Source organism: Diceros bicornis, chromosome 8, assembly GCF_020826845.1.
Source record: "Diceros bicornis minor isolate mBicDic1 chromosome 8, mDicBic1.mat.cur, whole genome shotgun sequence".
Taxonomy (NCBI): Eukaryota; Metazoa; Chordata; class Mammalia; order Perissodactyla; family Rhinocerotidae; genus Diceros; species Diceros bicornis.
Window position 1 is genome coordinate 81,666,250 of NC_080747.1, and position 144,179 is coordinate 81,810,428.

At 38.1% G+C, this 144,179-nt stretch overlaps 1 protein-coding gene across 2 annotated transcripts; it reads right to left on the reverse strand.

Annotated features, from left to right (window-relative positions):
• Positions 1–75,612: 75,612 nt before the first annotated feature.
• On the reverse strand, positions 75,613–116,019 carry EIF4E (eukaryotic translation initiation factor 4E). Of its 2 annotated transcripts, none has more exons than XM_058547552.1 (7): positions 115,964–116,019; positions 91,354–91,460; positions 84,142–84,237; positions 81,027–81,090; positions 80,210–80,323; positions 78,849–78,988; positions 75,613–76,704 (listed from the first exon to the last, which is right to left on the reverse strand). In XM_058547552.1, the coding sequence occupies exons 1-7, from the start codon at positions 115,979–115,981 to the stop codon at positions 76,590–76,592; spliced, it is 654 nt and encodes a 217-aa protein (XP_058403535.1). In that variant the 5' UTR covers positions 115,982–116,019; the 3' UTR covers positions 75,613–76,589. The 2 variants fall into 2 exon arrangements, with proteins under 2 accessions (XP_058403535.1, XP_058403534.1); XM_058547551.1 differs by lacking the exon at positions 115,964–116,019 and adding an exon at positions 114,974–115,201.
• Between the last annotated feature and the right edge of the window lie 28,160 nt (positions 116,020–144,179).

Below are 144,179 nucleotides of genomic sequence, written 5' to 3' on the forward strand. Positions count from 1 at the left end.
ATGAAACTCATGTGGTAGACCCAACCATGGTCTACCATGATAGCTGAGGCCATCATAGATTAGATGGCAGTCAGATGATCCCCACACATGTGACTGAGCCCAGATGAGCTCAGCCCTGATCAGAAGAGCTGCTAGACAAGCTATAGACTTCTGAGAAACAGTTGTTGTTTTAAGCTACAATTAGTGTGTGGGGTGATTTGTTACATAACAATAGCTAACTGATACAGATAACAATAGTAATTTATTGCATATTCAGTATATGCCAGGCACTCTTTTATGCTTCTTTTATAAATCATTTGATTTTTGTAACAAATCTCATAGTACTATCATAAACTCAATTTTTAAATTCAGCATATTGAATCTGAAATATAAATCTTCAAAATGATTTTTCACATACCTTTAAGCATCACAAATGTCGTGTGCCATAGACAGGGAAGATATTATTTTCTCCACTTTGCAAATGAAAACTAAGAGAATAGCTGAAATCACAGTAACAGCAAATGGCAAAACAGTAACTTGAACCAGGATCTTCTGATCTAAAGTTCAGTGCTCCTCCCACCATACATTCTACTTTTCAGAGTAGAATAAGTTTGTAGGAGGTTATTTAGGACACAAGAAAAACAAGAATACCATGGTGCATGATTGTTTTTCTTTATGAAGGGTTTTTTTTACAGTAGAGTTCACCTTGGTAGGGATGGCTGGAAAGTGTCTCCTGCCTTCTTCCTCCACTTTGTTAAAAATTTGGCAGAAAGAGGCTTGACCCACCTAAAGGAATCATCTGTTCCTGCTGCATAATTTCTTGTTCCTTCCAGAGAACCATATATATTGTTTTTAATAATGAACTGCATGCCTACATCATTCATTCATTCAATAAATGATATAATAGTGTTCATACAGCTTTTATTCTAGACTTAGATGACTTCTGTTTTTGGCCATGATAGAATAACTGATATTGAACTTATCTTTCCAGTGTAAACAACCATAAAACTGGACAAAATATACGAGGCAATTTTTCAGGCGGGGCTTGGGGGAGAGGCAGCAAAAGACTGAGATCTGTGAGATAAGGGAACACATAAAAAGTGAGCACTATGTTCACCCCTGCTTTCTGCCTAGGGGTACTTTCCAAACCAAAGTGTAAGACGATGGAGACCAAGAGAAGAGAAGTGGCCTTGCTGAGCTGAGGAGGCAAAGGTAAGAGTGCAGGGCTGCCAGTGTGGCTGGACTTGACCAGGCAAGGTAACAGAGAGGAGGGAGCTGCACAGAATGGGGGCCGTGGAAGTCTGGATGGCTATTCACCTTATGTTCTTAATTGTGTATGGGCAGCATGAGACCTCTTGAGGCCTAGCAGAGAGTGCTTCTGGGGACTAAGAGGTGAACAGGGTACCAGGGGTTGTACAGTCCTGGAAGACATTGGAGTTCTGTTTCAGCCAGAGTGGAGAGACCCATGCTAACACCTTGGGTATTCCAATGAGACCCCAAAAAGGCCACACCTTAGGAATAATGACCATCTACTAGAGAAAGGGCCACACCTTAGGAATAAGGAAAATATCAAAATAGACATACTCTGACAAAGCCTAAAATCGAGCTTGAAAGGATTTAAGGGATCTTCCAGTAATTCATCTACCTATCAGAACAAAACTGAAATCCTTTCAAAACCAAACCATAATTTAAACACCCTACAAAGTAACACCCATAATGTTCAGCACACAATATAAAAATTTTAAACATGCAAAAAAGCAAGAAAATATGACCCATCATCAAGAGAAAAGGGATCTCAAGAGGACTCAGATATTGGACTTTTCAGAGGAGGACTTCAAAACAACTATTATGAATATATTTAAGAAGTAAATGAAGAGATATACATAATAAGTAAACAGGTGGGAGTCTCAGCAGAGAAATGAAACTACAAAAAAGGCAATGAATGGGAATTCTAGAACTTAAAACATCTGAAATGAAAAATTCACAGGATGTGTTTAACAGCAGCTAAGATGCTACAGAAGAAAGGGTCAGTGACCTTGAAGATAAATCAATAGAAATTATCTCAACTGAATAAGAGTCAAGAAAATTTTAAAGAGCAACTCCATGACTTATAAGACAATATCAAGTGGTCTAACATACATGTGGTTGGGGTCTCAAATGAAGAGGAGAAAGAGAATACAGTAGAAAATATTAAAAGAAATAATGGCCAACATTTTCCACATTTTGTAAAAAAACATAAGCCTACAAATCAAAGAAGCTCAGCAAACCTCAAGTTGGATAAGTACAAAGAAAACCACATGTAAGTACACTATAGTCAAACTGCTGGAAATTAAAGATAAAATCTTTAAGTCAGCTGGAAAAAATTTCAAAATGATGTCACAGAGGGACAACTCTAAGAATGATATCTGACTTCTCATCTGAAATAATGGAGGCCAGAAGACAATGAAAAGACATCTTTAAAGTGCTAAAGGTGAAAAAAACGAGTCAATCTTGAATTATATATACAGCTAAAATACACTCCAAAAATGAAGGTGAAATAGACATTGTCAAGTGTATGAAAACTGAGAGAAGTCATCGCTAGTGAACCACTGCAAGAAATGCTAGAGGGAATTCTTCAGGCTGAACAGAAATGATATCAGATGGAAACTCAGATATATAGGAAGTAATGAAGAGCAGCAGAAATGTAAATATGTTGGTATATATAAAAGGCCATCATTTTTCTCTTTTATTAATTACATTAAAAGATAAGTGACTCTTTAAAGTAAAAAAATGATATTTATGGTTTACAATTTGTGTAGATGTAAAATATATGACAACAATAACACAAAGTAGAGGGGTATAAACATTTTAGAGACTTCAATTTCTGGTGTCTAACATTTGTTCTAATTAAATGCCTATTTATCATGCCTAAAGTTTGCTGTTTACTCTCTTAGTAGCCAATCAGAGGAACAAAAGAAATAAAAAGCATGGTCCTTGACCTCAGGGAATACAAGGAGATGAGAAAGCAAAATACACAAGAGTGAAATACATTAGCAATAATTACAAAGTAATGAGTGGAGGGCCAGCCCCGTGGCTTAGCGGTTAAGTGCGCGCGCTCTGCTGCTGGGGGCTTGGGTTCGGATTCCAGGCGGGCACTGACTCACCGCTTCTCCGGCCATGCTGAGGCCACGTCCCACATACAGCAACTAGAGGGATGTGCAGCTGTGACATACAACTATCTACTGGGGCTTTGAGGGAAAAAATAAATAAAATATTAAAAAAAAAAAAAGTAATGAGTGGAAAATCACAAGAATATACAAAATGCCTAAGTTTTCCTAGGGTTCATAATACAAAGGAGTGATAGAACTCACTCCTAGCCCATCTGGAGACACTTTGTGAAATAGGAGGAAAACTAGGTGTCCCCTCATAGTTGACACGGGCATAAGTGTGTGGGAGCTGGAAGTTTAGCCCCACCAGCCCTCAGTGGGCACCTTTATGCCATGAAACTGCACAGTCATCCACAGTGGCTCTGATCTGAGTGGATAAAGAGGTCATTAGGAAAGACTTCCCGAATCCTGAGCTATGCATTAAATGACTTTATAAACATGTACTGTCCTCACAACCAAAGGAAAGAAAATAACTCCCGCATTAATTTTCAGAAAGCGCCTCGAAGGATCTCAAGCCTGGTACATTTTTGGGAAGTTTCGCATCCAGCTTGATTAAACTTTGCTTTGTCTTAGTTTCAAACAATCTTATGGGAATGCTTTATATTTCATCTTTAAATTTCATCTTTTTAGGAGAAACTGTAGAGGCAGGTGTTGAAATAAAAAGAAGAAATATAAATGTTTGTGCTTGTGAATTGGTATTAAATAGCCCAAAGAATATTTTACTAAGCAAAAACTCTCAGGAATGATCTTTGAAGGAGTCTTTCTTCCACCTTTCCCATTGAACACACTCGTGCATGCATGCACACATATTCCATCTGTGCTAATACAAATATTAAATTAAAATTTGGCAGCATGATTATCTTTTAATGAGATAATTCATCAATTGCCAAATTGAGAGTTAACAGCTCCTGCCATTTAAAATTATCATTAAGTTTTTTTGAAGGGTGTGGAAATTTTAATTGTTAAACTAAGGGGAAATGATGTTGGTTGTATCTTAAAGAAAACAAACAAAAATTTGAAATAATTTTTCTAATTGTGCTCTCAAAATTCATATGTTTGTTAATTATAAAAGTATTCATGTACACTATAGTGTTGTGTTTTGAAGATACACACAAAAAAATTAAGAAAACTCTAGAACTCACAATTCTCTCACCTAGAAATAAGCAATGCTAACATTCTTATTTTCCTTCTGGTCTATCTTTTCTGCATGAATAGGCACACCCAGACAATAACAGAAAAGTTAGCTTTAATAACTTTTAGGTTATACTGAATTAAAAGTTTTGAAGCTTTTCTTTCATTTAAATTATTATTAAAGATCTTTCAAACATATTATTTTAGATATCTGTCATTGTGGTAGCCAGCCTCCAAAATGGCTCCCAATGATTATTGCCTCCTGGTATTCATGACCCTGTGCAGTACCATCCCACAACGAATAGAGGCAACTGGTGTAACCAATAAGATAATTCAGAAATAATAGAGTGGGACTTCCGAGGCTATGTCATAAAAGCTGTTACAGCTTCTACCTCACTCTTTTTTGGGATTACTCACCGTAGGAGAAGCCAGCTGATGTGTCATGAGGACTCCGATAGCAGCCCGAAGTAGAGATCCACAGGTGAGGAATCAAGGCCTCTTACCAACAACCAGCACAAATTTGCAGGTATTTGAGTTTGTCACCATGGAAGTAGGTCCTCCCACTGAGCCAAGTTTTCAGCTGATTGCAACCCTGGCCGACACCTTGAGATAACCCCATGAGAGGTTCTGAGACAGAACCACCAAGATAATCTGCCCCTGGGTTCCTGACCCACAGCAATTGTATGAATTCATTAATATTTATTGTTTTAAACATCTAAATTTTGGAGTAACTTGTTACACGTAGATCAATAAGAATGATTTTGGTGCCAGATGGGGCACTACCATAACAAAAAACCCAAAATGTGGGAGCAGCGTCACAACAGCACAAGGGAAAGACTTTGAGAAGTGAAAGCATAAAGCACATTGAAGAAATTCTTAGCAGCAGCCTGGTGACCTTCAAGGACACTCTTGGAGAGGGCTTGGAGGAAAATCTGGAAAATATGATTGAAAACTAGAAGATAGATTCTTGTTAGATATGACAGAAAATTTAGCAACACTGTCACATGCAAAAAATGTGGAAAAGAAGAAAATATATCTAATTAACTAAGTGACCTACCTAAGGAGATTTCTAGGCAGGGTGTTGAAAGTGAGCTTGATTTCTTCTTGCCTATAGCAACATGTGAGAGGAGAGATAAGCTGAGGGAAGAACTACTAAATGAAAAGAAGTCAAGACTTTCTGCTTCTGAAGTTTTCCAGATGATAGAAAATGCTAAAATTATAAAATGGCTTCCAGGCAAAGATCAAATCCAGGGCTCTTCCAAGAAAACATGGTTTAAAGAGGGAGCTGAGGCTGTGACTGTAAAATCCTATTTTAATGATTAAGAAAAATCTAAGAGAGGATGTGGAAAACTCTAGGGCTTCTAAGAAGCTTAAGGGCGTTGTCCCTCAATAGTTTCAACAGGAGCCCAAGGTAGAACATGGCTTATCTTGAAGAGATTTAATGGTGTGGCTTTTGTCTGATAGAATCAACCCCACCTACAGCCCTGTTGCAGGTGACCTACAAAGTTTTTAAAAAAAGATATTGGTAAAAACACTATCAGGTTGGACTGAGTAGACAGAAACCATACAAAATGAAAAGAGGCCCTTAGACTCCCAGACTGTGATAGGCAGGAAGCAGGCTGAGACTATCTCTCAGCTGCAAAACATGGGTTACCTTTAATGGAACAGGAACGAAGAATCAGAGGGCGGAACCAAGAGCTCAGAGGGTAGAGCCAAGAGCCACGGAGAATCATTCCTTGGAAAGAGTAGGACGGTGTCATAACTGAGGAACTTTTGACATTTGCCTGGCTGGGTTTAGAATTGCTGTGAAACAGTGACCTCTGTGTGCCTCACGTTCTCCCTTGTTCTGGAAAGGAATATCTACAGCAGTCATCCTATGCCTGCCACACCAGTATATGTCAGGTGTGGGAGGGGGCAGATAACTTGTCTCTTTAATTCACAGGTTTTGAGATCAAGAGGAACTACACTTGAACTATGCTTGGAACTGTAGAGTGAAGGAACTATACCTGAAGAGCTTCATCTGCCCCAGGACCTGATTTAGATGGTGAGATTCTGGACTTGAAACTGATGCTGTAACAGCATGAAATTTTGGGGGCCTTGTGAAAGTGTAAGTGTATTTTGCATGTCTATGGGACATGAATCATTGGGGGAGGCAGAACACAGACTGTAGTAACCAGCCTCCCTGATGACCCCCAGTAAAGCTTGCCTCCTGGGCTTCATGTCCCTATTTAGCCCCCTACCACAATGAATAGATCTGATCCATGCAATACATAGAGTATTGTGAAAATAATGGAGTGTGACTTCATAAAAGACATTGCAGTTTCTACTTTGCTTTCTCTTGGATCACTTACTATGGAAGAAGCCAGCTGCATGTCATGAAAAGACACTCCAGTCCTATGGAGAGATAAATGTGGTAAGGAATTGAGATCTCCTGCCAACAACCAACACTAACTTAGCAAGCATGTGTGTGAGCCACCTTGGAAGCAGAACCTCCAGCCCCAGTCAAGCCTTCAGATGACCACAGCCCTGGCCAACATCTTGACCGAAACCTCATGATACACCCTGGGGCAGGACCATCCAGCTAAGCTGGTCCTGGGTTCCTGACCCACAGAAATTGTCTGAGATAATAAATGTTTATTATTTTAAGCCTCTAAGTTTTGGGGTAATTTGTTATGTAATAATAGATAAATAATACAGCTTTATTTCATTATGTGGATATACTATAATTTATTTAACCATTCTTTAGTGTTGAACATTTAGATTGCTCCTAATTTTTCATCATTACAAATAATACTACTATGAAAAACTTGATACATAGTAAATTGTCTGAATCTCTAATCATGTCTTTGGACTAAATTCTTAGAAGTGAAATTACTAGATAAGAACAATGTATGTTTCCAGCTGCCTTGTACACAAGTATGCATTTTACTGCAGCTTCAGCCATTCTTTTAAAAATCACAAGACAAGGTTATCCACTATCATTATTCTTATTTAACATGGTACTGGAGTAAACACACTTAGAAAAGACAATGAAATTAAAAGTATAAAAGTTAGGAAAACTCCACTATTTTCATTTGACATGATGAATATTTGGAAAACACAAAACTAGTGAAAAGCTATTATAAATGCTAAGAGAATTCAGTAAAGTGACAAGAGCCTGAAGAACTATGTCTCTACCCTCGATGCATCCTGGAAGCTTTGAAGGGAGGGCTGACCAAGTGTGTTTATAGGCGGTGGTAGGAGGGAACTAGGGCTGCTTCTTGATTGTACCCATTGAATTCATCTCAGTCAACAAACAAGTTCACAAATACACACAATAATTTTAGCTGTATAACACGAGTGTTTCATATGTAACTCACAAATGTGTGTGCAAGCATTTACACTCCCTAATTATTCAAGGGAGAGTTATTGCTGATTTTGAAACTACAATTAACAGGAGAGAAATAAGGGAGCATATGGTGATGGAAGCAACTTGTCGACTACCTCATTCCTTACCCCAATCCCTGTAGCTTCTCATACTCCTTCAGACAATCTCCTCTGAGACTAATAAACCAGGTCTTCACTGTTTAGCATCTTGCTTCCTGAGCCACTGCTGAGTCACTCCCCTACTCCCGGCAAGCTCTTACTTGTGAGAGTTTCTGCTAAGTTAGCTGGTTCCTATCCTGAAGGGTATGTTCAAGCCCAGAAACCTAACTAGGTTTCTTCTTGAAGCTTAAGTTCATGCAGCTTAAGACTGCATGTTGTTAACTCTCAACCACCCATGCTTACAGGTCTCAGGAACAGGTGGATCTTGATGTTGAACCACAAATGAGATTCTGCCTATGGGATTTACCCTCCTTTACCAGATCAACTAGCAAGTGATAGATTTAATCAAGATACATTGACTTTGCTCACCCTTTGCACAGTCCCTGAGGACATCAGTGATAAGGAAAAGGGAGAGAAATGGGGAAGAGAATAAGGAGGGGGAAAGGAATAACGAGTGAACAGCAAATCTCCGAAGCAACGAGGATGGTCTGTAATCCCACGTGGTACTTTAGAGTCCACCTCCAGGCTCAGACCGTTGTCGTAATGTTCTATACACATTTGACCCTCCTGCCATGTCTGACAACTATTTCTAAGGTAAATAGTTAAAACATAGGAAGATATTGGGGTGTTCACTCCTGCAGCCTTCCCAGACATCAGAGAGCTGAGTGTGCTGGCCACAGGATGGGGGTGGGGGTGGGGGCACTGAATAAAGGGGAGGGGTCTTTAAATGGCTTTTCAAGCACACACAGAGAGAAGGTGTTCTCCATAGGCAAGGCAACCAGTTGCCAGAAGCCAAGATAGAGGCTGTTGCAGTAGTTTGTGTGCTTCTCTGAGGTGAACTACTGGAGCTCATAGTCTCCAGTTCCAGCAGGTAAAGGTGGGGCTGTGAGAATTTCTCATTCTTAGCTTGGAGAACTCCATGCTGAAGCACACACCATGTTTACTCACATTAAACTGCAACCTAGGCCTATAGGGAACAAAGCAACTAACTTTTTAAACACTTAGAAAGAGACAAAATAAGAGAAAGGCATCCTCAGCTTTCACCCATCTATGAAGCTATTAAAATATCACATCCTGGAATCTCCAGAGTGCGAATTTTCCATCATGGTTTCATGACACCTTACAATCTCTCCATTTATCCCATGAGATATTAAGGAATTCACAAAACAGATTTACAATTAATTTTATTTCAAATGAATATGTATTATATCACATTTGGTGAGTCAGAGAGAGGAAATTTGAAATAAAATAAAAATAGGATGTGAACTAAAAATAAGTTGAAAATCGTGGCTCTATAGATAACTCTGGCACATTAAACAGATATAGAGCAAAAGAGTGCATCAATGTCCTTTCTGAAAGTCACAGATGTTTCTAATTCTTTCTTTGGGGTTTTAACCTTCATTCATATGGAATTTCAAAAGCATATGTCTCAGTCTGTGACTCAGTGTGATTCAGCCTCTCCTATGTGCTTGGTGCTGAGGGAGGCACTGGTGACACAGGGGAATAACACACACTTGCCCCAAGAAGAGTCTAGACAATGACATTTTTGCTATTTTGCTCTCATAAAGACACAGCACACCAAGTCAGCTCAGCAAACATATGGAGGGCTGACTGTAAGGTCCTGTGTGAGGCCCTGGTAACCCGCCAAATAATGCAAGCAGCAAATGGCTTATTAAAGCCATATTACATAGTGACTTTGTAACGCATAATGTGATCAGGGCACAGCAGATTTACTTCCCTAATTATGTTTTGCTTTTGCTAATATTAAAATTCGCCTGTATTCCCTGATCACCTTCAGAGGAAGAAGTGGCTTTAGAAGCATGCTGAGCAGCAAACTAACAAAGGGTGAAGATACTCAAGCCAAAAAACTTGGCTCCTCTGTCTCACCCTCTATGCCTTCCTCTCCATGCCTTTTCTTTCTTTCTTTTTTTTCCCTGAGAAATTTGATGTGACTCCTTTGGAATATGGAAAATGTTTGTTGTAAACTTTATAAAATCATAGGATGAGAGAGAAAACGTTTTTGATTTACTGAGCCCCTACTAAGAGCTAGATATTGCACTGTGTTACATGAGTTATCTCTTTTAATCCTTCCTAGAGCCCTGTGAAGAAGGCTTTGTATTCATCAGTTGAGAGATGAGGAAACTAAAGCACAAAAGAATTTACATAACCAATAAAATATTGAACTGGAATTTGAATATTGGTCCACCAACTTTAAGACCTATTTCTTTCCATTATCTAATACACTCTAACCTTTAATATCTCAATTTACCAACAGCCCAATAGAGAAATAGGCAAAGGGGAGGTCTGAGAGTTTGCAGAAAAGGTTCTTAAAAATATTTTTTTAAGATGGTCAATTATACTCATAATAAGAGAAATGTAAATTAAGTTTTCACCTGTCACAATAGCAGCACTGAAGACCAGTTGGTGTCACACTGTGATGTGAGGGCATGGGGAAGCAGGCTTGCTCACACACCGCCGGCGACAGTCAAGATGGTCACAACTGCTCTGGAGGCACTTGGGCAATTCCCCTCAAAATTACCCGTCTGTGGTTTTATCCTTCAGGTATACTTGCATTTGTGAAAAATGACATATGCACAAGATCATTCACTGCAACATTGTCTATAATAGCAAAGGACTGAAACAATCTGATGTTCATTAATGAAAAACATAAATTATGGTCATCCATACAAAGAATTCCACACAATCATTAAAAAATGAGAATTATTGTTGATATAATTTGCTAAGTAAGAAAAGGAAGAGGCAGAAGTGCTAGGTGCTTTCATTTGTGTAAGGGGGAAAATACACACAAGGCTTTGTGTTTAACTAGACTATTAAGAAAGTAGTAGCACCGGTTGCCTCCAAGCAGGGAACTGGGGTGGGGGAAGGATGGTGCATTTATCACTCTACACCCTTTGTGCCCTTTGAATTTTGAACCATGGAAATGCATAACCTATTTTTTAAAAGTAAAACAAAAATTAATTGCCCTTAAGAACACCATATTGAACTACTGAATAATAGAAGGAGGGCAATGATACTTTACTGAGTTGAACCTGAAAATTGTGCAAATGATAGGAAATCACCACTAGCTAGCTTTCCCTTTGGCATTCGTGTCTTTGGAACTACTCCGCCCTTAAATTGTTGTTAAGGCTATGAGTTGAACTCTTTAGTTTTCTTCCTTCTCTTTATAACAATAATATTATAACGATGATGAGAACAATTTATGGAAGGGCTGCTGTTTGTAAAACTCTGAGCTTAGAGCTGTGGTTTATTGTCTCATTTAATCTTCATAACAACCCTCTATGGTGGGAATATCAGCCTCCTTTTAAAGGTGAGAATATAGAGACTTAGACAAGTTAGTATTCTCTATTTTAATTGATCTCCAGATAGTAGAAGCAACTGTTTTCTAACGTGTATGGCTTTGAGAGGATAGAGAGGTTTAAGGAAAAAAAAGGCCTTGAACAGTCCACCATGCCACACAGAAAATAAAGATGCTGACACAAAATATTCCACAGAGATTATTGTAAAGGACTCTTCTCATATTGAAGTGCTACTCAATAAAAATAGACCATAGATTGTATAAGAGATTCTAATATTTTAAAGAAGGAAAAATCCCATAAAACTAGAGCAGCCAGAGACTCTTCTCCGTTCCTGTCAGTTTCTCAGCTGCAGCGTGCAGGACGCAGGTGCCCTTCTGTAACACAAAGAGGACAAGTTCTTTCCTCGCCACACTGTGGTAGAAATCACACAGCATATCCCCTTCACCGTTCCTTGCACTGGCCTCTAGCATTTTCTCACAAGTTACGAAGTCCAGGATAAAAGCCTGATGTACTTAAAGGTGTATCACTTTCCACTAAGATATACTTGATATTTTATTATTGAAGTAAAGACGACAGAATCAACCATTCAGCCTTGGGCTTTCCCCACCCTGTTAGGAGGCTTGAACTGAAGTTATGGTGCTTGCAAGAAATGCTTACAAAGCTGACCTTTGATTCTCTGCTGCCCCAGCTGACATCTTAACCAGCCTGCATTCTCCACCCTCCTCTCTCAGCCATGAGGAGCGTCCCTCCTCACTAAGGAGCTCCCAGGGGAAGGGCTGCTGTGTTCTCATTCAAAAATGAAGGAGACTGAAAACAGTCTTCCCATAAAGTTGCCGTTTGCGCTCTCTGGGTTTTCGGTGTGCTATGAGGCCTGCGTTCAAATTCAGACTTCTTGATAAAGACTCCATGTTGACATTGGTGAACTGGAATGACTGGACTGCTACTCCAAGGACAGAAGATGGTGTATGGAGCACAGGATAAGGACATTGGAAAATTATTTTGTTTCTCCTTTGGGTTTTATGGATACGGATTTTGTTTATTGCTTCCACACGATTCAATCCAGTGGGACATACGATAATCATCACCTGTATATGGCAAGGCATTGTCCTAGGCACTGAGGATGCAGGCAAACGCAGAACCAAGCCTCTGCCCTGAAGGAGTTGATATTCTACTGGATGATACAGAAAATATACAAGTAATAACATATAACATGGCAGGTAAGTGATACATGACATGGAAAAAAAATCAAACCAAAGGAGGGAATAGAAACTAAGGAGGGGAACATTTTTGTTAGGGTGGCCAGGGAAGGTGTCTCTGAATGAAGGCTGAGGTCATCCTGGGAACAGTCCAGTGCAGAAGGAACAGCAAGTGCAAGGCCGGAGACAGGAGTAGGCTTGACAGAAATAGTGGAGGCCTGTATAGGAAGGGTGAAGGAAGCAGGGGAGAGTGGAAGAAAAGGGGTCAGAAAAATAGCAGAGCCCTGAAGGGCCTTGTGGGTCATGAGAAGGTCTTCGGACACTGGGAAGCCGTTGAAAGGTTTTGAGCAGGTGAGCAACATGATCTGATTTATGTTTTAAAATGACGTCTTTGAACTCTATAATTATCTTACAATAGAAATTTTTTTAAAATGCTACTCTAGCTGTTGGGTGGAGAGTGGACCATAAAGGATGTGGTAGGCAGGCTCTCAGATGATCCCCAGTGACTCTCACCTTCTGGTGTTCCCACTCTTCTACAATGCCTGCTCTTGTAGTACAGGCTGGTAGTACAGGCTGCACTTATCGACTCACTTATTATGAATAGAATATGACAGAAGTAATGAGATGTCATTTCTGAGATTAAGCTACCAAAAAGACTGTGGCTTCCATCTTGAGCATTCTCTCTCCCTCTCCCTCTCATTCTCCCTCTCTCAGGTCACTCACTCTGGGGGAAGCCATCTGCCATACTGTGAGACACCTTGTGGAGAGGTCCACACAATGTGACAAGGAACTGAGCCCCGCAGTCCAAGGCCCATGAGGCTGAAGCAATCTTGAAAGTAGATCCTCCTGCCTAGTCAGATCTTGAGGTAACTGCAGCCCTGACCAACAGATGGACTGCAACTTCATGAAAGCCTGAGCCAGAGACACCCAGCTAAGCTGCTCTCAGTTTCCTGACCCACAAAAACTGTATAATGATATATGTTTGTTGTTTTTAAGTCATTATGTTCGGGGATAATTTGTTACACAGCAATGGATGACTCATACATGGGAATAAGATAGAAGCAGAAAGACCAGTTAAAGGCCATCACTGTAGTCGAGAGAATGACTTAGACCAGGGTAATAATGACAGAAGTGGTGAGAAGTGGGCCAGGGCCGGACAAAGGAGTGTGGAAGGACATGCCCTTTGTGACCTGGAGAAGGAAAGCAAAAAACAATGATTCCCACTCAGTGGAGAATGGCCACCGAGTCCCACAGTGGAACAGGGTGTTTGCAGTGAGGGGTGGAGAGAATCGCTCTAGAGGGACTTGGACATCAGCTCCTGTGGAGAGGTGTGGGGATCAGAAGTCTGAGGAGATGGCCTGACCTGAGCGTCGTCTAGGACTATGTGGCAGGGATTGAGAAGCTGATTGGAGGAGCTGGGAAGGAGAAAGTGACAGGACCTGGCATCAGCCTGAATTTACAGAGCAAAAGACGGTGGTGAAAGGCCAAGGACGCCTTTATTTAGCTGAAGTGATAGAGAAACTCACCTGAGCAAATATGTCGGTCCAGGTGGCTAGGATTAAAAATCATTAAAAAGCCATACTCTGAAGTGCTCCTGCAACCAGGACAGGTCCCCAGGGAACTGTAACTACAGGAACTCACCAGAGCTGCGCACACCAGGAACGAGGAGCTAGGCTGCTGGACAGGCAAGCATGGCCCTGGGGGCAGTTTAGCCTGGTGGTTGGGGTGTCCAGAAGGTTGGGGTAGAAATTCTAGTTCCTCTGTTGCTAACTGAGTGACCTCAGCAAACTTATTTAAATTCTTCAAGCTTCAGTTTTCTTGCCTGCAAAAGTAAGGATAATAAACGTACTTACTCTTAGTACCTTAGTCCCACACTGGGTGGTTGGAGGGATTTGATGAGATAGCACTTGTGTTTTCCTGAGCACAGCGCCTGGCACACAGTAGGTTCTCAGCGAATGAGCCTTGAGCTGACACAAAGTGTGTCGCCTGCCACTGCTGTGCTGACTCCCTGGAGAAACAAACAGGGCGACTGAAGGAGGAGGCAGCGCCCTTTATCTCAAAGTGGAGCCGCACTGCTGTGTCAGAGATCGAAACAGGAAGGTACACACATCCCTGAACAGCTCTGCTTCTAGGAAAAGCTGTGATCACAAGCCTGCTTTACCCCATCAGTGAACACAGCTGCTGGTTCCCTCTGCCCTCTCCGCACCCTTGATAAGGGAGCTTTAAAAATGCCTTGAGGGCCGCCCCTTGGCTTAGCGGTTAGGTGCGCGCGCTCCGCTGCTGGTGGCCCGGGTTCGGATCCCGCGCGCGCACCGACGCAGGGCTTCTCCGGCGGATGCTGAGGCTGCGTCCCACATACAGCAACTAGAAGGATGTGCAACTATGACATACAACTATCTACTGGGGCTTTGGGGGGAAAAAAATTAATTAATTAATTAAATAAAATCTTAAAAAAAAAAAAAATGCCTTGAAGATAAGTACTGCTGCGGAGAGGAAGGAGGCCCGAATGGGGTCAGGGCAGATTCATTGGGGAAACAATACTCCACCGAGTGTCACTCCTTCCAAGCCACCCCATGCACGCTGCATCACCACATCTGCTTCCCTGGCATTCACTGTCTGCTTTGTGACTCACGGATGTACAAAGAGACAACCGCGGAAGAAGCAGGTCAAGATGTTGGGCACTGGAGAACAAAGTTGCCACCAAGGCCCCCGAAAGGCGCAGGCTAAGCTCGGGGTCTGTCTGTCACGTCATAGCTGTGAGAGACTCGCCTGTGCAGATGGCACACCCACATCCCTGAGCGTTTGGGGCCTTGTCATTAAGAGCTAATGCATGACATTGAAGGCAAGACAGACTTAGCAGCTATAGGTTCAGACACAAAAATCATCACCACGTAAAGCTACCAACACAACTCTGCTGGAAAGAGTGGTCACCTTCATGGATGGTTAATACACAAGCCAAGACCACCATGAATACAAAGAACAATGTGACCAACAAGCCAAACAAATAAATGCAAGTATATATAAAGACACATCATAGGTTACAGTCAAAAACTGAATACCAATGTTTATAACTGGAAAGAACAAGATTCTGTTTTACGCATACATCTAATTTCAAAGTCCTCCATTTAGTTAAAGATATCCACCTGAATCCAAGATGTCATCAGCTTGGCTTCCTGTTCAAGAAAGAAAGACTTCAGAAATCCAAATGTACTTATAAATCTAAATGTTTTCCATTTAGGCCTATAATTAAGCCATAATCTCCTGCTAACACCCACAAACAATTTATATTTGGAAATAGAAGTATCAAAAGTTACATAATTTGCAAATTTTCTTAATCTTCTTCTTCACGGTGGATCTCTGCCAGCATTCTGTCATTTCTAATCTATAGTGTCAATTTGACAGTTAAACCAAACAAGAGCTCATGTTTGTAGCAGAGGAAAATAACCGGCACATCCATTCGTTAGCATCCTGCTCACACATTCATTGTCAATTATAAATATCTGCTTGAGCTAATCTCTGCCACCATCACTGGAGCCATTACCGCCTATAACTACGTGATATATTTGAAGAGTCCAGCTTCAGGCATTTTGCAGCTGGGACTCAAGAATAATCAAACTGTTCAAAAACTAACACTTGGGTGCCAGCAGAGTGTACTGCTTGGGATAACTTGATTATCCTAGACAACGGAACTACAAGTCAAACTCTGATTCAAGAGTTTCACAATTATGCTTCTGGGCTATATCCATTAGCTTTTGTTGAAAACCTTTTTGCTTGCTATTTGGGGACTTTTTAAGGGACATTCAAGTACATGGTTGAACTTATACATTGTCATATACTGCAGGATTCCTGGGGGAACCCTGGATCCTAACATATGTAATGGAAGCTGTGGTGTCGCACCCAGATTCCCCTTAGGGACAGGTGCACCTGTCCCTCAGCTGCTGTGAGTGGTGGATGCTAATGATTCACAGCTGCCTTCTTCTCCAGAGAACTGAAGACATCTTGACCTGGATGGTATGTCCTCCCCATTCCTCCCCAGACCTCAGCCAATGACTTACTGACATGGAGTATGAAGGGCAAGTCGCTTCTCTCAACAGAAGGATGACAGCTCTGTGATGTGGTTCATGCTCCAGAGCTTCCCCATGGGGCCAGGTTGAAGCTAGTCTCCCACGGAGACCCACATTCATGCTTAGTTTTCCTCCTTTGACCTGTCCTGGTTCTCTTGCTCATCTTCTTCTGAGATGACCCTGAAAAACTTCACTTGAAATATAACCACCACCTCAGGGTCTGCTTCTAGTGAGCTGGACCTAAGACACTAAGAACTTGTCTTTGCCCAGGATGGGGCCCTGATCCTGCTGAGGCCCGCCATGAACCCTAAGCCCCACCACTTGAACTGGTTGCTCTTTCCCAAATATTTGAAGCAGGGGAGTCTTTTTGCTTGTGGTAGTCTAGTGTCTTCCCCACAGACTGGGAGATACCCGGTCCAAGGACTGTGTCCATTCATCCCTGGCACCTGGCGCAGTTTTGGCAGAATTCCTCATCTCAGCCGTGACTAACAAAATCCTTCTCAACCTTTCCCAGACACCAATTAGAAAAAGACCCAAAACCCAACAGAAAAATAGGCATAGGGTACAAATAAAAACAGCCCCCCAAAATGGAAATAGAGACATGAAAACATAAGAGATACTCATTCTCACTCATAATAAGTGAAATATAAATTAAAACTACACTGAGATACCATTTTTCAACCATTAGATTGGGAAAGATCTGAAATATAATTTTTTATCTGTTCAGTGATAGTAGGTTCTTTTCTCCCCTGTTACAAATGAATTGTTAGTCCAAGAAATGCCCCTCTGGGATTCCACTGTTGGGAAATGAATCTGATAAGGCTCTACAAAACCCTTTAGGGCTGTGGGCAAAAGGAGAGTGCAAACCTTATTAACCTGAACATCTACCTCCCCAGGAATGTTAATATATTATGTTCCTTCTCCAATTCTTCAAGAATGTGCTGCCTTCCTTATTCCTCTGTCCTACCCAGGCAAGAGTCCTTATTGTCTTGTTTATCTATTTCTCACTTCACCTGGAATCTTTCTGTCTTCAAGACCACAAAATGTCTTGGCAGCATAAGGACCACACCCTTCAGTCTGTCATATTTTTCCTACCAATTTTATTGCAAAGTGGGATTAAATGGAGTACACATTTTCCTCTATCATACCTTGCCTGCTAGTTAAGTGTATACATAAGTCTATACATGTCTGTTTCCTCCATAGAGCATGTGGTTTATTGTATTATTTTGCCTAAATATTCGCTTCCTCTCTCTGTGGAAAGATTTCACTTCTTTGCCCCAATCATGTCAAGTTTGGTCTTCTAACTTGCATTGGTCAGTGAAATGTAAGCAGAAATGACATAGGCCACTTCCACTCAGAAGCTTTAAGACCCATCATGTGGTTCCACCATCTTGTTCTTTCCTCTACTAGAAGACCATCCCTAGATTAGCACAACCCAGAAATGGTTTGTTCCTTCAGCCTGGGTCCTGGAATAAAAAAGACATAGGGCAGAGACATGAAGGACATAAAACATGAGTGAGAAATAAACCTTTGTGTTCTTAAGCCCCTGAGATTTGGGAGTCGTCTGTGATTGCAGTACAACCTAGCCCAGCTGTTTGCTAGGTCTATAAGCTCCAATGCCTCTTGTTTTCTTTTGTATCCCAAACAGCACCTGGCATAACCCAGTCAATAAAAATTCGCTGAATAGGATTTTTCTCTTGCTCTTTTGTTTCCCTTCCCTTTCCTTTCTGAATAATTCAGTCCAAAAGCCATTACGAGGGGCCAAGGAAGGTAGGTGTTTAGTGAAGGCATGAAGAGGAGCTACGGTGGCCCAGAGCAGGGTGTCAGAGCCTAAGCAGGGTGAGGAGACTTGATCAAATAAGTAAATACATTATGGATAATGGGATCCAAGCTTCTCACCATCAGAGAACAGAGTTACAAATATGGGAAGGGACAAAATTATAACGAGCTCTATTTTGTTGGATTGGAATTGGAGATATTAATGTTCATGCATGGTTTTCAATATATGTAGATAGATAAATAAAAATAATTGTACACGTACATGTATGTAAGTTCCCTAGCTCTGTCTCCTGAAAGGGCCTGGGAGTAGCAACCAATGGAAATGACCACACCTAGCACCCAGGTCCTGGTTTCTAAATGCCATTCTCTACCAAAGAACCAGGGATCCTTGGGAAAATAACTGATTCCAGAGCTCAGACAGGAAAAGTAAAAGATGAGCCTGGAACATCTTATTCTGCCATAACTAAGAAAGTGCTCAAAAAAATGAGGGCCACATGTCAAAAGGAAACAGAAGCCAGTTTGAAGAGGCTCCCACTGGCTAAATAGGAGATAACTAGAGCATCAAAATAAATAATGAGAGTAGTGAATTAAAACCCGTGAAACCAGTAGGAATTTGCTATATAAATATAGGCGTATTTAGATAAATGGAGAAATTGCAAGTTTGCTGAGGAACAGGATATTTACATAATCTCAAAGTACCACCCCCCAAAATACTTATTGATTATTAAGGAAAACACAGTAAATTTACATTGGATAAGCTTGGCAAACCCCATCTTAATCAAGTGATCAAAGCTAACATCACGGGTAGTGAGACAAAGTAAAATGAGTGCCCTGAGAGACTACAATGAAACACACAGTACCACTCCCGTGATATCCCCGCCAAAGAAACATAACCAGAGTCTACTCGTGAGGGGGCCTCAGACAAACCCAAATTGAGGGATATTCTATATAATGACTTGCCTGTGATCTGCAAAATTCTCAAGGTCATGATAGTCAAGAGAAGACTTAAAAACTGTTCCAAATTAAAGGCAACTAAAGAGAAATGACAACTAATGTGGCCGGGGAGGCAGAGATTGGAGTGATGCAGTGACAAGTCAAGGAATGCCAGCAGCCTCCAGAAGCTGGAAGAGGCGAGAAATAGATTGTCCCCTAGAGCCTCTGGAGGGAGCAGGCCCTGCTGACACCTGGATTTAGGCTCAGTGAAACTTGTTTTGGACCTCTGGCCTCAAGAACTATGAGAGAAAAGATTTCTGTTGTTTTAAACAGTATACAGTAATTTGTTAAAACAACCGATGGAAAGTAAGACAGAATCACACCCTAACACTTGTCACCAAACTGGTGATGGTGGCTTACCAGGAAAGAGATGCTGCAGATCTGGCCTCCTCTCCATTACCAATGAGTTGAAGAAAGACTGGGGATATTCAACATATCCCACGCCATCATGCTTGAAGATCCAAGGAAAAGCACAGATCTAATACACTGTTAAAGTGGCTTCATCTTCAGAAAGAAGGATAACAATAAAATACTCAATATTCCTGAAGAGGTAGATGTCCTTGTTAATAATTAAGGACTATGCTCTCTCATCCACAGCTCAAAAGGGTTTTACACAGCTTTTAAAATTTATTTCCCAGCGGTAGGATGCCACAGAGGCATCGCTTGATCTAACAATTCAGCTGTGGTGGAGTGTATTAGTCAGGGTTCTTCGGAGGAACAGAAGCAACAAGATGTGTATGAGAGAGAGAGATTTATTTTAAGGAATTGGCTCACATAATTTAGAGGCTTGGGAAGTCTAAAATCTGCAGGGAGGACACTCAGGGAGGAATTGCAGTTTGAGTCCAAAGGCAGCCTGCTGGCAGAATTCTTTCTTGCTTGGGGAAGTCAGTCTTTTTCTATTAAGGCCTTCATCTGACTGGATGAGGTCCATCCACACTATGGAGTTAATCTGCTTATTTAAACTCTGCCGATTTAAATGTTAATCTCACTAAAAAATACCTTCACAGAAACATCCAGAATAATGTCTGACCAAATATCTGGGTACCCGGGCCTAGCCAAGTTGACACATACAGTTAACCATCACACAGGGAAAAAAGAACCCACTGTCATTGGGCTGGACATATGTGTAGAATAAGAGCGTATCTTTTTGGATTCAAGGTCATTTACTTTGGTCTCGTGTCATTCAGTGATGTGTACACTTTTATCTCATATTTTTTTACCTGGTTTTCATTTTCAGGAGGAAAAGCAGCCTTGAGCATCATCAAAGTTTGGGGCTTGTTTTGCCACAGTGGCTAATGTGTTTTGTAACTACCTCATTAGCATAACGGCATGTGGGAAAGTTCTTTACTAGGCATTCATGGAGCAAGATATCTGGGCCCATCTGCTCTTGCAGACCTGCCTCAAGAAAGGTTACTCTCAGGACCAGATCTTAAGGGAGCTAGAGAAGAGACCTAAGACATGAGGACGTTTTCACGTAAAAGTTTTCAACTGATTTTATTTAGGACAGTCTAATCCATTCATTATAGAAAAGAAAGATCAGAGTTCAGCTGTGGCAGAAATATTACCCACAAACTACTCATTCTGTTTCAGAAGATGATGTTATTTCTTCTGCCAGAGACAGAAATGACACTCACATCTTGGATCCAACTTCTGATCATGCGGCCATGAACAGGAAAATGAAAGTCAGTTCTTGACCAGGCTGTGAAGTGTCTTTGCCTTCAGGGCTTCCTAGTTCTCTGGTTTCTCAGGAACATCAGCTGGGGAAGGATATGTATCTCAAGCAAGAGAATCAGGGGGATAGTGAACTGAGCCAGTCAATAACCATAATAATGATGAATTCAATATCAGTTTGTACCAGATGCTGTTCTGGGAACCAGGGAGACAAAATGACAAAACACGGCCCCTGCTCCTCAGTCTAGCGGGAGCGACAAATAAACGAGTCGCTGTGACACATTGTTACTGCCCAAGAGGGGGTTCGTCTGCCCACGACAAGACATGCCAATCATCAAGAGGCAAGGTGGTAGGAGAAAAAGGACTTTTTATTATAGCGTGCTAGCAAGAGGGAAGATGGCCAACTAATGTCTGAAAAAACAGACCATCATAAGGGGCACAAAATCTTACAGCAGTAATACAGGCCGGTGGGTTATAGGGGAGGGCGTTAGGAGTTGACCTTCTGGTGTTACAGACCAGGAGTGCCACACCAGATCTTTCAGTTGTCACTGATGATGGCTATCAGCATAGACTCTCTGCTCTGGGGTCATCACATTCCTAAGGAACTCAAAAGAACAAAGTTATCATCTTATCGCAGCTGGGAGGTACATCACAAGCATGGGTTGTAAAATCTACAGAGCAGTTAGATCTCCTGGAGGGTGCAGATCCAGCTGGGTTAGTTTGTCAGAGGTCATTCAAAGTTACAGTAGGGTTTCTTTTCTACAATATGGCTTCCCTTATGTCAACCTTATCTTGAGCCGGTATCAACATGAATGAGAGAGCTGCATGGAAAGAGTAGACAAACACAAAGGAGGGAGTGACCCCCTCTGTGGGAGGGTTCAGGAGGGTTTCACAGAGGAGGTGACCTTTGACCTGCATCTTGGAAGACTCTTCCGAGTCCAGCAGGAGGAGTAACAGGAGATAAAGAATTCCAGAAACATGGAGTTTATTTTTTTGTTTATTTACTTATTGGCTTTATTATTAATTATTAAAGTGCTGAATAATCACTTAGAAAATATGGAATGTACCAAAAAATTATAAAGTCAAAAATAATGACTCAAAAAAAATGACCTATAACTCTAATATCTAGAGGCAATACTGTGGCAATAATTATTTTGCCATAATTCCTTGATTTCTTTTTCTATACATTTTAATATAAAGTTGTGTTTATAATGTATTTATTACTTTGTATATTGTTTATTCTCAAAACATATTCTATCATTAAAAAACCTGGTAAACCAATATTTGATAACTTCTTAAAATATCACCAGATTTATCATAACATATGTAAGCATTAATCTATTGTCGATTTTTGTGCTCCAAGTTTTCATTCATATAAAAGATGTCTTTGTGTATAAATTTTTTTTTGTATTTTAGAAGTGGAAATCCTGGGTTAAAGTATATGAACATTATTAACACTCTTGATAACTAGCCATATTGCTTTCTAGAAAGGTTGCAACACTTTAAATTATCACCAGCAAAGTATGAAAATGTCTTTCTTACTAAACTTCTATCGACATTGCACAGAATTTTTAAAAATGGATTTTAGCAGGCCCGGCCCCGTGGCCAAGTGGTTAGAGTTCTGTGCACTCTGCTTCGGTGGCCTGGATTTGTGGGTTTGGATCCCCAGCGCAGACCTACTCCACTCAGCAGCCATGCTGTGGCAGCATCCCACATACAAAATAGGGGAAGACTGGCACAGATGTTAGCTCAGGGCAAATCTTCCTCAGCAAAAAAAAAAAAAGAAAGAAAGAAAAGAACTGGATTTTAACATACATTCAGTAAAGTGCACTAATCTCAAATGTATAGCTCGCTGGAATAGTATCATTTTTTTAATATTTAATAATTTAATAGGGAAAATTGTGTTTTTTCTATATCCAGTAAATTTAAATGTTTTCTTATGATTGTTGCGCTCTTGAACTTGCCATTTGGTGAGCTGAGGGCTCATGCCATTTATCTACTGAGGTCTAAAGTGGTTGTTAAAAATCTGTGTTTTATTTGTATTTGTCGTATTTGCAGTAAATATTTTTCCCAGCCTGTTGCTTCTTTCCATTTTCTTTGTGACCATTTTTGATAATCAAAGTTTTATTGTTTGTGTGGTCAGATTTTTTAACCTTTTCCCATGTGATTTCTTTCAAGTAGAATTCAAAATATTTTTATATTTCTTCGAGACTTCTTCTTTGACTCATGGATTATTTAGAAGTATGTTGTTTAATTTCCAAATATTTAGGGGATTATCTGGCTATCTTTCTGTTATTGATTTCTAGTTTAATTCCATTGTGGTCTTGGAACATTCTTTGTGTGATTTCCATACTTTTGAATTTATTAAGGTGTGTTTTATGACCAAGAATGTGGTTGATCTTGGTGCATGTCCCGTGTGAGCCTGAGAAGAATGTGCATTCTGCTGTTGTTGGATGGAGTCTTCTACACGTGCCAGTTAGATCCAGCTGATTGGTGGCATTACTTAGGTTATCTATATCCTTACCGATTTACTGCCTGCTTTATATATCAGTTACTAACAGAGGGGTGTTGAAGTCTCCAACTGTAATAGTAGATTTGTCTACTGCTCCTTTCAGTTCTGTCAGTTTTTGACTCCTGTATTTTGATGCTCATTGTTAGGTGCATATGTGTTTAGGGAGAAGTAAACCATTTATCATTATATAATGCCTCATTTTATTCCTGATATTCTTCCTTGTTCAGAAGTCAGCTTTGTCTGAAATTGATATAGATACTCTAGCTTTTTTCGATTAATGTTAGCATGGTATATCTTTCTCCATTCCTTTACTTATAATCTGAGTCTTTAAATATAAAATAGTTTTCTTATAGTTAGGTCTTATTCCTTCCTTCCTTCCTTCCTTCCTTCCTTCCTTCCTTCCTTCCTTCCTTCCTTCCTTCCTTCCTTCCTTCTTTCCTTCCTTTCTTTCTTCCTCCCTCCCTCCCTGCCTTCCTTCCTTCCTTCCTTTCTTTCTTTTGCTGGGGAAGATTTGCCCTGAGCTAACATCTGTTGCCAAACATCCTCTTTTTATGTGAGCCACTGCCACAGTGTGGCTACTGACAGACAAGTGGTGTGGTTCCACGCCCGGAAACCAAACCCGGGCCGCCAAAGCAGAGCACACCGAACTTTAACCACTAGGCCATCAGGGCTGGCCGAGGTCTTATTTTTTTAAGCCACACTGACAATCTCTGTCTTTAATTGGTGTATTTAGACCATTCACATTCAGACTTTCACCATGAAAACCTGGGAGGGTTCCTAGTGGTAAAGACTACAAAAATGTGGGGACTCCCCCATAAAATTGTAGCCCCCAGGAGTTTCTCACTCATACTAGTCCACACTCAGCCTCTAGAAATTCATCAAAATTACCATTTAAATGTACAATGACATTGTACCAATGTACATGACATTGGTACTGACCAATGTCAATGGAAATTTAGGCCAAGGAGATAATGATTCAACACATCTAAAAGGCCATTCGTTTTCAGATACACAACATGGCATAAGCATTCTGTCTAAAAAGTGTCTGTGAAGCATCCCTTTAAAATGGTTTTGTTTCTATGGATGCCAAGAGCATGCTGCCACTTTAGACCTACATAAGACCTCATAGAGCCAAGTCCTGCGAGCAGAGAGCCAAGCAGGAGTGACTTGGAAGGCCAAGTGGCTAAAAAAAAGGTGGCCTTTTCTGCAGCTATGCTTTTGGGGACAGCATCTCTAAAAGCTTCTCAGAAACAGCAAACTAAGCATTAATTTTATATCTTATACTCAAAGCACCCTCCCTTTATCCTGGTGGCCTTGTCTGTATCTATTTAGAGCTGCTCAGTTTACAGCTCTGGCCAATGTCACACCATGTCATTATGCCCTAAAGGAATTTCACAGTCTGTGAAGCCCTGTGTACCTTCCTGCTGTGGCAAGTGCATAAAGGTTCCAGTCCAGTTTGGAGCACAATAAAAATCTGGACAGCTCTGAGTGAGGTCACCTGGACAGGCTCTTGTAGCTCACCAATAGGACTACTAAATGCGTTGTGTTAATTATGTTACTGCCAGATTCAAGCCACAACAAAACTAAAGTAATCAAGACAGCGAGGTACTGGCTTAAAGACAGACATACAGATCAATGGAATAGAACTGAGAATCCAGAAATAAATCCTTATATTTTTGACAAGGATGTCATGACAACTCAGTGGGGAAAGAATAATCTTTTCAACAAATGGTGCCAGGACAACTGGCTACCCATCTGCAAAGTAATAAAGTTGGACCATTAACTCACAAAATACAAAATATGAAAATTAACATGAAATGCATCAAAGACCTAAATGTAAAAGCTAAGGCTATAAAACTCTTGAAGAAAAGATAGGCATAAATCTTCATCACCTTCAATTAGGCAATTGTTTCTTAGATATGACACCAAAAAGCACAACTGACAAAAGAAAAAACAGATTAGACTTCATCAAAAATTACAACTTTTGGGGTCAGTCCAGTGGCACAAGCAGTTAAGTGTGCGCGCTCCGCTGTGGCAGCCTGGGGTTCACCAGTTTGGATCCTGGTCACGCACCAACACACCGCTTGTTAAGCCATGCTGTGGTGGCGTCCCACATAAAGTAGAGGAAGATGGGCATGGATGTTAGCCCAGGGCCAGTCTTCCTCAGCAAAAAAAAGAGGAGGATTGGCAGATGTTAGCTCAGGGCAGATCGTCCTCACAAAAAATAATAAATAAATAAATAAATAAATAAATAAATAAATAAATAAATAAATAAAAAATAAACAAGGAATGTCTGAGAAACTGTCACAGACAAGAGTTGCCTAAGGAGATATCACAACTAAACGTAATGTGGTATCATTAGTTGCGGCAAATATACCATACTAATGGAAGACATTAATAATAGGGGAAACTAAGTACGGGGTATATGGGAACTCTTTGAACAGTCTTCAGAATTTTTCTGGAGATCTAAAACTATTCTAAAAAATAAAATTTATTTTTAAAAAGACCTAATAAACAAAGTTTAAAAAAAACCCAATTTAAAAATGGGCAAATAAATCAACTTACAAAAATCAATTGCATTTCTATACTCTAATAACGAACTAACAGAAAGAGAACTCAAGAATACAATCCCATTTACAATCGCAACAAAAAGAATAAAGTATCTAGGAATAAATTTAACCAAGGAGGTGAAAGACCTGTACAATGAAAACTATAAGACATTATTGAAAGAAATAGATGATGACATAAAGAAATGGAAAGATATCCCATGCACATGGATTGGAAAAATAATCATAGTTAAAATGTCCATACTACCTAAAGCAATCTACAGATTCAATGCAATCCCAATCAGAATCCCTATTCAATGCAATCCCAGTCAGAATCCCTATTCCATTCTTCATGGAAATAGAACAAAGAATCCTAAAATTAATATGGGGCAAAGAAAGACCCCAAATAGCTAAAGCAATCCTGAGAAAAAAGAACAAAGCTGGAGGCATCACAATCCCTGACTTCAAAATATACTACAAAGCTATAATAATCAAAACAGCATGGTACAGGTACAAAAACAGACACACAAATCAATGGAACAGAATTAAAAGTCCAGAAATAAAACCTCACATCTATGGACAGCTAATCTTTGACAAGGGAGCTAAGAACATAGAATGGAGAAAGGAAAGTCTCTTCAATAAATGGTGCTGGGAAAACTGGACAGCCACATGCAAAAGAATGAAAGTAGACCATTTTCTTTCACCATACACAAGAATTAACTCAAAACGGATCAAAGAATTGAAGGTAAGACCTGAAACTATAAAACTCCTAGAAGAGAATATAGGCAGTACACTCTTTGACATCAGTCATAGAGGGATCTTTTCCAATTCCATGTCTACATGGACAAGGGAAACAAAAGAAAAAATAAACAAGTGGGACTTCATCACACTAAAGAGCTTCTGCAAGGCAAATGAAACCAGTATCAAAACGAAAAGACAACCTGCCAGCTGGAAGAAAATATCTGCAAATCATATCCAACAAAGGGTTAATCTCTATACTATGTAAAGAACTCACACAACTGAACAACAAAAAAACAAACAACCGGATCAAAAAATGGGCAGAGGATATGAACAGACATTTTTCCAAGGAAGATATACAGATGGCCAATAGGCATATGAAAAGATGTTCAACATCTCTAATCATCAGGGAAATGCAAATCAAAACTACACTAAGATATCACCTTATACCCATTAGAATGGCTATAATCACCAAAACAAAAAATAACAAATGTTGGAGAGGTTGTGGAGAAAAGGGAACCCTCATTCGCTGCTGGTGGGAATGCAAACTGGTGCAGCCTCTATGGAAAACAGTATGGAGATTCCTCAAAAAATTAAAAATAGAAATACCTTATGATCCAGCTATCCTACTACTGGGTATTTATCCAAAGAACCTGAAATCAATAACCCAAAGAGGCTTATGTACTCCTATGTTCATTGCAGCATTATTCACTATAGCCAAGAAGTGGAAGCAACCCAAGTGTCCCTTGACCAATGATTGGATAAAGAAGATGTGGTGTATATATATATATATATATATATATATATATATATATATATATATACATATAGAATGGAATACTACTCAGCCATAAAAAAGACAAAATCGTCCCATTTGCAACAACATGGATGGACATGGAGGGTATTATATTAAGTGAAGTCAGCCAGACAGAGAAAGACAAACACCGTATAATTTCACTCGTATGTGGAAAATAAACTAACACAGGGACAGAGAGAACAGTTTGGTGGTTATCAGGGGGAAGGAGGTTGGGGGGTGGGCACAAGGAGTGAAGGGGCACATTTATATGGTAACTGACAAACAATAATGTACAACTAAAATTTCACAATGTTATAAACTATTATGGCATCAATAAAAAAAAGGGCAAATATTTGAATAGACATTTAGCCAAAGGAGATATGCAAATGACCAATAAGCATATGAAAAGATGTTCAACACCTTTAATCTATAGGGAAATGCAAATCAAAATCACAATGAGATATGACTTCACACCCACTAAGATGATCATAACCAAAAGACAAGTGTTGGCAAGGATTCGAAGAAATTGGAACCCTCATACATTGCTGGTGGAAATGAAAATCATGAAGCATATTTGGAAAATAACTTATCATTTCCTCAAAAAGTTAAACATAGAGCTACCATATGACCTGGCAATTCCACTCCTATGTATATGCCCAAGAGAATTAAAAATGTATGTTCACACAAAAACTTGTACATGAATGTTCATAGCAGCATTATTCATAATAGCTGAACAGTAGAAACAACCCAAATATCTATCAACTGATGAATGGTTAAATAAAATGTAGTATATCTGTACAGTGGAATATTATTCAGCTATAAAAAGGAATAAAATATCGATACATGCTAATACATGGATGATCCTTGAAAACATTATGCCAATGAAAGAAGCCAGACACAAAGGCTGCATATTGTATGATTCCATTTCTATGAAATGTCCAGAACAGACAAATCCATAGAGACAAAAAGTAAATTAGTGGTTTCCAGAGGCTAAGGAGAATAGGAAACGGGAATGACTGTTAGTGGGTACAGAGTTTCTTTTCGGGGTGATGAAAATTTTCTGGAATTCAATAGTGGTACAACTTTGTGAATATACTAAAATCTACTGAGTTGTACACTTAAAATTAATAAAATAAGAAAAATAAGATTCAAGCTATACTATGAACTGTCGTCACCATTTTCTTCCAAAGAAATATATTCTTTGTGTGTGTGTGTGTGTGTACGTGTGTGTGTGATATGCTATTTATAGAGAAACTAAGGACCAAGTGAACAGACAAGCTGCCATCAACTTGATCAGCAGTTATTGGACATTTGCTTTAGGTAGGGCTGGTACAAACTATGTCCCTACAGAAGATAAGGCAGGAAAAAGCAAAGGACATTCTTTCCCTTCATCGACTGGGAGTTCCAGGATAAACACAGTTCATATCTAATAAAATAAAACAACTGATAGAAGCTGGGTTGACTTTGACCACCGATTTAGAAAACTACAGGTTTGTTATGATTACTTGTATCAGAACAGGCTGTTAATTTGAACAGCTGAAAACATTAGATCTACTCTGTGCTCACCATTTCTGTAGCTACACAGAGTGGTCCACATTTCCACAGGGAGATGGAACACAATACCCGATGCCAAGTTTAAGCGACAAAGACCTACAACAACAAGTGAGGCTTTTTATGTTTTTTGCCAAGTACAAAGAACCAATGCTTCCCAGTGAGGTTTTTTTTAATTGGGGAGAGAAAGGAGGCTACCTGATTTCCCAATCTTAAGGAAAACAATATGATTAGAAAAGAGGAGCAGCACATAAAAGCTATGTAAGAAAGTAATAACGAAATGCACGTGGTGTCAGCATGAAGATCCTCTCATAGCGCAGCAGGAGACTGTAGTGTGTCTGACCTGCATTCACAGGTGCTGGAGGGGAGAGATCCCACCTCAGACAACCGTGGTCTTTGGGAAGAGGGAACGGTCCAGGCCAGGGAAGGCTAGCGGAGCAGGTAGTGGTGGTGAAGTCTGACCAGTGTTCAACTAAGGCGGAAACTCCCTGATGTAGCTGTCGCCAGGGCTCTGACCGTGTATCACAATATGAGAAGAGAACCCAGCTGGTCCTGATCTGGGAAATGACTGCTGGTTAAATGGCCCAGGCTGGTGGTTGCCATGGAAACCATAAAACTCTTGCTTTCTCAGAACAATGGGAAGAGACAGACCCAGCAGTCTATGGGGGAAAGCAGAACTCACGATGGGCCTGCTTCTAAAGCCCAGTTCAGGTTCCTCTTCTCTCCCACCCTTGGTGTAATGATCCCTGGATTCCATCCCACTTGGCCTCCATGAAGAGGCAGCGTGGGAAACAGCAACTCAGGAAAAGGGCTTTTTGTACCTGGTTTCATTGACAAAATGCCAGACATTAATTAGAACCTTGCTATGCCCAGAACTCCAAATGAGACTCTTCCCATATTCCAAACAGTGAAGAGAAGTTGCCACTGAGTAGAAATATAAATGGCTACACTTATAACAAGGTGCATGTGGTGAACACCTGAAGTTTAGGCCTGTTCGGTACCTAGTCCTCCTTCGACTGGTAAGAGCATCCCGATTTTCCTTTGAGATATCACCACTTCCTCATTCTTGGTCCACATGGTTCAGGTGGAGCCATGCCCCAGCCCACATAATACAAGAATGGGCATATGGCTCAGATATGGCCAGTGAAAGCATAGTACTTCGTCCACAGTGCCCAAGCTACACCAGCAAGGTCACAGGACTTGGGCTTAGCTGAAGCAGTCAATTTGGAGCTGCCAGGAGATATCTCCCTTAACTGAATGGAGAGGGCCCATCTGCAACGGAAAGAAACAAGGCCAACTACAAAGAACAGTAGAGATGAGGGAGAAAGCAAGCCCCGACAATATCATTTGACCCTTGACCTAGCCATACCTGAAGATGAAGTTACCTTACATGTCCCAAATACATGAGCCTATCGATTATCAATTAGGTAATCTGGCTGTTATCTAATAACTGGATTAGGTTATTCTTCTACTTCAATGAAGTAAAAGAGCTTATCAATACAGTCAATAAATTGGATCACAATTTTTGCTAAAATTTCTGACACGTGATTTGGTATAGGCATCTCCAGCACACAAAATGGACCTTGTCGAAGCCTGGTGAATGCACACCAATTGACCAACTAGAGAAGGCATATGAAATCTAAACAAAGGACAAATAAATTAAAATCTAGAATTAAAAAAAAAGAAGCTCTTAAATTACTTCTGTTTTCTGAATTGATGAAATAACGGGGATTATAATTATAACGATGGCAAATAAAATGTTAATCAATTGTTAAATTAATAACATTAATAACTATTATTATAAAAATTAGCATTTTAGAACCAATTTTTATGCGCTGGTACTGTGCAAATTTCTTCTGTATTCATAATCTTACTTAAATCTCACCCCAGTAGGGAACTATTATTATTTCCATTTTACAGATGAAAGAATTGAGGCTGAGATCATTTACAAATGTGCCTAAGGCCCCCCAGTGGACAGAATACTTTGCTGGGTGCTATCTTATAAAACAAATAAGATCTAACCTTGCCTTCAAGGATCCATAATTCAGTTAGCACTAGCAAAAAAGGGCAATGTCATATGTGGTTAAGTGCCAGATTAATGGTACAAACCATGAATGTTATAAGATTTCAGTGGAGAAAAAGATTGCCATAAGCTGGAATGATCAGAGAACATCTAAGAGGTGAGTGTTGGGCAAGACCCCATGGAAGGAAGGTAGAGAGGACGCAGATTCCAGAAAGGAGAGGACGGCACCAAGGTGGCAGGAGGAAGAACAGCCTGGCCATGCGAAGCAGCTGACTTTTGCTGGGGTAACACTCGCAACGAGCAGAGATCACTCAGGTAAGCCCTTAGACTCCAGGTTAAGGAATTTGAACTCTTATCTTGTGTTGATGGAGCAAAAAACTTTGAGCTCAAGGGACAAAATCAAGATAGTACTGTCCTAATGAGGCATTGTGAAGATAATTTCCACTGTAGGGAGCTGTTCAGAATTGCACCTTTAAAGAATTAAGTATTAGAGCCACTGGAGAAATATGCATAACGGTTAACCACACAGGCAGCATTTCAGGACCACAGATAATCTGCATTGGAGCTACGAGACTCTCCAGACAAGGGACAGCCCAGTGTAAGCTGTGTCCATGACTCAAAATCAAACTAAGTGCTTGTCTAATTTGCTTTCCCTCTGTTTTCTTTTTCCTTCTTTCCTGCTCTCTTCCCATCTCTGCATTTCCTCCCCCTTTGCCTTGACTCTCTCTCCCACTGTGCTGTCTTTCTCTAGACCCTCTCTGTTTCACTCTCAGAAATATTGAGACCTCTCTGGCTCCTTGCCTGCTCCACCCCATTTCCATCCGCTTCTCCTCTAGGCTCTTCTTTCTCTGCTCATCTCTCAAAATGTTGATGGTTGATGTCCTCCATGTTCTCCATGTTTGTGAAGACACAAAGGCAGAAGCAGGTGCTAGTCTATGTGACTCTCTGGTCAGCTGTAGGCAACTGAAGCTACAAATGTCCCTTAAATGTTAGTCCCCTCCTCTCCCTAAAATAGAGCAGAGGTGCTTTGGGTGAGGAAAGCAGCGCAAGGAGTTCTTACTAAGTATTCACTACCAGAAAAAGAAAGTCTCCTTTGTTTACACTTTTAGTTCAAGGCAGGGTCGTTTCCTGTGAATGGGGGTGAGTCTATATTTCCTATAACTAAATTGATTGTTTTAAAAGGGAGGATGATTTCTTTTTTTAAAGATTGATAGCTTGCATCTCTGATTAAAACATAAAAAACAGACAAGGATCAACAAATGCATGTACTATACACGCTCCCTCACTTGCAAGAAGTAAGTACCCATGCTTTTCAACAGGTGACGACGTGACGTCGGGCGCACACGCCGACGCGCTGCCGGGGCGCTCTCCGGCCCGCGTCCTCGCTCGAGGCCCCAGCGCGCCGTGCGGGCGCGATCCCATGCGAGAGCGTGAGAGGTGAGCCGCCCGCGCGCTGCGCGCCGCCGCACGTCTCAGAGGCACTCCTGCCCTTTCAAACGTGCTCGGCGTTACAATGTGTCTTTCATCACTGAAACGTAGACTGTTCAGAAAAAAGAGACTAGATTCAGGAGGGAAAATTAGATACGACCAAAGCTGCAAAAGCAGGACAGGAACGCTTTTGAGCCAAGCAGAAAGGTGGCCCAGGAGCTCCTTGTGAGGTCTCTGTGAGGGAGGGGCTCAGCTTCTAAAACATAACTGTTCAGCTTCAACATGCCATGAAAGTTAAAAATACCCTGTATCTCCATGCATTCATGTAAGAGTGTTAACTTTCTTCTTATAACCTCAATAACCTCAGGAGCAAAATGCATATAAAGTCTATTTAATAGATTATAAACAGATTTAATCTAAAGCTAAATTCTCTGATGAACGTGGTAAGAATTTCTGGAGAGCCTGCTCTGTGCCAGCACTGGGCTAGCCGCTCCCCCACCTCCTCTTCTCTGATTTTCACAATGGCCCCAGGAGGCAGGAAGCATCATTGCCACTTTATAAACGAGAAAGTTGAGATTCAAAAGGATAAATAATTTGCCTGAGATTACACTGGTATGTAGCTGAGGTTCAAACCTGGGCCAGACTCCATCATACCCACTCTTCCTGCACTATTTCACAGCTAGGGGTTCAAAAAGCAGGCTCCATCTGAACAACATGTTTCTAACCAACAGAGGAAAGAGTCCTGGACTGCGTTCCCAGTGCTGGCACTGGTTCTGTCCCACCGCAGCCACAGGAGGACACTTCCCTGCCATCCACTCTGCATCGTCAAGGTTGAAATAATCAAAATGACTTTGCCAAATTCCACAAAATGAATGCATGAGATGGCACCTCCAATCTCTTTCAGTCCATGAGCTTTTTCCCAGATTGAATTTGAGGGATTAAGTTCTCTCCACCACTCAGGCCTTGGCGGGGGAGTGCTTCTCCCTCAATGCTCATCACATGGCTGGGAGCTTCACATCCTCCTCATGTCTATGCAGTGCCGCCTCCTCAGAGGCTTCTCCTCATCTCTCTTTCTCATGTCGTGCCTTCTGACACTCCATTGCAGCTCTCTTCTGACTGACTTCGTATATCTAACCTAACCAGCATTATTTTATATATTGACTTGTGCGCTGCTTGTGTTTCCCTCTAGAATATCAGGACTACATCTGTCCTGTCCACAGTGTATCCTCCTTGGGCCAGGCACAGCACACAGCAGGTGCTGAATCAATATCTGCTCAACACAGACTACTGCTTACCCAGTGTCCACTGAAGGGCTGTGCTCCTGGGGAGGCATTTTCCTGATACAAAACAAACCGACAAAAAACCCAACAGGCACAAAAATATGCCGATTAGCATGGAGAGATGCTCAAAACTTAAATAAGCAATTTACAATATAATCCCATTTTTGTAAAAAAAATATATACATATATACTAAAAATATATGAAACAAGAGGTAGAAAGTGGATGCTTCTAGTGGTGTGGGATTATCAAAGTTGTACATAATTTTGCTTGTCTAGTTTTCCTGTAATGAACATGTATATAACTTTTGTAATGGGAAAACACAATAAAATAAATTTGGGAGATGGGGATAAGATTGACTAAGAACAACTCTTAATAAACACAACTTATAACAAAGTAAATTCTAATGGCTACACCAAGAGGGGTGTTTGGGATTTTTAGTCCCACCCCTTTTGTTTGATATTCACAACTGATATTTTCTCAAAATCTTATAAGGTGCAAAAAAAAAAAATGTAACTTCAATCCCCCATGTCTATGCAGTTTGCTCACCTAAGCTTCTTTTGGTAGAAAATTTGGAAGCACTCATCACAAACGCCTTTATAATATCATGTTGCTGCAATTTTAAAAATAAAGGTGGGGACAATAGACCCTCTAGAGGGCAGATGCTCACAGCAAATCCCAGTATCTCTGAGCTACAGTCTCCCCAACTGTGATAGAGAAGAACTGAGCTCGTGCACGTTTAAGGTACCATCAGTTCTGTGATTTTATCATCCTATTAACCATATAATAGGTAGAAGAGTTTTTAAGCTATAAAGAATGATAGATAGATAGATAGATAGATAGATAGATAGATAGATAGATAGATAGAGATAGATGATAGACAGATAGATAGATTAGATAGACAGACAGATAGATACTCCTGTATATTGAATCTCTTTTATACAGATGTACAAGTAGGCTACACTATATCTGACAATGCTAATTGTGCTAAAACCCATAGCATTTCCATAAGAAGCAACCCAAATGCTGAAATAACCAATCTATCCTTACCCCAAAAAAACTAAGAAAAAATTGCCATTTGACAGTTTTAAATATTTTCTTTACTAGAAATATTTTTAAAAGAATATTTAGGAAAGATTCATCCCACTCAGGTTTAGAGAATTGGCCATAATACGCAGAGCTCAAGCCCATGCATTGCTGGTTCAAGCACAGTTACCAACAGGTTCGAGCTCGGTCCCCCTGGAATTTTGAGGAGGAAGGAGTAGGTAGGCACTAGTGATTTCTTTTAAATTATAGGAGAAAGTGCCTGGCGTATTTTAGATGCCCAAAACTTTTTTTGTTGAATTAATAAAGAAAAGAACACAATATAGCGAATACAAAGGACCTCAACCCACAGAAGACTCCTGCACGGTCACACATAAGAAGAAACAGGTCGGAGTTGAGAGAACTGCCCCCTCGCTCCTCTCCCAATTCTCCTCAACCTTTACCAGTGTATTCCTGCTCAAGACAATCGCTCTGTCTCATACATTTGTTCTCCTTCCCCACTTGAAAGAACTTATTTCTAATACACTAAGAAATAGGTAGGGAAAGTAGAACAAACATTAAATTGGCACGGTTGACATACAGTGTACTGTAAAGTGAGGAGTTTGGTCCCAGAGCTCACAAGCTAGTTTAAATCTGGGCTCTAGCAGTCACCTATAAGCAAATCATTGAATCTCTTTGAACCTCAGTTTTCTCAAATGTCTTACTCAGTTACTAATTATTTGAAGATTTATTTCTCATTTTTTAAAATGATAGCCTTATTGAGATATAATTCACATACCATACATTACAAGTGTACAATTCAACGGTTTCTAAGTCAGAGTTTAGAATTTTAAACATTTCCATCACCCTAAAAAGAAACCCCATACCCATTAGCAGTCACTCCACATTTTCCCTCATCCTCCCTCCGCCAGCCCTAGGAAATCACCAATCTATTTTCTATGTCTACAGATTTGCCTATCCAGGATATTTCATATAAATATGAGGTCTTTTGTGACTGCCCTATTTCACTTAGTGTAATGTTTTCAAGGCATATCTACATTGTAGCATGTATCAGTACTTCATTCCTTTCTATTTCTGAATGATATTCCATTTTATAGATGTAGCACATTCTATTTATCCACTTATCCATTAATGGATATTTAAAGATTTTTAAAAATAGTTTCAGCTCCTTGGAGTGATATTTATTTAGGTGGATTGCTTTTTTTCTCCTTCAGCTACCTTCTCCACAGCAGGGTGCCATGTTGGTTTGGATCTCCCAAACAACTAAGCCATAATGAAATTCCTCATTAACTTTACCTGTTAGTGCCACCAATACAGTGTTCTTTACTTGTCATCATTGTCCTTTGCTCTATAAGTCAAGTGACTGCAGGATCCTGCCATTTTTTCCATCCCAACCTCACACATGGTCATACCTAGACACTGTGATTACCAGCAACCCTATCACCTTCAAATCTTTGATTTCATTTCACTCCCTCAACAGTGGAACAGTCCAACAATTCTTTGCCCTTCTCAGACTATCCACTCCATCGTCCTCACTACCTTTTTTGTGTGTGTGGGAAGAAGATCGGCCCTGAGCTAACATCTGCAAATCCTCTTCTTTTTGCTGAGGAAGACTGGCTCTGGGCTAACATCCATGCCCATCTTCCTCCACTTCATACGGGTCGCCGCCACAGCATGGCTTGCCAAGCGGTGCGTCGGTGCGCGCCCGGGATCCCACCCGGCGAACCCCAGACCGCCGCAGTGGAGCGCGCGCACTTAACTGCTTGCGCCACCGGGCCGGCCCCCATCCCCACTACCTTTTGACTGTCCAGCAATCCCTTCACATTCTCATTTCCTTCCTTATCCAGCTTAGATGTCATGACCCACCATCATCATCATTATCATTCTCTTGCATAAAACCTCTACTCCCAGCCCTTCTGCCTTCTGTTGTCCTTGCCTGGCTAAGTTACAACCCTGATCTAGTGCTCTGCGTACTCTGTTCCCAAATCTGAGCAGTTTCCAGCAGTTTTGGCTGGAAAGAAACCACCCAACATGCTGAGGGGCATTACTTTAAATTGGCAATCACAAATCTCAAGAGGGCTCCCAGGGTGCCTGGGAAATCCTATTTCATTTTCCTTGTTTATTTACTCTCCCAGTTTTCTCTACAGCTGTTTCACACTTTCTTCTCTCTTCTTAAATTTCCAGCCCCTTGACCTTTCTCACTCTCACTGATGAACCTGCTTTTCATTCCACTGAGAAAACAGCTGCAATCAGAAAATAGCTTTCTCAACATCCCGCCAGCAAATCTACCAGATTACCTTCACCTACATGCATACACTCTGCCTTCCCTCTGATTTTAATAGATGAACCAATTTCATTAATGTGAGAGAATATTATAACACTTAATGAAAGTTCCGAAAAGAGGTTTAGACAATGGTGGAGAGTTGAGAGTTGAATTAGTGGAAAGTACATTAGAAAACTAATTCTAGGGCTAAGTTCTCCACTTCTATGCTAGATCCCAACTCCTCTTGCATTCTGCAAAAACTTGTACGGCAAAGGAAAAGTAATCGTAGTTTACCACCTGGCTTATCTATGGATAGGGTTTACATAGTCATAATAAAGTAAATGCTGAATACTAATCTAATATTTACTTCATAATATTGATCTAACCAAAATTATGGAGTTGTACATCCATCATCTATTAACTTCCCATCACAGAAGATGAGAATTTAACTTTCATTTCTCCCCCACATCCTCTCTGATAAAAATAAAAACTTAAAAAAGCGATCGTCTCTATTTTGTCATCCCTTTCTTACTGCCGTGTCTCTATCACTGAAACTGCAAGAGACAAGTTGACTGATGACCTTTGTGTCACCATATCAATGTCCCAGTCTAAGTCCTCATCTTACTCAACCTGGCAGCAGCATTTGCACAGTTGGTCTTTTCCATACTTGTTGAAACATTTTCTTCACTTGAGTTTTAGGTTGTCCCACTCCCTTGGTTTCCCTTGTACCTGGTGGGGGATGGCAGACCCAGCAGTCAGTGAAACTCAAGGCACTTGCAACAATTTGGGAGAGCCATACCAGAGCATTTTTGAGTTCTTTCTTTCATGAGGAAGGCTCCAGGGCTGATTCTGAAAGAAAAGACCATTAATGCCCCTCCCTCCCCCATACCACTGGGATCTAATGTCCCTCCCCAGGTGCTGGGTTTTTTGCTCTCTCTCCATTGCTACAAAATCTGTGTGTCCCAGTCCAGTAGCTCTAACTTTATCTTTTTTCCAGTTGTACCCTACTTGCACCCAGACATTTTGTCTGGAAAGGTCAGATGCAAAACGGACAAGGGCATTTTAAAATAAAATTTACAGAGACCCATTATGTCCTCCGCTTTGGCCTGCACAGGGACTCATAAACAGTGTGCTTAACGAAGTGGTCGTTATCCTATAATCTAGGACCTTGTCAATCCAAAGTGAGAATCCTGGTGCCTGAACCAGACTTAAGTTTATATCCTCTGTCACCACTTTTGCTGGGCTGCCACTGGGAGAGTGCACCAACCAGGCTGACCCAGCGTTGCTGTTAGGGGGAAGAAAGGTGCATCATGCCTGGAAATGGTCAGGGGAGAATCCCAATAAGTCTGTGTAACCCCCTACCCGTGACCATCACCCAGGAAGACGTTGAGAGGGGATGATCTCTTTCTGGGGACAGCTGCATCCAGCGACCAAACTGCCTTGCCAAGGAGTATGAACCAGAAGGAGGCGAAGGAGGTACAATCAGAAATATTTTTGAGTAGAAGTTGTTTAGAAGGTCATTCCAACACTCAACAATACCAGATGCCTGAGGATGGTAAGGACCATGAAAGGTTCATTGAATTTCTTGAAAATTAGCCCATTGCTGAGTGGCTTTTGTGATACAAGGTGCACTATTATCAGACTGCAAATGGTCTTGAAGGCCAAATACATGACACAGTTTACTTTCAAGGCCACAATCGTGGACAGTAAATGAACTTCTCCTCGGCTCTGGAGGAAGGCGCCATCTCTCTCTTCCGTGGCTATTCACTACAACAACTAGAAGAGAGTGTCCAGACAGAGGCAGACAGCACCTCTGCTCCAAGATGTGCAGAAACTCGAGACACCCATCTCTCCCAACAGGTAGTTGAGTAAAAAATTAACACTAGAAGCAAGGATAGTTATACATACACACACACACACATACATATATACACACACATATATTAACTAATTAGAAGATATAATCAAAGGAACAAATGGATTAACTATTAAAATTACTATCACCAACATAAGAAACAAATGAACATAAATGGGCCTGTGAATATGATATCCTGAGAACACAGTAGTGTTTATGTTGTTTTCCAGCTGAAAGTTCATATCCTGAGTCTAACCATAAGAAAACATCAGATAAACCCCAACTATAAAACAACTCATCTGTACTCTTCAAAAATGTCATTCTCCTGAAAGACTGAGGAACTGTTCACTAAAGGAAAGCTAAGAGTTATGCCAACCACTGCAGTGTGTGATCCTGGACTGGATCCTGTCCCAGGAAAGGAAAAAATTGCTACAAAGGACATGACTGGGACAACCAACAAGTTGGCATATGGACTTCAGATTAAATAGTAGTATTGTATCGATGTCAAATTTCCCGAGTTTGATTACTGAATTGTTTTTATATAAGAGAATATCTTTGTCTGTAGGAAACACACTGAAGGATTAAGGGCTCAAGGAGCATGATAAATGCAATGTACTCCCAAATGGTTCAGAAAAAAATGTATGTATATCAAGAAAGAGAATAACAAAGCAAATTAGGCAAAGTGTTAAAAATTGATGAATCTGGGTAAGGGGAATATAAGAGCTCTTTGTACACTTTTTGCAACTTTTCTGTAAGTTTGATTTTTTTCAAAATAAAAAGCAAAACATTTTAAAAATTTAGAATAACATATTTAGGAATTAAGAAGAAATGTTCAAAATCTCTGTGAATAAAACTTTAAAACTCTACTAAGGAACAAAAAGGAGTCTTGAATAACTGAAAAAACATTTCATAGGAAGAAATAACTTTATTAAGATGTCAATTCTCCTTAAGTAAATGCAAAAGTTTAATGTGATCTTAATTAAGATAGAAATAGCAAAAATAGTAGGAAATCTTTTTTAAAATAGCACACTGGATATTGAAGTGAATTGTAAAGCCACAGTTGAGTAATGCTATAGGACCAGGTAGACTGCTCAATGGACTAATTTCGAATACCAGAAATGCATCCAAACATGCGTGCAAATTTTGACCCAGCGATCCTAATTGTGGGATTTTGTCAACTAGATAATATTTGTATGTATGCAAAATGACCTATGTACAAGGTCATTCATTATACCATATTAGTAATAGGAAAAGATTGGAAATAGCCTAAACGTCCATTAATAGAGGACTGATTAAATTATGATCCTGCCACACAATGGAATTCTATGCATCCATAAAGAAAAATGAGGATATTCTCTATGTACTGATAACAAATGATCTGCTAAATACAAAGCAGTATGTTTAGCATACCACAACTTATTTTTTAAGGAAGAGGAGGGGAGAATTTACATGTGTCTACATCTCGCGAAGGATATGTTGTAGTTGGTAGGAAACAAAGAGTGGCAGCAGGAATTCAAGATGCTATCTTTATAATTGATAAAGCGCACATCAGAGAACGCAACTTAGATGCGTGTTAGCTGCAGGTTTCCCCATACTGAACCGCAGAAGCAAGCAGTCTCGCCCACCTAAGCTGGGCCCCCACACGCCTCCCCATGTGGGAGCCAGCCTTTACATTTTCCAACACGGAGTTGCAGAGCAAAAAAAATCTTTGCTGGAGTCATCTTGGCTCCCAAAAGGGAGGAGTGGAAGGAAAGGACTGAGCTCCACACACCAATTTTTCTCCCGAACTCATCAATCATGTAACTCACTCCATTCTGAGGGGAGGAGAAAGAGATAGGGTCAAAGGCCAGGACAGTTAGAAAAAAACCCTTCTTATGTAAAGCTTGTGCATGCGCAAGAAGTGTTCTTCCCCACCGCCTGCCCCAACAGGGTGTCAAGACACTGTAACTCTGAAGCAATGAGTACTAGATGACTCGGGGACATGGATTAAAGGAGATCAAGCACTGGGTTCCCTTCTGTATTTTTAAATTTTAAACCATGGGATTATATTCCCTATTCAAGTATAAATAAAAGTAAAATAAGTAAAAACTTCTCCACGTGATTCTGCACAGATAATTGAGAACTGAGAAGAAGGGATAGAAGAAACAAGACTGAATTCATGTGTCATTTGCTTCACAACTGGAGAAAGTAATGGAATTTTACCTAATTTGATAGAAAATTAAATAGAAAATTTTTCCTAAAAACAGATAACTTAGCCAGAAAGTATGACCTCTCCCGGGATGGTTTTGGTCCTTTTGCATGAAATGCATCAAGAGACCACAGACAGGGTTCAAGAAGGCACTGCAAACTTGATCTGTGAAGAATCATGGATCTAGAGAGGGATGCAATACGACCAGTCAACATCATCTCAGCACCTGGGGCTCATCCAAGGTGGGTGAATACCCTCATGGATGCTCTGGGTGAAGATCTCACGTTGACCAACATTTACCATGTTAAAGAATGTCTTTTCCATGCTCCGAGGGGCACTTCTCCTCACCTTAGCAGCTGGGATTGGTCATATGTAATGTGTCAGCCCATGCAAACACAAATGGACTTGGGCTGGTCCCTATTTCGTGCCTTTTCAGATTAACCTCCCCTTTGCCTCTTGGATGCTGACCACTGAGAAGTGGAGATACAGCTCAGCAGCTCTCAGCTTGACTCTGTTATTTGGGACCAGAGAGGTCTACATTTTAAGACTAGTCCTATACGAAAAAATATATTTTGGGTTTGTTTATCTTTCGTGTTAGTTTTCATACCCTTTTGTATTAATGTTCCCATATTTCTGATAAACTGAAGCGTCAAACCAGGCATATTTTTAAAACAGGTACTATAAATAGATCATGAGAGGCAGCCAAGGAAAATGTCACCAACTCACAGTGACACTGAAAGTAATGTTTCAAAGAATAATTGACTCAAAGTGCTTCCCTGCTGGGCGTGCAAAGGCTGAGGCGAGGGTGAAAGAAGTGTAAGCTACCAAATTCAAAAAGCACATTTAGGACAACCATCCTACCCTGCCTCCCTTGGGTCCTCCGACTCCTCCCATGGAGAAATCGGCATCTGAATTGCTTTGCTGTATTTGAAGGAGTGTCATGTAATTTTGGTTCTGAGTTTTCCAGTTAGGATAAAGGAAGCAAGGGAATAAACTATGTGTCAATGAAGACGGGCAAAGGAGAAGGAACAGGATGGTAAGAGAAAGTGTAAAAGAAATAACGAGGGATGCTAAAAAGCAAATCAAAACAAAAACAAAACCCACTTCTTCTCTCAAACATTGCAGCATAGAAAAGGCTTCTGAACCCCTGGGCGGCAAAGCCCTGCCTTGGGTGGGTCGTGTAATACCAGGACCTCAGCCTCCCAGCCAAGGAAGCCCCTCACGCTCCATGGAAAACAGGCTGGTCCCTGGACGGAGGGAGTTTTGTTATAAAGTTTTCCCTTGTCCATGTGAAACTGAGGAAAAAGCGAGGAATGAGCAATCCAGTTCATTTTTTATGAAGCTAAAACTGAAATAACTTTTATTCTGATGTTATGTCCCTTCCAAATTAGTGATGTTAAAATGTTCTCTTTTTACCTTATGCAGATAGTAGATGCTAGTTGCTGTGTTTGTTTTGGGGGGTTTTTTTTTGCTAGTTGGCTTTTAAATTTCCAAGGAGGAAATACATTATTCTGGATCTTCTAAACTTGCCTGACTATACAACTCTTTTATACAAGAGCACTTAATAGAAACTATTTTTCTATTAAACTACTTTTACTAGTTGCTTTTATTTTGCCCCACTAGGCAAAATAAAAAGATTGGGAAACTCCCCTCCCCAATTTTAGAAATACATATCTTACTGACCCAGGAAATGCAGTAACCTGGGAAACACTGTTCTAAAATGTCTGCCAAAGAGGCACCACCAGAAGTGAAATCCAATGTCAATCAAGTGTGCTCAAAACAGATATCATGTGGTTAAAACGTACTTCAAAGGAATATGAAAAATAACTTAACAGTGGAACAGCTTAGCAGGAGTAAAACAAATTCTTTCAAATTGCAAATGATTTGCAAAGATGCCACACCTGAAAAAATTAGACAAGAAACAAAAGTCTTTTTGTTATTAAAGACTACTGGCTTCATAAATCTTTTTCTTGCTTTAATAGTTTTAACAATAACTCTTTAAAAAACCAAAATAGCAATCTACTTTTATTTCAACAACTTCAATAAAAAGTCAGAGCAAAGTATTAACGAAAAGTCTAAAACTTTTCATTCTTGTGGTCAAAAAAATTGTATTTTACCCACAAGTGGTAAAAATGTCAACAATGGCATAAGTCTCTATATTTCTCTTCTGATATATTTTAGGATTCAAGTCTGCATTACTGAAAATTTTGTAAACCCATTTACCTACAACTCTTGCTTCCTGGACACATTTCTAAGACAGTAGAAGTAAAGTCTGATACCGAGATGTGAGTGTTGTCCCTGAGGAACAATGGCCTGGATTTCATTAAAGCATCATGGCAGTGGACAGTAATTCGGAAATTTCTTGGTTCAGCGTTTCTCAACAGTGTTTCTATTAAGTGCTTTTCAATAAAAAAGTTGCACAGTAAGCCAAGTTTAGAAGATACTAACTAATACATTTCTCCTTTGGAAATTTACAATACACATTGGCATATTAAAAGTTCTGAGAAGTCCTGCACTAAAAAAACCTCTTTAACTTGGTTTAATCTGATTTTCCCAGACTTTGTTTAGCATTTAACATTGACGAATGAAACGCACTTTGGGAGACTTAATGCAACGTAATTTATTGGTTGAAAAACTAGGACCATAGAAATGTTGAGAGACTTGCTCAAGATTACCCAACTAGGTAGTAGCAGTCAGAGCCAGAAGCCAGGGCCTCTGGATTCCAATACACAGCACTTTCTATTATGACACACAGCCTTTCTTTCACCTCATAAAAACTTTGGAAATTATTATGGAAAGCCTGTTAAGAAAATGAAATAGGGAAAATCCAAGTGGATACAAAGTGTGTTCTTAACAATTTCCATGCCTTTCCAGTTGATGTTATCTGAACTTTTTTAAAAACTTGGAGGTACGTGCATAAATAAGGAAGAAGGGAGGCTTGTAATTGGTGGATGGTGTGAAGTTACTTTTTCCTTAGGCTACTGTTATTCAGATTACATGTTTGTGCGTAGGAAAAGTTGAGACAAAGATGTTACCGTCTAAGTGACACACGGAGACCCTCTGTGTCTAAGGATCAAGTTAGGGTGGGCTGGACTAGCGCGAACTTGGATACTCTCTGTCAGAGAGTGTTCTGGACATGTGTCCGACAACTGATCCCTAGAATGCAAAAGAATACACTGTACAGCATAAGCTCTCCACAAAACATGTTCATGCTTCTTTAGTAATCCCTAATACTTTGCAATAGATTTTTTCATTTAGAAATTTCTAAACCTTAATTTAACAAACCTCAATTAAAAAAAATCATTTAAAAATTAAAAAAAATAATTGTCATAAAGCCTTAGTGTCCCACATCAGAACAGAATCAGTCACACACTTCCTATTAGTTTGGAATGTTGTGAGTTGGTTAATTATGGTGTACCTGAATGATTTCCTCTGGTCCCTTGAAAAAAGCTTTAACCCATTTTGTACTAATGGGTTAAGAAAAAGAAAAACGAACATACTTTCAATTTGATAGTTATTTTTATTGTGTAGAAACCACTTCTGAGAGATAGTTATGGGGAAAGTTTTATAAAAGTTTTTAGGAAATACATCTCTACATTATCCCACATAAAAATCTTGTCTCTAAATTATCCCACATAAAAATCTTGTGATGGTGAGAGAAGAGAATTTCAGAGTAGTCTTCATCTAAATCATATACTTAATGATAGAAGTGGTTAGTGACACTTTGTTCAAAAAAAATGTGCAATTTAATATTTGTAACTTACAGCCCTCCCTTTTTTTTGTCTTTTAACTCTTTTCCTTTGTGAGAACAAGTTTTTTCCACTTAGATGATTTTTAAATTACAGAGGAAGAATCACATGTTGTTGAAATTCTCAACAGCCTGGTGGTATTTCTCTGTTTACTTGTACACTCCATCTTCAGAATCCTGTCTTTGTTCCTCTAAACTGCCGCTGCACACAGAATTCTAATGGCCTCCATGGTCTCTGCCCCCTAAGGTATCTCCCATGATTATATCAGTTACATGGCAAAAAGATTTTTCAGATGTAACTAAGGGTACTAATCAGTGACCTTAAGATAGAGTATGTAGGTGGGCCTAACCTAATCACATGAGCCATATAAAAGCATAGAGTTTTCTCCAGCTGATGGTAGAAGTGGGAGTCAGAGAGATTTCAAGGGTAAGAAGGATTTGACATGCCATTCCTGCCTTTGGAGATGGAGCAGGCCACGTGGTGAGGAACACTAACAGCCTCCAGGAGCTGAGAGCTGCCCCCAGCTGACAGCCAGCAAGGAAATGGGAACCACGGTCCTACAGCTACAAGGAACTGAATGCTGCCAACAATCTGAAGGAGATTGGAAGAGGATTCTTCCCCAGAACCTCTAGATAAGAGCCCAGTCCAGCCTACACATGAGTTCTAAAAAATATATTAAGGAAATTTCTGTCATTTCTTATAAGGTATTTTTTCTTTAAGTCAAGAATAGATGTTAAATCTTGTAAAATGCCTGTATGCATCTACAGAGATACTCCTATCATTTCTCTTCTTTTATCTATTAATCTGCTTAGTTATTATTGTTTTCTTAGTGACCGTACTTGTATTCCTGGTATGAATCCAATGAAGGCATAGACTATTACTGCGCTAATGTGCTACTGGATTCTAATTGTCAATATTTTTTTTTTTGCTGAGGAAGATTTGCTCTGAGCTAACTACGTGTACCAGTCTTCCTCTATGTTTTAGTATGTGGACCACCAGCACAGCATGGCCGCTAACAGAGTAGTGTAGGTCCACGCCCAGGAACAGAACCTGGGCCGCTGAAGCAGAGCACCCTGAACTTAACATTAGGCCACCGGGGCTGGCCCCTAATTGTCAATACTTTATTTAAGATTTGTGAATTAATGTGTGAGATTACCCTGTAGTCTTCCTTTGTGATGCTAGTTTTGTGAGGTATATTAACTGACATTAATATACCCATTCCATCTGCTTATGCTTATTGTCTGCATGGTATATCTCCTTCTATCCATTTGTTTTCAACCTATCTGTGTCTTTATACTTAAAGTTCATCTCTTATAGATAGTATATAGTTGAGTAAATCTTGCTTTTTTAATCCATTCTGATAATATCTGCCTTTTAATTGGAATGTTTAGTCCCTTAGTATTTAATGCAATTATTAATATGATGGGATTTAGTTCTACCAAAGTATTATTTTTTTATACATAGATTCCTCCATTTTTTTGTTGGGCTTTTAAATTTTTCAGGACTCTCTGTCGATCCGGTGAGTGTGCGAGCTATCTCAGTGTTGTTTTACTTGGCATTTTCCTAATTACCAATGAGATTCACCACTTTTTCATAGGTTTGTTAACTATGTAGATATCCTCTTTGTGAAGTTGATCAGGACTTTTGCCCATTTTTCTATTGGGTTATCCTTTTTTTTTCCTTATTGATTTTGTAGAGGTTTTTTACATATTTTGATTACAAGTTCTTGGTTGGTTATACATGTTGTTGCTTTCTTCTTCCACTTTACACTTGCCCTTTTACTATCTTAATAATCTTTTTTGATAAACACAGACTCTTAATTGTAATGTAGTCAAATTAATCCTTTTCTTAACATCAATGCTTTTGTGTCTTAAGAAATCTTTCCCCCTTGCCAGAGGCCATGAAGATATTATCTTCCAAAAGCTTCATTATTTGGCCTTTCATTTAGGTCATTATCCCATCTGGAGTTATTTTTTGTGTGTATGATATGAGTTTGGGCCTAAATTTCTTTTTTTCCACAGCAATATCCAATTTTCCTTGCACACATATTGCAAGACTATCTTTCCCCTAATGATATGCAGTGTCACCTTTGTCATGAATCAAGTGTTCATAATGCATGAGTCTATTCTGGTTTTCCTATTCTGTTCCACTGGTTTATTTTCTGATCCATGTAACAAAAGACCGTATTTTTTAAGTTCCTAATAGTTAAAAATATCTTGATACTTGATAGAGCAAATTCTCTCAACAAATTCTTCTCTATGAATATCTCATCTATTCTTAGTATTTTATTTCTGTATCAATTTAAATCACTTTGTCAATTTACTCACATAATTTCTGTTACCACCTTGACTAAAATTACATTGAATCTATAGATCTATAGACCAATTTGGGTTAATCAACAGCTTTACAGTATTGGATCTTCCATTCCATTAACATGACATATCTCTCCATTTATTTAGGTCTGTTAAAATTTCTCTCAATGGTGTTTTTAGATTTCTGCACATTTTTTTCATTAGATTTGTTTTATTAGATATTTTTTATGCTAATGCTAATATTTCATATTTTAAATTTCATTTTATGCTTGTTAACAATACATGAAAATATATGACATTTATAAACTGCTCATGAATCTAAGAACTTGGCCAAACTCTAGTTTGGCAATACTAATATCTGCAAATAATGACAATTTTATTTTTCTTATTTCCTACTCCTATGCATTTCTATTTGCAGACTTACTGCTCTTTCTAGGATCTCCAGTACAATGTTGAATAGAAGTGTGCAATTTTTCTTGCTCCCTTAAAATCTTTTCACTTTTCCTGGTTAAACATAAAATCTGCTATATATTTTGATAGATGCCCTCTATCATATTGAGGAAGTTCCCTGTTGTTCCTAATTTACTAAGAGTACTTTTTAAATCATGTATATTGAATTTAATCAAATTCTTTTTCTGCATCTATTGAGATAATCTTATGATTTTTCTCCTTTAGTCTACTAATTGGTGAGTGATGTTGATAAATTTTATGATGTTAAACCAACCTTGAAATTCTCACATAAATCCAATTTGGCCATGATATATTGTCCTTTTTACATATTTCTGAATTTGTTTTGAAATCATCTTGTTTAGGATATTTGCATCCATGTTCATAAATGAAACTGACCTTAATTTTCTTTTCTCATCTTGTCCTTGGAATTTTGTATCAAGATTTTGCTAAAATTACAAAATGAGTCGGAAAGTTTTTCCTCATTTTCTATTCTCTAGAAGAGTTTATAAGATTTGGATTGTTTCTACCCAAATGTTTGGCAAAACTCATATTTGATACCATCTGGACCTGGATATTTTTGTATGTGTGTGATAGATTTTTAATGATGGATCTAGTTACTTTAATAGTAATATGATTCTTCAGGTTTCTTTTTTCTTCCACAGGTTTAATAAGTTGCACTTTCATTGAAATTTGTCCATTTCAATCAAATTTTCAAATTTATTGGCATAAAGTTGTCAAAGGTATCCACTTGTTATCTTTTTAGTGTTTGTAGAATCTAAAGTGATATCCTCCTTTAAATTCTTGATCTTCATTATTTGTGCTTTCTTTCTTGATCACACGGAGCAGATTAATCAATTTTACCAATCTTTAAAGAACAAATTTCTAGCTTTGACAATCCTATCTTTTGTAAAATTGTTTTCTGTTTCATTAATTTTTGCTCTTATCTTTAACACTTCTTTTTACTTCTTTTCTAACTTCTTAAGATGGATACTTAGGGCCAGCCCTGGTGGTTAAGATCAGTGCACTCTGCTTCGGCGGCCCGGGTTCAGTCCCCAGAGGTGGACCTATACCACTTGTCTATCAGTGGCCATGCTGTGGTGGCAGCTCACATACAAAATAGGGGAAGGTTGGCAACAGATGTTAGCTCAGGGTGACTCTTCTTCAGCAAAAAAAAAAAAAGACGGATTATTAATTTTCAGCCTTTTTCTTTTCTAAAATGAAGTTTCCTCTAAGTAATGTTTTAGCTGCATCCCACAAGTTTAAAAAATATATTATTTCCATAATCAATTTAAAATACATTCTAACTTGCATTATAATTTCTTCTTTAGCCCAAGGATTATTTTTTAAAATATGTATCTTAATTTTCAAATATATGGGAATATTTTCAGTGTTTTCTTTTATTTTATTTCTAGCATACTTGTGATTAAAGAAGATATTCTGTAGGATTTCAATTCTTCAAAATTTGGTTGATACTTTTTATTATGTACCTTTTAGAATTCCTTTAGAGCAGGTCTACTAATGGTAAACTTTCTCAATTCTTGCCTGCAAATGTCTTTTCAGAGCTGTAATAGAGGAACCAGACTTGTTCCTTCTATCTTTTCATTCTGCATGCTTAGTATGTAGCTTCCAAACTCAAGATCACTCATGGTCCTAGCGGACTGCTGGAGTTCCAGCCATCCTGTCTGAATTCCCAAAAGCATGAAGAAGGAAAGACGGAGAGAGCAAAGGATCACAACCAAGTTATCTGTCCCTCTTTTAAAAGACTTTTCTGAAAATTTCCACCTAACAGCCTCTGCTTATATGTCACCAGCTAGAACTTAGTCACATGGCCACACTGATGAAGGTGGGTTACAAATTGTAGTCTTTAAGCTCGGCATTTGCTGTTTGGAATGAGTAAGTTTTATTACTAAGGGAGACGGGAAGAATGATCTTGAGTAGGCAAACAGTGTTGGAAAAATTCATGGTTTTGGCTTTATGTAGCAATAGAACTACATACTGTACCTATACAACGAGGTCATATGTTGGGGAGAGTGTCAGGTAGGAAGCACAGTAAAGAAGTTTCTCTCTACGCTCTGCCATAGTGAGTAAGTAGGAATGGATACTTGTGGGAGGAAACACAGCAGACAGCTCATGGCCAGGCTTCTGGAACCATTTACACAAAAGCCCACCTCTAATATACCTGTTTCCAGTTTATAGACTTCTTTTCTTGGAAATGTCAGAGTAGAATACTCTCAGTGTGTAGTTCACTCTATCTTCCTTTATTTGAAGTGTCAAGAAAACAGTAGCCAGAATGTGAGTTTTGTTCAGTTTTAAAGAATCAGCTATGTTCCTATTTGAATAATCTCTTAATTTTTATGGACCCCATATAGGACAACTTGGGTAAACCTGGGGAGAAGAGAAGGCTAATTTCACTTCAGTCTCCTATAGGAAAGCTCTTGGGGCCCAGGCAGGTTGCTAAGGTTGTTCTACCATCCTTTTGTGTTTTTCTACTGCAGAATAAGTTATAATACTGTGTTGATTACAGAGGTGGGAAAGTAACCTAATCAACCAGCAGGGGCAGGCCATAATGGTGATATCCCAAGTATGGCAGCCAGCCTCCAAGATGGCCCCCAATGCCCCTGCTTCCTGCTATTCATGACCTCGGGTAGCCTCCTCCTGTACTGGGTAGCCAGAGGATATTGCAAAATAACAGTGCGTGACTTCTGAGCCTAAGTCATAAAAGACATTGCAGCTTCTATCTTGCTCTCTCTTGCGTCACTTACTCTAGGAGAAGCCAGCTGCCATGTTGTATGGTCACACAAGCAGCCCTATGGCATGGTGAGGAACTAAGGCCTCCTGCCAACAACCATGTGAATGAACCATCTTGGCAGTGGATCCTCCAATCCCAGTGAAATTTTCAGACAACCACAGCCCCAGTCAATATTTTGTCTGCAACCTCATGAGATATCCCAAGGTAAGCATCCAGCTAAGCCACTCCTTTATTTCTGACCCACAGAGATTATACAATAAATAAATGTTTGTTTTTTAAGTCACTAAGTTTGGGTTTTTACTCAATGGATAACTAATCTAGATCGATAACTAATACACCAAGTACCATATACTTTTCTCCCAACAGAATTGCTGACAGGTAACACTCCATAATGGATCTTGCCTCATTACTTTAACCGTAAGATTGTTGCCTTTCACCCAGACTCTGAAAGTGAGAGTTCATTTTCCTGAATGAGGGTGTGCCCTCACTATTTGCCTGATAACTGTTTTTCCAAACGAGGCCCACTCAGTGGGAAAAGTCTGGCCAGAAAAAAATCATCCAGAACCCTAAATCTTAGATCTATGATCATCTCTTTTTTCTCTGTCAGGATATATGTATAATGTGAATACATTATTGGAGAAAGAAGCAAATGAACCATTTTCCTTGGTTCTGAGACATAATTATCCTGTAAAGCAGTTATCCCCATTTCGTTGTTTTGGAATAACCTAGAGTCTTATGAAATATAGACCCTGGGCCTGGCCCTCACTCTATTGGCTCTGATTCAATAAGTCTGAAGTCAGGTCCAGGAACCAGTGTTTTTTAAAAAAAGTGCTAAATCATTTTGATGATCATCCACTGTTAATTTGCTTTTTCTTCTAAAACTACATGATGACTAAAACCTTATATTGATCTGTCTCCTCCCTCTGGAAAATAAGCTTCATGAAGGTAGATATTTTTGTCTCTCTGGTTCACTGATATATCTCTAGCAACGAGTACTGTGCCTGGCACGCTGTAGGTGATCAATAAATGTTGACTAAGTGAACAACAATTTTAGAAGTTGATGAGCACTATGGAAAGAAATAGAGCTGGATGAGGAAGATTGGGAATGCAACAGGGGCATTTACAACTGAAAGAGTCATGGTAGGGTAGACTCCACTGAGCCATGACTTGAGGAGATTAAGGAATGTGCCCTGTGGATATCTGGAGGAAGAGTGTTCCAACCAGAGGAAAAAGCAGTGCAAAGGCCTTGAGACTGGAATATTCCAGAAACATCAAGGGGACCAGGGTGGCTGGAGTGGAATGAGCAAGGAGAGCACTAAGAGATAGGAAATCAGAGAGGTGAAGGGGTGAATCAGATCATGTATGGACTTATAGATATGAAAGAACTTTGGCTTTTGGTTTAAGAAATGAAGAGCTACTGCAGTGTTTTGAACAGAGGCATTGCATTTTTAAAGGATCATTCTGGATGTTGTGTTGAGAACAGAATACAGAGGAGCAAGGATGGAAGTATGGAGACAAGTTAGACCGCAGGCTAAGCCTTATTGAAGTGACTTTAAGCAAAACTTGGAAGAAAGAAATTGGACACAATGAGCAAACACAACCTTTCTGAGCTTTGCTGAAAAGGGGAACAGAGAAATTATTCAAGCAAAGGTTTTATTTTTTAAGATGGTAGACGTAATAGTTTATTTGTATGCTAATGGAAATGACCCAATAGAGAGAAAAGAATGGGTAGTTCCCACAACCTGAGATTCTGAACTCTAGAAGAGACAAGGAACCAGTGAAAGAAAGGGAGGGGAAGACCAGGAAAGATATAAGGATGTATTGAAGAACAAGTAGTGGAGAAGACTTTTATGCAGACACTAGCTTCCGGTTGTAGCCACTAGAAAACCATTTCCCTGTGGTAAGTGTCAGAGTAGGGCGGTATATCGCCATCCTCTTCTACATAATAAATGCTACAATTACATGTCGGGAGAGAATGGTTTCCCACAGGAGAGAGAGACAGTTTGTCAAGCTTTTCTCTAATCTCCATGGGGGAGGTGCTGTCAACCCCCTAGTTCACATTACCACCACCTCTTCCTTCAGTTCTTCATTTTATTCTCTTGTAAACTGGATGTGGTTTATCTTAACGTTAAATCCTACTTCTCTACATCCCTCACCCTCGTGCCATATTCACTCAGCAAGGTGTGTGCTGGCTGCTCTCTCTAACTTGATTTTGTAAATACCATAGCAGAATTAAATGGGTGGATTATTTGCCTGATGGTCTTTCTTTCTTTCTTTTTTTTTTTTTAAAGATTTTATTTATTTTATTTTTTCCCCCCAAAGCCCCAGTGGATAGTTGTATGTCGTAGCTGCACATCCTTCTAGTTGCTGTATGTGGGACTCGGCCTCAGGATGAACGGAGAAGTGGTGCCTCGATGCGCACCCGGGATCCAGACCCGGGCCACCAGCATCGCAGCACGCGCACTTAACCACCAAGCCACAGGGCCGGCCCTGATGGTCTTTCTGTTAGAGAAAGATGTCACCGTCTAGATCAGGAGTTCTTAACCTCTGCAGTATGACATTTTGGGCTGGATAATTCTTTGTTTTCATGAGTGCTGTCTGGAGCATGGCAGGGTGTTGAGCAATATTCTTGGCCTTTACCCGCCTGAAGTCAGTAGCACCTTTCTCTTCCCCCCACCTCCTGCCCCAATTGTGACCAAAAAAATGTCGACTGACATTGCCAGATGTTCCCCAGCAGGTAAAAATCACCCCCAGCTGAGAACCACTGACACAGATGTAAAATTTCTCAATACATTAATAGATCCTGGTGGTGTCAATGATAACACATGGGATAAAGCTGGAAACTTACTACCTATAACTTTATTCTGTGCTTTTGTCATAGATATCATTGTTAACTCTCCACTTCTTACCACTGTTCTCAAAATGAACACTATGGGTCTAGTATAAAGCAATAATTTCACCCTCATTTTAAAAACTGATACCTTTCTACATGTGATTGGACTGGGGAAAATGAAGGAATAAGAATAGTTGGACTATGGAAATTTAAAACATTATTGGTGAGATTTTGCCATCTGAGGCTTTTCAAAATATTTGCTTCAAGCATCATATAGAGATTTTTTTTTTTTTTTTACCAACTGATTGCTGATAACCTAAAATTCATCTTATCTGTATTGGGTCCATAAATATGTATTACTTTGACTTTGAGGTTATTAAGAAAACAGGACCAGAAGAGCCCAATCAAGCTCAAAGAAGAACATATTTGAATCTAAGACTGAGTGCAAAGTTACAGTAGTTAAGACAGTCTGAGATTGGCAAAAGGGTATACAAATAGATCAATGGAACAGAATAGTCAGAAGTCCCAGGTTATGAGAGATATCAATGCAAGTTTATAAGGGAATAAATGGTTTTCCAATAATTGGTATTGGAACATTTGGATATTTTATGGAATAAAATGAAACTTAACCCCTACCAAACATGACATACAAAATTTAATTTGAGATATATCAGTTTTAAATGTGTAAAACAATAAAGCTTTTAGAATAAAACAAGAAAATTTCTTCAAGATAGTCATAAATAGAACACAAGACACTAAAAACTGACTTCGTTAAAATTAAGAACTATATTCATCAAAAGACTCATTTTGATCTCTTTTTTTTCTTTTGAGGAAAAGTGGATCTGCACTAACATCTGTTGCCAGTCTTCCTTTCTTTTCCTTTTTCTCCCCGAAGCCCCAGTACATAGTTGTATATCATAGTTGTAGAGTTGTAGCTCTTCTATATGGGATGCCGCTTCAGTATGGCTTGAGGAGCAGTGAGTAGGGCCATGCCCAGGATCCAAACCAGTGAACCCCTGGCCGCCGAAGCCCAACGCACAAACTTAACCACTACACCACCTGGCCCGCCCTTGATCTCTTTTTAGTTAAGCAAGAAAATAGGTAAATCACAGACTGAGAGAAGATTTTCATGATACATATTTCCAACAAAAGACTCATACCTAAATCAGTAAGAAAATGACAAATAATCCAATTTTTTTTTAAATGGGCAAAAGACCTGAAGAGTTCTGTCACAAAAGAAGTTATTCAAATGACCAACAAGCACATGAAAAGCTGTTTAATATAATTATTTGTCACAGAAATAATAATTAAAATATGAGATAACACACCTACCAGAATGGCTAAAATTAAAAAGATTGGCAATATCAAATATTAGCGAAGATGTGAAGCAACAGTTGGAACTCTCATTTATTACTGATGAGAGGGTAAATTAGTTCAACCACTTTGGAAAACTGTTTGGCAATAGGAAAACTGATGGCACTATGTACTAAAATGAAACATACACCTACCCTATGATCCAGCAATCCTAGGTACATACCCACAAGAAATGAGTGCACATATCCAGCAAAATATATGTTTTCAGAATGTTCACAGCAGCATTGTTCATAACAGTCAAAGACTAGAGCCATCCAAATGTCCATAGATAGAAGAATGACTCAATCAAGGTATAGTCTCACAATGGAATACTACACAGTAATTTAAAAAAAAAACCCAAAAACCTGTTAATACTTGCAACAAAATAGATGGATACTACAGACATTATATTAAGTGAAAGCGGTCGCAACAGTGTGTACTGACGTTACATTTATATGAAGTTTAAGATCAGGCGAAACTAATGAACAATGATAGAAGTCAGAACAGTGATTACCTTTTGAGGGTGGTATTGACTAGGAAGGGGCATGAGGAAACCTTCTGGAGAGATAGAATGTTCTATAAATTTATATGGATGATGGTTTCATGGGTCCTATAGAGAACACAGATAACTCTTTTGAGGAGTTTTGCTGCAAAACTGAGAATTGGGGCACTAGCTGGTAGAGAAAGGGGGGTTAGGAGAAGTTTCCTAGAGGACAGGGCAATAACATGTTTATATGCTGATAGGAATAATTAAGTAGCGAGGGACAACTGATGGTGATGGAAAGAGAGAATGATGGAGTGATGTCCCCGAGCAGCGTGGGAGGGGGTGAGATTTTCTGCCTACGTGGAGGAAAGAGAAGTTCTAGAGTAGCAGATAAGAAGCCAGAATACATGAGTAATTGTATGGGTGGGTAGATGCAAGCCTAGGAAGTTCTTTTCTGATTGTTCACATCTGATGCAAAAGCATCAGAGTGAGGATAGAGGCAGTGACTTGGAAGTGTGAGAAGAGAGAAGTGTGAAATAATCAAGAAAGCAGCACAGTGAACAGACAGGGGATCTATACCACAACCAGAAGGTAGCACTGAGGCCCACTTAAGGTTGGGGTGATGCGTTTAGTTAATGTGGTTGTAGTTTTTCTCCAGTTATGTCCAGCTGCACAAGCGCAGGCATCTGAGAGGTGGAGCACTGGATGTAATCAGCTTTGCAGCTTTGCCATAGAGTAAGTGTAAATTTTGTGAGTGAGATCCTACATACCTGGGAATCTTATTTTTGCCAGTTGGGGCATCATTAGCTCTAGGCTCTTTCCATGGGCAAAACTAGAAAATATTCTTAAATATTTTTAAATGAGTTCATATTAGTATTTATAATTCATATTTAATATTACAGGAATCTTTCTGAACTTTTTGTTATATATTTGTATCTCTCTTCTCTGGCAGTGAAAATCTTGGGTTCTGATAATTCTAATACCAATATTACTACCAGCAATAAAATCACCTAGTGAAGTTTTAATATTTCTTTGCAGTTCTTTTTGTTCCTAGAATATATTCCATTAAGGATGTACAGATGGAGTACATTCAACATTCACTTGGAATAATTATTTTCTCTGTATGGATCCTTACCAGTATGAAATAAAAATAGGCTTTTTAACTGTTGGAGTTAAATTTGGATGCTTACATTTTACACTCCTTCTAAATTTTTCTTTTTAAATATATAAAACACATTAGTAAAAGAAAATCAAAACCATATAAAAGGTTATACTCAGAGAAGTCTTGCTTCCATCCTTCTCCTCTCCCCACACCCTCTTCATCCCTTACAGGTAACTGTTTCCTTACTCTATAAAGGAAAGAATTAAACGTTGATCTTGCCTTTGGGGAAGAACTATAATTCATCTCCTGTTGATAAGGGAAAATTCCTCTTTAAGAAAAATGTGTGCTAATAAATGTAGAAGAAATTATTTAATTGGAAAAATCTTTATGCAAATCTTAGTGAAATAATTAATTCAGACAAGGATGGTAAAACCATTAGGTAAAAGGCTGATGAAGAGGATGATCTTGGCACAGAAGCAAAGTATCACCCCACAAGATTACCTGCTTATCACAAAGGAAAAACCTATCTTACAGTTGAGAGATCTGGCATTATCATCTTAGCCGAGCCATCAAACTTGACATTATGTGCTCACTGATGGGACGCAATACCAAACACACAGCATTAACCATGAAGCACTCTTGCCAAAAGAGTTTAACACTATTCTAGCCAAAACTTTGGGTTAAACCTCCAGTCAATGGGAATATCGGAGATAGAAGAACAAGTTCAAGCAATCAGACAAATCCAGAGCATGGCCATCCCACAAGACAACTGATCAGGTTTCCTCGAATAGGCAATGACCCAGGGGAAAAGAGGCAGTGTTCTAGGTTAAAAGAGACTAAATGAGACTAGATTTTAAAAAGACTAATGACTCACAAACAGTAAGGTATTCACACCAGGTACACAAAGTGCAACACTTTGTGATATTAAGCAACTCATTATTACTCTTACATTTGTGTATAAATAGGGGTAGAAGTAACATGTGTGGAGCGTGTTACTGATTCTTTACATTGGCAACAAGATGGACATCGAACATTAGAATTGCAGAGTTTTATTTATATAAACCACTTAGTAACATTTCATTAAAGTTTCAAAAAATTAGAAGTTTTAAATTTTTATTTAAAATTTAGACATTATATTCATATTTGCCTTTTAGTTTTAACAAATAATTTTGAATATTTTAAGACTATTGAAAACATAAAAATAATTTTTAATATTTATTTTAATTTTCAATTTTGATGAAATATATTTAAATATACACTTGGAATACATTTTTTATACTTTATATTACTGTCAACAGAAATTATGAGAAAATTCTTATTATAAGAATGTAATTAATGATTTTGCTAGAATGAAGGCAAGACATGAGAAAGTTTCTTCAGAATCAAGATTTGAAAAGACAAGATAAAAACAATGGAAGAATAGCCAAATATATAGAGACTAGAATCAAAACAAGCAGTGTCCCTGAAGTAGAGACCCGAACAGAAGAAACAGAAGCAGTAATCAAAGATGTGTGTCTTTTATCACTTACCGGACTATTGCTGTTAACACTCAGATAAGTGCAATAATTAAATTCAGTCATCTGATATTTTTACACTTTGTCATATAAAAATCATCGTCACACATCTTTTTCAATTTTATTGTAATAAAAATTTATTTGCTAGGGTAAGAGGATGGAATATATTTTAAGTTTGTCAGCTTGATTCAAACATTTTAAATATTTAGACCTATTGTATGTGGATTTCCATTTGAACTCTTGCCTTGGGCCCTGTAAACATTAGGGGTGGGCCTGACTGCAATTTTAAAGACCAGGAAAAGGGCCAGCCCCATGGCTTAGCAGTTGAGTGTGCTCCGCTGCTGGCGGCCCAGGTTCGGATCCTGGGCGCTCACCAACACACCGCTTCTCTGGCCATGCTGAGGCCATGTCCCACATGCAGCAATTAGAAGGATGTGCAGCTATGACATACAACTATCTACTGGGGCTTTGGGGGAAAAAATAAATAAATAAAAATTATAAAGACCAGGAATAATTAAGCAATATCTATAAAGTTTTCAAAGAGAAAACCCTGCAACCCTAGAACGTAAGTTTCAAGTTTCCTTTAACATGTAAAAAGAAACAAAAAGATCATTTCAGATATGCAAAGGCTGAAAAAATAAGGCATGAATCCTTCTTGGAAAAGTTACATAAATGTGTCTACCAAATGACTCAAAATTAAGAGCTCAAGACTGGGAGATCTCTGGGAAGATGGCAGTGTGAATGCATTCCTACTGCTCAACTCTCTCTGCTCCAGCCCAAATACCAAAGGCTTCCCCTAAGCAGGCAGGTGGAGTGTGTGAGCTAAACCTCAGTCAGCTCAGATCTCTTCAGAGAGAGTGAACCAGGACTTCCCCCTCCAGGCCAGAGGAAACCTTGGGATCCTGTAGAAAGAGCAAGAGCCTGGGATGAGGACTGAAAAGTCCCTGATACATGACCATATCAAATCTCATGACTATTCCTTTTCACCTCTCTGGCCCTTGGGGATAAGTGGGGAACTGACAGACTGACTGAACCCTTCCTGCCCCAGAATCTGAGGAGTCCAGCGAGCAGAGAGTTCTCAGTAGGGGATAAACCACCTCTGGCTTGAGTACAAACGGGCTGCAGGACAGAAAACGCAGTGCCTCTCAGAACTCGTGGAGGGACACTGGAGGGACCAGCAGCAGGACCTGAGCCCTGAGCATGGGTGGAGCCCTGCGGAGCAAAGGAAAACAACAAGGCCCCTAAGCTCGCAGCGGAGAGAAAGAACACCCAGAACCAAGATGACCTCCTGAAACAGAACTACTGAAGGGCAAAGAAACCTCCTCACAAATACGAAATGAAAGTGCTTAAGGAAATGTGATTATATACCATAAACTATGGATTTAAAATTCTAAAATTAAGTAGATAAATTGAAGCAGAGAAAGGTCACTATTTAGACCCCAATTAATTAAAGGTCAAGTCAGAGGTCTAGCTCAAGTTATTCTGCAAGCACGCAAAAGAATGGGGCTCAGAAAAGACGACAATGGACCCAGACAGAGCCGAGTCCAGCACTCATAAAAATCACAGAAGTGCCAGGAGAAGTTAACAAAATAGAGATGAGGGAAAGGCAATAATTAAACTAATTAAAAAAAGAAAACTTAAGTCTATAGATTGAAGGAGTTAGAAGGCCTAGTCAGGATTGTTTGAGAAAATATACACACCTAGATTAGCTTCATAAAACTATTTTAAGGATAAAATCACACAAGCTTCTAGACTGAAAGAAAAAAAGAATGAGAGAGAAAGAGAGAAAAAGAATCATCTCCCCACCCCACCCACCAAAAGATCAATATTGGATTCTTTTTTAAATCTCTAACAATACAAGGTAAAATCAGTTTAGCTTCTTTATCAAGTTTGAGTGCTTTCTTGAGTATTTTGCTAAGATGGTGTAGGTGGCTGGTATAGTCTCTGAATAGTTCCCTATCTGGGAATATTTTTTTTCACTCAGCAAATGAAGGATATCTTGGCTGGGTAATGCACACTTGTATAATATGTAGTGTGCCAGGCACTGTTCTAAGCACTTTAAAAGTATTAACTCTTATCCTCATAACAACCCCAGGAGGTAGATGCTGTTAAAATCCCTATTTTACAGATGAGGAATGCAAGTACAGGGAGGTTAAAAAACTTGCCTAAAGTCACAAGCTGGTTAAGTGGTAAAACATTTTCTCTCTGCTAATATCAGCCAATGTACAATATAATATAAAAAGTCATAGACAGAATAAAGGGAGATATTATATAAAAAGTAGAAATTCATGCAGAGACAATGGTCCTAAATTTGTCAGCACTAACAACATACATAGATAGATGTGACTTCAAAAAAATTCAATTTGTGGATGAGAAAAAAACACCATAACTCGTCATTAAATGATATACTTGTAAAAGTATTTATAATGTGAAACAAATAGTTAAATAGCTCTTAGAAAACAATAGTAAAAATCAACTTGCAGAAAAATGGACTAAGGATGCAAATATGCAGAAGAGTAAATATTAATAGGCAGAAGAGTAAATTCAAATACACATATGAAAATATTTTCAAAACACTACTGTATAGAGAAATATAAAGTAACAATGACATATCACTTGACATCCATCAGATCATCAAGAATTAAGAGCATCAGTTAACACCTTACCAAAGTTCTTACTGTGGTCGACAGGGCTGTTGTCCTCTAGCCCTACACAGCCCCCATGAGCTCATGTGCTCCCGCTCTTCCCCTATCACTCCACCACAGCCACACTGGCCAGCCAGTGATCTTAAAACACAGAAAACACTGTCCCCTCTGCCTGAAACAGTCTCTCCCTGGATATTATCATGGCTTGCTCCTTCATTTAAGTCCAGTCTTTGCCCAAAAGTCAATGCTCAGAAATCTGCCCTCACCTAATCTAACATAGAATCCCCTCACGTAATGCTCCATCTGCATTATGTGCCTTTACGACACTTCTCAGTTGCCTAGTGTAACTGATTGTTTTATTGTATTTGTACAATATTTATTTTATTAGACTGTATTAGTTTTACTGTATTGGTTTATCGCCTCTCTCAGTAAACTACACTCCACGAGGGCAGGAAATTTTTCACTCTAGCGCCAGGAACAGTACCAGCTACATGGCAGATATACTCAGTAAAGATTTGTTGACTGAATGAATAAACTTACAATGAGCAAACACCTACCACTAGTAAAGGTACAAAGTGGGACTCTTCTATGCTGTGGGGGATATGTGGATTTATAATAGCATTTTTGAATTTATGTAAAATTATGCCTGTGTGCGACAACATTCCCTTTAACCCAGCAATATAGGTCATCAATCCCATAATCTAAATAAAGCTCCAAAACCTAAGGACATATGCATAGGAAGGATGTCTATAATGGCAATACTTGTAGAGGAAAAGAGCTAGAAACAAGAATGAATGCTCATCCATAAGGATATGGTTAAATAAAATGCGGTACATACACAGCATAGGTTACACAGGCTTTAAAATAACTGACGTTAGATCTATACCTGTTGACTTAGGAAAATTTGTACTATGTAGTAAACAATTAAGCAAGATTCAGATAAATGTATATAATTTGAGTCCATCTTATAAAACAATGACTAAACCTCCACTCTATATATGTGTGCATAGATAAGCACAGGGAAAGGTAAAGTAGCAGATTTTTAATAATGGTTATGCGAAGTATAGGTATGGATAGGAAAAAAAAAATTCTCTTTTGACAAATGTCCACACCAAAATAAACACAAGACACAGCCCCTCATGTACAATTATACATGTGACAGATACTGTAGGTTGTCTAACAGCCATTCCTCAACATTCTTTCTTGCTATCAAAGTCTACTTCTCAATATAGAAACAGAAGATGCCAAGAAGCCCTCTCCTAGCCTCCCTTGCAGTGGAGGCATGACCATGTAACCTGACCAATGAAAAGTAAAAATCCGCTAGGGTCTCCTAGGAAAGACTTCCTTTCTCCTTGAAAAGAGACACACAAGGAGAAGCAGCTTATTTCCTTGTTTCCTGCTTTTGAACAGTTTTCTGAGGAAGTTATGGCTGGAACTGTGAGAGCCATCTTGTGACTATGAGAGGAAAGCCAGGAAAATCGAGAGAAGCCGATCTAAAAGCCTAACTTTGCTAAGCTGTTGTAAATTCTACAACTGTCAACCTCTGGCCTTCTAATTATATGTGATATATTTAATTAATAAACCTCTACTACTGATATTACTTTTAGTCAAATATTTGGGTCAATTGCAGCCCAACATCTTAACTGGCCCTGTGTTTATGTGGATATTATGAATGCATGAAAATTTGACCACCAAAATATTAACAGTAGTCCTCATACTTTTATAAATTGTTTGAAATTTTAATGAGCAAATATCACTTATATAGTCAGACCAAAATAATAAAACTGATTTCATTATTTTAAAAAAAACGATGACTTCAGGGTCAGGCAGTAAATAAGACAAAAAAGAAGTAAATTTAAATACCGTAAATGTGATGATAAAATGCAGTACAAACTGTCAAAATTACTACTCAATGAGAAAACATTGTAAAAAAAAAAAAAGTACTAAAAATAATCTAGCCTTTAAAAAAGACTGAGAATTGTAAGAGTTGAAACATTTCTCAAACAACAGGGGCTAAAAATATTATATGTCATGAAATGGCTAACACTGACAAAGAACACAAGTTAAAGAATGCTTTGAAAACTTAAAATACTCCAAGAATCAAAAATAAAATACACATTTTAGAAAAACAAAAGCAAAGAAAATAGTTTAAAACAAAACACTAAAAAAGAAAGTAGCAATCAAGCATTAAAAAAAACTAAGATGACTATCATCAAAGATATGTTATAACAATTAATCTTCCGTATTTAAGACAGATGATCTCAGAAAAGACTAAAAATGACCAAAATCTGGTATCCAATTGAAAATAATAGACTGAGGATAAATGTACCTCCTTTCCTTCCCATAATCGTAACGAAATAACAATGAAAAGGAATAAGGACTTCTGATGTGAAATAGCTGTGCCAATCAGCATCTTTCCCCTTCTCCTCCTGGAAACGGGACAAAAACAACAAACCTATAGGAAGAAGGGAAACCTTGTGACCTTTCTCAGTGAAACACAGGAAAAGTATAATGCACAGACACTAACTAATACATAGATAAGTACTGCCCAAAGCACCTGAGACTGTGCAGAAGAAAGGAACAGAGACAGCCCAGCGGTGGCAGATCTCAGGGAGCACCAGCAACAATACACGTGCACCGTAAAATGCATGTCCTTCTTTACAAGTGGTGCAAGAACTAGAGTGAGGGCTGTCACAGGCAAAGGGAGTGGAAAGCTGAGATGGCATGAGGAAAGCCCAGCAACAGAAAATGTGAGAAATGCCAGAAAAGCACACTTAAATTGCAATTCACCAAGTAATTTTTGTAAGTGGGCACATCAAAGATACTATCAGAAATAAAATGAAAAAACAGGAAAACTGACCAACAGGAGAAGAGTACTCCTCCAGAGGATATGAAAAATTATAGTAGAAAAGAATAAAATGGTTATTTTCTTCACACTATTCTGGTAGCAACTAAAATTCAACTAACAAGTATAAAAAGGGGAGAGATTCATTTGCTCACAGAATGCAGAAACCATTGAACAAAAAATAGGAAGAGTAGGCAAATATATGAGCTTCAGGAACCACTGGAACTAGGAACTCAAATACACCAGTTCTCACACTCTCCTTATTGATTCTGGGTTGTGCATGTGCACGCACACACACGCACACACACACACACACCCAGCACTTAAAATATATTCAACATCACTCAAAATAAGAGAACATTAAAAGTCTACCAAAATACCATTTTCTTCTTTCCACTGGCAAATATTAAAAATATTAAAAACACACTTTGTTGGTAGAAATGCACATTGATGCAAATCTTAAGGAAAAGACTAATAAAACTACATATACACTTACCTTTTAACCAAACAACCCCATTTCTAGGAGTTAAAGCCAAAGATACATGAAAATTTAATTGCACGAGATTATTCATTGCAGCATTGCTTGTAATTGCATGTATTGGAATGCATATGGTCATACATAGGAGACTGGTTGAATAAACTTTGGAACAACGGAGTACTCTGTAACTGTAAATAAGAATCTCTAGGAAATGATGTGGACCAATTTCCAGGATACTTGTCAGGTGAAATAAGCAAAGTGCAAAAGGTATCTATAGCATGTTACTCTTTGTGTTAGAAAGAAGGGGAAATAAAATACACGTTATCTACTCCTCTGTGCAAAACGAACTAAAGGAAAGATAATCCCGAGGTGCATGAGTTTAGTTACCTACAGGAGGTAGGTTGGAATGGGGTAGAAAGGACAGAAAGAATTATGGTGGAGGGGATGATGTCATTTTTCTAACTTTATAAACCATTCTGACTTTTGGAACCATGTTAATGTTTTACACATGCAAGGAAGAAGAAAGGTAAGAAGGGGGAGGGGAAAAGAGAGGGAGGAGAAAGGAGGGAAAGAGAAAAGGGAAAGGAAGAAAAGAAGGGAGGGTAAAAGAGAAAAACAGGAAAGGGAAAAGAAAAGAAAGGGGAAGGGAGGAGAGGAATAAGAAGCAACGGGGACAGGGGACCTAAAATTGGATACAAATGGAAACAAATGAACAAAATAATATTTCAAATGAAAACCTAGCGACACTGAAGGAAGGGATGGGTGGGAGGAAGAACTGAAGTTTTGAACACAGTATTTGAACTAAATGCCCTAAATCTAAAGATGAAGTGAACTGTAAACATATCTTGAATTCTTAGGTTTCTTCTTCACAAAGGCATAGGCTAGTAATTGTGAAACTATTTTCTGTTTATTCTAGGATTGAACAAATAAGTAAATACATTGTGAATGATATCCTGCTTTTCACTGTACACAGAAAAGAATTACACATGTAGAAAGAGAGAGTAGAAAGGCCCCTGTGATGTTGGGTTGGAATTAGAGATATCAGTGTGAACTCATGGATTTAAGGTATGTGTACACGTATAAAGGATTATAGAAATAGAGATGTGTGTGAGTATGTATACATACATACTTCTATTTCCTACCTCTGTCTGCTTGAGAACGTATAAGCAATGACACCTGGTAGCAATAAGTATACCAACTGCCCAGATCTTGTTTGCTCAATTCCTTTCTCCACTAAAGGAATCAGGGCTCCATGGAGAAATCACCAATTTCAGGGCTGAAGTTGAGACAGTACTAGATGAATCTACATAAGCCTGGGACATCCTTTTGTATCCAAAAGTAAAGTCCATTCAAAGAATGATATGAACATGTCAAAAGGACAAGGAGCTCCCACTGGCCAAATCTGGGTCAATACGGGCATCAAGACAATGACAGTAAAGGATTACCAATTGAATAAAATAGAAACCATGAGTCGGCACTGAAATAAATAATAATTTAAATAAATAAGAGAAAGCTCTTTCTTACAGTAGGAAGCCAACTAATAAATACAGAAGGGTGATGGAAGTAGAAAAATCACCATTTGGCAATCACATAATTGAAGGTGAGACCATCAATAGGTACTAAGGCTTTGTGGGTGAAATTTGTGGAGAAACAGGAAGTTCTGCTACAAGATACTTATTAACTACAGAGGGAAAATTAGTAACTTTGTAATGGAGAAACCCAGACATCACCTTAACTGAGCCATCAAAGTTAACATCCCCAGTAATGGAACAAATTGCTATCATGTGCTCCCCAGTATGAAGCCCCGAGAAAAACACATGACTTCTGCTGTACACTTGCCAGAAGTTCATAACCTGATTCTCATCATGAGGAAACATTATTCAAACCCAAATTGAGAAATATTCTACAAAATAACTGGCATGTACTCTTCCAAAATGTTAATGTCATTAAACAAAAAGGCCTGAGGACTTGTTCCAGATTAGAGACTAAAGAGATGTGACAACTGAACGCAACGTATAAACGGAGGTTTTCATTGGCTATCAAGGAAATTATTGAGACAGATGTTAAAATCTGAGTAAGATCTATAGATTATTCTAATCTATTAATGCTAATTTCCTGATTTTGATCGTTGTATTATGGTTATGCAAGAGAATGTCCTGGCTTTTAAGAAACACACTATTTTAGGAAACACATACTGAAGTATTTAGGGCAAAAGAGATGTCAGCTTATTCTCAAATGGTTCAGAAACAAATTTAGAATAAATATGGTAAAATGCTCACATTTAATGAATCTTGGTGAAGGGTATATGGTAATTTGTATTATTCTTACAACTCTTCTGTAACTTTGAAATTATGTCAAAATAAAAAGTTAAAAAAATACTTATCTGGAGTTCACACATAGATAACTCCAGTGATTGGTCTGGAGAGAAACCTGCCCATTGAAGATTCTAACCTACACTACAGCCGCGGAGACTTGAGGGAGCGGGGAGAAGCAGCAGTTCCTAGAGGGCAAGGCTCAAGGCAGGCCACATCAGTGCCTTCTACTGCAATGGAGAAATGTTAGCCATTTTTCTGTGTGACAAAGCATACAAATAACCATGAGAATTGTCAACTTTTAGCATCAAATAACTTTGTGCTGAATTGTATAAAGCAAAAACTCTTAGAAATGCAAGGGGAAAATGATCATATCTACAAATCTTTTAGAACAAAAGCTTGATCAGGTGAGATTTTTGTTCTGCTTTATTAGTATAAACTAGCCTGGCATATAGTAACCACTTAATAAATGCCATTTTCATACATTTACATTATATAAACTTAGACTATAATCACCATGAGGGTGGAACCATGTCTCTTTTGTTCTCTAGTATCTATTCAACACTTAGCAATGGCCAGCACACAATAGGTGCTCAATAAAGACTTGCTGAGTGGCTAAATCCTGAGCCTGTTCTTCTCTACTTGTGGGCAATTGAGTATTAAGAAATATCTTTAATAGATCGGAATTCCAGTGGGATAAAAAATTAATGTGTGTATTCCCTCTGCATCCTTTTTAATTTGCAACTTACTAAGTTGATATCACACTTGGATAAGATGAATGTAGGCTCTTTTGCTATACAAGGATAAGTATTCATGTCATCACATCAGGTGTATTGTCGTGAGTTGTTTGACTTTAAATAGGCAGCTAGTCGTGCAATGTAATTATTACTCCCCGTCTCCCCCCCCAAAAAAAACATTCCTAACACAATCACTGCACTTGAAGTCTGGCTAAATAAACAAACAGAATGCAAAAAAAAAAAAAAAAATCATATTCCACAGAGTACCTATCTAAAACCAGCAGTATCACTTTTGGCAATGTCTTAACTATCCAACTGACTAAGAGTTAACAGTGCCACATGGCAAAATAACTCATTCGCTTGTCTTGGAATATGTTTTGTATTTACGTTAGAGTCTAATTAAAAGTTAAATTAACCAAGTGTAAACAATGGAGGCTTTAGAGAGACTTCTTTACGGCCAATGTGGCCAACTGGTATAAAATGTTTTATAATTTTAACTGGCTCACATTACTGGGGATACTTTTTATGTTATTTTTTTCATAGTGCAGATTGTAAAAGACTAGATGAAGAGGATCGAGACCAGCATAAAAAAGAAACAGACTAGCACAGAAAAATCTGAGTGCATTTCCTATGGTAAAGTTGAATACACCTTAAAGTGAAACTTTTTGTTTTGTATAACATATATATACATACATATACACATATAAACTGAACCACAATAGAAAATATTTTTATTGTAGGCGGCAGTAAAAAATATTTTGAAAAATGCTGTTTTATGCTTTAGAACTCTTTCAGTAGAACCTAGACCCATCTCTGAAGATTTGGTGACATTCCATTCAGGTACATGTCTTGGTTACCAAACTCAACTTTCACAAAAAGAATGGCAACCTTATTCTGAACTCTGCACCTAAAGCACATGATCACACACACAACTAGTTCTCCAGATATTTGTCCAAAAGTAAAACTGCTATTTGAAACTTATTAAAAGCTCACTGGAGAAACTATGTACACAGCACAGCTGCCTAACAGAACTTTCTATAATGACAGAAATGTCTGATATCTGAGCTACCATTTCAGACAATGCAGATATAGAGCATTATGCCTTAAAGTGTGGTCCATGGATCACAATAATCATCTGAATCACTTGGAAGCTTCTTAGAAATGCAGAATCACAGGCTTGACTCCAGGCATAATGAATCAGAATGACCAGCTGATTCATCTGCCCAGTGAAATTTGAAAAGCACTGATCTAAAGGATCGGTTCTCAATGGGCACAGTACCACTGAGTACTACCATACCAGCGGAAATTTATGGGATACTTTGGTTATAACAATTACAGGTGGAGTACTTCTGGCATTATTAGGGAGGAGCAATACACATCTACACACCTAAGAGCAGATATCCCAAAGGACAGTCAAATATCCCGCCACTCATGCAATTCATGCAGACTAATACTGAAATTTTGAATCTAACATTATCTAACACCAAGTAATTTTTGCATAAATTTAATATACTCTGAATATTCCAGAAATACCACATGTACATTAAGATACACTTTTTGTCCAGAACTTTACTAAGTATTGTTCATCATTTCAGAGTAACTTAATAGCTTAGATGTTGAGTTGTCACATTCACACTGCTACTAGGTATAGGTTCAATCATCAGACTACTTCATTATGCAGCTATGCTTTGGCTAAAATAACTTTACTAAAAACTATTTCTCTCTAATTTCCCCTCTCTTATTCTTCTATTATTATCTCTATTATTCTCTAGAGAATTTATCGATTTTTTTCCTTAAAAAAGTAGGTAACCATGAATTTCACTTCAGGACAATAAGAGTGTGCGATGATACATTTGCTTTTACATACGGAGTGCTGTCTGACAGATTTAAGAATCACTGATTTAAGGATTTATGCACCCATTACCATCCCCCTAGATCAAGGGCCCTTAATTTGAGAATACAAGGACACTCAGTCCAAGGAATCCTCGGAGTGGCTCCAGATCAACAGAACTCCCAAATAGTACATACAATTTGATATATATGTATAGCCACCCCAGGGAATCACACATAACTTTGTTCCATCAAAAACTGTTAGATTAAGAACCATTACATTATACTCTGAGACTGTATGCAATAAACTGGATTATAAACTTGGATCTCAAAATGTGGTTGAGCCCTCCACCCAATTACATTTATGGAATTGCAATTTGCATCACTTCATCAGCCTACACTGATGGGCTATTTAAAAGAAATCCCATAAAAAAATTACTACACGGGCCCGCCCGGTGGCACAAGCGGTTAAGTGCGCACGCTCCACTGCGGCGGCCCGGGGTTCGCCGGTTCGGATCCCGGGCGCGCACTGACCCACCACTTGTCAGGCCATACTGTGGCAGCGTCCCATATAAAGTGGAGGAAGATGGGCACAGATGTTAGCCCAGGGCCGGTCTTCCTCAGCAAAAAGAGGAGGATTGGCAGATGTTAGCTCAGGGCAGATCTTCTTCACACACACAAAAATTACTACAGAATGTCAGTCATTGCATTACGAACAGTACAGGTGTTCTTGTACAAAGACCCCAAGAAGAAGGCTAACAATCATCACACATTTCCTACGTACCAGGCACTGCACTATACTCTACACACATGACCTCATTTCAGTCTCACAACCGCCCTCTGATATAGGTATCACTCCTTGTTTCACAAATAAGAAAACTGACTTAGAGAGCTCAACTAACTTGACTAAGTTTATACATCTAATAGATGGCAGAAATAGAATTTGAACTCAGGCTGTCTGACTCCAAGGCACGTGTGCTTTTCTGGAGCAGATGGCTGTTTTTTCTTTAATCTTACTGTGGAGTACCTACTGGATCCTGTCTTCCTTTAGCATAACCTGCTAGATTACTTACAGCAAAAACTGTGGCCCACAAATGGCAGCTGACCAAGAATGACATTAGCGTCTTTGAATGACTTGCTTTTCTATTTCATTTGGTCACTAGATTAGCTTTATGGAATGCATTTTGCATGGTAATCTTACTTCTGGCTTAAACTTTTCTTACATTTCCCTTCTCTTTTTTTACTTCCTATAATAAAATAAGGAACATATAAATGCATACCACATGCTGCTTTAGTTAACAGAGGAAATATACTAGTAAGATGGTCCAACAGAGTGACTGCAAGCTTTGTTGGATAATTCAGAAACCACTTTGCAATAATTTTTATCATTAAAACACCAACTATCACTTTGATCACAAGTACTTAAGCTCCAGTATTTTCCAGTGTGAGATAATTCTGGTTACCTTGGCTGCTTTCTAAATAGCAGTGAAAGAAGTCTTAACATGCAGATAAACAATGAACATTTGAGGGCATGGGCAAAAAGTAGGAAGGTCAATTGGGATATTTTTCAGCACAAGAACCCAGACAGTAACAGGGACAACCAGGAGAAACTGCAGTGGACTCAGAGACACTGTCTAAGTGGAAGGTGAGAGGAAGTAAATAATGACGCAAATCACTCAGTTTCTATCAATGATAAAGCCATCGGGTGGTAATGGGGTTAGGGGTTTGCTGGAAGTACAAACGAAATGGAAAGAGGATAAAATATTTGGTTTTTGCCAACACCACGATCACTACAAAACAAGTAAAGGTCAGCAAACTCTTTCTATAAAGGGCCAGATAGTAAATATCTTAGGCTTTGCAGGCCAGTCTCTATCACAACTAGTCAACTCTGTCACTGTAGCACAAAAAAAGCTATAGACATGTAAACAAATGGGTGAGGCCATGTTTTAATAAAACTTTATTTACAAAACAGAATGCCAGCCAAATATGGCCTATGAGCTGTAGTTTGCTGACGCCTGACATAGAGGTCCAACGGGCAGGGAGAAACATGGATCTAAGCACAAAGGAAGGTTAAGGCTAAGGACAAAGATTGGGAAGTTACTGTGACAAAGTGACAGGATGGACAACCTAAGAATAGTAGAAAAAGATATGAACATTTAAAGACAAAACCCTTATAAAGAGCAGCACTTAAAAAAAAAACCATGAAAAGGAGACAAATAATTAGTGGTTTCCTCAAAGGAGAAAAAGTGTGTGAAATAGGAACTTATGATTCCCTTAAATACCATTCTGGCTTAATTACAAACTCCTTATGCTGGAAGAAGTGGACACTGCAGTATTTAACCACGGTTATTATCTAAAAGGCAGTGCTAGAACACAGAAAATGCCCCAAATGCGTATATGATACACTTAATTAATACTGTGATGTAACAAGACAATGCAAAGCAGGGTTAAGTTGGGACAAATCTTATAGGTTACATATCTTACAGAGTATCTTACAACAAAACAAAATGTCAGGCATCACACATAAACCATTCACTCAAAATTGAGTCAAGGCTGAAGACAAAAATAAAGCAAAAAATAATATCTTTAAAAACAAAACAAATGCCATGGGAAACTAGTTATGACAATACAAAGATTATTTGGGAAATGCTCTCATTTCAAAAATTGTGAAGTTAAATTCATTACAAGGCTTAAAAACAAAACTAGGCCCAATATCAATGCGTTTGATTCAAGCTTTTTCAATGTTTACAGATCTAAAATAGAAGTAATTACTAGCTTATTGCTAGTCTTTGGGAAAAAGTACATCTAGCAAATAAACTATTTTAATTGTATTTATGACAATGTTGGCTCATTCGAAGAAAATAAAGCAATTAAAAACCAATCAGAAAAACATTACAAGGACAAAACTGTAAAACTTATAAAGCAGCACTGTAGAACACAATTACAAAAGTGATGCTGATTCACTTATGTGGATTAGAATGGCCTGGGTCTGCAAGTGGTAGAGAGTTAAGTGCCACTTAGTACTGCTAAAGAAAAGCAAACTGTTTCCTTTACACATACCAAAAAACTACAGTGTACAAAGATAAGATTACAACTTACACTGGGGGACTGTAAAGGCAAAAATTACAAGGAAGAAAGGAGATAGGCAGTCCTCCAATAAGCCATTCATTCATATAGTGGATCACTACACAACTGATAAAAAAAAAAGTTTTACATGTGCTGACATGTAAAAATGTCCAAGATTATTAAATGAGAAAACAACACTAGCAAAATGATTCGTGTTTGAAGAAAAAAGCTACACACATATCTGGTGTATGCAGAGAAAATTTATAGACATTTACAAGAAACTTGAGTAGTACCTTGAAAAAGAAGAGTGGGACTGAAGAAGACAGGAAATTTTCACCTCTACCCTTCTGTAGCAAAAATAAAGTATGCGTTATGTTCGGTCCAACTTAGGAAAAAAACATGTTTAGTATTTTGGGAAGGTGGCTAGACACAGGACTGCTATCTATAAAACCAGACCAATGAAGACACAATCACATTTAAATTGCTTCAACACATTCAAATAGTATGTTAAATGGTGAAACTTTTTAAAAGTTCAATCACATAACCAAAAAAGAGCCACAAAACTTTACTTGGACAATGATAAAAGTTCACTAATATAAAGTAAAAATTAAGTCTTGCAAAAGCCATAATTTGCATGTGAGAGTTTGGTCCAGTCCTATAGTGTAATCTGTTTAGACTCAGAGCTGGAAGGGTCTTTAGAGCAAACCACCTCATTTTATATTTACCTTAGACTACTAATCCCCAGTAATAGAAATCCTAGGAGTTCTATTTCAGTAACAAAAACTATTTGTAGAACCTTATGGAGCGACTTATTTTGAATATATGTCTGCTTTTAAAAGTTTAGAGCAGGGGCCAGTCCATTTTGTTTGCTGCTGTATGCCCAGCACCTACATCATAGTAAATAGTGGTATTCAATACATATTTTTTGGAGGAAAGGTAGGGACATAATTTCAGTGCAAAACTATGAGGAATTACAAGTTCTGGAGTAAAAGAAAAAGGGGCAGGATTAAAACGTGCAAATTGGTTCCTTTGAATTGTAAGACACGGTGTCACATGTGACTGCATGCCCACAATTTCATTTTTTGCTTCTAGCAGTGGAAGAAATCATCACAATACTATTCAAGTCTAAACTACCCAAGGTGCTAGGGAAGGCTGCCTAATGTCTACTTTGGAATTCACAGTAAGCAGAATACCACAAAGTACTACTGAAAGATTTACAGATTAGAACTGAAATTTGGACACCAGGAGATGATGGGCAAATGAGCTGGCCTGGGCTACCGAGTAAAACAACCTAAGGAGTAGTGTTTCTCAAACTATACGTGCTGAAGGACCAGCTTGAACCCCCAAATTGCACTGTCAAGAACATACTTTTGTAAAATATATTTTAAAAAATTAATTACTAAAAAAAGATCACATACTTTAATGTCACAGCAATATCAAATTGCTGTAGAAGTTTCTTGACATTCTCAATTTCTAAAATGGTCCAGAGACACTGGACAGCACTGACCTAGAGTTTTGATTTTTTAATGTCAATCTAACCTAAGATCTTGCATTTGTCTAGACGGTCTGACTCTGAGAGAGAAAATTCAGTTTTTTTCCCCCTACTCAATAATGAAAACAATCCATAAGAATTAGAGATAAAAAGTAGCACAGTCTTGTCATTAACTTATTTTAATTTTAAAATGTAAAACAATGCATTATCACACTGCCTTAGTAAATTAAAATCATCCTTTTAAATGCAAACTTCAGCATTTAAGAATTTTGATTCCTATGAAGTTGAAATTTTTGCATTATTTTGCCATTTATCTTAGAAGATAAAAGGAGATAGACATTTGAAATGGTATAGAAAATATTCATTTAACTTATACATCTATAAACTCCTGTACGTTTGTCTCTATGTTCTCAAAATCCTCCAAACGATTAATTTAGTTGATTGCTAACAGAATGAGCCTAGCGGGGCTCTCCATCTATTGTAACTTTCATTACCAAAGGAAGTAAAAGGAAATGTTTATATGCCTGGCCTAGAAACTGACTACAGTCTGATACAATTTACTATAGCCTATCAAGATAGGCTCTACACTATTGAGAGTATAATGTGACTTACAGGGTCTCTGGAACCAAATTTCCAGGATTCAAATCCACAGTTTGTGACTAACAAGCTGTAAAGTGACTTAATAAAATCCTCACTGCTTCTTGTTTATTCATCTATAAAATGGGGATAACAGCACCTATGTCCAAGGATTATTGTGCAGGATAAAGTGCATGTAAAGTGCTTGGAACACTGCCTGGCACACAGTAAGTACTAAAGAAGTATTACAATTATTTAATTCTTACATAATATGCTTTAAATCCTTCTGCATAATTGCGATTATTAACAATGAACTGGTTAAAGGAAATATGTCACATCCGTACAATGAACTACTATTCATCTGTTAAACATTATTTTAATTCTCTATTATGAAAATATATTTATTTATAATATCCTGTTGGACAAGGAGGAAAAAAAAGTAAGTTAGAAAACCATACACAGGCCAGCCCCATGGCTTAGCGGTTAGGTGCGCACGCTCTGCTGCTGGTGGCCCGGGTTCGGATCCCAGGCGTGCACCGGCGCACCGCTTCTCCGGCCATGCTGAGGCCACGTCCCATGTGCAGCAACTGGAAGGATGTGCAGCTATGACATACAACTATCTACTGGGGCTTTGGGGGAAAAAAATAAATAAATAAAATTATAAAAAAAAAGAAAATCAGATACAGTCTAATCTTATATTTAGAAAAGATGCTAATGAAGTTATGAAAAGTTGCAAATCACTGCAATACTTAAGTGGCATTTGCTGAAAGTGACTCAGTAATTTACCATTCCTCCCTACCCACTGGGAAAAAGACTTAAAATACAACTGACTATGATTCTAAAATCATAACGATAGGATAATTAAATGCTATAAATTAGGTTTTTTAAAAAATTTAGAACTGTGTATATTTAATGCATTATTCCTCCTCTACCCTGGAAAGCTAATGCTTCTTAAAATGGACTACATCTTAGGAATAAGGAAATAGAGCATTAATTTCTAATAGGTACACTGCTCCAAACTCACCCATTACCAACACCATCACTTTTAAGCAAGCTCTTGAAGTGCTCACAACTACACATATCAACACTGACAATAAATCACCTTAACCAATCACCCAAGCTTAAACAGCAGATATTAGGGACAGTATATTGAGATTATAAACACAAAAGATTCTGTATTTCTGGTATACTGAACAAGAGGTGCTTGTGGTATTGAAAGTACTCAGATGGCAGCCTGAGGTACTCCTCAAACTGTTTTAAAATTCTTCAATAAAATCAGTACTATTAATTTCATGTTTATTTGATACAGGATTTTTGTCAAGCTGATCAGTTTTAAATGATTAATTCATAATAACCATTTAAAGATAAATTTTCCTCTCAACTAATGATTTTCATTCTACCCATAGTTCAGCTTACCCTTGTCTATGATAGCCGTATTTCATTTCTCTGGATCTGAAATACACAATTACGTATTATAGACAAAATGTTTTCAAATTTGCTTTCAAAAGAAGCCTAAAAGAGTAGATCAAGTTTTCAAATTTACTAAAACCATACTACACCAATTTACCAATATAAACATTTGTCTTCATACCTGTTTATTCCATTCTATTTAGACAGCAGTACTAACAAAATTTTTAATGCCTATGTCCCACACCCTAAACTCTTTCCCTATGCTATCACTTGACACTTACAAAAGGACACCTCAATTCAGCAACCAAGTTTTACAACTATTCCCACCAATCAAATAGTGATGTACCAAGATGGCAACTCTCATGAGTTTTAACATACTAAGAGTACATTATTTACCTAATACTGAAAGACTGTGCCTTACTTTATAAAAAACAAAGATAGCCACATTAATTTAATCCCATATATATGATGCTACCTATTCAATTTATTAAAAATTATAATAAACATAATAATCAAACTAGTGCTCCAAACTTATGCTGTTCACGTGGAAGACACTATGAGATAAGACACAATAGAGGCTGCCTTGCAATAAGAGGTACAAATTCCTTCTATAGAAATGGAGAAATAAAAGGACAAATCTAGTTGTCTAAAAGACAATTCACTGTACACATTTTATTTACAGTTTTGTACACTGTCTTAATATGAATGGGACCGCTTTTCTACTTGAGCCATTTTTTAACCAAAGCAAAATAACCTAAGTAATACAAAGTGTTAAAATACAGCATAAAGATACAAAAACAGAGATACTAATTCTAATTAGGAATGTAATTATGATGTTACATTTTTTATAATCCACAATTATGTTTAGGAAATCACACAAACATAGATCACTGATTTGAATGAAATGCATAAATTTGTAGCAAAGCTTTCTAGTTACAAAAAAACAAAAAAATTACCAAAGAATGCACAAAATTAATGTTTATTCCACCTTTGTGTCATATTCCTGGATCCTTCACCAATGTTACATGAGGAAAAAAACAAAAGCAAAACAAATGAAAAACTGAAATCAGAATCACTAATGTTATCAAGTAGGGAAACAAATAAATTAAAATCTAGCAGCCATCAGCAAGAGTACAGCAAAGACAATGCTGTAAAAAGAAACAAAGAAAATTGCTAGAAAACTGTATGCATCATACTCTTTCAAACCAGCAAAATATGCTCCTGCATACAATAGAACATAAACAGAATTTTTTTCCTGTAAGGTATAGAAATGCAAGTTCTTTCTTTAATATTGTGGATGGGTAAAATGTGTTTGTAATGGTAATTCTACTAAGCTATTACAGAGTGGGCCAGGAACACATTTACAGATTCTGAGGACGATGTGTACTGTAATTCTTTGATTGGGATAGTGGACATTCTAGCCAAAATTTAAAAAAAAAAAAAAAAAAAAAAAAAATGAACACAGAAGTACAAGACAAAGGCGAATGAGACTTCTCTTATATCTTAGCAACATTTAGATGGAAATCAAATTTAAATGCAGTCCACTCTGCTTTGAAGAGGCTTTGGTTCAGCTCCCAAATCTCGATTGCTTGACGCAGTCTCCTACGAGAATACTCAGAAGGTGTCTTCTTAAACAACAAACCTATTTTTAGTGGTGGAGCCGCTCTTAGTAGCTGTGTCTGCATGGGACTGATAACCAATCACTATCTTTGGAGGAAGTCCTAACCTTTCCTTGTATACCCTCCTAGAAGAAAAAGAAGAAGAAAAACAGCCATTAATTTTTAGTCACATACACACAGACACACCAAATTCTGTATTATTCTTTATATAAAAAATACTAATAACCAGAGAGTGAAATAGGAAAAAATTGCACTCTCTTTTCCTTTTAGCAAAATTTACTCTTCATTTTCACAACAATCTTGGTTAATCACTTAACCAATATGTGAAAGTCTACTACCGTGATAATTACTAATAAACTGATAATAAAGCAGGGACAGTCCCTGGGCTCAGTGTTTACAGTATCTGATTATTTATAAACAAATAATCACAAATTCATATGAGTGGAGCTGTATCACATGCATAATTAATTTACATAAAATCAATTACATGCAAATGTCTATTTTAATTCTGTGACCTAAAATCCTACAATTATATTTTACATATAAACATAATAAACATCATATGTTACTGCACAATTACATTTACCATACCTATTACTGGCAAGCATGTACACTCAAAAATTAAACACTTTGAAGGTGATTTATGATATTTTCAGGGTAATTTAGAACATACATGATTTCTACCTTATATACTAACTCTACAACCTGATTTTCAAATAACATGTGACTCTGTTTAAGAACAAAATGTGATGGGTGCCAAAGAGGGTAAGTATAGGGGCTGTGACATTGTACAACTAGGAGGATCTAATTTCTTCTGTGAACTTAGAGAAATCTCCCCTTTAGAAGTCATGAGATCAAAGTATAACGCTAGGAGAATGAAGCACATCTGACGGCTAGGGAACCAAAGTAAGGCTGTGTAGCTGCAGCTCATAAAGAAGGAGAACATGAGAGATAAGGCTGACAAGGTAAGACTGGGGACAGATCACAGACAGCATCACAGCTCAAGCTCAAGTTAGGAATCTGGATCTTTATTCTAAAAAAAAAAAAAAAATCAGCAAAATTTCAAAAATAAGCACCAAAAAAGAAATAAAAATAAAGGGAGACACATTTTCATAGAGCTAAATTGTCCAATATGATACTAGGACTGTTTTATTTATACTCCACCCTCCTGAAGATTTCACCACCTTCCCTTGAATAAGGTATCTAAAACTAAGTTTACGATAACTAAAATTATAACATTCTCAGACTTTATTATGATACAATATATTCTCTTCAATTATACTTAACATTAAAAATGCCAGAAAGCAAGAGCACTGAGCCATGCAACTTGGAAAGGTAAAAAAAAAAAAAAAAAGTCCCTCCTTGAAAAATTAAAGTCAAATACAAATATAAAATTTACAAAATTTTCAGAGGAAAAAATTCATACTTAATTTCTTTAACTTGTTTTCTAAGAAATATGAAACCCACACAATAAGTTTTGATGCTGACAGAAAGATTAAAAATATCAACAATCAACTCCTTTCTCTTAAAGAAACCTTCTGTAGAATGAAACCTGGAAAATCCTCATACCTTTTAATCCAAAAAGGAATTATGTTCATAGAAGAATTCACATTGTTTGAAAAATCACACAAAGGGGTAAGCCAAACATTTTGTGACCTATGACCAGTACATAATTTTAACACAAAATTTAAAGTCAAATTTTACTAATTTAAATGTAGTGAAAAAATCCTAGTTAACACTGACCGATGTTTGGGGAAAAAAAGAACAGGGAATTTTTGCAAAGAATATTTACACAAAAAAAATTTAACTTACAGGTGCGTTCTAAATATGAACAAAACCAACACACTGTCACCTAAATTTCAATGAAAATTTTACATACAGTGTACACACATGCACAAAATACACATATACTATTTACCAATACTCACTGAATTATCATGAGTATTATACATTAGCACAATGATTTTAAAGAAGGAAAAAAGACTTATTTTCTCATTTGATAAATGAATAAAATGCTATATGCCAAAATGGAGTGCTCTAGTGATTATATACTCATTACTAGGAAAAAGAAATTTTACAGAAATAAAAAAAACACGTACAAGGCACACTGAAGACCAATAGAGCAGTTCAAGATTATAAAAGTGTTCATGAAAACAATACAAGGAAAATAATGATTTACAAATCCCAGTATTTCTAAAGCTATAAATAACAGTACTTCTGCTTTTAGTTATCTTAATATTTTAAAAGTACTGCAAACAACAAAACTTACCCTATATGTGTAACAGCATCTCTGTTTTCACATTCAGTAGTCCATATTGCTATCTTATCACCTTTAGCTCTAACATTAACAACAGCTCCACATACATCATCACTGTAGTCATCAAAAGATTCTCCAATAAGGCACAGCAGCTTTAAAAAAATCCAGTCTCAAATTACATTCAATAGATTATAAACAGCTTATTAAACAGCAACTCCCTCTCATATATTTGCATATATACAAAACTGAAAAATAAGTATTTAAATCAAGGGTGACTTTCTGAATGTCTAAATTATATTTATGCATATAGTTCTTTGTCCTGAGTTTTTAAAAATTCATTTGTTTGTTTCCTTGTTTAATATCAAGAACATAACAATTGTTTTAACTTTTTTTTAGCAAATTGGGCAATTGATGTCAGAGCACATATAAAATGTGAATTATTTCATTAATATTCATTTGCTCTGCTGCTGCTTATACTTGCCAAGCAAACAAACATTAATGGATAACTGAAATAGTTGTTCATAGTTAGACTAATAGCCTCTTGTTCTTGCTGTTTTTCATGAACACTTTCTAACGTTTTCTTAAAATAGTAAATATACATAAAATTTACCATTTTAACCATTTTTAAGTGTACAGTTCAGTGGCATTAAGTATATTCACAACGTTGTCCATCTCCAGAACTTCTGTCATCTTGCAAAACTGAAATGGCTTTCTAATGTGGAATTCTAAAATGGTATTTACCGATAATCTCTGCCAAAAGCAAAATTAAGTCTCTTCTTTAAAAAAAAAAAAAAATCATTCATTCAAATATTTATTGATTGCTTAATTTAATAAGTGCTAACTATAAACAAGACATTGTGCCAAGTGCTAGGGATACAAAAGAGACTAGGATTCCTGCTCCTTAAAGCTTTAGGTTTAGAAACTCTCACTATAGAAAATGCCTATTATCTCATATTTAATATATGCCTTAAGCCAAAAGTTTCAGGTTACATCATAACATACAAGCTGAATGATATCAAGCTACAATTTCATTAATCTAAAAAGTTTAGTACACAAAGCAATACTCTAAGAGGGTTGTAAACACATCACACAAAATGTGAAGTTCTATAACTTTTAAGTTAATAAAATGACCAGGATGAGCTTATTGTGGGAGGTGAGAGTCAACTGCCAATCACTTTATATTCGATTTGTAACATAGTAGGGGGTTTCACTGTACTAGTATGTAAAATATACAGGATTCACATGGTGGAGCAAAATTAATTGCTGGCCTAGATTTTCTAGATTGGGCATCCATATCTCTTCTTCAATTAAGGAAATGTAATGTAAATTAAGTTTTAGTATTCCAAAACTGCGTTATAACTTTAAAACCTTACCGTCTCTAGCCAAAAGCGATCCAGGTCACTTCGTCTCTGCTGTTTGTTCAATGTAATTAGCCATCGTCCTCCTCTTTTGTTTTTCTCATCTTCCCACATAGGCTCAATACCATCCTACGAGGTTAGAAGACACAAATATTAGACAATATTGTTACTTTAACGTAAGAGATCACTAGAAACAGCAAGCAACAACCCTGTCAACTTTTTACTTTATTCTCCATAAAACTGTTATTGATGTAGTGAGAAAAAAGCATACAAGATTTAAAGCTAGAGGCATGGGATTGCAGAATTAGAGTTCTGAGGCATTTATTAGCTATCAAACCTTGGGTTTCAATTAATTTGGAGGTTCTTAAACATTCTGAATAACAGACACCTTTGAGAAGCTACATACATTTCTATACCTAGAAAATATACGCAAAAATTATGCAATTTCAAAGAATTAATGAATGCCCCACCCCCTAGCATCTGACAAAATCCATTTATGAATATCTCAAGGATGCACTCACCCCAGGTTAAGAACTCCTGACAAACTCTGGACTTCAGTCTACTCAAATATATAAAGAGATTGGATGGATGATCAAAGCTCTTTTCAAAATCAATCACATTATGTGCCCAGAGAGTGGGACTCTCACTTAATTTCAATTATTTATACTAAAATAGTGCAAAATATATTTATGCTAAAGCCTAGTAAAGCTACTTTAATTATTCTCCAAGCATCAGAGCATTAACTATTCCTAAGTTTGTGGCAAGACTTCTTAATGAATCCCTGAATGGTCCAATCTTATAATAAACATATGAAATCTCCAATTAAGCATACCTTAAAAAGTGAGTAGTCACAGCCAGGCATTAAATTACTAGACAACTGGATATGGTTGTACAGGCTAGGTAAAAGAAAAGAACAATTATAAACATAGAATATATAATGCAGAGTTTAGGTGCTTACATATACATTTAGAGAATATGATAAAAATAAACAAGATAAAAGTTCATGCATTTCTCTGGAGTCAATTTCTGAAATGGACCAAACAGATCTTAAGGATGGTCAGTTCAAAAATCAACATCTGATGATTTTCAAGAAAATATTTTTAGGGCCGGCCCGGTGGCTTAGCGGTTAAGTGCACGCGCTCCGCTGCTGGCGGCCGGGTTCGGATCCCGGGCGTGCACCGACGCACCGCTTCTCCGGCCATGCTGAGGCCGCGTCCCACATGCAGCAACTAGAAGGATGTGCAGCTATGACATACAACTATCTGCTGGGGCTTTGGGGGGAAAAAATAAATAAATAAAATCTTTAAAAAAAAAAAAAAAAAGAAAATATTTTTAATGATTTTATTCTGACAAAAATATATTTTGATATATTAGTTAACTCAATGCATAAGAAACTGAGAATAGAGGTATGAGGTAACTTTAAGTAGGTGAAAGAATTTATGAGGCTAATGAACAGTTTTAAACCCACAAAAAGACAAATCAAGAGAAAGCAAGACAAACTTCCTGACCATCAGATTGCATGACTGAAATAAGCCAACATTATTATCCTTGAAGGTCTCCAAGAGTAGAATAGACCAGTGGTTCCCAAATACCACAGATGGTTATTTGGCGAGCTTTTAAGAAAAAAACAGTTCCAGGCCCTACTCTTTGGGATTTTAATCCATTATATATGGGAAAGGACCCTGGAACCTGTATTTCTAAGCTATTTCCTAAATATCAATGTAACAGAATAACATTTGGGATGATGCAGATACTCAGTGGCCTGACGGCAGAAGACTAGAATCATTTGATCTCCTGACGGTCTCTTACAGCAACATTGTTATAAAATTGGCAACAGAGTAGGAATGCTTTGCCTGTCTCCAATATTAGATGCAGAAATCATGATCTTAGCTATGTCTACAGACTATGCGTGATGCTATTATCCTTAGTCAGATTCTCTTGGTGCTATTTTAATCCAGTCTAGGAATACTTCTAGCAGAGTTTTAAGAGTCTGGCACCCTTTGGATCACATTTCACAGAATAACATACAAATCCAATTTGGGTGAGACAGCATAAGACTGAATACAGCTTATTAGTTGTGGAGTCACTCTACCCAATGGTCATTCTTCCTAAGCTACATTATCACTGATAGGTTCCACTAGGCAACAAAAGAGGACTGGATACTAACAGTAACTACAGAATTAGCACCATCACTTTTATAAAATTAATAGTGTAGAAGTGATCTTCTTCAGTGGCATTCAAGGTAGAAAAGAGCAATGTTTCTTTTGTTGTTTCCTTTCTCCTTATGGTGCTCCAAGGTCTCAACAGTAAGTTTATAATGAGAATTTGTAATGATACCTTTAAACAGAATCCTAACAGTACAGACAGATTGGATAAATCCAAAAGGACTCAATGGTTGTTTACCACTAAATTTGCCAGAAAAAAAAAGAAATTAAGAAGTGACTTAGATATTTACAGAAAGCTGAAGGATTCCTTCACATGTCTAAATTATGGTATAAAATTCCACTATGCAATGACACTGCTTACACATAACTAGAGTGTGGGGGCATGTTCTAATCAGAGGCCCACTTGGAAACACAGTTATGTAAACTGGGGAAAGCCCAACAAACTAGATAAATGCAAATCTGAATCAGCAGGGGAAATGGTTCAAGACTCTTGCTCCTCTTCCTCCTCAGGAGACTGGAGACTTTGTATGTTTAGAGGCCTCCTGAATAAATACAACTCAAGAAGAAAAACACTCATGTTTTGATAAAGGGAAAAACAGAATAACCCTAGTGTAACTAGACAACTAGACCTAAGAATTACTTAGGAGGCTTAAGTATAGTTCTATTACTCTAAAAAACTGCTGTCAATAAAAAGTGACTACTCAAAGTGGCTAGCTCACAATTTACAGTTTTCCCTAATTATTCTATCTTTTTTTTTTTTTTTCAGTGATTCAAATTCATACTGAATGCCTATTATGGGCAAAGCATTGGAAATAAGACAAAAGAATACTGTTTCTGCTCTGGAGGAAGTATACATGTATGAATTTTCTGACCACAATCTATTCTTTTGTGTGGGCAGAATGCACTCAGGGGGCTACATTAAAACATAAGAGCAGCATAACTGATTCAGTATATATTATGATCCAAAAAAATACTAGATGTAAAAATTAGAATATTTAGATAATTGCTAGGTAATTTACAGCTCTTAAAATTGTTTTAACAAGTTTTATCTTTCATGTTCTCAAATAGTTTCTCCATATATATTTTTCAAGTAAATGACATACTAAATTAACTTGTTTTTTAGAGAATCAATATTCCAAAAATTGAGAAAGACTTCACAATTTTAAATTTTATTTTCAAGTCATGCAAAGGTTTTTGACCCCCAAATCTTAACTTTTTGCTAAATCTGAAACAAAATCTCAAAAGATATTTCAATTATTCTTCTTGAAGTTGATCAGAAAGTATAATGAAATTAAAAACTATCATCACAGATACTGTCCTTCTTGGACAAACCCTGAATTTGGAGCACTTCAGCTTCTGAAATCTCAGAATCCCTATCACAGGAAATCCCAGATGCTACAGTGATAAGAATTTGCAGAAACAGGGACCTAACAAAGCTCTGGAATACCGAAGCCTGGGACAAATATATCGAGGCACCAGAAAGGGGACAAGTTCCAACAAGTTGTCAAAAGTTCTAGGGGCAATAAAGGATTCTCAAGCGAAGGATATCTCAGGCCAAGGAACAGAGAATATGCAGGGCTAAAGGATGACAAGAGTGAAGCTTTCTAAAACTGATAAGGAATAATCACCAATTCAAACAGTTGTGAGGAGATGGACAAAAAGGTAGTTCCATAGATGAATATTTATTAACTGTTTCACTTTCCTCTTCATTTTGTGATGTGACTTAAAATGAAAAATTATACAACTACTAAAACAAACACCCTAAAATGAATGGTTACTTACGCCCAAAAGTCTTCAACAGTATCAAACTTAGAGATCAGCCGAAGGTTTGCTTGCCAAGTTTTGCTTTTATCATTTTTAAAAAACCAGAGTGCCCATCTAAAAATAAAAATTCAGTGTCAAAAAAATGGCAGTTTTACATTCATGTTCATAGCAGTATTATTCACAATAGCCAAAAAGGGGAAGCATACCAAGTGTCCATTGAAAGAGGAATGGATAAACAAAACGTGATATAAACATACAATGGAATATTTATCAGCCTTAAAAAGGAAGGAAATTCTGACACTTGCTACAACATGGATGAACTGCAAGGACATTATGTTAAGGGAAATAAGCCAAAAAAGACAAATACTCTATGATTCCATTGTATGAGGTACCTAGAGTAATCAAATACATAAGACAGAAAGTAGAACAGTGGTTACCAGAGGCTAGAGGGAAAGGGAATGGGAGTTGTTGTTTGATGGGTATAGAGTTTTAGTTTTACAAGATGAAAAGAGTTCTGCTGGAGACTGGTTGCACAACAATGTGGATGTACTTAACACTACTGAACTGTACACTTAAAAATGGTTAAGATGGTAAACTTTATGTCACGTGTATTTTACCAAAATTAAAAATAAATAAAAATTTCAAAACGGTAGTTGTTATTACAGTGGCAAATAACGAGTAGTCTTCTCTATTTCTTTCATTTAGAAAGTATGTTATTTTCTGTCTACTACATAACAGATTCTCTGCTATACTTAGAGACCCACTGAGGCTCATTCCCTCAAGGAAATTCACAGAAATGTAGTACACAGACAATTACAGTGTGCTAAGTGCTATGATAGAGATAGTCAAACACCGTTACTTAAGAAAAACAGAGCAGAAGCACTTAACCAGAAAGGAAAGTGGGGAATAGGGAAGCTGAATTTTCAAAGAAACAAACAAGCATTCGCCAAGAGGGAGAAATGGGAGTGCTAGGAAGGGAGGAAACTATGAAATGTGATTCTCTATTTACTCAAACACACAAATGAGAAAATAACAAAATAAAAGGATTCATTGAGTAATGATACCATATATATGTTCTGAAATAATGTATACCAGTTTCTATATATCTGTATATACTTCTGTTAAAAAAGCTTTACTCTAATACCTTGAAGATAAACTCATGTCACATCAAAGTTAGACTTCAATGTTACCATCCCAAGATGATTCATCTTTAGTAGAATTATAGTCTCTGAATTACTATACCAAAGGTAACTCAAATGGAAATTTCATTTTCTCATTGATAAAAATGTCATCTGAAGACAGGTTTCCAAATGACATATTTTCCTAACTCTATGATTAATATTTGATAAGCTCAGACATAAAAATGAGATGCATTTCAATACCCACTTGATAATCTGTTATTTGCCAACCCAAGAGCAAAAAAAAAAAAAGCAAAGGCAGAAAGCTATTAAACACATACACACAAAGTCAAGTACTGTACTCTGGATTTCTAAAATTCAGTCCTTTGAAAAATTAAAAATAGAACTACCATATGATCCAGCAATTCCACTTCTGTGTATTTATCCAAAGAAAATGAAAACACTAACTCAAAAAGATATATGCACCCTCATGTTCACTGTAGCATTATTTACAATAGCCAAGATATGGAAACAACCTAAGCGTCCCTCAAAGGATGAATGGATAAAGAAAATGTAGTGTGTGGGTGTGTGTCTATACACACACACAATGGATTATTCAGCCACCAAGAAGGAAATCTTGCCATTTGCAACAACGTGAATAACTTTGAGGGCATTATGCTTAGTGAAATAAGTCAGAGAAAGACAAACACTGCATGATCTCACTGATATGTAGATTCTTAAAAAAATGAGCTCACAGAACAGACTGGCGGTTGCCAGAGATGGAGGGGCGGGGTGGGGGGTATGTGCCTGAAATGCATGAAGGGGATCAAAAGGTACAAATTTCCAAACTCACAGTTATAAAATAAATAACTAATGTACAGCATGGTGACTGTAGTTAATAATACTATATTGCATATTTGAAAGGTGTTAAGAGAGTAGATCTTAAAATTCTCACTACAAGTGAAAAAATTTTGGTAACTACGCATGGTGACGGATGTTAACTAGACATTGTGGTGATCATTTTGCAATATATACAAATATCAAATCATTATATTGTATACCTGAAACTAATATAATGTTATATGTCAATTATACCTCAATTAAAAAAATAATAATAAAATTAATTAAGTCTTTCTTTTTTACTGCATTCAGCCATTAAACATATAAAGATTTACCCTAAGAAAATAACTGGATGACTAGGCAAAAAATGTTTGTATAAGAATGTTTCTAATTTTGGAAAATTTGGAAACATCTTAAGTGCCTATTGACGAGATTATTTAAATCGCAGTTCTCCAAGTGTGGTTTGCAGAACCTAGGGAACCCTGAGACCGTCTGAGGAGCTCTGATGAGTAGAAACTATTTTCATAATAATACTAAGAAATTACTTTATTTTTCACTGTGTGTGTTGACATTTGCACGAATGGTGCAAAAGCAATGGTGGGTAAATGTGCTGATGCCTTAGCAAGAATCATACAGTGGCCCCAAAATGTACTCAGTAGTCAATCTATCCTTTATTATCACCAATTCTGACAGTAGCAACAATATCAGTTCAGTTAAGAATGCAATTGATAAGGCAGTAAAAATTACTGGTTTCATTAAGTTTCAATCTGTGTACGTCTTTTTCATATTTTGCACAAAAAACACTTCTACTGTATACCAAAATACAATGCTTAGACAACAGAATTGTGAGGTGAAGTAGCCACATTTTTCTTGGAACATCATTTTTACTTTAAAGAATAGCTGATAGGGCTGGCCCATGGCTTGGCGGTTAAGCACTCGCGCTCCGCTGCTGGCGGCCTGGGTTCGGATCCCGGGCACGCACCGACGCACCGCTTCTCTGGCCATGCTGAGGCCGCGTCCCACATACAGCAACTAGAAGGCTGTGCAACTATGACATACGACTATCTACTGGGGCTTTGGGAGAAAAAATAAATAAATTAATTAATTTTAAAAAAAAAGAATAGCTGATAAACCATGGTTATTTCTTGAAAAAATGAACAGAGTGAGCCTGTTGCTTAAAATTTGAGCTTTCAGGAGAAAATCAGAATTTTGGAAAGCCTGCATGTGCCACTGTGAGTGTGACAACTTATTAAAACATAAAGACATTTCTGATGAGTTTAGCAGTGATATTAATGAATATTATTGTTTTGATACTGTATAATGAAAAGTGCCAATATATGGAAGATATGTATAACTCACTGAACCAATATTTTCCAAATGACCAGTAGTGTTGCAAAATCACGCATGGGTAAAAGATCCATTCCAAATGCAAACAGACAGGGATTTTAATGTACAGGGTAGGAAAGGTTCTTGGATATGGTTTCAGATTCCACATTGCAACTAACCTATAAGAAACCTAGTATCATAGAAGAATATCTGTAAATTATTTTAAAAGGCTATTAAAAATTCTCTTCCCTTTTCCAACCATGTACCTATCTGAGGTGATATTTTCTTCCTATATTTTCTCTGAAACAACTTATCTCCACAGACCAAATGCAGAGGCATCTATGAAAATCCAGAGCCGGCCCCGTGGCTTAGTGGTTAAGTGTGGGCGCTGTGCTACTGGCGGCCCGGGTTTGGACGCTGGGCGCGCACGGACGCACCGCTTCTCCAGCCACGCTGAGGCCGCGTCCCACATACAGTAACTAGAAGGATGTGCAACTATGGCATAGAACTATCTGCTGGGGCTTTGGGGGGCAAAAAAAAAAAAAAAAAACAATGGAGGAGGATTGGCAATAGATGTTAGCTCAGAGCTGGTCTTCCTCAGCAAAAAGAGGAGGATTAGCATGAATGTCAGCTCAGGGCTGATCCTCCTCAAAAAAAAAAAAAAGAAAGAAAATCCAGCTGACTTCTAAGTCAAGCACTTACAGAGATTTACAAAAATGCAAAAATGCTATTCTTCCCACTATATATTTTTTATTTTGAATAACATTTTTCTCATAAAAAATATTTATGTTAACATGAAATGGATTTTTTTAAATGTAAATATAATTTTATATTTTCTCAGGTTTATTTTCTAATTTCGGAAAGGGATAAAAATCTACATAACCAAAGCTCTGTGGGAGTCCTCAATAATTTTTAAGAGTGTAAAGGCATCGTGAGACCAAAAGTTTGAGAACTGCTGATTTAAACAGAATAAAATAGGGGCCAGCCTGGTGGCGCAGCAGTTAGGTGCATGCACTCTGCTTCGGCGGCCCGGGGTTCGCCGGTTAGGATCCCAGGCATGCACCGACCTGCCGCTTGTCAAGCCATGCTGTGGTGGCGTCCCATATAAAGTATAAGAAGATGGGCACGGATGTTAGCTCAGGGCTGATCTTCCTCACAAAAAATAAGTGAATAAATAAATAAAATAAAATAAAATACATCCATACAACAGACTACTATGCAGCTATTAAATAGGATAATTGTGTGGGTAAAGTTTTCCAAAGACTGACATGAAACCCAGAAGCCATGGAGGAAAGGTGATATTCAAATATAAGAAAATCAAAAACCTCTAAAAATACATTTAATTTTAATTCCACATACAATGTTAAAAGACAAATGATTTGGATAACTCATTTTCTACTTAACCCCCCTCTTGAATGGGCTAGCATCCCTAATATACAATGCTTGGAAATAAACTTGAAAAGATAACCCAAAAGCAAAAAATAGACAAAAGAACTGAACAGACCGTCCACAGATAAAAACATAAATGATCAATACTATAGGAAATTGTTTTGAAACTTCAATAAAAGAAATGCAAATTTAAAAGGATAAGACATTGTTTTCACAAATCAGACTAGGACCAATCCAACCGGCAATAATTAAAAACAGTGATGGTACCAGTTGCCAAGGATGTAGAAACTAGGAACTCTTAAATGGTTAAGAGTCTAAGGTGATGAAGGATAATTTGGCAGTACCTATAAAGGTTGTTAAAAGGTAGCCTTTAGCCTACGAAATCTAAAATTTTACCCTATAAATATATTCACATAGTACACAAAAACATACAAGGATGCATACACTACAGCACTGTTTGTAAATAGAAAAAAAATCTGTATATCCATTAATGTAAGCCTGATACAACACTATAGAAAATACTATATAAAATGACTATATATTCATTTAATATAAGGCAGTAGTTTAAAATATTGAGGCAAAATCTCACATACAAACAAAACAAGTCAATAGTATGGCTACTTGTATTAAAAAAAAGTATATATATGCAAATTGAAAAGTTCTGGAAGAATACAAACCAAATTTAACACTGACTACTCCATGGAGCAGAGAAAAGTAAAATGAGGAGGAAAGCAGAGAACTTCTACTTTATAGACTTGTGCCCTGCTGATTTCATCTTTCTTACAGTTATTATAGGTTCTTTTTTAAGAAAGTAAATTCTGCAATATTTATGAAAAGTATAATAATAGGGAAACTACCAAAATGTGAACCATAAAGCATGTTAGAATATTTTCTGAATGATATTTATTATTTTACACAAGAAGTAGAATTTATAAGAAATTGAAATCCTCAGAGATTCCTTTTTAGGATTTAATCAGTCTGTTTACTGATGAGGACACTTTTCAGGAATCTCTCAGATTTCATTCAAGCTGTGAGGGACATATGCTTTGATTACTTCTCCCCACAATAATAGCAACACCAAGAACTGTGTTCACAGACAGCTAGAAGGCATACAGAGTTAGCTTTTTATAAGATATCACTGAAAAGATGAAAAAATACTCTACGGGTTTTGGTGCTACTGTTTGTTAAGTAGAACTATATGAAATTGTTGCTAATCAATTACTCAACTTAATACCTTTGGTACAATGCTTTTCTGAGGAAAGATTTTATCCTTTATGGACTATTCGACTTTTGATATCTCACTCACTAGCTGACAATCCCCATTATCTAAAAAACTGATTTGTTCCTCACTGGAGGATATGTGGAACCACAGTTCTCCTATGAAAACACTACATAAAACATGTTAGGACTTTTATTTCAGTAGGTCTACCATGATAATGAAGAAACGATAAAAAAATATTCAGGCCACAAAGGGAAAAATATATTTTTCAGATAAATGAAACTAAATTATAGACAGGCTTGTGGGATCTTTAAAGTAAATGGAGTAAAAAGGTCGAGGGTGGGGAGGGATGGACAAATGAAAGGAATTGAAATACTTAAATATTCTCAGAAGTTAATTCCAATTTACTTTCTTCCAGATTCTTACAATGTTTCTGAGCTGCCATTTTCTTCCCACCATCAGCTCTCAATCAATTCATGTTAATTTTCATTACATAAAATAGACAATTAAGTAAAAACACAAACATACGGGGAAGGGATAGGGTGAAGCTGGGAAAAACCATTTAATGAACTACTACTCAACCACTACACTCTAACTAGGAAAACTTAACTCATCTTAACCCCTTCTCTTTTCCTCTCCTACCTTGTCTTAAATACAAACCAACCAACCTCCAGACTCCACACCTCCTAAGCTCTCTCTCTTTTCTTCTTCACAGCTCAACTTCAAATTGCCTATTCTTGCTCTATACATTCACTCTTCAAATTACTGAATCTTTTTCCATCTTCTGCACTCTACTCTACTTCTGCATTTCTCCTATGTTAGCAAGGACTTTCTTACCGTTTGTCTTTTTGAGACTTTTTCTTGTTCAACTGAATGGATATTTGACCTTTTTGTAGCAGATATGCTGTTGACCACCTTGTCTTTGACACAAACCATCTGCCAGTTTTCCATGACCACCACTTTGTCTCAGTTTATATAGTTTATACGTCTGTACCTTTTGTAGGCACTCTCCCTCAAAAAAATCCCCTATACACTGGTATCCCAAGCCTCTGTCCTGAGTCAAGTTCACCTCTTAAAAGAACTCATTTACTACTGTGATTTCAGTTACCACCAATTACCAATTACTGATCAATTTCAAGCCAATCTCTCAACCAGTTCTCCTTTCTGAGCTCAAGACTCACACATAAAACTTCTTGATGGACATGGTCATCCAAGTAAAAATGGAATCCTCAACCTAATATATCTAAAAAGACTCATCTAACCTTTCCATGCAAACCTGTCCTATTCGCCATTTACCCTGTTGCCTAAGTCAGAAAACCTATGTGTCAGAAAGCTTACCTGTTTTGTAAAGGATGTTTAATATAGTGTTCTGGGTTAGCAACCTCCTGATTAGATTCTGTTTTCTCTTCTTCTGTAGGCGGGGGATTAGCAGTAGGGGTGGTTTCCTAGTGGGAAATAATAAAATACTATTTAAAATTTCTTAACACATCTATGACAGCAATACTCTAAAAAAACTTGAACCAACATTGCTGATATTATCTTTTTAAGAAAAAGGAATTATAGCAGAAGCATTTCATAAAATAGACCACAGACCAACCTCTAAGAGAAGCACAAACTCTCCATTAAGAGCAAAGTGTTTCTTCAACAATACGAAAAGATTTATGCACGCCTATGTTCACCGCAGCTTTATTGACAATAGCTAGACAAGCAACCCAAGTGCCCATCAAGGATGAATGGATAAAGAAGACGTGTATATATATATGGAATACTCCTCAGCCATAAAAAAAAAAAAGACAAAATCATGCCATTTGCCACAACATGGATGGACCTTGAGGGTATTACACTAAGCGAAATAAGTCAGACAGGGAAAGACAAACACCGTATGATTTCACTTATATGTGGAAGATAAACACATGGATAAGGAGAACAGATTAATGGTTACCAGAGGGGAAGGGGGTGGAGGGAGGGCGAAAGGGGTGAAGGGGCATATGTGTATGGTGAGGGATAAAAACTGGACTATTGGTGGTGAACACGATGCCATCTATACAGAAACTGAAATATAATAACGTATACCTGAAACTTACACAACATTAAAAGTAAATATGACCTCAATAAAATAAACAAAACACAATATATTGTAATAGATTGACTGTAGAAGCAGATGTGGAAATCCAACTGTCTTCTATTAAGTAGCTATTAAATTTGTAAAAGTGTAAAAAAAAAAAAAGAGAGCAAAGTGTTTCTTAAATTTAAAAATATAACAATAGGGGCCAGCCCAGTGGCGCAAGCGGTTAAGTGCGCGCGCTCCGCTGCGGCGGCCCGGGGTTCACTGGTTCGGATCCCGGGCGCGCACCGACGCACTGCTTGGCAAGCCATGCTGTGGCGGCGGTCCCATATAAAGTGGAGGAAGATGGGCACAGATGTTAGCCCAGGGCCGTCTTCCTCAGCAAAAAAAGAGGAGGATTGGCGGATGTTAGCACAGGGCTGATCTCCTCACAAAAAAAAAAAAACAAAAAACAATAATATCATATATATTTATCTTTTACTTACACATTTTAATATCAGAAAGATTGTAGAGACATGAAACAAAGCTGGAAAAATCAGTCTCTTTCTTAACATACCGTCATACTAAAGTATTGTGTATGGTACTGGGGGGGGAGTACAACTAAAGATTGGCGAGTGTAATAACTATACTATGATGACAAAAAAAAAGCTTTATAAAGTGATCAAGTCAATAGTATACAGGTCTTGGGCCAGCTCCGTGGCTTAGTGGTTAAGTGTGCACGCTGCGCTACTGGCGGCCCGGGTTCGAATGCCGGGGGCGCACCAACGCACTGCTTCTCCGGCCATGCTGAGGCCGCGTCCCACATACAGCAACTAGAAGGGTGTGCAACTATTGACATACAACTATCTACTGGGGTTTTGGGGGGGGAAAAAAAAGGAGGAGGACTGGCAATAGATGTTAGCTCAGGGCCGGTCTTCCTCAGCAAAAAGACGATTAGCATGGATGTTAGCTCAGGGCTGATCTTCCTTACACACACACAGAAAAAACAGTATACAGGTCTTTGTCTTCATGTCATACTCTTATTACATATGGTAACTTAAAAGTTCAGCAACTTTTGTCATTTTCAACTGGCCCCAAGCAAAAAAGCTGGATATTGTCTTGAACTTAAAATCTTCTTCTAGGTTAGACATAATATTGTCATCTTTAAAAGTGTCAGAATGGGGCCGGCCCAGTGGCGCAAGCGATTAACTGTGCGCGCTCCGCTGCAGCGGCCCGAGGTTCACCGGTTCGGATCCCAGGTGTGCACCAATGCATCGCTTGTTAAGCCATGCTGTGGTGGCGTCCCATATAAAGTAGAGGAAGATGGGCATGGATGTTAGCCCAGGGCTAGTCTTCCTCAGCCAAAAAAAAAAAAAAAAAGAGGATTGGCATCAGATGTTAGCTCAGGGCCGGTCTTCCTCACAAAAAATAAATAAATAAATAAATAAAAACGTCAGAAAAAAAGGGAGACTGGGGGTAATCGCTGTTCTCATTACTCCATGCAGCTCTTCACCCTACTATAAATCGGTATCAACAAAACAGATAGCCAAGGAAAGGCACCAAAAGCTGAAACCAAAGCTGATACCAAAAAAAGGGCACTGCAACAAGAGTTTGGGTATCAGATTTAAACTGAACCTACAAAATCACAGAGATATAAGTTTGCATTATGTAAATCACAGACGTATGATCTAGAAGATCTCAGAGCAGATAAGTGATAAGTGCTCATTTTACAAAATACATTTTTCTTATCAACATGACATGCCCAGGAACTACTTTCTATTAGCCTATAAAGTTACTCATAGTGGGGGCTATATCTTGATTTTGCTCATAACTGTAACGCCCATGATCACAGCGCTAAGTCCAATTGGAACTTATTAGCTTGATTACTTAATTGAATAAATTCAAATGTTTATAGAAGTAGTTCACACCCTAAAATTCACATACCGTAGTCAATGCCTTAAAATCACCATTTTTACCAGAATTTCCTCATCCCAGTCAATTTAAATCTTCAAACAGATGATAAGTACCAAACGTCATTCCTTATCCCACTAGCTTAAAATTAATGACGATCTCCAGACAGAAGCAGTCTCACTGGACAGAGAAAACAGGGAATAGTTAGGGATTGCCAAGGCAGGTGGGCTTTGGGGGACAGGGTTCCAGTGAAAAGTGAGCCGCAGGAGTGAGCCTCAAAAATCTATGTAAAAATCCCTCACAGATCCTGGGCTGACTCCTAAACTGGGATATTCGGAGTGGCAACTCTGGGTGGCCTAGCAGAGAAAAGCTGAGTCAAGACTTCTGAGGTTGAACGCCATTATGAAGACTAAGTTGAGATCCAGCCAGAATGGGTGCATGAAAATCCTCAGCTTTCAGATGAAATTCTAGAAAGGCCATGCCCTAGGAATTAGGTGAAATACATCTGCCTAACAAATCCTAAAACCAGTCCTTGACAGGATCAAGGTGATCTATCTATAAATTAACTGCCTCCAAGAACCAAACTCTGCACTCTTCAGAGGTAGATAATATAATCCTGAGCCTCTATGAATATTATCTACAACACCTAACAAAGAAGCAAACATTACTAGACACGCCAAGAATTTTTTAAAGTGACTAATGATCAAGAGATTAAATTGTCGGGCCGGCCCCGTGGCTTAGCGGTTAAGTGCGCGCGCTCCGCTGCTGGTGGCCCAGGTTCGGATCCCGGGCGTGCACGAACGCACTGCTTCTCCGGCCATGCTGGGGCCGCGTCCCACATACAGCAACTAGAAGGATGTGCAGCTATGACATACAACTATCTACTGGGGCTTTTTGGGGGAAAAATAAATAAATAAATAAAATTATATAAAAAAAAAAGAGAGAGAGATTAACAACGGAGTGACCTCAGCAGAATGTAGGATTAGTGAACCCAAAGACAAGTCAATACAAAATATTCAAGTGGGGGGGGCTGCCCCACGGCGTAGCAGTGAAGTGCACGTGCTCCGCTGCTGGCGGCCCGGGTTCAGATCCCGGGCAAACACTGACGCACTGCTTGTCAGGCCATGCTGTGGCAGCGTCCCAATATAAAGCAGAGGAAGATGGGCACGGATGTTAGCACAGGGCCAGTCTTCCTCAGCAAAAAAAGAGGAGGATTGGCAGATGTTAGCTCAGGGCTGATCTTCCTCACCAAAAAAAAATATATATATATATATATTCAAGGAGGGAAAATAGATGGTAAGAAACATGTGGAAGATGGTTAAAAAGTTTAAGACAAGATGGGAGAGAATGGGACAAAAGCAATACAGAAAGAAATGATGACCAAAACTTCCAAATCTCATCAGAAACTCAAGTCATGGATTCAGGAATTCCAAGCAGTATAAATATATACAAACAAAACTACACCTGGGCACAACACACTCAAACTACTGAAAACTAAAGATGAAGAGGCAATATTAACTAAGGTCAAACCATGTTGTCATAAATGGTTAAGATTTCATCTTTTTATGGCTGAGTAGTATTCCACTGTATAGTATTCCACTATATATAGTATACTGTGTGTGTGTATATATTGTATATTGTATATATACACACACCACATCTTTATGCATTCGTCTGTCGATGGGCACTTAGGTTGTTTCCATGTCTTGGCTATTGTAAATAATGCTGCAATGAACATAGGGGTCTGAACAGGCATTTTTCCAAAGAAATACAGATGGCTAATCAAGCCTTCTTAACAAAGCAAAAATTGTTTTAATAGCCAATTGTTTCCAAGATAGAATACAAAATACTCAAATACTCTATGAAAATACTCATTCACATAGTAGAAACCAAATCAACTAAGACTTAGAAATCACTTCGTGATGGAAATTACTTATGAAAACATTAATATTAAAAACCATAATAAAGGGGCATATTTGCTCAGCACAAATTTTCTCATTTAGGTCATATTTTGCTATGACCATCTACTTATCTCAATATCTCTTAATCAACAGAAATTTAAACTGAAAAGCCTGCTATCAACCATTCACCCTGTAAGCTTTTTGATTTTGCAATTATGCTGTAAATTATTGCTAAAGAAAAAAAAAAAACTTGAGACTGTTGAGACATGCCTCATTATAAAATCATTTTCTGTTAATTTCTTTCAACTTATTATTTTATTTGTTGTTATAAAACCTCTCAATGGAGATTCAAATAATCAAGACACTTTCTTATTTTCAACTTAGATAAAACAAAAAAATAATTATCTATGTAGGACGTTATTTAAAACATTCAGGCTAATTCTATGGGGGTGGTCCATTCTATGGGGAAAGTCCAATTCCTATACCTTTTCAATCTATGGCAACAAATACAGTGAGAAATGATGTCCAGAATGATGGCCATGCTGTATTAAATTCTTTGATCAAACAATGATTTAAAATTATGGGCATATGCCAAATCAGAACAAAAAAATATATTTTATTTTTAAAAGAATCATATTAAAAATGCCTCCAGGTCACTCCTCAGTTAAGCATAAACCTCAATTAACTATAATAAATCTCTAAATAATTCATTATTTGTCTTAATCTGCTAAGTACTTCTAATATAAATTGAATTTAAAAATAACGTATTTTGAAATTGTATCTCCTCATTATTCTTTGTAAGGCTATTAACTACTGAGGTATCTGAGACTTAACGATCACTATGAAATAGGTACAGGAAGACTATGTGATACTTATAGCACCAACTTCATAGAATTTGGAGAAAAATTTTCTGAAAACCCCATAACAGATGTTTTCATCAGATGGTTGATTCAATCAGATATTTTAAAATTGTATAAGACCATCAAAGCAGCAAGTAAAGGAAATAAGATTATCCTATGATCTGTATGGGAACCAAAAAAAATATTTTCCAAAACTGTCATTTTTATGGTTGTTTCCTATACAGCAGACAGTAAAATAGTTTTAAATTTACATTCAGTTTAAAAACAAAATTCTTTACTGCAAAGTCCCACAACATCCCTCTACCTACTCTCTCAGCTATGCAGTCTCCCCCATAAGTAAATTTCATCTTAAATATCCATGTTTTACCAATATTTCTAAGTTTAAAAATTACCCAAACAAAACAAGAAAGGCTAATTTAACAGATTATGGCTAATCCCAAAGTAATGAGATACATTTTAAAAAATTATTTTATTGGGGCCGGCCCCGTGGCGTAGCGGTTAAGTGCGTGCGCTCTGCCACTGGTGGCCTGGGTTCGGATCCCAGGCGTGCACTGATGCAGCACTTGTCAGGCCATGCTGAGGCGGCATCCTACATAAAGTGGAGGAAGATGGGCACAGATGTTAGCCCAGGGGCAGTCTTCCTCAGCCAAAAAAAAAAAAAAGAAAGAAAAGAGAAAGAGAAAGAAAGAAAGAAAGAAAAGAAAGAAAGAAAGAAAGAAAAAAAAAGAGGAAGATTGGCATGGATGTTAGCTCAGGGCTGATCCTCCTCATGAAAAAAATAAAAAATATAGAAAATTATTTTATTGAGGTCATATTGGCTTTTAACATTGCGTAAATTTCAGGCATACGTTAGTATGTATCAGTTTCTGTACAGACTGCATCAAGTTCACCACAAAGTCTAGCTTTTATCTGTCACCATACATATGTGCCCCTTTACCCCTTTCGCCCTCCCCCCATCCCCTTCCCCTCTGGTAACCATTAATCTGTTCTCCTTATCCATATGTTTGTTTATCTTCCACATACGAGTGAAATCATATGGCATTTGTCCTTCTCTGTCTGACTTATTTCGCTTAGCATAATACCCTCAAGGTCCATCCATGTTGTCACAAATGGCGCGATTTTGTCTTTTTTATGGCTGAGTAGTATTCCATTGTATACATATACCACAGTTTCTTTATCCATTCATCCGCTGAAGCACACTTGGGTTGCTTCTCTTGCTATTGTCAATAATGCTGCAATGAACATAGGGGTGCATAAATCTCTCTGAGTTGTTGATTTCAAGTTCTTTGGATAAATACCCAGTAGTGGGATAGCTGGATCATATGGTATTTCTATTTTTAATTTTTTGAGAAATCATCATACTGTTTTCCATAGAGGCTGCTCCAGTTTGCATTCCCACCAGCAGTGTTATGAAGGTTTCCTTCTCTCCACATCCTCTCTAACATTTGTTGTTTCTTGTCTAGGTAATTACAGCCATTCTGACGGGTGCAAGGTGGTATCTCATTGCAGTTTTGCCTTACATTGTTGAACTTCTTTTCATGTGCCTGTTGGCCATCTGTATATCTTATTTGGAAAAATGGTCATTTCCTCTGCCCATTTTTTGATTGAGTTGTATGAGTTCTTTATATATTTTGGAAATTAACCCCTTGTTGGATACACGATTTGCAAATATTTTCTCCCACTTGGTGGGTTGTCTTTTCATTTTGTTCATGGTTTCTTTCGCCTTGCAGAAGCTTTTTAGTTTGATATAATCTCATTTGTCTGTTTTTTCTTTTGTTTCCCTTGCCTGAGTAGACAAGGTATTGGAAAAGATACTGCTAAGATCGATGTCAAAGAGTGTACTGCCTACATTTTCTTCTAGGAGTTTTATGGTTTCAGGTCGTACATTCAAGTCTAATCCATTTCGAGTTAATTTTTGGTTATGGGGTGAGATAATGGTCTACTTTCATTCTTTTGCATGTGGCTGTCTAGTTTTTCCAGCACCATTTATTGAAGAGACTTTCCTTTCTCCATTGTATGTTCTTGGCTCCTGTGCCGTTATCAGCTGTCCACAGAGGTGTGGTTTCTGGGCTTTCAATTCTGTTCCGTTCATCTGTGTGTCTGTTTTTGTGCCAGTACCATGCTGTTTGATTACTATAGCTTTGTACCATATTTTGAAGTCAGGGAGTGTGATGCCTCCAGCTTTGTTCTTTTTTCTCAGGACTGCTTTGGCTATTCAGAGTCTTTTGTTGTTTCATATAAATTTGAGGCTTCTTTGTTCTATTTCCATGAAGAATGTCATTAGGATTCTGACTGGGATTGCACTCAGTCTGTAGATTGCTTTAGGTAATATGGACATTTTAACTATGTTTATTCTTTCAATCCATGAGCATGGAATGTCTTTTCATTTATTTACATCTTCTTTGATTTCTCAAAGTAATCAGATATGTTTTTAACCTAAAAGACAACCTGCACTTGAAAAACCATGTATAACACATTTCAGGTGGGTAGAATGGAGAGTGCAAAGCGAAGAGATGATGCAGTGTTTATTTAGAAGATGGTAAGGAACCAGTGAGACTGGAAGAGGGGTCATGAAACCAAAGGCAGAGCTAGAACGGTAGGCAAGAGTGAGACTGCGAAAGGCCTCCAAGGTCAGGCTGTGAAAGTGTGCCTTTCATCTTGTGAGCAGTGCCAGCCATCAACTGACAGGTTCAAGTGACTAAATACAGACGACCAACAAGGGAACAGAAAAGACAAACCATAAGTGAAAATATTAAACCTGGCTTTGGATTTGCTGAGTTTATGAGATTCAAGTAAAAATGTACAGCATGATAATTTAGTGATCCCAGGGCTCAGCACCTGTTGTAGCAACAGAAGAAAGTTGAAGGGGAAGAAAAAAAGTCGAGCAAGGGTGGGACAAGTCTAACCATTAGCTGCAAAGAATCTCAGGTAGCTTTTTACTACGTTCTACAAAAATCAGCACGTCAGGCATAATATCAACCTTGTGGGACAATCCTACTAATACTATAAAAGCTAGATATTTCCCAGATCCAGCATTCATTTCTGTGGCGTTTTCTCTACCTTGCAGTTTAGAGTCTCTCTTCCTGCCATGTTCACATCTACACTGTGCTCTTCCGTGGTCACGAACATTCAACATTTCTCAGCAACCTTCAACCCAAACACATTTACTAACTCTCTCTTCTAGAAATAATAATGAGCCTTCCTCTAAGGACGCCCAATTTGTGTCCTCTGTTACTTCACTGAACATACATTTAATCCTAAGAACTTTCAGGAGTTTTTTTTCCAGGTTAGGATATCACTTGAGACTTAATTTGGAGTATGCAAAAATCAACAGTTCCCCCCCGCACTAATAACAGTTTGAAGCAGTAACTCAAAGTGTGCTACACAGACTTCTGCTGGTTACAGACTACAGCCAAGTACAGAGATGGAAAGTTAACATTCAGAAAATTTTATAGCAATTTGACACTATTTTTATGTCTACTGAAACTAATAACATCAAATTCAGGCTTATATTCTATATGCATTCTTTCATCTTTCTTTTTTTATTTCTTTTAATTTTTTTTTAATTTATTTAATTTTCCCCCAAAGCCCCAGTAGATAGTTGTATGTCATAGCTGCACATCCTTCTAGTGGCTGTATGTGGGACGCAGCCTCAGCATGGCCGGAGAAGCGGTGCGTCACTGCGCGCTCGGGATCCGAACCCGGGCCGCCAGTAGCGGAGCGCCCACACTTAACCGCTAAGCCACGGGGCCGGCCCCTTTCATCTTTCTTTATCCTATTTTTATCATTTTATGAAAACATTAGATTGGAAATTGTTTAAAACCAAAACAAAAAACAAATTGGTTTTCTACTAGAGTACAAGCAGCACTGGTTTCAGATCATACACTCTGGAGCCATGTTATCCAGGTCAGAATCCCAGCTCTGCCATTCACAGTTGTGTAATTTGAAGCAAGTTCAATGCCACAACACCAAATCATGGATAATAATAATATTATTGGTAACCCATCTCCAGTAGCACTTCCTTATATTCTCCCTTCCTTGCTTCACTATTTTTTTCAGGTGAATTGGAAAGATCATTTGTGGCCTTAATAGAAATGTTAATGCTATTATGGCAGACAGCTGCAACTGTCTCTACAAGTTTCTAACCCAACATTTCAGTAAACTGAAGGCACTACATACATTAAAGATATGAAATAATGAGGAGAAGGGTAAGTAAAGTTATAATAGAAAAGGATGACACTTTATGATTTTTAAAGTGGTAACATTTAAAAATCACACTTCATCCCTACTGAGTTTTTACTTGATGGGTAACATTAAGCAGCTACTACCAAGCAAGGTGCTACATATTTTTATACATATTATCTCAATATATTACATACTATCTCAATACATCCAATCTTCACAATACTGTGAAACTACTATTCTCTCAGCTCTTCAAATTTAAGCCTTGGGAAGTTAACATGCCCTAACTGTATTCTAAATTTACATCCAGGACTGCCAGGGTTCATGGCTAGGGATACCATATGTCCCAGTTTTACCTGTTTGTTGTTTCAGTATCATTATTATTACCAGAAGCCCTGTTCACTCTCCAAAGTGCCCAGAGTTGGATAATAAATTATATATGGTTATCAAGGTACTCTTTCCAGGCAGCGTAACCCTACAGTATGAACTATGCCTTCCACCACGGCCTCAGGCTCAACACCTTCACTATCTTGCAAGTGTATGCCACTGCCAATAAACTAGAAAAAAGGCATGAATGGTACACCTTACCCTCCATCAACACACACACAAAATCCCACTACCAGGGAAAAAAGCAAGTTAATGCCAATGATTAATTATAGTGAGTTTATATTATTATGTAAGACAGCATAGTAAGTGCCTACGTGGTCAAATATCTCAGAAATACAGGTAAGTATAAATAAAAGCCTCTCTTTTATGGATACAAATAACTAACTAACCCCAAAGATAAAATTATTTAATACAAGTAAGATATGTAAACAGACTTCATGATACTTTACTCTTTCTTCTAGTATCCAAGCATTCAGTTTCCAGGCCCCTTTTTAGCAAAAGATGCATTTCCCCCAGCACTGTCCCATATATGAATTAGTGTAGTTAATCAACTACACTACGCTAATCTGGTATCACTCATCAGGAAAGTGTGGCTGTGGATTTTGCAGGTCTTATTCTTGGGCTGTTTAAATAAAGAATCAAAATGGTGACCTTTACGCCCTAAGCTAAAAAGTTGAAGTAGAAAAACAACATATAGAGATTTAGCAAAATACAAACCTTTTAAGTTTAAAGCACTGCTCAAATGGAGAATTTTTTTTTCATATAAAGGACTGTGAGACCCCATACATCAATTTTGATTCAAAAGACAGCCCTCTTTAATATTCTTTTCAACTAATGTAAAATGACATCTAAACAAAAAATACTGGAAGCTGAGGTATAGAGGGGAAGAGCTGTGATGATCTGTACAAATTGTGATGTGTCTAAAAATACCGCAAGATTTAACAGCTGTAAAATCTATTTAAATAACAACCTAATTACTTGACTATAATGACTAGCACTAGACTCTTAAGTGAACAGAGTTAAGTTGGCTGCGCTACAGCTAAAAATGGATGTTTCTGCATAGACAGCAAGCTATACTTAACCACATTTTACTAAAATAAAAAAATCTCTACAAACAGGCCACACCTGAATTTCTGATCTTCTAGAATACAATTTTAAAACTTGGATGCACATATCCTTACCTCTTAACTACTAGAAAGAATTGTAGGCATCTTATTACATTTAAAATAAACTAATTCTTCAGGTAGCACTAAATTCTGTCAACCACATTACTGCACATCATATGTAGCTTAGGACAAGATTACAAATTCAGAAAGGAAAGTGTGATGATAGAGACATAAGAAATAACTGGGGCCAGACCCTTGGCTTAGCGGTTAAGTGTGCGCGCTCCGCTACTGGCGGCCTGGGTTCGGATCCCAGGCGCGCACCGATGCACCGCTTGTCAGGCCATGCTGAGGCCGCGTCCCACATACAGCAACTAGAAGGATGTGCAACTATGACATACAACTATCTACTGGGGCTTTGGGGAGAAAAAGGAGGAGGACTGGCAATAGATGTTAGCTCAGGGCCGGTCTTCCTCAGCAAAAAGAGGAGGATTGGCATGGATGTTAGCTTAGGGCTGATCTTCCTCTCTCTCACTCTCACACACACACACACACACACAAATGAAATAACTAACAGATCCTCAACATTCTCTTTCGTCTTTAGCTCAAGATGGTATTCAAGGTGTGGCTTCTGCCATTTTGGCATGTTACTCAGTTTTCCTGGGTCTCTCCCATGTATACAGGTTATTAAACTTTGTTTGATTTTCTCTTATTAAAAAAAAAAAGAAATAACAAACATGAGTAATCTAGAATGATAACAAGACTAACAATAAAATTTAAATGTCAACACTACTTAAACCAAAGGCCACCAGAAGACTCATACTTAAAAATGACAATGGAGGGGGCTGGCCTGGTAGTGTAGTGGTTAAGTCTGCACACTCCACTTTGGCAACCCAGGGTTCACGGGTTCAGATCCCAGGTGTGGACCTACACACTGCGTATCAAGCCATGCTGCGGCAGGCATCCCACATAAAATAGAGGAAGATGGGTATAGATGTTAGCTCAGGGCCAATCTTCCTCAACAAAAAGAGGAGGATTAGAAACAGATGTTAGCTCAGGGTTAATCTTCCTCACACAAAAAAAGAAAAAAACCAATGTAAAGACTTATATAAGTTGAACATTTTAGCAAAAAGTGCTTCAAAAATATATCAATAATATTACAATGACATTAGGACAAGCATTTATACCACACAAAATTATACTGGTTCCAGGAACATGGCAATTTTTATTTCAATTATTCTTTAAAGCTTTATAATTACAATTTGAAAGGCAAACATTTTGAAGAATTTAACTGCTGCTTTTTTTTTTTTTTGTGAGGAAGATCAGCCCTGAGCTAACATCCGTGCTAATCCTCCTCTTTTCGCTGAGGAAGACCAGCTCTGAGCTAACATCTATTGCCAGTCCTCCTCCTTTTTTTTCCCCCCAAAGCCCCAGTAGATAGTTGTACGTCATAGTTGCACATCCCCCTACTTGCCGTATGTGGGACGCGGCCTCAGCATGGCCGGAGAAGCGGTGCGTCGGTGCGCGCCCGGGACCCGAACCCGGGCCGCCAGCAGCAGAGTGTGCACTTAACCGCTAAGCCACGGGGCCGGCCCCACTGCTGCTTCTTTTTAAGTTTACTCCTTTTAAAACTTCAAAAAGCATAACTAAAATTTAACGATACTGATTAAATGTTAGTTTAAGAAATCAATCTTTACATGTCACAGTTGAACAAACAGGCAGCTGAATTCTTTCTAAATTCCAAGGGGTAGTTTTTTAAAAGTTCTATAATGTTAAACCTTTAAGGTTAAAATTTCTATGTAAACTATAATTTTAATAAGGATTATATTTGTCCTTTTATACTCCAAGTTTTTAAATCTTTCAAAATAAATAAACCTATATTTCTTTAAAAAATTAGAAAATCAGGTATAGTCACTGTTTCAAATGTCCCCAGGTTTACAGAGTAGGTTATATCCTTCCACTCACTGAGTTTAAGTTAATGAACTATCATGTTTCCAAATATAAAAAGATTTATATTTTTTAACCCATTAATTACACTTCTAAAAGATTTCTTCAGTGAAATTGCCAGGACAGTAACAGTGTTATAAATTTTATACTAGTAAAAAGAAGTGGTGACTATCTATCTATCTAGCTATCTTATCTAGCTATCTTATCTAGCTAGCTAGCTAGCTATCTATCTATCTATCTATCTATCTATCTCAAAAGATACAACCAAAAGGTAACAGATAAATTATGGCATTCATGTTGGAGGCACTAAAAGTGATGTTAGGAAAATTATTTTAAAATGCTAACGTAAATCTGAGAAAAAATAGATTACAGAACTGTATAAACAATGAGCACTTTACTTTTGGGTGAGGAGGGCACTTTATTTTTAATTTAAGAAGTCCTAAATAAACTGTCATACATCCAGACAATGGAATATTATTCTGCACTAAAAAGAAATGCGCTATCCAGCCATGAAAAGACATGAAGGAAGCTTACATGTGTATTACTAAGTAAAAGAAGCCAATCTGAATAGGCTACATACTGTTTATGACTCCAACTTTACGACATTCTGGAAAAGGCAAAACTATGGAGGCAGTGAAAAGATCAGTGGTTGCCAGGGGTTAGGAGGGAGGGCTAAACAGGCAGAGAACAGAGGATTTTTCAGCAGTGAAACTACTCTGTATGATACTATAATGGTAAATACATATCATTATGCATTTGTCCAAACACACAGAACATACAACACCAGAGTGAACCCTAATATAAACTACAGACTTGGGGTGATAATGATGTGTCAATAAGGTAGGTTCATGCAGTGTAACAAATATACCACTCTGGTGTGAGATGTTGATAGTGCGGGAAGCTGTGCATGTAGGGGCAGAAGGTATACCAGGACGCTCTCTACCTTCCTCTCAATCTTGTTGTGAACCAAAAACAGCTCTAAAAAATAAAGTCTATTGAAAAGAAAAAGGCACAAAGAGGAATATGGTGAGAAAAAAGAATCCACAAACAAGTAAACCAAAATATTATCAGAGAACACTTAGTTGTTGGGATTACAGATGATTTTTATTTTCTTCATACTGACCTAAATATTCTAAATTTATTATAGCCAAATTATACTGAAGCCCAAATATATACTTGAATCAGTCCCCACCAGCACCAATATCCCATTTTTACAAGTTACCTTTGTTCAATAATGTTTTTTCTCATTGTAGGGCAAGTTCCCCATTTCCCTTTTCAAAAATTTACTGCTGATTCTCATTTGTTTATTGTTTCAAATAAAATTCACAACAATTTTGTAAAGCAGAAGCTTGCAAACTTTTCCTACAAAGGGCCAGAGAGTAAATATTTTCAGCTGATGAGCTATCACTTATCCTTTGTTTTGTTTTACAATCCTTTGCAATATAAAATAAAACAAAATAAAAACCATTCTTGGCTAGCAGCCACACAAAAGCAGCCCTAAGGCCAGTTTGTGGACCCTAGCATAAAGCATAGTTCCCCACCCCATCTGCAAAGATTTTAGCATTTTGATTGTTTACTCTGAATTTAGGTATTAAATTCAGGAAAAATTAACATCTTTCCAGTATTAAATCTTCTTCAAAAGCAAATTATGATTCTTCATTTATTAAAGTCCTCCATTATATTTCCTCAGTAGAGTTGTATAGCTTTTATTTACAAATCCTGCAAATTATGTATTAGGTTTATGATTCCTGGGCACTTGAAGGCACTGGCACTAAGTACATGAATGCTGCAAATCACTTACTGGTTTATATTGCTGGCACTTTTTGCCTAGTTATAGAAAAACTGTAACACTGTATTCTATAATCAGAATGCAACAATAAGTTACTTTTATAAAATGTCATGTAAGTGTTATTTCTTTATTTCTTTCCTATTCAGTAATTTAGTAACTTTAAGGTCAACGGAGAGCTGGGTTAAACACTTAAGAGTGTCTGGCACATGACAGGCACTCATAAGTTTGAATAAATGAATGCTTCTAATTTTGTTCCCTCTCAAAATCCCACTAAAACTATAGTAAAGAGGGTTAAAAAAAAAAAAAAAAAGCCCACAACAATGGAGAGAGAAGGAAAAAAAAGAAAGAGCTGGAATGTAGATGGACAAGGGGTAATTGATCAATGTATAGAGCTAGATCCTGAAGTCTCAGAAGCTGGCAGCAACTTTAGAACTGGAAGTGAAGGAAGGGGGTAAATTAAAGAGAATTTAGTGAAAGCTGTTTGGGAAATAACTGGATCCTTCAATCCCTCACTGCCCCTCTCCAAGTCACTAGGATTGCTGCCATATGAGTTCAAAAAGAAAAAGAAACTAAGCAACTTGCAGGAACCAGACAGGCAGGGAAAAGAAAATCCTTTAAAAATATGTACCTATATATATATCCTCAAAAGGATACGCTAAGATTTTGCATGCATACAATTACAGGAAGCTATAAAGGTAAACACTCAGAAGGCCAAAGAGAGAGAGAGAACATCTGGAAACTAAAATTATGAAACAAAAAAGGTTGGAAAATGAAATGAAATTTCCAAGAAAATAAAATTTCCAAGAAAATAAAGCAAAAAAAGACAGAAAATGAGAGTAAGATTTAAATTAAAAAAAAAAAAAGTTAGAGAACCGGTCCAGGAAATCCAATATCTGAATAACTGTTTCAAAGAGAAAAAAGAGGACAAAAATCACAAATTAATCTGTCAGAAGTGATGGAGATGAGTTGCCATATTAAAAAAGTCCAATGATTACCCAGCACAATGGATGAAAATGCTCATACTAAAGCATATCATTGTGAAATTGGGACAAGGAAGAGTCACAAATTTTTGGGGAATGGGAGGTGAACTGGTCACATTAAAAAAAAAAAAGGAAGGGCCGGCCCCGTGGCTTAGCTGTTAAGAGCACACGCTCTGCTACTGGGGCCCGGGTTCGGATCCTGGGCATGCACTGACGCGCCGCTTCTCCGGCCATGCTGAGGCCGCGTCCCACATACAGCAACTAGAAGGATGTGCAACTATGACGTACAACTATCTACTGGGCTTTGAGGAAAAAACAGGAGGAGGATTGGCAGTACCTGTTAGCTCAGAGCCAGTCTTCCTCAGCAAAAAAAAAAAGGAAGAAGGACCAGCAATCAGAATAATTTCTGACTTATCAACAACTACAACACAAGATGACCATGGAACAATGACTTCAAAATTCTGAAGAATTCTACACCCAGCCAAACGACAGATATGATATTGTTTAATATGCAAAGTCTGAAAAATCTTCAACTCTCATGTACGTTTTCTCAAAAAAACTACTGGAAATGTGATCCATCAAAGTGAAACAAGAAACCAAGTAAGAGGAAGACAAAGGACACAGCAGAAGAAGAGAGGAGCACACAAGTCAGATGAGAGAGAATCAGGAGCATAGTAAAAGGAGGTCCAAGAGAGACAGATGTGCACCAGAAATGAGAGCTACAGTGCAGATTGGGCAACGTGATTCAGGCTACATTCATTCAATGGCTGTTATGACCAAGGTGCCTGTTACTCTACCCTTTCTTAAAAACACACTGACTGCCATGGTGTGTCTGGCCCAGACTTTCATCTATATTTAACTCAGCTTAATCATGTGTTAACAAAGCTCCTTTTCTCTCTTTTGTGCCTTGCTCCCTGAACAGCTAAGAATTTCACACCAGAAAAGTTCAGCTTTAACCTACACTTATAACAAGATCACTCCCACAGACCACTCTCCTAACTGAAGGTCCTTTGCCTGGCCCACACCACAGCCCCACCAGAAAACAACCACAAAGTCCTATGTTTCCCAAAACAGGTTCATGATCTTGCCCACTGGTTTCCCCAAGAGAGGCTCTAGTAGAAATTCTAGGAAGCTGAAGTCAAACTATAACCCAGAAACTGTTTTCAGCTTATGGAACGAACGAACCGTCATCTAGCAATACTGTCCTTTCCTTACACATCATCTAAGTTATTAGTTTTTCAAAACTAAAATACATCGCTGAAAGATACACACACTGGAGATTAAAGATAATTAGACTGTAAAAATAAAATCAAGGGAATAATTAACACAAAAGTCAGTACTGTGGATGCAGAAAGGGCCAAAGAAATACAAATGAGATAATGGAGTATGAAGCTGAGGTATGGATGATGTCTTAAGTGATGGGTACATGGGTCTTCAGTTTATTACCCTAAAGCTTATGCACATATGTATTTTATATTTTTTCTATACATAAACATTTCACAATTAGAAAAGGGGGAGTTTAAAAAAAAAAAAAAAATTGTGGCCTGATGGCCAACTATTGTCACAGAAGTGTTTTATCTGACCAGCAGAGTTTTTATTTTCAGTGTGTTGCCAAAACACTTACATCTACCACACTACCTCATGTGTGAAATGATACACATAAAAGGTTATTCATCACAGTACTGAACTAGCAAATGGCTGGAAATAACCTAAATATTGATCAACATAGAAACAATTATGTTTAAAACCAAACCACATAATATATACCATCAGAAAAAAAAGTGAAAGCTTTATGTGTTGATATGCAATGCTCTAAAAGACATATTACAAAGTGAAAAACATAATGTGCCAGAATAGTGTATACAGTTTATATAGTTGGCTACCATTTATTTTTTAAAAAGAATATACATCATATTTGATTGTATATACACGAACTGCTATGGAAAGATACAAACTGACAATGTTGATTGCCTCTAAAGATTCTCCACCTGGATGGGATCAGCTTGAGGAGACTTCACTGACCCTTCTGTACAAACTTTGAGTTTTGAACAACGTAAAGTACTGCCTATTCACACACACACTTTTTTTAAACAGCAGAAAAAGGCCATAGGACAATTTTAATTCCATACAAGATCAAATAATTATCTTTGAAAGTTTAAAATATAGAGACAAGTTTTCCTTGGATAAAATTAAACAATAACTTATCCAACCAAACTGGTCATTTCCAGTTGTACCTTACAGAGTTAAGCCATATACAATAGACATATATGTGTCCACATACACCAGAACATGTCTAGACTCTAGAGCTATACTGTCCAATGTGGGTAGCCACTGGCTCGTATGGAATTAAATTGGAGGAATTAAAATTACTTAATTAAAGTTAAATAGAGTCTAAAATTCATTTCCTTGGTTGGACTAGTGACATTTCAAGTGTTCAAAAGCCACGTATGTAGTGGCTACCATATTGGACAGTACAAATATAGAACATTTCCATCATCACAGAAAGTTCTTTTGGACAGCCGTTTCCCAAAAGAATCCTCAAAACCTGGTTAATAGTGGATGCTTTGGAGAAAGGAACTAGGCATCAGGAGAAGACAGGTTTTTCACACTAATAAGATAGGACTTAGCCTGTGCCAGGCAGCATCCCTAATATTTCCTGTTAACTCACTTAATCCTTACTGTATTTCAATATAATTGGTTTCCTTTGTAATCCTAAATATTTTATTTAATGCATTTAAAAGCATTATTCTGAGAATGGAGCCATATGCTTCACCAGATTAATAAAGGGATCCATTTGAATTTTGGACCCTAAGCATGGATTACTAATTCAAGAAAAAGTTACAAAAAATAAATAAAAGCTAAATACCATTATCTATAAACCAAAATCCAAAAGACATTTCACAACCCTAAACATTATACAAAACTAAGTGCAAAAGTTCAAATGAATAAAAAAATGCATCACTCCTAATCCCACCACGCCACACCACCCATAAATCATCTAGTACATCCTTTCAGAAATACGATTTTATATTTATTTGTGTATAATGATGACCTATGCATCAATTTTATCCTTAAGGTAGGAGTTTTACTCAAAGTAAAGAGTTGGACTTTTTAGTTTGGATTGAATTTTAGTTTCTTTTTTTGAACAGAATAGTAATAAAACTTGAGGCCAGGACCTGGGTTTGAGTTCTAGCTCTCTCACTTAGAAACTACGTAACTACTAGTTGGTAGAAATTTAAAAAATCACTTGACATATGAATTTATCACCTATAAAAAATATTTATCCCAAAATACTGAAGACTAGGGGAAAAAACCCTACAAGAAAAAGATGTAAATTTTATCTTTTGATTAAAATATCAAATTTTTGCCTTAATTAATACTCGAAGTTATTATCAGACTTTGTGGCAGCATAGGCTGTTGCCCTAAGATGACCATGTAAAACCCCACAAGAATTTTTTATAGCAATACTAGTATTAGTTCACATAAATATTAAAATCTTATTGACTGTCACTGTAATAAGCAGAGAGCACAGAAAGATTATAATAATTCTGCACAGCATTTTGTAGTAACAAGTTTAAAATATACAACTAAAAACATGCAAATGTACATTTTAGCTTTTAGGATTACTATAAAGCCAGGAGTTTCAGAGATATCTTGCGGTCTTATTGCTACTTTCCCCAAACAATTTAGCAATTAAGGCTAGCAACATATTGTAACTGAAACTTCTTCAAAACAACTGTTTAACTCTTTGCCAGACCTTTTACCAAAATTACTAAAAGTACAAAGGTAGTTGAGAGTATATCCCATATTTGCCAATTTTTTAAAATTTACTACACTGTTTTTACTAGAAAATATTTTAACTGGCAAATTGTTCGAATTGACGAGGTCTAGAAATCAAATGAGAAGGGGGAGAAGGGAAGTGACCATTTACTTTCTTTAGAAATCTGCCCACAAAGTTCTGGACCAGTTGCTCAAACACGACCAAGATAACCACTTGTCTAGTCCTCAGATTCAGACACTAAGGTGATCTTTTTTTATGATTCTGTACTTTGGTTATCAAACACTGTAGTACAACAGAGCCTAAAAACAAATGGCCACATATTTTCTTTTATAGCTGTAGCAAAATATCTATTAAGTTTATCAAATTAGTCTTCCCAAGTCACACAAAGAAAGCGCATTACATGCCGACTGGAAAGACAGTGTCATGGTTAAGAACACATACTCTGGAACTTGGCTCCTTTAGCTTGAACTCCACCCCACCACTTATTAGCTGTGAGATCTTGGGCAAATTAGTCACACAAAGTTACTTAATCTCTTTGTGCCTTGGTTTCCTCATCTGTGAAACAAGAATAAAACCCACCTCATAGGGCTGCAGTAAGGATTAAATGAATATATGTAAAGCACTTAGAGTGGTGCCCCACATACAATAAGTACTATATGTTAGCTATTATTAAGAAATAAAGATCTGCCTACATTAAAAATTGCTGTTACAAACAGTTTGTGTTTAAAAGGTCATTTTTATTAAGTCAGTTGCTTAGAACTCTCAATCTGTATCCCTGGAAATCCAATGCTGGTTAGATTTGTCATAATTCCACAGAAACTTACTGAACACAGCGTGACTAAACTATAGCTTCCCTTTCTATGGAATAATGTATCAAAAGTTCCAACTGGGAAAAAAACTTATTTTTCTGACCACATTCTCAGGTTCTAGAAGTGACTAGAAATGACTATTCAGTAGCTAAGAGACAAAGTGATTTTTTCTTTTTTCTCCAGACACAAATAGGAACTTCTAAAAGAACACTAGTGATTTTTAAGGTAAGGATAGCAGTGAGAAGAGTATCTGTGGGTTGTGGATCATAAGCTTTGTATTTTTTGCTAATGGCCAAGGACTGATAATCACAAGGCAGGTGTGTGAATTTCCTAGCAAAGAGAGGAAAAGCTGAATATATGTGTGCATGGATACACCTGCGTGCAATATATTCATGGAGGATTAACTTTATCTAGTTCTTCATAACTGACAAACTGTCATCTCTGAATACTGCATTTGAAAATCAAAATCACTGTAAGCTATCTTCTTAATTTCCTTTTTTCAGCTAGACTTAGAAAGTTCAGTCTTCAAGGTGACACAGATATTAAAATTAGAATATAAGCCATGCTCATGTCCACATTTCAAAAATGTCTCTATGACAAAAATGGAGCAGTTCACAGGTACCAGAAGAGCAAGGAAATTTCCAATATTAGAAGGCAAGGGAAAGTAGAAATTACTATTGCTAGAGCAATTATTTCACAGGTTCCTTGTTATATCCATGACTATTGTTACTTTTACTATATTCTTAACTTGATATAAATTGAACAGAATATTTTATAAAAATTTCTTTGCCTAAAATTTTCTATCCAAATTGGCTTAAGCTTACATAATTCATTTTGCATTTTATTCTCTGGAACTTCGGTGTGTAAACTGTGTCTGTTTCTAAGTTGAATTTCTCTAAGTCAAATAATTATGCATAATATTAATTCAAAGCATAAAATTTAGTGAAATTTGAATATAAATACCAGAACTGAATTTATTTGGTTTATGAACAAAGTTTGATATACTGGGTTCTTTCATTAAAGCAAAAACACACATATTAACTTGCAAGATCTGCTTGTTAATCAACAATTTTTGGTCAACAAAAAACACTGAATTATATAACAACATATTTGTCAATATGTATTTAAGCCTTATTCACTTTTAATAAATAAACTCTGCAATACAAAGCATGTTTCTAAAGGATAAAAAAGGAAACATTAGATCAGCTGACCATCCAAGTTGATTCCACTTATGAAATTAATTTTTAATTTATAAAAAAATTCAAGAGATACAATGTGAAAACAAGTAACATTATATACCTTCAGTTTAACTAAAGAAACCAAAATTAATCTCTTACCTTGAAAAGAACTACAAGTCAAAAAAAAAGCCCAACAATGAAGAATGTAGAATAAAGATAAAGCTACAAAGAAACAAGACCCACTGAGGCAAGACCGCCTGGGGAAACTGCCTTGCCCTCTTCACCAACTAATATTAAGTCTAATTTTGACTCAGCCACAATTCAAATGCCAAGACAGTAACAGGAGAGTATCGTTTATCCCAATGTTCAAAATTTTGCCATATTACCTGTAAAGAGGTAAAATGCTTCCTTTAATTTGCCCTGTCAAACTTCTCAACAAATTTACTATTTGTAAGCCATATCTTAATGTCACTGAACTCATACACATACACTTGAGAAAACCCACACGATAATATCAAATTGAAAATGACTGATGTTTTATATAACTTCCATAGATAAAAATTCCCCCAAACGCTTATGAAAAGTGGAACAAGCAGGAAAAACCCATGGCTCTTTAAGTGCTTATGATTATGCCTAGCAGAAAAGCAATAAGGAAACTCACAAGCGAGCTGAAACAGCAATGAACAAATATGCTTTCTGTAGGCTTCAGCAGGGATACCTCAATTGTAACCAATACTAATCAACTGCTTAAAAAAAAATTCCCACTATTTAAAATTGTCAAAAAGAATCTAAACTACTAACTTGTGGACAAGCGTGCATTAAAAGTACTAAAAATGTGCATTTTCACTAAAAATGAACACTTCAATGTTATTTTACATACATCCTCAAACTACTACAGTTTAACCTGGCTTTCCATTTTCACACACTTTAGGTTTTTAAGTTTCCTGCTCCCCAAACCTAAATGCAGTATCCAAATCTCTGGGTCAGCACTAGAACAAATTCTATACTGTATCACTGACCACATCACTGGCAATTAAGCTCTTTAACAGTTTACATTGAATAAGGTATAGAATCACATCTTGTATAACTTTGTATTTCTAAAGAATGCTTGGTTCAACGTCCTAAATATATCAGGGGCTATATTTACTAACTCAAACTAATCCTTCAACACTTTGTAGTTCTCTGCTGTTGAAACAAAACTGCATAACTTTGCAAAATCCAAAGGACCTAAATGTTACTGAAACTTCACAGAATACATTACTGTTTTATGTTTTGAGGTATGAGTCTTGCCCCTATTACCAGCTGTAATGCTTTTTAGTGACACTGGTACAAGTGAATAGCAGAGCAGATCCAGCCAGAAGTGGACAACACCCTAAAAGGGATTTAAATTAAAAGTTTACATATTTATCCTACGTCTTTAGCTATGTAGCATTAATGTTCTAAAGTCAGTTAATTGTATCAACTACTTGAGACAGTTTTGCAGTCAACCTGATTTCTAGGAACATAAATAAAAACTGGTACCAATTAAAGAACAAGTAATCAAGTAGAAAAACTGCCTTAAATCCGGGCAACAAGGTAAGGATAGTTCACATTAATGTAATGAAAAAGAAGCCTTTTTGTATTCTGTAGGCCTCTCCATGACTAGTTTTTGAAACAGTTATTAAAAAAAAAAAAGTCAAAGCAAATTGGTAAGCCATTATCAAAATCACAAACTACCACTACAGATACACAAAAATATCTGGCAACCAAGGTCTAGAACTGGTTCCAGAGTGTCAAAGGTTTTCTGGTTATTAACATAGCCCATTATGCCTCTAAAACAATGTCACTCAGATGTGACATTCCTAAAACGGCAACATAGGCCTAGAAGTTTCAGCGTCAGTGCTAATGCTGGCAAACTCAAACTATGACCAAGATACTCTCTCTCCTTGGGGTTAACTACCAATTTTCTGCTCCGGGATCAGCTTGCTTCAACCAAGTTTAAGATGGTGCCTACATTGAGAGGAAAGTGGGTAGAACAGATAAAGAGAAAACATTCAAAGGGAAGCTTAATTTTAAAAGTTAAGTTCTTGATTCCAATAAACCGCGCCTTAGAAGTCTTCCAGACGACAAGGACTCGGAAGAACAGCTGGATGTAGACCCATTCGCTTCTCTGAGGCGTGCGCACTGCGCGGAAAGCATGAATGAATGGAAGAGGCTCGTGTGAAACGCAGCAGGTCCGGCCGGCAACCAGACCGGCGGCAGCGCTCAGTAGGCCTCGCTCCTCCCCTTCCCTCCTCCATGACAGCCCAGGCTCGAGCATGGAGGGGCGAGGACAATGTGATCCCCCTTCTCACCACCACCACCACCACCCTTCATCCTACTCAGAAAGCTTTACCGCGCGACACGCGGCTCTCCTCCCCACCCCAAACCGCCCTCGCCTCCCCGGCCGCCAGCCCCGGCCACTCCCGGGCGCTGGAGTACCATGCGCTCGCCCCTCGGCGCCCCTCGGCGAGGTCGACGCTCTCCGCGCGTGCCGCGGCGCCGCTCCCGCCCAACCCACCCTCCGGCCACGCGCGCCCACCGGCTCCCCGGCACGCTGGTCGGTGAAGACCCGCGCGCGCCCGCACCCGAACCCCCGGGCGGGAGCTCAGGAGGGAGGGAGGGATAGGCTGCCCCGGGGCTCCCTCCTCGATCTCCTTCCAGGCCGGCTCGCCACCCACCCTCCCTGCGGATCCCGGCGCCCGCTCGGGGCCGGCCCCGCGCCTTCCTGTCCCGAAGGCACAATCCCCACACACCCAGCCCGGGGCCACGGTCTCCCTGCACCCTGGTCGACACCCGCGGCGCGGCAGGGGGCGCCGCCCCTCCCCCACGCCTCTCCCCCAGCTCTCAGCCCCCACCAGAACGTGTGCGCTCCACGCCGCGCCGCCAGCCTCCGGGGCGCCCCCCGGGGCCCGCGGGCAGGTCAGGCCCAAGAAGAGGGGGAGGGGGCGGCAAGGGGTAGCGTGCGCGCCAGGAACGCCGTCCCGCGGGGTCCCCTAGTCCGAAGGGGGCCGGAGCGCGGGGACCCGAGGGGGTGGGGGCCAAAGGCAATACTCACCGGTTCCACAGTCGCCATCTTAGATCGATCTGATCGCACAACCGCTCCTGGAGGGGGGGTGAGAGAAAAAAATGAGATTCAAACCGGATTGGCCGGCTACTGTCCACGTGACGGACGTGTCCGTTTGGCCCTGGCGGCGCCTGCGCAAGACTGCGGCTGCGTGAATGACCAGGGGCTTCTGGGAAGTGGAGTCTCTTTTCTCCCTCCCTCTGTCTCTCTTTTTTTTTTTTTTTTTTCTCTTCAGGGCAAAGAAGTTTAAAAAAAAGGCGTGGTCACGTGGTCGATGGGTAGGGTGCGCGGTTCTTGGCGCGGCGACGCTCGCGTGCTGGAGGGTAGTTTTCAGTCCTCTGCTCTCCCACCTGGGTAGGTGCTGTCGCACTTACTGCCAGGCATGCCTATTGTGCCCTTTGTCGCCCTGTCCTCCCATCTTCCCCGGAAGGCTCAGTACGCACAATAAGGCTTCATTTGTTTAGTTGCGGTCCTAGGACAGGTTGTGTGTTTATTTAATTTTCTTTTGACTTCCCACCATTTTCCCTTAGTTTCAAAAAGAGGCGGCGATGGAGAGTCGTTGTTTAAGGAATCAACCCTGCCCCGTCCCCGGCTCCGCTACCGGTCGTGGTCACTCGTTGCCATCTCTGCGAAAGGGGGTGGCAGAACCGCCCACCGTGCCCACTTGCCCCAGGCTGGGGGAGGGGGAGTGCACCCGACAGCTTTTGCAGTCCCAAATGCTGAGAGTAAGACCTCAGGGCTAAATCTTGAGTGGAAGGAACAATTATTTGGAAGGTCTGTCTTCTCGGTTGCACTATTCTGCTTTAACGTGAACAGAAATAGCCTAGGTCCAGGTGACAGCCAGGAAAGCCACTCCGGGTCCCGCTGACTAAGCCTTGGGCTGACCGTCAGGAGTCGTTAGGCCTGGTCAACTATGACTCTGGACGTTGACTCATTCTCCTTAGGCGAGTGACTTAATCGTTCAGTGCCTCGGCTTTTTCATTTATGAACCACAGATGATAATACACTTACCTCACAAGGGTGTGCTGTGGTAATGATTGTATCCAGCTTTGAAAATGCATCGGACTCTGTAAATGCTTTATAATAAGCAACCTCGTGCCTTCCTAAGGATCAGTTGCTTCTCCTGCTATTTTTTTAAACAATGTTTTAAGTTTTTCTTTTGTTTACGTTATCATGTACACCGTGGCAATTTTAAAATTTCAAGACAATTTTTTTGTTTATAGCTAACCTCAGTAGAGGCTTTAATATTCACGAAAATATTGTTATATTCACAACAATCTCTGGCAATTAGAAATTTATCCCCACATTGGCATCCTACATTTCCTTTCCCGCTAAGATAGTGTGCTATCGTTTCTCAAGACAGTGTTATTCTGCACAGTCTGATTATTAATACAACAATCAGTACAGATAAAAGAAATCTAGTAGAATGCTGCTATAAGGTTCTCATGAGGAAGACATCATATCATCCCTATTTGCCATACTTCTTAAGAATGTTAACACCAGAAGATCAATATAAGCAGGGTGCTTGTGCCTGCCTGCTGATAGTGTTGCCAATGCCTAGAGCTGGGTCATCGCTATTGTTGAGTACATAATGGTGGCTTGAGTTGACTCACACATAGTTGAGGCTGTGTGAGAACTCAAAACCATTGCCTGTTCATATGTTTTGGTTTACCTGGATATCAGAGGTGATTAATGAAAGCTTTTCAGTCAGTTTAGCTCTAGTAGGTTTAAAGTAGATGGAATTAAAAAAAAAATAAACGGATGAATGGATTTCTACTTAGGCAGACTGTTACTTAAACTATCCAAAGTAATTACAGTTGATCTCAGTGGTATTTTCTGTTGGTTAGAAGTAGTATCTGGTTATCTTCTTTGAGGAGAGAGCATAAATGTGCTATTTTTATGATGCTGCTAGATAACAGAGCAAAGAATTAAGGAGATTTCAGTCCCCTTATAGGACTGAAAGCCGGTGATATTCTCAAAACTTCTTTTAGTGATAACCTCCATTTTATTAACTTTTCTCTTGATCAAAAAACTCCCCACTTTTGTCTATCATCCTAGTACTTCTACAATACTTACATATACTCCTATTCTTTATAGCTTAATTTCTCTCCATTTTGTATACACTTCGTTGCATGGCACATTCGTGTGTGTTTGCCTAATATTGCCATTAGAGTCTACCGTGTTAAAGATTTGATGATTAGATTTTTATTTACGTGTGTATGTGGTTGTTTTGTTTTTGCTAATCTGAAATATACAGAGCAGAAATTTTATACTTTATTTCTCTATTAATCCACAAAAAATTACATTTGTTACCTTACTACTGTATTCATACTTATGCTTAAAGAAAGGGTAATAAAAAGATATATGAAATGGGAGATAGTATTGAAATTCTATTCTACTAGATCAAGTTATCTGGTAAATACATAACTAATGGCCCAGCATAGTATCATGGTAACTATTATGTATAAGCCTGGAATAATTGGTTTTCATTTAGTGTCTATAAGTAGTCATGATCTTTTCTCTACATAATGTATTCATCAAGCTAGTATATTACTAGTCTTTATAGATTTAACTCACGGTAAAACACTTTAAAGAATTTGATGGAACACATCAGTTGTTTTTAATCATGTATTTACCTCTTTTTTATTGGAATTTTATTTAGGATTTCTAGATAACCCAAGTCATTGTTTTGCTGGGTATCAGTACTAAACGACCATTTTTCTTAAAATGAGTAGGTTTTGAGGCAGAAAATATGAATTGCATAATGAAGTAAATGATCCTTAATATTGCAATATTGAATATTAATTTAGATATAATCTAAACCAACCTCTAACTAACACTAACATTGTTTTTTTTAAAACCTATTCACTCAGTTTTTAAACTTGGTTATCCTTTACTTTATGCTCTATTTTTTAAAATTGTTATTGTGACTTTCTACAGTGATATTCCTTTAGGAAGGACCTAAGATGATGACTTCTAACAGGACAAATAATCTTTTCAATTACAGTTGCATAGTTTAGTATTTAAGAACGTGAGCACTGATGTCAAATTATCTTGGTTCATAATCCCAGTTCTACTGCTTACTGTGTGACCAAACAGATTATTTAGTCTCTTTGTGCCTCATTTTGTCATGAGTTAGATGGGCATAATAATAGTACTTATCTTGTATAACTGGTTAGTGTGAGAAATAAATGATGTAATATTATATTAACATAAATTTCTTATTTCTACTTTTTAGTATACTGTAATATGCGTAACAATTCTTTCATTAGAGAACCAACCTAGCCTATTATCTTTCAGGATAGTCCAAGCTTTCAAAGTCAACTAACATTGGTTTTCTATAACATGCCAAGTCTTTTTCATATTGATTACTTCATTTGACCTTTATAACAATTATGTGAATTATACATTATGCCCATTGTATAGGTAAAGAAACAGACTCAATAAAGTTAGGGGACACATGCGAGTCCACACAGCCAGTGGTGAGCTCGAATTCAAACCCAAGTCTCTTGACTCCAAGATTCTTCCCTCCATACCATAGCTGCTTTCCTCTCGTAGGTTCTTCCAAATGCCTTTTTCTGTTCAAAGGACTTCTAATACTAAGTTCGTTTATAGAACTGACAAACCATTCAAGAAGTGTTGAGTTAGTAATGGGAAATGTGAATTGCTGAAGGATATTTAAAGGACATGGGAAGCCTAGGCACTTCCTTCCTGGACTGTAAAATCTGCTTGGCATCCTAAGTCATAGGAATATAAATAGTTCAGTACCCATATAAAGAAGTGTGACTAAGAACCAAAAGGTTGCAGCTAACAAGCCCATCACAAGCACTCATTCACCTAATGAATGAGACAGCTGCAGAGTTCCTTCCCTCATTTCATTCAGATCTCTGTTCCGATGCCATCTCCCGAGGGAAGGCTTCCTTGACCACCCTATCAAAATTAGCATGCCCACTACTCTTTATACCCCTACCCTACTTTATTTTTCTTCAGACCACTGCATAACCCTAGCTCTAAACCCAGTATTATATTAAACATTATTTAATTAGTTGTTGGTTGTCTCCACTAATAAAATATTAGCTTCTTGATAGATAGGTCGATTGCTAACAAATATTTGGGACAAACCCAAATCTAATTTTAATAACTAGACAAAAAATCTAGCCTCAGGACTAATAATATAAGTAATATGAAATTTACTATATGACAGACACCATGTTAAGCAGTTTACATGCATTGATAATACCTCATTTTATCTTCAACATTCTGAGGTAGATAACGAAACTGAAGTTGAGTAACTGTCCCCAAGAACACAGTTCTGTTTTCAGGGCTCTTAACCACTATATGATATTGACTAGATTGTAATTGGATTGCCTAATAAGAAAGATCACTGAAATAATGAGAAAGAAATAATCTGCAAAGAGTATGTGAAAAATTCATGTAAGTAGTATGTTGGACCAACAATAAAGTTCTTCCCAAGATGAACTTAATTTACCTTTTAAAATTGAAATTAGGAAAAAATTTTAATGTATGGGACAACATTAGTAGTCTTTAGAAATAACCTGCAAGATTGTAAACGCCCAAAATTCAATCAGAGATTTGGTTGGAACTCCGGAGAGGCACAATTGGATTTTCATTGCCCTATTCATGATAAGTGCCTGAATTGAACTTGTCTAAAGAAAGAAATATGTTAAATGGGTGGGAGTTGGTTGGCTTGCCATCTGTAAAAGAGGAATCTAGAATGACAACATTTGATGATCTAACTCTAGCATTGTTTTGGGGGCAGGGTCTGGCACAAAAATATGGATCTCTGATCCATTGGCCCTCTTTGGGTATGGTTTCTTGAGTATACCAGCTGTACAACGAATTCGCCTTGTTTTGATTCCAGGTTCACCAAGCAACCATATTATATGTGTATATTCCCATATTGATTTGTATGTAGGGCTGATATGGAAACATGAGTATCCAGACCACAATATTTATATTGATCAGAGTCCATTTTTTAAATGGTAGTAAGTTTTTTAGTTTGTTATAATTATGCTCTATGAGCTTGGCTAAGGGAAAGCTACCCCTGTGGACTGGATTTTCTCTGTGACTTCAGATTGTGATGATTCTGTTAGGAAATGCCAATCTATAGGAATTGCCTGGGTGGCTAATCTGCCTTCCTCAGGATTTGCCATGTGCCTTTCTGCTCCAGCTGCGTGTTTGGAGACCTGTGATTCATCTGCCTCTAAACTCTTACTTTAATTTCAGAGTTTGAGAGACACCAGTCCTCATTCAGGACATTGCTTAAAAACATGAGATGTGCTAAAAATGATCAGATATGACCCTATGTATTTCAAGTAGCTAATGGAAAAGCAAGATTATTGTTTTATAAAAATAAATAATAAAATATTGGTAATAATACTCCGAGAGCCATTTATATCTTTTGAAAAAAGTGAGAAATCACTATTAAAGATTTGCTATTTGGGGAGAACTTTAGTCAGCTCTATGGATGCATTTAGTACAAATTGAGCAACAGCATTCAGAACTCTGAAATGGAAAGTTAGGACACAAGGGTCCGTACTTTATCATATCAGTACCTGAGGTTATCAGGTTTTAAGAAGGGGGAAAGTGTTTGATCTAGATATGCTTATTAGCAGACTGGTTGTATTTATCCTGTAAAAACTGAGTTTTGAGAAATGACAAAATGCCATGCTGGGCACACTTATGAAACAAACTGTTAGTTTAATTGCCAGGCAGTTTATGGAAGGCAGTTTATGGAAGTGGCACCTTAAAAAAAAAATCTGACCTTGCTTAAAAGTTCTTTCATGCTTTTATATTCTTATATGCTTTTCCCCCCTGAAAGTTGAGAGTATTTATTTAGATGAGAGTTAAATGTGATATTTCATTTAAAATAAAATAAGATGGCAAGATGAGTAAACAGGATCTTATCTCTTTACTAGAGCTTAATTTTTACATTCTGAAAGAGATTTCTCAAAATATATAGGAAAATATCAGCAGTTATTGTTAAAATAGAAAAACAAAGGGGAGGGCCAGCCCCGTGGCTTAGCGGTTAAGTGCATGTGCTCCGCTACTGGCGGCACCGACGCACCGCTTCTCCGGCCATGCTGAGGCCGCGTTCCACATACAGGAACTAGAAGGATGTGCAACTATGACATACAACTATCTATTGGGGCTTTGGGGGAACAAAAAAAAAGGAGGAGGATTGGCTATAGATGTTAGCTCAGAGCCGGTCTTCCTCAGCAAAAAGAGGAGGATTAGCACGGATGTTAGCTCAGGGCTGATCTTCCTCACACTCACACACACACACACACACACACACACACACACACACACACAAAGAAAAACCAAGGGGAAATTATTGTTTTGTTAATTACAAAACAGAAAAAGATTAGCTAACTGTAATTAATACTTGAAAGGCAAAGCAATCAACAGTAGTTGACTGAAAATATTTGAGTGAAAGCATTTAAATATTTAGCTTATAATTTTTGTTTATTTTTGTCTTAAAAAGGAATGTCACATTGTATGTCAACTATACCACAATAAAGCTGCTTTTTAAAAAGAAAAAGATGAAAAGGAAAATTTTATATATAGGAAATTCATGCTATTTTCTGAACCTACCTGTGGGGTAAAGGTATTTAAAGTATTCATAAAGAAACTTCGAATTATGTTGTTGGTTTGGGACATTAAATCAGATATCAGATAGAAGATAAGACTATTTAAAAGCCTGGCGCTTAGCTCTAAAAAAAAAGAAAAAAAAATCACACGTAAACCCAGAGAATTTGTTTTATTTGTTTGCTTTTTAACTTGGAAGTGGACTTCAATATAAGATTTCACTTTGGGGATGAGACAGCAGCTTAAATTGGTTTGAATCTATAAACTTTTGTTTTTCAAAATGATTAAGGGACCTTGGAGCAGAATTGGAATTTTAAAAATTATTTTATTACTCTTATTGTTATTTCTTATAGTTCTTCCTCTTGGTGATTTGATTTTTTAAATGTATTTAATCTTATATAATGGTTTCATTTTAAACACAACATAACAAACAACATTAAAGAAAATGTTTTTTTTAAAGAAAGGAAAATCCCTCCTACTACCCTCATATATCCACATGCCAACATTTTATGCTTTTACAGTTATAGGGCACATACAATTTTGAATTTTGCGTTTTTTCACATATCTTATTGCAAATATTTTGAACATTTGTTATAGACTAGATAATTTTTAAACATTTTATTTTGAAAAATTATTATAGAATAGTTGCACTAGTAACTCCCACGAACGCTTCTAAATTCGCCAGTTGTTACCATGTTACCTTGTCTCTCTCAGTCTTTTCTCTCATTATTTCTGAGCCATTTGAGAGCAAGTTGCAGACGTAACGATCTCTAAATACCTTCAGCATGTTCCTTCTAAGTGTAAAGACACTTTCTTAGAGAGCCATACTACAATTAATGAAATCAGGAAATGTAATATTGATTCAATAGTTTTATCTAAAATACAATCAATATTCAAATGTTGCTAATTGTTCCAACAATTACTTTCACAGAATTTTTTTCCAGTCCGAGATCATGCACCACGTTGTTTGTCACATCTCTTCCTTTGCCTTTAATCTGGAACAGTTCCGCAGTTTGTCTTTGTCTTTTGAGACACTGACGCTCTGAGGAGTAAAGGACAGTTGTTTTGAAGAATAGCCTTTCATTTGCTTTATCTGATTGTTTCCTTATGACAGTTTAACACTCAATGCTGATAAAGTTACTGTGACCTTGTCATGTTGATACAACACTTTTGGATTTGTGCGCTTTTGGCAGAAATATTACATAAGTAATATTGTGTCCTTCCTAGTGCATCACATCAACATTGGAAACATAAGTGGCTTCAGAATATTCTGCTGAGTAGATATATTACAATTCTCTTACCCAATTCCCCGCAGTTACACATTCAGGTTATTTCCTGTTTTTCCTGTTATGAAGAATGCTCCAATGAATGCACTCATGAGAAATTTGTTTTCATATTTCAGATGATTCCTTCAGGATAAATTTTCAGCAATGGAATTAAATGGTTTATAGGATATAAACAGAATTTTGACTCTTTATACATATAGGAATTCATATTGTTCTCCAAAAGTGTTGTGTCACCATAAGAACTCACAACAAACTTACTAGCATTGGGTGTTAAAAACAATATATTGTTAATGATTTTTATCGCTAATTTCAATATTTATTTATTCATAGCCTTTACCTTTGTTCCCATACTTTTTATTTGGAAATTTTTAAATCTACAAACTGTTCTAACAGTGCAGTAGACACCCACTTGTTAAACTCTTCATCTAGATTCTCTAGTCGTTAATCTTTGAATCAGTAAGGATTGACAAGAATATTTGTGATAATTGAAAAGTGTATAGCAGCCAATGGGGCCTGTTCTTCAGAGTTATGGAAATAGTTAATAGGACATGGAGTGTCTAGGCGCAAAATAGATGGGCAGGCCACAAGGATACTATTTGATTTGTATCATCAAAAAATCAGTGATTGACAATAAGGAGGCCAAAGGCAGTTGAACTAATAAAACGTCACAATCTTTTGGTGAATTCCTCGACCTGAGCCAGTTTTCCAACCCAAAATCCATTGACTGACGGAGTTGGGTGCCCAGGAGAAAGGAACCATGGCCAGTAATTGGAAAATGATTTCCTCAGTCCTTCAGCAAATGGATATATGGCTGGATATTTGTACACTTTGGAAAGGGAAATACTCAAATATTTCTAATATTGTTGGATTCGGATTTGACTTTGTATTGATACCCAGAGCCCTGAAGCATTGTCCTTGCTCCTGTCTTAGAATGAGGGCATATGGGGTTCAGGCAATAAATGGAATCTTGGTCAGGCTAACAGTGAGTCCACTGTATCCATAAACCCACCCAGTGGTTATTTTACCAGTCCCCAAAGATGTAATCAGAATAGACATGTGTACTTGGTAGCTGGAACCTTGGCGCTTGGGAAAACAGCTATCCTAGTGGGGAAGGCCAAGGGAAAAACCTCTGAAACTCCCCTTCCACTCCAGTTACGATAATAAGCCAAAAGCATCCTGGGCAGGATGGTGATACTTAGTACCACTCTTAAAACTCAAAAGGATACAGGGATGGCAGTCTCCATCATATCTTGAGTTAATTGACCATACAAAAACTAGATGGATCCAAAAAAAAAAAAAAAAAAAGGACAGACTATTGAAACTCAACCAAGCAGAGCCCCAATTGCTGCTGCTGTATCAGACATAGTATCTTTGCTATAGCAGATTAACATGGCCTCAGTATATGGTATATGTCCATTAATTTGGTGAAATTACTTTTCCATCCCTGTCCAAAATGAGGATTAGAAAGACTTTGCATTTACATGGACAGGACTGTATACGTTTATAATTTTGCCCTAAGGCTATGTTATAATGTAGTATATTATATGCTTCTGTCATAACATAAGCCAATGAGGTTTTGAATGTCTGGACATCCTGCAAGCATGATATTGACCCACTATATCAATGACATCATGCTAATCGTGATGAGCAAAAATGGCCTAGCACATTGAAGACATTAGTAGGACATATGTGCAGGATGCGGTGAAAGATAAACCCTACTAAGATTCAGGAGTCTGCATGTCAATACAATTTTTAGAGGTCCAATTCTCAGGAGCATGCCAGGATATCCCATCCAAACTAAAGGACCAATTATTGCATCTCACACCTCCCACAATGAAAAAGGAAGCACAATATCAGATATACCTCTTCAGCTTCTAGAGGCAGCATATTCTACATTTGAGATCAAGTGATAAGAAAGGCTTTGAGTAGAGCCCAGAGAAGAAAGTGCTTTGAAGCAGGACCAGACTATGGTGCATACAGTCCTGCCTCTTGGACCTTATGACACATACGAGGCAGAAGACCTGTAACATTAGAGGTATCAATGGTACGAAAAGATGCCATGTGGAATTTTTGGCAAGCCCCAGGGGAATAATCACAATGCAGGCCTCTGGGGTTCTAGAGCAAGGCAGTACCACCAAGGCAGAGAATTTTACTCCTTTTGAAAAACAATTTCTGGCTTGCTATTAGACCCTGGTAGAAGAGAAGTACTTGACCATGGGACACCAAGTGACCATATGGTTGCAACTACCCATGATGAACTGGGTATCAGACCTATTCCACCAAGTCACAGGTTTAGGCAGCCTAGCAACAATTCATTATGAGATGAAAGTGGTACATCTGGGATCCAGCATAAGCAGGACCAGAGGGCACAAATGAGTCGCATCAGCAGCTCTCCTTCAACTTGCTATATGGGGAATTCCTCATGATGAGCTGAAGACAGAGGAAAAGCTCAAGCTTAAATCATGGCTGGGTCAACTCAATATGTGGGAGACAACTGAAAATAGAAGTGTCACTACAGCCCCACATGAGTGTGGCCTTAAAAACACTGGTGAGTTACATGGATAAACATATGAAAGTGGACACAGAGTATGAGGCTTTTTGTATCACATGTTGATGTTCACCAGGGAGCATCCACCATGGAAGAGACACTAAACAAGCAAGAAAACAAAATGACTTGGCCACTTGATGTTAGCCAGCCTTTGTCATCAGCCACCTCAGTGCTTGCACGATGGATGCATGAATAGAACACCCATGGCGGCAGGGAATGGAGGCTGTGCATGGACTCAAAAAGGCGAACTTCACTTACCGCGGCTGATCTAGCTACTGCCACTGGCAAATTTCACCTTAGCAGACAAGAGGAGGAGTCATCAACCTCTCGAAAGTGATTGACTCTGGTGATCAGGAAGAGGTAGGACTGCTGTTAAGCAGGGGGGCCAGGGAGGATCTGCTTGGTGCCCAGGAGGTCCACTTGGGTGCCTCTTGTTACTTCCTTGCCCAATTTTGATGGCAAATGGACAAGTACAGAGACTCTGGCCAAAAGGGGGCATGGCACCCTGGGAATCAGACTCCTAGGATAAGGATCTGGGCCAAACCATGGACAAACTATGAAGACCAGCAGAGGTGGTCTCTGAGGGGGAGGAGAATCTTGAGTGGACAGTGGAGGAGGGAGATGATCAGGCTCAGCCGCAACCCTGACATCAGCTGCTGTGCTGGTGGCTCAAATTCCTCCTACTCATCTTACACTTCTAAATTTCCCCGAGTAAACAGGGGATCCCCTGCTGGGATCCAGGAAGAGGTGTTCCAGAATGTATGTGAAGAAGTAGATCTGAGCCGCACAAGGGTAAACTGCTGTGAACACTCTGGCGAGCCACTGAGATTCCCCTTCAATGAACGGCTTGTTGCCCCAAGCTCTGTGTCAGAGTCTGCTTCCCAGGGAGCCCAACCAGCAACAATCCGTATACATTAGATAATAGCTTAAAGTTTTCAATATTGTGATTTGATATATAGGTGTAGAAGAACACTTATATTTAGTACGTTTTAAAAGAAATATTTTTAAAAATATGTACAGCATTTGAATTGACCTGGAGAACTTTATGATTAAAATATAATTTATAATTAAATTGGAAAATATATAATAGCATAATTTGTCGTAAAACCTTGAGTACATATACTAAGCTGAATATATAAATCAAAGAATGAAAAATACTAAGTTGCAGTGTGACAGATCTGTCAACTTAAGCTGTAGTTTCCATATTTTTTTCTAAATTGCTATATGAAGAATTCATATGTCCTGACCTAAAGGATTATTATTGCTATTTAGGATAATACAGTTAAAGAATATGACTGAATGTTAGTATACTTAGATGGATAGCTTACTCATTTCTGTATTTGGAATTGCTAAAATCCTGAAATTGTACTTTATGTTATTGTGTAATGTCCCTGCTATTTTTGGTTAGATTGAGAACAGGTAAAAATTCAGCATTCAGACAAAATGACTCTATAGTCTCCAGTCTCTACCACCAAATTCTAGCCCCTGGCTGCTAGGGCAAGACCTTCCCACTAAGTGACATTATGTGACTGTATTAGTCAGAGTTCTCCAGAGAAACAGAACCAATAGGAGATACATATAATATATAATAATAATATACTATTATAGAACATATATATATCCTATACATATGACTTATAGGAATTGGCTCATGCAATTATGGAGGCCAAGAGGACCCACAATCTGTAGTCTGCAAGCTGGAGAACCAGGAAAGGCAGTGGTGTAAGTTCCAGTCCGAGTCCAAAGGCCCGAGAATTGGGAGGCTGATGGTGTAAGTGCTGGTTCTAGTCCAAAGGCCAGAGAACCAGGAACACTGATGTCCAAACGTAGGATAAGATGGATGTCCCAGTCCAAGTGGAGAGCGAATTCACCCTTCCTCTGCCTTTTTGTTCCATTCAGACCTTCAAGGGATTGGATGATGCCCACCAACATTGGTGAGGGTGATCTTACTCAGTCTACCATTCAAATGTGAATCTCTTCCAGAAACACCCTCACAGACACACCCAGAGATAATGTTTTACCAGCTATCTGGGTAGCCCTTAGCCTGGTCAAGTTGACATAAAATTAATCATCATAGTGACATTAGAATAGCCATCTAAAAATAATATCTGGGTCTCACCAGCTTAAAGTAGAGTTGGACTCTTAACTCACCCAGCTTTCTCCAAAGTTAACCATGTGTTTTATTTTTTAAATAATGTTGCAGGTATTGTTGCAACCCCTTTTGTATTCCTCCTGGATCACACTTCTCTCCAACTCTCCCCCATAGCCCTAAAGCATCCTTCCTAAAAACTGAACCTTTAAAAATCTTTTTGTATGTTGTTGGTTATATGTAACTTATAACAGTCAGTAATATTTTCTGATTTAAAATTATTGCGGTTTGCCAGCTTCAAGAAAATTTTCAAGAAATTAATGTTAAGGAACTTTGTCAGAACCTGCCAAATGGAATTACTAGTTTGAATATTAGTAATTAATATGACACGTAATTCATCAAGAGATTGTGAATATAACTGATGAAAAATGTGCTTTAAACTATGAAAATTACAGTTGTATAAGAAGAGGGAATACATTTGCATGACTCTTACTTAAATCAGTCTTGGTGATTTCTCGCCCAAAGAACGTGATATGATCTTGATTGTGAATCTGCTCGCTGCATGTTATCATCCATGCACTGGTAACAAAGAAAAAGTGTTGGTAGTCTGATCCAGCTTATACTACATGGGTATTTCCTGAAGAAACAGCATCCTGTATTTACAACTTTTGAGGATCCTATGAGTGAAAATCAAGTTTCAGAACAGCATGTATAACCTTAATGACATACCCCAAAATGTTTTGTTAGCACCTAAACAAAGTAATGCTTCAGAGATGGGGGAATGAAATGGAAGTCTCCTTAAACTAGTGAGAATATGTTATTTAGAGAACTAGCATAGGCAAAAAGAGGGGAATTACTTGTGAATCTCTTTTAATTAGAAGAACTTGGAAAAGACAAGAACACAAGTAGGGCTCAGGAACAGGAAACATGAATGACATTAAAACTTCCTCTGTCTCTTATTTGCGCTATGCATGTGTCTTCATTCTCTCTCACTGCAAACTGGCTTTCTGCAAATTGTAGGAGACATGGCTGCCACAAACTCTAAACCTCCCTGACATCCTACACAGGCTTTGACACCACAATGGTACGGACTCCTGTGGTCCTGTGTTCGGGTAATCCCAGGGACAGAAGACTTCTAAATAAGTGCCCACTTCTGGGCCAATCAATGAAGTCCAGCAGGGCTAGAATGTTATGATTGGCCTAATTTGGGTTATATGCTCACTCTTGGACCAGTCAACTCTGCCTGGGGGAGGGGTGGCATTTGTAACAAGTAATAGCTTCTGTGTGAGTCAGAGAGTTGGAGGGGAGGGAAGAACAGGTTAGAGTAAGGGGGAAAGAGTGGTGTGCTGCCAAAAAAGGAGTGTTTACTATAGAAGAAAAACCAACACAAGAGCTTAAGATCATCCACAGATGAGTAATTAACCAGATCAACCAACCTAGACATTATAAGATGAATTCAAACTCTAACAACAATAGAGTAAAAGCTAAAGCATATTTTGAAAGAACAATAATATGAAAATATCCAGAAGGATACATATCAATGTATTAGCAATGGTTTTCTCTGGGAAGTGTGCAGGGGAAGAGGTCATGGGAGGCTTTCACTTTTCACACTTCTATAGTGTTTGAAATTGTTGTGAATATATGTACATTTGTAGTATATCAAAGCTAGTGAAGAAATAGCAAACAAAGATAGAAGGTCCAAGATCCCTTAAAAGTCTTTTAAGCAATAGTAATAGGGGAATATTATATACTGGGAAACTAGCAGATGTGTTGTGTGTGATGGAAAGCACACCAGAATCTATAGAATGTAACAGTCACTGATTCTGCAGATTTGACATGAAGAACAGCTCTTCTACTCTCTGGGAGAAGAGTATCTGCAAGAGAAATAACATCCAAGCTGATGAAATTGGTAAGGTACTGATCCGAGGTCACAAAGCGCGTTGGAGTCTAGATAGATAAGAACGAAAAATAAGTGATTAGAGGAATCAGAGGCGAGAGGAAGTGGGCTGGGGATAGTTCAAATATTTCTAAGACCTAGGTTGTTGAGATAGACCTGTAACCAATAATTTTTAAAAATAGTTACAAAAATGGGACAGGGGATAAATTTAGGTGGTTCAAGGAGCTAAAAGCAAGGCATGATACAAACTGAGGAGAACGCTTCCGCAGTGAGAATGGAATGAGGAAGTGTAATGTGTTGCCTGGTTAGGTAGAACTTGACCATTAGTTTTAACAAATTTAAAAATTGCCAGCTGCTACTCTAAGTGGAGACAGAATTTCACTTTAGAGCAGATCTTTTTTCTGAGAAGAATCACTGAATTGGCTGCTTTTAGTTATGTAAATGTAAGAACACAGGCACCCCTTATGCTTTATTTTGTGGCTTGACAAAGGCTCCCCTTCCTAATGCCTCTTGATATGCAAATTTTCATAGAAAGCAAGAAGCCTTCAGGCTGGAAAGGAACCCCGACCTTGACCTCTTCTCTTTTGATATTCCAATTTATTACAATCCATTTAATAGATTGAGATGGTCCCAATTGATGCCCTCTGGCAGTAAAGGACACCAAAGGCATCAGAGATTAGCCATGAAGAAAGAGGGCATCTGGGAGTAGGGACCAAGCCCTATGTGGCATAGCACATGGCTCACAAGGAAGCTTTTCCCCTCCCCGCCTCACATCTTACTTGTCTTGGAGGGTGTGTTCCCAAATATAAGTTAAAATCCTACAGCTTTGGGGGCCCAAACCTATAGTGACCTGTGCCCCATTTGGACCAGCATGGCTATCACCGTTGTACCAGTAGATAAATCATAACCCCAAGCTAGGGCTGTCAGTGAACTGGTCCACTTCCCTAATTCTCCTGCAGCTCAGCAGTTTGGAATTAGAACAGGCCTCATTGGACTGAGTAAGTTTCTAGCTTTTTAATAATTCAGAGGGAAATGCCCAAACAGAGCATACTCTCCCAATAATGAATAGAAATTAACAAAATTCAGTAAAGATGACTTGGTGTAAATTTAGGGATGCACAATTGGATTGTGATTTTTTTTTTTTTTCTGAGAAAGATTCCCCCTGAGCTAACATCTGTTGCCAGTCTTCCTCCTTTTTTGCTTGAGGAAGATTAGCCCTGAGCTAACATCTGTGCCGATCTTCCTGTATTTTGTATGTGGGTTACCATCACAGCATGGCTTGACGAGTGGTGTAGGTCTGCACCCGGGATCTGAACCTGCAAACCTGGGCCGCCGAAGCAGAGCACACGGAGCTTTAACCACTTACACGTGGGGCCAGCCCCCTGGATTGTGATTTTAACCAAGAAACTGAAAACTAAATGGTTGCAATATATTTGCCCGAACAACAATTGTGCTTTAACAAAGGAGAGGGGGTTGGTGGTGGTCTCCTTGTCATCTTTAAAAGGAAAGTTCAGAAAGATAAATTGGGCTGTGTTGCCTGAATGTTCAGGGCCCTGGAACACGAATATGGTAGCTGACCTGTGGACCAAGAATCTCCCTATATCAGACTAACAAAGTTGGTGACATGTCAATATTGAATTGGTTCTAAAACTCAAAAACAGCCCTATAAAATTAATCCTGATAATTGCTTCCAGACAAATGCTGATGAAGGTAAGTGGAGTCCAGAACAGTACTAATCTCCCTTCTGCCTCACCAAACATGTTTCTTTTCCTAAATTCTTTATCCTGGTCAGTGATAAAATCATCTTCCAGTCACTGTTTTTCTACAAATCCTGTCATCATCCCTCCAATGACTGTCTCTCTCTCTCATCCTCTATTTCTAGTAAATTATCAGGAATTAACAATTCTTTTAATATTCTCAAATATTTCCTCTCCTCTTCATTCTCACTATGATAGAGTAGTGGACATCTTTAGATCTACAGCTCAGCTTTCTCCTTCTTCTGATAATAGCAGTTCTCTTCTTTTGGTGAGCTGTTCCTCTCCGACTCTAACCATGTGGTCCTCCTGGAGACCCTCTCATAGATCCCCTTACTCCAGCCACAAGTGGAGGCATGTGACCCAGGGTGGGAAGTTAGCAGAGGAGGCATAACTGAAAGGATGTGCTCACAAACTTAACCTTCTGCAAGTCAAGGTTGCTGTAGTGGTCATGGTAGATGACTCCCCAACACTGGTCCCTCCCCAAATGATTAGTCTGTCAGTAAGTCTCCACGCTGTTGACATTTGGGGTCAGATATCTCTTGGTTGTAGGGGGCTATTCAGTGTGTTGTAGGATATTTAGCAGTATCTACCCACTAGATGTCGGCAGCACCCTTCCCTCAAGTTGTGACCAGAAAGTTTCCAGATATTGCCAAATGCCCTCTGGAGGCAAAATCACACCAGGTTCAGAACCACTGATCTCAGCTAGTTATAGTAATTCTATTACTTTTTCAAGTGGTAGGTTTAGAACTGAACAGATCTCCTGAACTTGGCCAATGTGCCATTAAGGAGATGTCCACTAGAGGGCTTCTAGGAAGATTTCCTCACTCCTAGCGAAGTGAACCCAAAAAGAGACAGTCTTTTTCTTTGGAAAAGAGACAGTCTTTTTCTTGCTGGAAGTTGTGTCTGCATATAAGTACTTAAACTGCTGCAGCTATCTCGTGTTCCCCGTAAGGGAACAAGCTTTAGAATAAAGCCAATATGGAGGGAGAATTGGAGAAATGTAGAGAAATGCAAGAAACTTGCATCCTTAAGTACTGAGCTGGTGATTTCCCCTTGTGCACCTACAGCAATCTTATCTCTGGACTACTGCGTATGTGTATGTGTAGTATATCATAAACAGCAGTATATGTAGTATACTTCCATTGGGGTGTGTGTATATTTTTGAATGTACACATCTATATACATATATACATACTTTTTTCACATAATATTTGTAGGAGATGCCTCCATATAATTATATATAGAACTGCTTTATTCTTTTCCTTGACTGAAAATTATTCCATTTTATAGGTGAAGCATAATTTATTTAACCAGTATCCTGGAGGCTTTTACATGTTTTTTGAAAAACATTTTTCTGATGCAAAGAATGATTCAACAAACATCCATATACATAAGTCATTTCATGTATGAGTATGTGCATGAAATAAATTTCAAAGGAGGAAATGTTAGGTAAAGTGTATGTGCATACATGATTTTGATAGATGTTTTAAAATGTCCTGGGCAGCAGATAAACTAAATAACACTCATTAGCAACATATGACAGCGCCCACTGCTTTATACCATCATGAATAAAGTAAGTTATCAAACTTTTCTGTGCTTTAGTAATTTCATGAAATATGGTATTGTTATGTTTTAGTTTGTATATCTCTTCTAATGAAGGAAGTTGAATGCTTCTTCCTATATTTAAGAACTATGTGTAAATTCTAGTTTTATGAAAGGTATTCATATCTTTGCCCATTTTTCTGTTGGGTTGTTAGGTCATTTTATTATTGACTTTAGAAGTTATGTATTAAGGAAAATTTCCCTTTGTGACATGAATTGCAGATATTTTTTCCCTGTTTATAGTTTGTCATTTTTCTTAAGTTTTGATGGTTTTTCTATTCAAGAAGTTTTAGAAATCTTTATGTGATTCATTTTATCAGTCTTATCTTTTATGGCTTCTGGGTTTATTTCATACTTACGAAGCTCTATCCTACTCTGAGTGTATTTTTTAAAAAATCTCTCTTTTGTGTAGTTTTTATGTTTTACATGTAAATCTTTGAACTATTTAGAAATATTTTTAGTGTAATGTGTTATGTAAGAATCCAACTTTATTTTTTCTGAACTGTTATCCAATTGTAGCAAATGTTCTTTTCTTTCTTTAGTTTGTATTTATTTATTGTTGTAGTTTTTCCCAAAGTTAAATCTATGAGCAGTTCTATCCAAGTCTCTTTTTTGCCCAAAAATATTGTTGATGAATTCTCCTTGACTACTCACTCTCTCTTTACCTGGGAACTGTTAAACTCTCCCTAATATTAAGGATGGGCACATTTTCTCTCTTCTTCTTCTCCTCCTCCTCCTCCTCCTCCTCCTCCCCCTCCTCCTCCTCCTCCTCCCCCTCCCCCTCCTCCTCCTCCTCCTCCTCCTCCTCCTTCTTTTTATGTGGAGAAGACTGGCCCTGAGCTAACATCTGTTGCCAATCTTCCTCTTTTTGCTGAGGAAGATTGGTCCTGAGCTAACATCCATGCCCATCTTCCTCTACTTTGTATGTGGGACACCACCCCAGCATGGCTTGACGAGCGGTGTGTATGTCTGCGCCCAGGATTGGAACCTGAGAACCCCGGGCTGCCGAAGCGGAGTGCACAAATTTAACCACTACACTACGGGGCCAGCCCCCGGATGGGTGCATTCTCTTTGTTATAACAACTGCTATACCTTACTGTGACACATAATATGTATGATCCAAGCCTCTGGAGACAAAATATCAGGTTGCATCTGTTGCTGACTAGCTGTGTGCCATTGGGCTTCTTAATGTCTCTGTAGCTCAGTTACCTTACTGTAAAATGAGGCTATTGGAGGATTAAATGAGTTCATGCTTATAACATGTTTAAAGTGGTGCATAGTCAAGGCTCTGTAAGTGTTGGCTGTTACGATTATTCCCTTCTGTGGCTTGGGAGAGAGAGGAAGAGGGCTGAGGCCATGGGCAGCTTGAAGACTTTGTGGATCTTAGGCTTCTGGTTTAAAAATGAACTTAGGTAGCCTTGTTCAGAGATTGTGTTCTTAACCTCTAATGTTTATGCCTCTCTCTTTAATTTTGCTTCACTTTAGTCCAAATCTTTCTGCATTTGGAAGATATTTCTCAGAGTTTAAAAAAAGCATTATTTTAGTTTTTTAATATGGAAGATTCCAAACATACACAAAAGTAGAGAGAATAACAATGAGATAAACAATAACGATAAATGAGAATAAACCTCATTTACCTGTCACTCAGCTTTAACTGTGCATCAGCTTCTGGCCCTCAAAGTTCTGGGTGTGAGGTTGAGAACACTTCCCTGGTTTCCACACATGTGAGGCTATTGTCCTTGCACCCAGGAGAGGCAGCATCTGTAGGCCTGCACCTATCCCTTCAGATTTCCTAGACGTCTTACACCCCATACTGGAGCTATCCTGCTTTAGCTGCTTTTTCCTGCAACCATGACAGCTTTGCCAGGCTGTTTGTCCTATCTGCTTTATTTCCGCTCTAATTGCCTTACTTTGGATCTTCATCACTTTTTATCAAATTATTGCAGTAGCAGCCTAATTGGTCTTCCCATACTCAGACCACCACATTCAGTCCACCCTTCACCCTGTTGAAAGATTATTCTTATATCACAAGCCTAATTATGGCACTCTATTCAGAAGCCCAACAATTGCTCTCAGTTGCCTACAGAATAAAATTCAAATTGCCTTCTTACCACAAGAATCTGAGGTGGGTCTTTTCAGCCTTTCACTAGAATATCTTTCACTACATACTATAGTTCTTCAATTCTAAGATGCCGCTGATTATGACAGATCATTGATTTAGTAACAGCTTTTGGGTCAGGGACCAAGGGGAAGGGTGGAACCTATACATCATGGATAAGATACATTATGATTTCACAATTATTAAAATGTAAGGAAATATTTAATGATTCCTATAATAACAGATACAGTATTAGGGTAACAGCAAAAAGTGGATGGCATATTAAACTGGGAAATTCAAGGAGAGTTTAGTAAGGGAATTATTTACAAGATGCGGGCAAAGTTTAGGGGGCCAACAGGATGTGGTGCAGTATCCCACTGCTAGCTTTGGGATGGGATGGGAACCCTTACAACCTCTAGGTCTGACGGGGCGAAGGGATGAGCATTACCAGCACCTAGAGAGGGAAGGGTATGGAGCAGGGCTCTAAAGGAGAGCTGCAGCCTGGCCTTCTGTAGAGGGAACAGCCACGGGAACTTGGCGGGGAGCAGGCTGGGGAATAAATATCCCTATTTCACTCTTCCCCACCCTGTTAGCTTCAAGTTAGCTCAACCCAATTGGAGGCCAGAGGAAAAGCGAGTCTACCAATGCAGGTAAACTTCCTGAGGCACACAGCATGCCGGAGCAGAGTGGAGCACAGTGAAGAGGGGACCCAGAGGGGCGGGGAAGACGTCTGGCGCACCTGCCGACCCAGTCACTCTGCCTCTTAAAACGCAGTCAGTCTCACGTGTCTGTGTCTTTGCCCTTTTGCTGTTTATCTAGTCTTCAAGCCCAGCTTGATTTCTACCTTTTCTATGAAGGCTTCTCTGACTTCTTTAGTCAATTTGCCCAGCAATGTGTTCCCATAAAATTCCATTCAAAAGATCTAAATTTTACACTTTATTAAGAGCTGTCTACATATTTGTCTCCTCTGATAGATTATAAACTCTTTGATGGTAAGGCACATTTTGCAATTATTTTGTCTCTCTTTTCCCCCTGAAAACACACAAACCCACCTGTCACAGTGTCTTCTACCCGGAATCAAATATTTCAGAGCTAGAAAAAGTCCTAGAAAGAACTAATCCAACTATTGCATTTTATAGGTGAAGACACTGGGTCTCAAATCAGTGTTGGTAAGAACCCAGTAAATGCTAGTTGAAACAAAAGCGAAGTGTCAGCCAAAAAGATCAACAGATATCTTCAAGAGTGCTTTGAAAACAAGTGGGAAAAAAATTACCTCTTTGTGGAAAACCTATGGTGCCTTGTTACCTGGAATAGGTCTATGATTTTGGTTTTCACTCAGGCCTCACTGCCCTTATAAGAAGAATGAAATAAGCTAATGCATAAAACATGTCTTAGCAGAGGGCCTGCCACATGGTCAACTTAAATAAAAATGAGTATTTGCTCCAGGGGGACTGTGGTGAGGTAATTGTCAAGAATTTAGAAATAAGGGAAATAAGATTTTTCTCTGATACTTAACCTTAAAATAAAATGCAAATAAATGATGGAACATTCATATAATGTAATAATATCCACCTGTTAAAATGATGACATACATTTGTAGTTATTGATACGGAAAAAGGTCTATAGTATATTGTTGAGTAAAAAAGTAGGTTATAAAAAGGCGTGTATAATATGATAATTTTTTTTTCTAATTGAGGGTGATCTGGAAAGATGTTTCCCAAAATGTTAACAGTGGTTTTAACTGGGTAGTAGGTCTCTGGTCAATTTTACATTCTTGATGCTGTTCTGAAATATGTTATGGAATAAATGTTTTACAACAAACTTGTACTGGTTTTAAAATCAGAAAATAAATGTTATTTTTATGTCAAAAGCAAAAACCAATAATGGGTAAACTTACCTGAAATAGAATGGTTTCTAGACCAACTTGACAAGACTGTAAAAGAGAGAAAGCAGTAACGTATCTAATGAAAGAGTGTGTGAATGTATCAGAGAGCAGGGGACTGGTCTACTATTGAAGCGCTGAATGAGAAGAATCAGAAAAGCAAACTTAGGCGGTATCCATCCAAGTACTGTCCAGGATGGAGAGAGCCATGCCAGTGGAGAGGTTTTACTGATAAGACCATTCCTATTGTGTAAAGGGTTATCTCAGGTACTCTCAGCCTGATGGCATTAAATTATAACGAGAGAGAGAGAGAGAGAGAGAGAGAGAGAGAGAGAGAGAGAGAGGGAAGGAACAAATGCACTGTGTTGGAAATGAGAAAGGGAATGTAACCAAAAATCTGGAAGAGATTTTTAAAAATTACACCAACATGTTTTATGCAACTTTATTGCAAAAAAATTTAAAGAATTTAGCCAAGAGGAGTCATGGCTAAATACAATCATAACAACAGAAGAAATTGAGAAGATGGTCAAAGAGTTAACTCTCCGCAAAAAGGAAGGCCCAAATGGCTTAACTGATAAATTATATCAGATTTCAGAGAGCAGATACGATATATTCTGTTTAGATATTTTGGAGCAAATATAAAAAGACGGAAAACTTCTCAATTCATTTTAAGAAGCTAACATGAATTTTGACATCAAAACCAGACAATAAACAAAAATTAAAATTAAATCTACTGAAACAATCACTTAAAAAGAGAGGGAAAAAGGGAATGGGAGGTAGGCGAAATGGGAAGTCAAAAGGTACAAACTCCCAGCTATAAAATAAATTAGTCGTTGGGATGCAATCAATGTACAGTATGGTGAGTAGAGTTGATAATACTGTATTGCGTGTCTGAAAGTTGTTAAGATTTACTAATCTTAAAAGTTCTCATCACGAGAAAAAAACATGTTGTAACTATGTATGGTGAGGATGTTAACTAGACTTATTGTGGTGATCATTTTGCAATATGTACATACACCAAACATTATGTTGTACACCTGAAACTAATACAATGTTATATGTCAATTATACCTCAATAAGAAAATAAAGGAAAAAGAATTCCAAATAAAATATTAGAAAAATATACCAATTGTGTCTTAAAATGAATCATGGCACAGTAAGATTTATTCCAGCAATGCAAAATAATGCATTTATTAAAAGCCTATCGTATGTATGTATGTGTTATATATAAAATTGATGATATGAAACAGTTAAAGGAAAAAGTTTGCAAACTCATTTAGATAAATACTAAAAATATGTTTAATAAAAATTCAACACCCACCTCGGATTCAAACTAGAATTGCAGTCTGCTCCCTTATAATCATAATTACTTATCTGAAACAAATAGCCATTGTTATTCTTAATAACGAAATACCACAGGCATTCTTCTGAAGCCAGTCCTGGACATTTCATTCTTTTTGAAATCTTTACCAAGATAATAGTTGTTATGAGTCTCTATATGGTTTAACTTAAGTGAAGTTTCTGAACATAGCCCAGAGACTCAAATACCTGCAAAGCAAGGCAGGTTGCATAAATGCGTGATGCAGTCAGCGTGAAGTCAGCAAAAAAATAAAATACTTCTTGCCACAAAAAAGAAGAATGCTATCTCCTTTTTTCAAGAAACATATAACACATGGGTATAAGAAAGATTTTATTTTCCTCTGGACTTTACTACAAGGAACACAGCAACACAAGTATAGTGATAAATGTCAGTTGACAACAGCATTAACGTGCGGAGTGATTTATCACTATAGCATGAGGGCAACTGTGTGTGTGTGCTACTGGCAGGGCAAGCGCCTGCACCTTCAGGCACAACGCTGAAGCAGAAGCAGAAAAGCACACACACAAGCTGAGCCTGCAGTAGGGCCCTCTTAGTCTGAGTCCTAACTTGCATGTAATTGTGAACCACATCTGTGGTACAAATCAGTGGTGGGCCTCAGGGTTGTGGTGTGGGGCACTGTCCATTTATGAAATGGAAACCATCGTTCCATAGGGAAAAATATTCCCCAAAAGATTGAGTTGAAATTTTTAAGATCAAGTTCATATGGTGACCAGACCTGTGTTGTGTTGTCTGGTGATACTGGCTTTGATCTTCTTTAGTCCCTTTGTGATTTGGGCTCTCTCACCTCTGCTTTTTGCCTTGCCCATCAGTACAATCTCCTGCCACCAGGATTTCCCTCCCACCTCAGAATTCCCTTACCTCGTGGTCACATCTCCTCCATATCTTTTTCTCTTCAGCACACATGACATTTTCTGTCCTGAAAATTTCTTAAAGTTTAGTCTTCAGCTTATGTAAAACAAATTAGTTACAGAAAATTCTGAAAGTTCAAAATTCTTTAAAGTTACTTTTTACTTAATATGAAGAGTATTTATACATAAGTTGAGTAAATAATAATAGAACTTACTTATGTTTTACTGTGTGTCAGGCAATGTTCTAAGGATCTTACATTTGAAATCTCATTTAATACTCACATAACCCTAGAGATAGGCACTATTATTATCCCCATTTTCAGATGAGGAAACTGAGGCACAGAGACAGTAAGTACATTGTACAGGTTCACATGCTAACAGGTGCAGAGTCAGAATGTGAACCCAGTTGGTCTGGCTCCATCTATGCTCCTGGCCACTTTGCTATGCTGCAGTAAGACCACAGACCAAAATATTTAAGGGGAACATCCCTTCTTTTACACATGCCAATCATTCATTTGCTCCTTCATTTATCACACTATTTGGAGAGCATACTATGAAAAAAAAAATGCTCTTCTGGGAATGGTACACACATTAGAAAGCAATCAAACAAATAACCAACAAGTGCTACAGAAACCAAAGAAATGTATAAACTCAATCTGAAATAAAACAGTTTAGTCAATTACATTAGTGGCTTATTTCAGATTTGCAGTTAATCTTTATCTAGTTCTTGGTAAATTATTCTTGAATCCCTAATAAATGCTTTTGACATTTCTCAACAAAACTAGCTCAAAACTTCATTTTATTTTCTCTATTTAATTTTGTTTAATTTGGATAAAAAATTTGATCTAAGCAAATCTAATTTAGTCAATTTTTAGGAGTTATTGTGATAGATTCAGTCCTTATTTTCTTTGTTTTTCAGTTCTATGAATTACTGACAGCTTTCTAAATTATTCTAAGATTCTGGATTTCAATGATTTATTATTTGTGCAATAATTTCTGTGAAGTTGCTGAAAGCTGGCAAGTTTCTAATAAATTACACATATTAGACTAAGCAGTTGGCTCTGACATGAAGTGGGTTTTGTTTTTCTCATCTCTACAGTATTTTTCTGTCACTGTGTTATCACTTGCTAATGTCTGTAGGGATGCTTTGGTTCTGTTTCAGTGGTGGAAACAGTGTACATATTTATGCACATTACTTGAAGATCTCCTTTAAATCTGGCAGATAGAACTGGGAAAAAACAATACGCCAACTAGTATTGAAGCATAGCATGAATCCCAATTTGAAATTAGGTAAGCTTCAGGCATGAGCAGGGATGTCTGGCAAACTGGTAGGGTGGGCCCACCAGGAAACATTTATATGAGGATAAAGTTGTCTCTTGGGAGAAATCGCTTTGAAGAAAGACCAAGCCAGAAACAATGGACCTAAGATTGTAAAACAGCCTTAGTGGGAAGAGAAGAGTGTTCTGTGGGCAGCCTGCTGGCTATCATTAGCTCATTCTCATTTACAAGTCCCCTGAGTCGGTGTCTGGGACCTAGGAAGAGAGAGGGCTCCAAGTAAAAACTGACATAAGCATCTTCCTTCAATGTCTTTGTGGTGGTGCTTGGTGAGACACTGGCAGACAGAACAATGGCTGAGACCAGTAAGAACTGCCATGCCTGTTGGAGCAGAGCAGAAGCTGAGATGCCCTGTGGAATAGTAGCAATGTCTGCAGGGGACTTGGTGCTTGCAGTGCCCGTCAAGTGATCCTCCCTGAACATCAGTGTAGCCCAGCAGAAATTACCATGCCAGCAGAGCAGGACCAGCCCCTGCTAGAGAAACATGGTGCTGGTGGAAGAGCTCCACGTTCCGGTGAGCAAATGTGGTGCCTGGGGGGTGGTTGCTGAATCAGGGTGTGTTTGTGAGCATATGTGAGACACCCACTGAAGATGCCTAAAACACTTCAAGAAAGTGAGATTTCAAAAGGGGACTGAAGTCCTGCATTACGGAGGTGATGACGTGAGCTGATGACTAGTGGGTTATTCCTCTTAACACCATCTTATTTGCATCTACCAGCTAGTGGAAGCTGGGCAAATGGATGTATAAAATAATCAAGAGGTCAGAAGTCATCCTCAGAACTGCTGGGGATATTTGAAAGGGGCCACCTGGGAATTTGTGTCATAATAATTTAGAGACAAGTAGAAAGTGTAATCTCATTGTGTAGTCACAGGCTACCATGTTATATAAGGTCTTATTTAAGCCTAATAACCCAGGCTTTGGGAAATGTACCAGTTTGGACTCTGGTCATTGCCTTATAGAGGTAATGGAGCCAAACCATGTCTGCATTGGTCAGAGTGGGGAGGTAATCCCAAAGAGAAAGGATATATATAAAGTTTTATATATATATATAACTTCTGAGAGAATATTTGCCTTATTTACCCTATCTGTAACAGCAACACTGAACAACCTAAGCCTTAGGATACCTGTCTGCCTACAGCCCCTTCTAAGAGGTTCTTTCCTATGGTCCTCTTCCAGACTTTTACTTCTGCATAGAATTCTCTTCTTGTATAAAATGACCCTGTCACCTTAGCCGCAATTGATATGAATGAGGGCAGTTATCTGATCCAAGGATAACCAATAACTCATTTAATCAGTAACCTATGAGTTGATCTATCATGAAAACTCAGTTGGGAACAATTGTAGTTAATTAGTCTAATGACTGTCATCTTTCTTTGGGAGGTGTTTAAACAGTGGCAAAAGCAAAAACTGAAAGACAAAGATTGAGAAAAGGTAATTAGTAGAAGCCTATAAGCAGGAGAAGCCAAGAATAAGGAGAAGCTAAAATAAGCAGATGCCATTACGTTGAGAGAAAGAAGAATGTCAGTTTATTGGTGACACCTGGAGAAGGGCAATCAGACAGAATGACTGAGGCTCTGTTACAGTCGAGCATACAATGGAAGTCATTGGAAGTTTACTGAGTCCCTAGAACTGCTGGACATCATCATGGACCTTCCAGTTCCCAAGCCATATTCTGCATTCTTGAGTCCTGGTAGCTTGAGTGTGTCTCTATTCCTGTAAGCTACTAGGCCCTAGCTACTCCCCACACTGCTGCAATGAATTTTATCAGTTTTAAAGAAATAAGTATTGATTTGAATAGGTAGGAAAAAGTATTTGTTTATAAGCTATACTTGATAAAGTTAATAAAATGAGAATGACAATCTGAAATCAGAATTTAAGAAAAACAAACCAGTAAATATCCTAATTTTGATTGTCTATAATTGCTATGTGTACCTAGCATACAATTCGAACCTGAGCTTCCAAGTATCTAAGGCAAAGGAAAAAAATAAGAATAAAAAATTTTTTGAAATATTTAACTTGATCTCTTTTTCTCCTTCCTTTCCTCTTCTATAAGTTGGTGGCCAGGTCGGTGCTTTCTTCATCAAGATGAAGTGTGTGGTAAGGATGGTTATCGAAGTTGCCTGGAAAGCTTTCTGTCTTTTTTTTCCAAAAGTTTCTCTCCTCAGTAGAGGAGAGAAAAAATGGCTGGGAGAAAGTTGAAGTAAAAGAACTTCCCTCAGTTTAGAAAAAAAGATTCTATAGGCTCAATGGGAGCAGAGGACTTGGGTTTTGGACATGGGAACCTGGATCATACTTCGGGGAGTATTGCTAGGGAGGGAGCAAGATGGACCCCAGAAAGGAATGGCTGCAGGGTGTGTAGGATCCACTTGCCTATCTCAGGGTTGACAGCTATCTGGTCAAACAAGATGAACATCAGGTTACTAGAAAACTGACATTATCTATTAAAAAGTCTTGTCTTCTAAAACCTGTGAAGCAATATCCTCTTACATTATTTCCTCATAAATATAAGTGGTTCAAAATTGAGACAGGGTGAAAGCCATGGAAAGAGGTTACAATGAAGGGTCAGAACTGAATGAGTCGTGAATATCTAAGCTGCAACCTGGTGCGGAAGCAGCTGAGAGCTGCTGGACTTGAAGGGATGATGCAGACAAAGCATAGTCAGGGCTAAAGAGACGAGCAACAATCAGTGGGCCTTTCTTCCACCTCTGTGATGCCTTGGCACTGCATAAGATTCCAGAACCATGAACAACCCTGGGTAGGCTGGGGTCAAGCTCCAAGAGTGAACAAGGCTAAATTTCCACACGCCTGGTGGAATGGTGGTGGTGGGCTCAGAATCAGGAAGTACCTTGATGTAGAACATTCTTTGTACAT

Bases quoted from the DNA above. Each gene is read 5' to 3' on its own strand.
- EIF4E (XM_058547551.1), bottom strand. From the start codon at position 115,186: ATGCTCGAGCCTGGGCTGTCATGGAGGAGGGAAGGGGAGGAGCGAGGC. The intron at 84,238-91,353 runs GTAAGCTTTCTG...TTTTATTTTTAG, and splicing joins AAACATCCTTTACAAAACAG to ATGGGCACTCTGGTTTTTTA. The intron at 81,091-84,141 runs GTAAGTAACCAT...TCTTTTACCTAG, and splicing joins ACTGTTGAAGACTTTTGGGC to CCTGTACAACCATATCCAGT.